At 38.8% G+C, this 144179-nt stretch overlaps 3 protein-coding genes across 7 annotated transcripts; 1 reads left to right on the plus strand and 2 right to left on the minus strand.

Moving 5' to 3' along the window:
• The first annotated feature begins 3950 nt into the window (after positions 1-3950).
• LOC127650129 (uncharacterized protein KIAA1522 homolog) lies at positions 3951-77509 on the plus strand. 5 transcript variants are annotated; one of them, XM_052135324.1, is made up of 8 exons: positions 3951-4133; positions 8105-8410; positions 70296-70451; positions 70586-70626; positions 70746-70872; positions 71682-71789; positions 71999-75553; positions 76487-77509. In XM_052135324.1, the coding sequence occupies exons 2-8, from the start codon at positions 8173-8175 to the stop codon at positions 76507-76509; spliced, it is 4248 nt and encodes a 1415-aa protein (XP_051991284.1). In that variant the 5' UTR covers positions 3951-4133; positions 8105-8172; the 3' UTR covers positions 76510-77509. The 5 variants fall into 5 exon arrangements, with proteins under 5 accessions (XP_051991284.1, XP_051991285.1, XP_051991286.1 ...); XM_052135325.1 differs by having other exon boundaries at positions 70299-70451; XM_052135326.1 differs by lacking the exons at positions 3951-4133; positions 8105-8410 and adding an exon at positions 32960-33206.
• A 193-nt stretch (positions 77510-77702) lies between these two features.
• LOC127650130 (tyrosine--tRNA ligase, cytoplasmic-like) lies at positions 77703-86621 on the minus strand. The gene is made up of 14 exons (XM_052135329.1): positions 86418-86621; positions 85890-85960; positions 83997-84143; positions 83666-83841; positions 83289-83418; positions 82888-82968; positions 80681-80773; positions 80383-80518; positions 79851-79936; positions 79601-79736; positions 79387-79484; positions 79092-79285; positions 78819-78960; positions 77703-78449 (listed from the first exon to the last, which is right to left on the minus strand). Exons 1-14 carry the CDS (start codon positions 86494-86496, stop codon positions 78339-78341), a joined length of 1680 nt encoding a protein of 559 aa, XP_051991289.1. The 5' UTR covers positions 86497-86621; the 3' UTR covers positions 77703-78338.
• Positions 86622-96290: 9669 nt separating this feature from the next.
• LOC127650132 (sodium-dependent lysophosphatidylcholine symporter 1-B) lies at positions 96291-112325 on the minus strand. Its single transcript, XM_052135330.1, has 14 exons — positions 112009-112325; positions 110156-110281; positions 108880-109004; positions 104817-104940; positions 104641-104719; positions 104092-104261; positions 103914-104004; positions 102615-102733; positions 102328-102411; positions 100078-100161; positions 99822-99934; positions 99568-99711; positions 98214-98390; positions 96291-98034 (listed from the first exon to the last, which is right to left on the minus strand). Exons 1-14 carry the CDS (start codon positions 112093-112095, stop codon positions 97983-97985), a joined length of 1575 nt encoding a protein of 524 aa, XP_051991290.1. The 5' UTR covers positions 112096-112325; the 3' UTR covers positions 96291-97982.
• Between the last annotated feature and the right edge of the window lie 31854 nt (positions 112326-144179).

A 144179-nucleotide genomic window follows, 5' to 3' on the forward strand; every position in this document is an offset into this window, starting at 1 on the left:
AAATGTCACTAGATTTACGAATTTGTGGCGCTGTTCATTTGCGCTCATCTCGTAAATATGATCATTCTGACGTGACTTGAATGCACCATAAAAGGGATAGTTCACCTGAAAATGAAAATCCTCTCATCATTTTCTGACCCTCATGCAATCCCAGATTTCTGCTGAATACAAATGAATATTTTTAGAAGAATATTTCAGCTTTGTATGTCTATTCAATGCAAGCGAATGGTGACCAAAAATGTTAAGCTCCAAAAAGCACATAAATGCAACACAAAAGTAATCCATATGACTCCAGTGGTTAAATCCATGAATTCTGAAGTGATCCAATTGGTTTTGGGTGAAAACAGACCAAATATATCTAATTTTACTGTACATCTTGCCATTGCAGTCTCTAGGAGCATTCATGATTTCAAGCTTGATTACAATTCTTTGTGTTGGCGCATGCGCAGAGTGCTAGATGATGCTACAGGAATTGTAATCAAGCTTGAAATCATGACTGCCAATGTCGGAGATTGCTGTCAAGATTTATAGTGGGGAAAGGAGTTATATTTTGATCAAAACCGATTGGATCACTTCAGAAGACATGGATTAAACTACTTTAGTAATATGGATTGCCTTTATGCTGAGTTGTGGAAGCTCATATGATTGTGGAATTATAAAGGCAAATCATTTTTACATTATAAAAATTGATTTCAAACATTTTTGCTTTCAATGAATATTCAGTATGCCCAAAACAAATTAGTAAATAGCCTTCGAAAGTCCATACATTAACTTTAGCCTGTACAATGAACACCAAAGACATTAACAATAGACAGGAGTCATGGCTTGATCTCAGAGGATGCTCTCAGAGTGTCAGTTCTCACATCTCTAAGCTCACTCTCTCTGTCAGCCAGCATTCAGAATGAAAGCAGACGAGCCCAGCAATAGATCCCTTGCTACTGATTCCCATGGGATATGACATCTGTATTTGCTCCGCTATTTATAGCTTTCTTTCTGTGGCTTCTCTGTGCTGTGAAAGACCAAAAATTGTTCATTCATGCAACCAAGCTCTCAAAGTTCAAGGGAAATTCCTAAAAGGGATAAGCATCGGTAAAAGTTAAAGAGTTACTTAGGACATTAAGGAGACAAGTCCCCACACATAGCCTAGTCTAACTGTTCCCACTGGTTACCAGACCTTATTAAGGTATAGGTGTACAAAAAGGTGTTCTTTTTTACAAAAATACAAAAGCAAACAATTAGAAAAAAATGTAAAACTATTTTCCATTTTCTGCCCTGCTCTGCTTTTATTATTATTATTATTATAGTTTGCATTTTTTTCTGTACTACTCCGTTTTAGTGATGTGTGGTATTGAGTCTTTAGCCTACTAATATTATTGGCTCCTGTATATGTGATAAATAGTTTTTCATCAGTTCTAAAGTCGCTTAGGATAAAAGTGTCTGCTAACTCTCTAAAAAGAAATAGGTAGTTAAATATGTAATACTTGAGATGTTGACAAGTCCTATGGGCTATAAAAGGGCTATTAATGTTATCAGTGATCCCACGCATCCTGCCCATAAATTCTTCACCCTCATGAAGTCTGGCAAGCGGTACCGAAATTTTGCAGCCAGAACTTCCAGGCTCCGGGACAGCTTATATTCCCAGGCCATCAGGATGATCAATAGTCGCCATCCACCACCACTTCCACTGATGTCATCAGGATAAAACCACTCTCTTCTAAACTACATTCTGCACCTTACCAACTGGACTATTATACACACATTTCATAATGCAATGATAGTCACTGACACTTTAACACTACTGTTCACTTATCAGTACCTGCACTGCATCTCTTTTCATTTTTAATTTGATCTCTTTCTAAAGTTGGGTATTGCTTTTATTGTGCATTTTTTTATATATATTGCTTTTTATATTATTACATTGTTGTTGTTGCTGTTGTTTTTATCTATGCCCTGTTACCCTGTTTTTAGAGGAGTATATAAGAATTTCATCGTACAGATGACAATAAAGATCTTGAAATCTTGTACTTGAACTTGAAGTCCTGTGGTGTGACATGCTATGCTCCATTAAAACTATTTTAAACAGCATTTTGCAAATAACTGTATAATAATTATGATGCATGCAGTTTTTTATGAACAAATATGTATTGAGAGATTTAATGGAATATTTGTACTTTTAAAAATTAATTTGTCACACTAAAGGGTAGGTAAAACGGTGTCACAGAACCAATAACAGCACCAATAATAGTCACTTTCCCACATACATTCATACATTTAACCTAATTCTTCATGTTGAATAAGTTCACTGATGTGTTATTTGTCAACTACCCCAAAATATTTTTTTTTTAATGTTTTTCCCGTGTGTGGGTGTGTGTGTGTCCGTGTGTGTGTGTCCATGTGTGTCCGTGTCCAGGTATTCCCTACGTTGTGTGGAACAAATGTCCCCACAAGGATGGTAAAACCTGACATTTTTTACATTGTGGGGACAATCAGTCAGTCCCCATGAGGAAATAGCTTATAAATCATACTAAATTATGTTTTTTGAAAATGCAGAATGTTTTCTGTGAGGGTTAGGTTAGATATAAAGTGTATACAGAATAAAAACCATTATGTCTATGGAGAGACCTCATAAAACATGAAAACACAATGTGTGTGTGTGTGTGTGTGTGTGTGTGTGTGTGTGTGTGTGTGTGTGTGTGTGTGTGTGAGCGTGTATTTATCACTTTGTGGGGACCAAATGTCCCCATAAGGATAGTAAAACCTGAAATTTTTGACCTTGTGGGGACATTTTGTCAGTCCCCATGAGGAAAACAGCTTATAAATCACACTAAATTATGTTTTTTGAAAATGTAAAAATGCAGAATGTTTTCTGTGAGGGTTAGGTTTAGGGGTAGGGTTAGGTTTAGGGGATAGAATATAAAGTTTGTACAGTATAAAAACCATTATGTCTATGGAAAGTCCCCATAAAACATGGAAACACAACATGTGTGTGTGTGTGTGTGTACATCACAAATTTAGTATTCAAAAGAACTTTGTATCAAAACCCCTAGTGTAGGCCTGCATATGTGGGTCAAAGTTTTTTATATATGTAATTAGATGTAGGCAATGATACATATCATGTTCATATTTATACAATGTTAATAGCAAGTTTTCATGTAACAGATGCTTTTATCAATAGTGTTTTAGTAATATAATAATAATATTTAGTAGTTATAATATTATTATACTAATAAATAAATTGTCTTTACCCTAAACCTACCCCTCGCTGAACCCTACAGTATGACTCTAAATGTAGCAGATTTAAAGCAGACAGCATAAGTTTGCCAATGTATGTGCCTTTCAAATTAACATTTCCTCGCAAGTACATTTTTGTCATGTTTCACAATATTAGTGCCATATAGACATTTTCAAAACATATTTTTCAAAGTATACCTAAATTATTATTATTAAAATGTATTTTAATTGAGAGAAACCAGTAGTGTTATGAAAAAAAAAATCTGTATTTAATTATGTAGCTGTGAATATAGGATTTAAAAACATGTTTGTTTTTCATATGATGAACACAAAGATGAGCTCACCCTTGGGCTTCAGGTCAATAGCTCAGAAGTGAAGAGATCACCTGTAGCAACCCACAGGATGGTCTCTCTCCACCACCTGATAGGGACAAGTGAGAGAGTGCACGAGGAAGAGAAACAAGAGTAGACAGACAATGTTGAAAAGTGATAAGTGAAGGTAGAGAGGAGTTAAACGGTGTGCAAATAGTTGTGAGTGTGTGACGGAGAAAGAGATAAGAGAGAGAGAGAGTGAGAGAGCGAGTGTGTGAGAGAGAGAGAGAGTGAGAGAGTGTGAGAGAGAGAGACAGAGAGAGAGAGCCAGAGAGAGAGAGCCAGAGAGAGGGAGGGAGCGTGTAATTGTGAAATAGTTGGGTGGATACACGTGTGAATTGCAGTTCCTCTCTGCACTGCGCTGAATGGTGACCAGGGTCTGAAGCAGACAGGAGGGGGAGGACTGGACTAACCAGCATGGAGCTCCACTCACCCAAAAAGAGCTGAATAAACAGGTCTGCACAGCACTGCAGCAAAGACTAGACACACATTGAGGAAGAGGGACAAAAGGAGGCAAAAAAGGAAAGCAAGGTACCCTCTGGTGTTTTTGTGCACTTGTGTAGGTAGTTATAGAAAAGTGTGTATGTGTTTGTGAATTTGGAATTCTTTTAAGGTATGATTGCGGGATAGAGTTTGTAGTTATTAAACTATTTTACTTGTATATGATTTAAATGCAAATTATTTATATACAAAAATTGGTCTACAGTATAATTTAGATAGCTAACATGTGTGTGTGTCTGTTTGGGTTTGTGAGTATCTCCCTACATGTGCAATTGGGGTGTGTGTGTGGGGGGGGTTGGGTTACTCTTACGTTCTGTATCCAGAAGTTTTGATGGTGATCGACTTTGAGATGTCCAAAAGAAGTGTCTGAGGCTAAACAAAAGAGAATGAGAGAGAGACAGAATATACTGTTAGTTGCAGCATTTTGTGAAAAACAACTCACCACAGGACTTGAAGTTCAAGACTTCAAGATCTTTATTGTCATTTGTGTTTTTTTATTTTGTAAATTCCTCTCCAAAAATGGGGTAGAAGGGCATAGAGTTGGCTATACAGAGTTTACTTCTGCATATTTTCTCAGAGGGAGCGGAAGTTTTCACTGCCTGCTTTTGCATGAGGTAGCGTATCTTTTTGTTGTTGTTTTTTACCTTTCACTCTTCTATTTTTGTTTTGTCTGTCATACTTCCAGTTCTAGCACCATGACTAAGATTTGAAGGTTTAGCAAGAATAAATGTTTTCAGAGAATTAGTCTGTAGATGCTACATTTGCATGTGAATGCTGCCATACATCTGAAACTGGACTTTCAAGCCTGGAAAACTGATTGCCAAATAGTTGGTAGTTCAAGCCAAGGCAGGGGTGATCCATAAGCTCCTTATGACACCCTTAAGTAAAACACTTAACCCCAGGTTGTTCCAGGCCAGGAGGATTGTACTTGTAACAAGTGTACTGTAAAGTGATTCCGATTTAAGTATCAGCATTATGACTACTGACTAAAAAGTAAATGACTGTGATTTTGCCAAGTAGCAAATGTTCCTAGATAAAAATGCTAGTTAGTACTGGAACAACATTCCTACTAATCAATCAGATTTTAGGATTATGCTGAAAATGCTATAAAACTATACCTATTATCAAGGTACAGCTGGATTGTGCTTAGTCAAGCTATAATGTCTCCAAGTATAGCATGACACAGTGTGTGTCACAGTTTGTTAAGGCAGGACCCAAATGCAGATTACAAACAAAGCGCATACGAAAAGAGCACGAGTGTCCAGATTCCGACGAAAGAACCAAAACCGAACCAGACAGAAGAGTTGAGATCCAGACACCATGCACTGAACATGAAACACAAGACAGACCAAAGAGTGCACGGCAAGGAAACCACAACCTAAAGCTGTGTGCTCACACAGAGACAAAAAACAAAACACAAAACAGAGACAAAAAAACAAAACACTACACAGACACAGACCATGAGTGTCAGAAACCAGTCACTACAAAACCAAGACTGACAAAGTGACAAGATCCTGACACTAGCCCCCCTCTAAGTGATGCTCCTGGCGTCCCAAAAAAGGGGAACTTCAAACAACAGACAAGACAAACAGAACAGGCACTTTCTCATCCTTCTCCTTTTTCAGACGGTCTGAAGCACTGCCGCAGGAACGGCCACCGCCTCCTGGTAGTAAGCTGCGGGCTCCTCTGCCTCCTGGCGGTCAGCAGCGGGCTCCTCTGCCTCATGGCGGTAAGCAGCAGTCCTCCACCTCCTGGCGGTCAGCAGCGGGCTCCTCCGCCTCTTGGTAGTTAGCAGCGGGCTCCTCTGCCCAGGGTTGGACTGGCAATTTGGCATACCGGGCATTTTTTTAAACCCTATTTTGGGGCTGATCATGTGTGGACCTCCCCAGCGGGAGAACCGAGCGGGCCGGTGGGGCGTCCGCGAAATGTGCCGAATGGGCTGCGATAAGCAAAAATGAGCCTCCATGTTATGCAGAACGGACTCACACCAATAAAAGACAAGACATGGAGCACGAGTGTCCAGATTCTGATGCCAGAACCAAAACCGGACCAGACAGAAGAGTTGAGATCCAGACACCATGCTCTGAACATAAAACACAAGACCGACCAAATAGTGCACGGCAAGGAAACCACAACCTAAAGCTGTGTGCTCACACAGAGACAAAAACAAAACACAACACAGACACAGACCAAGAGTGTCAGAAACCAGTCACTACAAAACCCAGACTGACAAAGTGACAAGATCCTGACACTACCCCCCTCTAAGTGACACCTCCTGGTGTACCAAAAAAAGGGGAACTTCAAACAACAGACAAGACAAACAGAACAGGCACTTTCTCATCCTTCTCCTCTTTTGGATGGTCTGAAGCACTGCCGCAGGAACGGCCACCGCCTCCTGGTGGTCAGCAGCAGGCTCCTCCACCCCCTGGCAATCAGCAGCAGGCTCATCCGCTTACTGGCAGTAAGCAGAGGGCTCCTCCGCCTCCTGGCAGTCAACAGCAGGCTCCTCTGCCAAGGGCTGGACTGGCAATCTGGCATACCGGCCATTTTTTTCAATCCTACATTGGGGCTGATCATGGGTGGACTGGCCAGCAGGAGAACCGAGCGGGCCAGTGGTGCTTCCGCAAATTGTGTTGAATGGGCCGCGAAAAGCAAAAATGAGCCACCATGTTATGCAGAACTGACCACAAAACACCGCCGTTATGTGCAGAAAAGGACAGCGACACTTCAAGGCTAATTGTGGTCCTATTGACATGTATGCCTGCTGGACGAAGCCGAGCTATAATCGCATTATTTAGGTCTATTAGTCTGATAAAAAAAAAATCTGATTGATTTCGAATGAGTTTACATGACATTTTAAAAAGACTAATTATTGTTTTAGTCTGACTGAACTTTTAAGGTGAATGCAAACATATTGACTGAGACGCTGTTGGTTGCTAGTAGGTGATCACATGATTTTCCCTTTTAGCCCTCCCTTTGGTGGTTGCCGCATCATGTTACTATGAATTTGCATAAAGTTGAACTCTTTATGCACAGACTGTTGCATTGCCAACAGTCACTGTCGCTCATGTCACCTCAAACTTCCAAACCTCATTGAAAAAAATTACTTCTAGTTGCTTGTCGCTGCAAATGGATGTTGATTGCTGAAACTCCTCCTAGTTTTTAGGTTAAGCTTAGAGTTTATTCTTTCAATATTCTTCCAACCTATCATTTTCCTCTGAGAGAAAAGTTTAGGGGTAAGTTGCAACATGATCACACTGAAATAAACATGCTGCTTCCAAATGTTTAAGCACTCTGAAATCGACCCCCATACTGCCAAAATACTGATAAGCAGCAGGTCCCAACAGACATCTTTGCATGTTTTCAATCTTGATCACTTCACCACGTAGTGCTAACAATAAGAGGTTGTGCTATCAACTCGCTGTATCCGAGACATTGGTCCTGATACCACGTTACCCAGGAAGTAATTTATGTTCACTTAAACAATGGAAAGTGCAACTCATGTTTACTCTAAAATTACATTGTTACTGATGGTTTATACAACAGATTTATAGTTGGGGTTTGGGTTAAGGAGTAGTGTTAATAAAATGTGAATTCCTTTGGACTCATTTATAACTAAAAATAGAACTTGTTTTTGACACCACCCTGTGGATATTTCACCTTACCTACACTTCCAGCTTCTGCCACGGGAGGCAGTGGTTAGATTTTCGGTAAGCACAGACCAATTTCAGCAGCAGCAACTTTCAACCTCCCGATGCAGAATTTGCAGTGCCATCAGTCTGTAAGTTGATGGTTAGGTTAAAGGTTACAGTTAAGGGTTGGGTTAGGGCTATGTTTGTTACAGCAATGTTGTTCCAGGACCAACAAAAGATCTTGATCCAGGAACATCTCTTAGTTGGCAAAATCATCAAAGGGTCCTCTGTTAGTATGTAACAGTGTCTAATAATTGTTGTTCTCCTTTTCGTTATATGACATGTTTATGTCCTTCTCTTATCTCTTAGGTTGAGGCAGGTGTTTTGGGTGAGTGACAGGAGCAGTTGGGTCTGAGATCAGTAGTTGAGGTCTCAGGATGTCCAGGAGCAGCTCTGTGGGGGATCTAGTGCCTAAAGACATTACTGAGATCCTGGCTCTGCAGACCAGTAAGAAGAAAAGGGGCTCATCCCTGAGCCGGGTATTCAGCTGGTTCAAGGGCAGCAAACGCAAGAGGAGTGTAAGCAATATGCAAAGCAGGACAGGAGGCCTGTGTGGACGAACAGGAGAGAGTGCTACATCCAATCAGATTCATGCAAGTAAAGAGACATTTAAAGGTGAGCAAAAACTCAAAACTAAGCCCTTAAGTTGCTTGTCGCAAAGATGCCAAAACAGATGCTGAATGTTTAAGCTATAGGAATGGGTATTTACAGGTTTTCAATCAAGAATTTGGATTAGTTGATGGCAATAAAAGATGCATGATATTGATACTACAGATGAAAAGACATCAATGATACAATTCGATTTAAGCCAGGTTTTCTGGTGCCAGTCTGTCCAAAACTTGAACAAGGAATATTTTTCTTGAATTATTTAAACAGTTGTCACTGAGGCATTCCCTTTTCAATCAGGATTAAGCTACAATTACAAGGACATGTCTTCTCTGGAAAGGCTAATCTGTTTATTGTTGTGTTGTGTTATTGTTATTCATGACTCCCTGTTTTGGCCTTGCTCTTTGGGGCTCAACTTTTGCCTTGCAATGTTACCATGATGTAAAGACTGATTGCAGCAGAGGTATTGTTTTTGTTGTTAAGATGGCATCAATCTGATTGGATGAGAATTGTGTTCTGTGGTGTTAAAGCCTGTGGTTCGCATTAGTCTATTTTGAATTGGCTATAGCTCTCATTCGTTAAGAGAGGGAAATTGAAGCCCGCCTGTTGAGGCATAATTGTTTTTCCACCAAGAGCCATAGAACTGAGGTTCTCCAATGGAAACATAGAAACTTAAAAAAGTTTCCTATGACACAGATACTCAACCCTACTCTTGGAGGTCCAACTTCTGGCAGAGTTAAGTTATGTTGGCCTTACCAAAGCAACATATTTTTTGGACAAACTTGGGATAGGTTTTTTTTTCAAAGTCCTAAACATGAGAACAATATTTCTGTCTCCCCTGAGCTTTGCAGGAAGTTGAACCTCCAGGATAATTTTGACACTACGTTCAGAGTGTTTAGTCCCCAACTGTGTTTTAAGTGCTCTTGATAAAGTTTTGTTTAAAAACACGCAAAGCCATCCTTTCAGACTGTTCCTTAGCTACTCTTTAAAACTTGTTGGACTACTTTTACCTGGAGTTCACCAGAAGAGCAGGAGAGTTTTTAAAAGACTTATTCCAATTCTGGATTTCTTTATCACTGCTCGACAAGTCTCACACACTCTGAAAAAGCTTGTAGACTGTGATTTGCCAGTGTCTGTGAGTTACTTTAGCTGGACATACACTATGAATAACATGCCTATCAGAGACGTCTAGTCACATATTCTCTCTTTGGACTCCGTCATTTATAGCGTTTTCAGGTCTTCATGATGAATACCGTGATCCAGGGGAGATGGAGTCAGAGTGTGGAAAGGTCTGAGTGATTAGAGACATGCTGCATTATTAAAACTAGACCCCGAAGCCCCCGCCAGGCGCCGCCATTTGCGCCATTTAGAATTTCAGCCGCCGCCAGCCAATAATTTCGTAAGCCAAAATGAGCCGCCATCTGATAAAGTTTGGCTGAGCCGGCTAGAATTATTTGCATCAAATAATAATTCTATCACATAGAGACATACACACACGAAATATATAAACAATACACGAGATCTATTTTCCCACTGGATTCATAACAGCGCAGTCTTGTGCTCGTTGCTACGATACACAGACTCACAGTGAATTGACGACCAATTAAAATTGCTCGTTTTCCGTACAGAAGAAGCGATGCATTTTTTTCTCGCACTGAGGTGAAATGGCGGAAAGAAGCAAGCAAGGTAATTTTGATCTCACTTCTCACATACTTTCCTAATTCCTACTTACTTTTTTCTTAACTTAGGCCTACCCAGACTTTTGTTAAATCTTCAGGGCACGGTTGCACAAACACCTGAATCAAAGATTGATGTTATGAACCAAATATTCTGGAACGGAGAGATTTATAGCACTGAACGTGATATTACTGCAGTAACAAACCACCGTTTCCACATTGCTAATTCACGACTCATTCTTCAGTGTACATTGAAGTGAAATGTGCAAAACTTTGTCCAAAATAATAGGCTACTGATAACAGTGTGTGTTTATATTAAGGCGAGACACGGCAGGCAAAAACATAGTTTTTTTTTTACTGGTCAATTTTGAGATTTTTGGATATTTGTCTTCAATAACATGTCTTCTTTCAGACTTGTGGTGAAAAAAGTCCGAAATACACATTTAGGTCTTTATTTTACTACACTTCGTCTGTTTAGCGTCTGTAGATTTCTCATAAAATTCAACAAAAGTTTGCATTCTTAATCAAGGTGTAATATGATAAGCTTCATCCATGATAATGCCAAGTTATTGTATACAACTTAGCCTACATACATTTAGCCTAAACACAACACATTGTAGGCTATTTGAAAATGTTTAGTAGCATACAGACTACAAAATAAATATGTACATACGTTGTGAAAGTAAAATCTGGTGTTTTCTTTATTACATTGTATTGCATTTTGTAGAAATATAGTGTAAGCCATGCATTGCTTGGAAATATTGAGATCTAGTAAATCAGTATAACAGTGGTGGACGAAGTACACATACCATGTACTTGAGTTAAAGTAAAGATACTCAAGGTAAAATATTACTTGTAAAAGTAGAAGTGCTGCCTTTAAAAATTCACTTGAGTAAAAGTACAAAAGTACTTGCCTTCAAATGTACTTAAGTATCCAAGTACTATGATTTTTTATGGCCATAATGTCCTATTATAATTTGTCACAAGACTCTTGCTTAACTCAGTCTACATGAAGACTAATGTCAATCTAGGCACACCAATCTATTAATAGTATGACATTAATTAGTCAGATGTGTGTATATATATATATATATATATATATATATATATATATATATATATATTTGAATTGAATACATTTTTTGTGTGTTTAATTTTGGAGGGAAGGGACTGTTCCCATAAGGTATAATACATTTACAGTATTTACTGTGTATATTTTTCTCGAGCGTCTATGGTCATAATTATTAACATCCTAATGTTATGATACATTCACATAAACCTGCACAATGCCATTAAATATAAATATATATATATATATATATATATATATATATATATATATATATATATATATATATATATATATATATATATATATATATATATATATATATATATATACACACACACACACACGCGCACACACATACATTAGAATTTATATATATATTCTGTGTTATGGGAGCAGCCAATTTCCCTCCAAAATTAAACACAAAAACGTATTAATGCAGTGTTTCTGCTACTCTCCAGAAAAACAATGCTATTATATGAGTCATTTTAGTGTCAACATAATAAGCAATGTACATTATGCGTCAATATTTACCGATAATTGCTGCAATAATAGCTGCTGCTCTCTGCCCCGCTTAAAATCATTGGCAACGCAATTTGTTTGGAACTATTGAGAGTTACACGAATCACGTGACCTCGCGGCGGCGAGATCACTGTCGCAACCGTCTATGTTCGCAACTCTCATATTTAACGGCTCTGGGGTGCGTTTCCCGTACAACAACGTAACTTGCTGCTCCACTACCGTAGTACGATGCACTGTTGAAGAAATCAACTTGCTAGTCACGACTGTTTCCCAAAACCGTATTGTCGCAAATTGGTTGTTCAACCACGTTGGTTAATGATGTCACACATGTGGTGGATTAAAAACTACTTTTAATGAATCTGTTCGAATTAATGATCAAATTAATGCTAGATGTTTTGCTATAAATTACAGACATGTCATCTGAGGACTCTCTCATATTTTTCTCAGTTATTTGCTTTATTTCCAGATTCAATCATAGGCTCGTTCTTACGCACTAGAGCACGTTCACACATGCGCACTCTTCAAAAACGGTGCTTTAAATCTATTGACAAACTAAAAGACATAAAGGACATTTGTATTTCTTCTAAATAAAAGATACTGATTGTACTGAATGTCATCTTGCTTATTTGGCTCAAGATAATAATGTATTAAGCCCACATGTTATAATAACAAGAAACTCTGCTTCTAACCACAGGTCGAGAGCTGTCGTTCCAACCACACAACTCTGCGATGCTGTTTGCGAATGTTCGTTGGAACGATGGTTTCGGAAACACCGACTCGTTGAACTATGATGATAACGACGGAACTTGCTACCATAGTTGGCTAACGATGCTTTTGGGAAACGCACCCCTGGTTCGCGCTTAGTAGATGCCGCCAAGGCAAGTTCAAAACAAAGCGCGCGCGCTGTACTGTGATTGGTGGCTCGTTTGACCAGTTACATTTTTATCCACTCATAAATAAAAAGGAACGACTGATTTTGAAAATGTAGTAGAGTAAAAAGTAAGATATTTGACTTTGAAATGTAGTGGAGTTAAAGTAAAAGTCTCCCCAAATTTAAATACTTCAGTAAAGTACAGATACACAAAAAAGCTACTTAAGTACAGTAACGAATTACATTTACTTCGTTACTGTCCACCACTGAACATAGACATCTGTAGACATGAAGTGGCAGCTTCAGCCATTTGCAGCTATGAAAAGTTTGGCGGCTGCAGCAGCCATTTAGGTTTTGGCTGAGCCGGCTAACTTCATCAGCCAGCCATTATTCTCAAAACAAATGGCTTCGGGCTCTAATTAAAACAGACAGAAAAAAGAGTGAGGCGGGATTTTTCTGTAGTTTATTTTGTTTATTACCTCCCTTTCCCACTCTTCTCCCCTATCTCTATATAATCTACACACAGACAGCAGCCAGATTGGCCATTCATAACTGCTCTTCTTAGGAAGCTGCCTTGCTGTTTCATGCCTACTTCTATGACAGCATCTTAACAGAAATGGAGCATCATAAGAGAGCGATTTTGGAATGCTCTACATTACTTTTCAGGAATTAATGTATTATTATTATATGTATCATGGAAATTTCTCCCGCTTCTTCTGCCATCTTGGATATATTTTTCCACTGAGGTCATTACGGTGCATTCTGGGATTGCCTATCAGGGGAATTATACATATGATGATACTTTAGAATTTGTCCAAACCAGATTTCTTAGGAGGAAACATAATTAAGATACTTACCTTTGTAACAGCCTTCACATCGGGAGCACGCCTATGATAGTCTCCACCTTTGACCAGCCCTGACCAGTAGGTGGCGATATGCACAAAGAATGTGAATCACCAAAATTAAAAAAAAAACAATAAGAAGAATGTGAAAGTGGAGATTTTTGTCAAATTAAAAATATATATACATATATATACCTTTTTTTTTTTACCTGTTTCTCACCCACACCTATCATATAGATTCTGAAGATATGGATTTAATCACTGGAGACTTATGGGTTCTTATGGGTTATGTGCTTTTTGGAGCTACAAATGTCTGATCACCATTCACCTGCATTCACTTACATTATGGACCTACAGAGTTAAGATATTCTTCTACAAATCAAGTTGTACACATCCGTAATGTCATGCGTGTGAGTAAATGATGAGTGAATTAAAATTTTTGGGTGAACTAAATCGTTTTATTTTGCTCTTACCAGATGTATTCAGGTTGATTCAATGATGTTAAATAATATTTTGGCTTGAATAAAACCAGCTAATTTAGATGTTACCTCATGAAGCACATTATTTAGATTAGCATTTTTTTCTTCAGGGTTGTGCATTCTAATTGTTTGCTATGATCTTTAGTGGTTTTAGAATGATGCTTTGCAGTTTATAGGGTGTTTCAGTGTGGTTGCTAGGGGGTTCTGGGTTGTTGGTAAGTGGTGGCTTACTGGCCCAGGTCAAAAGAGAAGTTAGGTTTAAGGGTTTGTTCAAATGAGCAATAATAATAGTTATGCTCACCTTAAAATGTATTTTCTTATTTGTTTTATTGGTTAAAAGATTATTTCTCTTGTGAATTATATTTAACATTTATGAGTTTCATATGTGATAGCAACTGCTTCTTTGGGCCTTTGCCCAAAAGACACGATGAACTGTCCCGATTCAGTACATTTTGGGCTTAGAGGCTCAACAGTCCAACACAAACCCCTTGCGTCACCTCTGTTTTACTGAGCTCAGCCGGTGTCCACCCCCTCCCTCCACCCAGAGTGCTCTATCAAACCCGGATGCTGTTTGAGAGATGAGATCACTGTGAATAGGATTCCCTCTAACTTTTAAAATATGGACACAGAGCTGTGTCTAACCTCAACTGAATTTAGAGTAAGCACTTGGGCCCTATGGACTTTTAGAAAATAAACTCCCTTAAAACACAATTTGTTTTGTTAATTTGTATGCAAAAAATGTCCAATAGTGTATACACATGCATTGCCTTAGAATACCTCTAATTTCTGAAATGCCATGAACATTTCCATTATAATGGAATTTTCAACCACATCTCAAATTATGCATTGTGTTTTATAGAATTCTGTGATGGAAATGACGGTTGTTGAAATATAATTTTGCACAGATTTGGAATAAAATGGCAGACTCCTTTATCCTGCTAGGTCTAATTTCTTTGTAATAAATCATATTTTTATGATGTATTTAAATATTTTTTAATTGAAAGTCTGGATCTGGGACAGGGATACAACTATTAAATCAATACATTTAAGATAGGGTGTGTAATCCAGAGAGGCTAGCAGTTAGCAAGCTAGCTTTGAAAGCATGGAGCCCGCCCTTGCTTCAGAGGTGTCTCCAAAGCCACGCCTCCTCTATGACACACACACACACAGAGCAGAGTCAGGAAGAGAGAGACATGTTGGTGGTCTCATTCACAGTATATATAACTTAAATATAACTTATTTACGGTTATTATGTTTTAAAAAGAAAGAAAAAACTGTTTAAAAAAGGTAAAAACATCTAATTTCGCAATAAAATAATGTTATAAGTTTTTTATTTTTTTTTTATTTTTGTTTTGCATGTTAGAGTTTTCACAATGAGAGCTTGGTTGGTCGCGCTCGCTCTGCACAGCGTCAAGGAACCCGTGCTGATGACGTGTGATTGTCTGCACAAACAAGTTGTGGTGGTATGCAAATATAGTCCTATAATTTTTTAGTCCTGTCCCTTCCACAGAAGATATATATATATATATATATATGTTATTTTTTTTTTTTTACATTTAGAGCACTTAAATGATTGATTGCTATCAGGATGTGAAGAGACTTTCAATCAGTATAACAAAAAAAATTCTGGAAAAGATTGCACACTCTAACTTTAAAGCATTTTGAAAAGTAGCAAAAGTAAATTATATAAAAGTGGGACATCAAAGTGTCTGTTTTTGTAGAAACACTCATTTATGACATTTGAGACTCTTATCTAAAACGTAGTGGAAATGACAAATGAAGAAGTTGGCTATTGTGCTGATCTCAACTGGTTAATTTTATTGTAATGGCCAGACATCTGTTAACGATAATCTCTAAAACCAATAGGTCTACAGAGATTGATGACTTGTGATCATATTGCGAAGGGTTTAATGAAAAGAGACCTCTGTGATCGCTCTGAAATAAAGAACATGTGAATGTTTAATGGCATTTGGAGACACTGATATACATCTTCAATCATATCACAGAAATATGAAAGAACAGAGAGACAAAAGATAACAATGTATTGTTCCGAGCTCTTCCCTTCCCACAGAACTTTAACTGCAGTATCCCCACAGAATTTGAAAGCTTGTTATTGACAAAGTCCTTGGTTGATCATTTATTAAAGGCATATTTTGCCTTATTCCACTGCGTTGTTGAATTCTGATTGGTTGACACATTCCAAATGAGTTCATTTTTTCTGTTACTGCAGATTGCTTAGTTTGTTCCAGGTTTGTTGACTGCATTAAAGTTACATATCACTTTTCCATGCACTTTCTGATTTGTTACAAAGGTCTGAATAGTTTACCCAAAAATGAAAATTCTCTCATGTACTCACCCTCATGCAATCCAGGTGTGTAGGACTTTCTTTCTTCTGTTGAACAGAAATGAACATTTTTGATCCATACGATTCAGACCTTTGTAGCTCCAAAAAGCACATAAAGCAAACATAAAAGTAATCCATATGACTCCAGTGGTTAAATCCATATATTCAGAAGCAATATGATAGGTGTAGGTGAGAAACGGAAACAGTTTAAGTCCTTTTTTAAAAAAGTTCTTTGTGTTCTGCAGAAGAGAGTAAGTCATAAACATCTTTGATGTCATGAGGGTGAGTAGGCTTAGTCTGTTCTTTAAACCAGAAACTTAATCTGTTGCTTAAAGTAATGAAGAGCATTTTAGGGAAAACTTGAAACATTTTCCTGAGATAAACACATTTCAGTTCAGTGAGACTATGGTGGATGGATCTCAGACTCTGTAGGGTGGTCCGGGGGCATGCTCCCCCAGAAGAAAACATTAAAACATTTAAAGATAAATGCATCAATCTGGTGCACTTTCAGAGCAAAATTAAGAGGTTAGATCTACAGAGAACTTTGTGCTCTTGTAAACAATTTTGTGCTTTAGACTAGAGCATACATTTCAGACAGAGCTCGACATTAAGCATTGGCATGTGTTTGTCCTCCAAACAAGTTAATTGGTCATTCACTTGTCCAGGCAAAAAGGACATTTAAAGGGACTTATTAAGCAAAATTCACTTTTTTAAACATAAATGTGTGTTGGCAGTGTGTGTATACAACCACCCTATAATGATCAAAATCCACCCAGTCCTTTTTTTTTAATCCCCATTAATCATGAGCACTGTCTCAGAACAAGCCGTTCACATATTCGGCATCACTTTGTATGGGCCCTGCCCACAACTGTTGAAGGACACTGCCAATGGACATGTTTGTTTGTGAGTGTTGTTTCGTTATAGCGCATAGCGAACATTGTACTTGTGTGTGTGTGTGTTGCTTATCCATCATTATAAAACTGCTGAAAAAGTCTACAACAAATAAATAGATTTATCAAATAACCATACGAAAACATCTCAAACATTTTGGCCAGAACACCACTATTTTCGCTGTCAGTCATATTGCTTATGATGTCTAGTTATTCGAAGCAGAGATATTCTGGATATGGCCGCCCTATTCTGGATATGGGGTGGGGCGCAGCAGCTCATTTGCATTTAAAGACACACACACAAAAACAGCTAGTCAGTGTCAGACAGTGTCAGATTGGCAATTTCGACAAGGTATAATACATGATCTGTAGGGTATTTTTCTGGGGACACCAAAGATTTAAATAACATCTTGTGAAACGGGGCATAATAGGTGTCCTTTAAATTACAGGCTCAAGTAACATGTCAAAGTTTATGTTGTATATTTTTCTAAAATTTTGACTGATGGTCAACCTAATAGTGTACCTATGCAATCAACTCAATTCTCTGAGGCTCCAATGTAAACTTCCCTGGATAGGGGAGGAGGTTATTGTCATGTGATAATTGTTTTAAGTTATGCATGGTAGTCAAATAAAGGAAAGCCTCCATCGACCTCATTTACAGCAGAAATGCTCACCCTTCTATAGAATGAGATCTACTTTTTCATCATGTTATTGCAGGAAGATCTACCATGTACAATAAAGTCTATACTAGTGTTTCAACGGTACGATAACTGTCTCAGAATATATCACGGTACAAGGTATTACACAATTATTTATTAATTATTTCATTATTATTATTATTTTTGGTTGAACAAACGCTTTATTATAATTTAAACTTCATACCATTTTTAATGGAAGTATGTGTAAAACAAAAAGTCTCCCTTTTGAAAATAAATAAAATAAAAAGAAAGCTGTACATCTTCCATTTGAACAAAATAAATTAGGAGGAAAAAAAGGAGCAGGCCTTTAAAAAAGTAATCTCTCTTTAGAAACTGTACTTCCTTTTGAACAACATAAATGGGAGAGAAAAAAGTGCAGGACATTTTTGTTACAATTTTCCTGAGATCCGATTATCATAGCAGCATCTATTTCTTGATTTTTTTTCAGGCCAGGTTATGATGAAGAAATGTAAGCATGTTGAGATTTCCAGGGCTCAGTCTTGACTGCTGAGGTGACAGAATGTGTCCACTTTTAGTGAACATCCTCTCTGACGGCACGCTTGTGGCAGGGATACAGAGAAACTTCCTGGCCACATTTGCCAGGAGAGGCATTTCTTCAGCACGCATTTTCCACCAAGCCAGAGGGTCAGCGTCAGTGCTGATGGTAGGAAGAGATATGTATATCGTCATCTCAGGCAGCACCTTTTCATGGACATTTTCATTTACAGAGGTTGCCTTGTTCAACCTGGATGAAGTGACTCACTGTAGCAACCAAGACAGACATTTCTCTTTCCTATTAGTTGTGGTGGTGCTGCCTCATTTTCTCCCCTTTCTGATTCATGGCTTCTTCCAAGCATGCCTTAACTGTGTCTTCCAGGTTTTTACAGTAGCTTCCCTTGAATCGGGCATCCACAAAGCGGGAGATGTGCAGCACTCGTTCCACCCACACTGTGTTTCTCACTTCTAGAAAGTCTTCCTTCATTACTTGCTTCATCTGTCTTGTGAGTATGTTGTCTTCAGCTTGCACAGTGAGAATTTCACCGCTGATGTGCTCCAGTACTGGTGTGTGTGAGGACAGTGTGATCCATTCCTCTGAGGCCAGGGCATCAGTGAAGTCATAGAGTGGATGATCGAGCTGGTTGACATTCTCAAGGGTGGCAATGTCACTGTCTTTTGGCATGAGATGCCATGTACACCAGTACTGCACAGACATCCTGTTGCTGCTTCAGTAACCTGGAGATCATCTCAAAAGTTGATTACCACCTTATTACATCATGGATTAGGGCATGCTCAGGGAGTTCCAGGGCTGCATGTTATTTGCTTTTTTTAATCTTTTTCTTCTTCCAACTCCGAGAAAATCCCTGAAGCAAGTGTCGGCTGTGCTCTGACAGCAGATTCCTCCCTTTGGATCTTCAAGACTTTGTTAATGGCCAAATTTTATTGTGGCCAAAACAAGTGAGCCAAACACAAGGGAATTCTAAAAAGGCCTTCTTCATGTTTGTTGCATTGTCTGTGGTAATTCCACACAGACTTTCCTTTAGAATTTTCCAATCCTGGAGTATGATTTCAAACATTTCTGAGATGTTTTCTGAGGTGTGGTCTTCGGAAAGAAAATGAGTCTCCAGACAATGGGACTTAAGCTGCCAGTCTGAGGATAGGTAGTGGACTGTAAAACGTTTAAATGGTTCCCCTCCTCCACTACTGCTGGTCTACATGTCTGTGGTGGCTGAACCGGGAGCCAGGATGTGGAAAATTATTTGATGCCACATTTTATGATCAATGTTTAAATGTTTTTTTGTTGCTGTTATTGTTAGGGATTAAAGTTGTAAACAGGACACATACAGTACCTTGATCTGCACAGAGGGGTGTATTCTTGAAGATGGGTGAACACGTTTGATATGTTTACTCTTTTGGCAGCCACTTTGTGTCCCCATTTTTTGCGAACTGGATATCTGTCCTCAAGGACAACCCCCCGTTAGTTTTTGAGACATCCAAAGTAATCCCACTCTGCTGATTAAAGTAATTTTTCGGCGGGGGATGGAGATTGGTGAAATCAGACTTCGCTTCTCTCTGACATTTTCTTTGCTGCTTGTGTGTGTTTGGCACAAGTTGGCGAGTCTGACAGGCAGTCGAGGAGGAAAGGAGATGCTCATGTGCAGGTGAGATCCGTCCGGTTGCATTTTTTTTCAATACCGTAGAAAAGAAAATGTACATGGTATGATAACCGTCAATTTTCATACCGTGGTATACTGTGAAACCGGTATGCTGCTGCAACCCTTGTCTGTACATTATCACAACACCAAAATTTCAGTAGTCGGTAGTGAAATTTGAAGATTTTCAATACCAGCTTCAAATCCAATAAATAATAACACTAACTACTATATTAATTATGGAAGAATTATTTCAAGTTCTTAAGTAAATATAACTATAAAAACAGCAATTAATAGAAATAGATTACAAATAATAGAACAAAAAATACAAATTAAGGAAATTCCGTGTTTTTTTCAACAGCTTTTAAAGTTTTTAACAGCAGTATCAAGTATTAAAGTATACATTCAGAATGAAATGCAACATAAAACTACTACTGGTCTTTACTGTAAAATTATAATACATTAATACTTTTATAAAGCACCTTATGTTACCTAGTCAAGAGCAGTGAGTGTTTTCCTGTTTTCTTGTTACGGTTTTTTGATTATTATTATGACACCCTGGACAGCTGCAGGTCTATTATCTTACATTTATACGTGCAAGTCTGACATTTTAATACAAATTCACTTTTTTCTCAGATGTTTACATTCACTTTAGACATCACGCTCTGTGTTTACATGAATACCTCTCCAAGACGGGCATTTTGGAATAATTTTGAAATTTATTGGACCATTCAGGCGTGCATTAGTGCGGGCATCTTGTGTTCAGTACACACACATACACCGCCTGTCAATCAATCAGCGTGCAGCTGTTACTAGATCACTAGCGAATTATAAAATGACATGCTCTGGATTACTTTCAACAGTAGAATAAAAATATCAACTTTTTGAAAGTGACACAGGCCTAGGCTACCACAAATATATATGGTCGCAAACACAAGAGACCTTTTATGTTATTATGAGAAGTGTAAAAATATTTTCAGTTCATTATAAACTGTGGTGGGACCGCTACAGTCAAGTTAATTAATGGGAAATACTGCATTTCCATGTTTTAACTGTGGTACAAGCAGAAAAATTGGCTGTTACACCTTAGATGTGCATTCATTTTCATTAATTCAAAGTTTAATTGTTCCACAGAAATTTCCTCAAGTATAATAAATACACATATTTTCATTTTCTATTTATTCTATTAATTCAACACTGCCCTTTACTGTAAAAGCTTAACTCCTTCATTACTGCACCAACTTTTGAGCTCAGCATGTTTTATTCAATACTCCTCCTGTAAGATGGAAACTTCAAAATTTTCTGTGCATCCACTGCTTGCACAGTAAAGCCAATCAGCCAAGCCATCTCACATGTCTCCGTGTGTTTGGTTTTCATTATTTAACTCACAGTAATGGATACACCTGTTGACATGTCCGTCTCAACCGTTTACTCTAACAAAAACTTGATCTCTCTCACCCTCTCCCTGGCTCTGCATTCAAGCAATCTGGCAACTCACTTTAACGCTTAGGGGTTTTACGAACAGCCATGACTCACTGTGTTTTGTCATTACATAAGAAAGCTTTTCTTTAAGTTTACCACAGACATGTCAGGGAGGCTAAGGCATGCTTCACACACACCTGCTTTAATGTCAAGATAAGGAGGATAAAACTGAGTCATAATGAGATTTTACATACTGATGAATCCAGGCTTGTATAAAGCTCTTAACGGGACGGTTTTATATAGGCTAACATTGAGTTGTAATGCTGGTGTGGTATAACAGGGACACTGTAAAGCTCCATAGAGATTGCGGGGAATGTGTTTCTAAAATAAAACAGCCAAGGTCATGAACAATTTCTCTGACCTCATTGTGGGTCATGGTGGTTACACCCAACTGCCCGACATCTTTCTCAAACACACACATGCACATACAGTGTCAATAAGGGGTGCTAAGGACACACCCGCACTTTGTTGCTGTAAATCTAGATAACAGTATGGGGATGTTTCCTGTTGTCATGTCACCCAGCCCATGACCTCTCAGCCTCCATATCTCTTTGTTTAGATAGTGGTGCTTGCTAAGGCATCACTATTATGTGTGTTGCTCAGACATAGGTTTTGGGGTTTTTCAAAACTGTAACTTTTACTGCACCGATTGTGCTATGGACATGAATGATACAGCACTTCAGATTGTGCGGCTTGTTAAAGGGGCAGTTCACCCAAAAAAATGAAAATTCTCTCATCATTTACTCACCCTCATGCCATCCCAGATGTGTATGACTTTGTTTCTGCAGAACACAAACAAAGATTTTTAGAAGAATATTTCAGCTCTGTAGGTCCATACAATGCAAGTAAATGGTGGCCACAACTTTTAAATAAATAAAAAAACACATATGTCAGCATTAAAGTAATTCATAAGACTCCAGTGGTTAAATCCATATATTCATAAGTGATTAATATGTAATATTTAAGTCCTTTTTAACTATAAATGTCCACTTTCACATTCTTTTTCTTTTGCTATTGTTGATTTGCATTCTTCATGCATATCGCCACCTACTGGGCAGTGAGGAGAATGACTTAAATATTGTTCTGTTTATCACCCACACCTATCACATCACTTCTGAAGACATGGATTAAACCGCTGGAGTCTTATGGATTACATTTATGCTGCCTTTATGTGATTTATGGAGCTTCAAATTTCTGGACCCGATTTATTTGCATTGAATGGAACAACTGAGCTGAGATAATTTTCTAAAAATCTTAATTTCATCTGAAAGTCAAACACATCTGGGATGACGTGAGAGTGAGTAAATGATGAGGGAATTTTCATTTTTGGGTGAACTTGTCCTCTAATAAAATAGGCAGATAGCCAAAGATCTCATCAGAAAACAATGCAATTTGTTCATACACAAGTGAAAACCGACTTCTATATGCTGGATTTCAGAAGACTGAAGGAAGTATATTTTAAACTTGTAAAAAACAAGTTGTATGGCATAACTCAGATAAAGTTTCACTAGGGAATGGATGAGGAAATAATTATATCATTCTTTTGTCATTAAAGGGAAATTCTCTAATCATTTATTCACTCTCATGTCATTCCAAAAATCTTTTTGAATTTCTTTTGTTCACTAATTTATATACAGTTTCATTTGATGTGTCTCACTTTTAAGGTTAAGAAAGGACCCAAAAGTGTCATAAAAATATTCCATGGGACTAGTTTGTCACATTCCAAGGCTTCTGATGGCATACAATAGGTTTTGGTGAGGAACAACCTGAAATGTAATTTATTTTACAGTAACAATCTTACAGCTCCTAATTCATGAGAACAAGCTTCTCTCATGCATTCATGAACTACTGGGGGTGAGTGAATGATGACAGAATCTTCATTTTTGAGCAAACTATTGCTTTAAGCAGGGACTAAAAAGTTAATGTTTTTCATTTCGGTTTCGAGAACAAACTGTATTTTTTCATTCTGGCTCAGAAGTCTCCTTTCCAAAAGGTTACCGGTTAGAACAAAATAAAAGAACAGTTAATAATGTTCTTTTTAAAATGACAGTACTCTGCGCTAAGCGGTGGGTGAAATATTAATAGCAGTGTTGCCAGATCTCGCAAGAGAAACATGGTCTGGAAAAACAAGCCCAAAATATGCCACTTGACTCACCAGAATAATTGAAAATAAGCAATAACTTTTCCTGTGTGGCGGATTTAGTGGCATAGAAATCATAACAAACAATTAATTTAGTTTAGTGTCATTTTATTTACAGATCTGTTTCTGGGTCAAAACCCGGCAGCATCAAATCTGTATTAATGCATCTTATCTAACAATAATTCAGTGAAGACTTGGAATCAACTGAAGAATTTACTTTTTACCTCTAGTAATGTTTTCCTTGTACCTACATTAGCCGTTCATGTATTGTATATGTAGTAATTATACATATTTGTTAAAAAATGTCTTTATTCACAGAATCCTTCATCCACAACAGCCAAGTATGCAAAGAAATGATTGATGCACCAGTTTCCTTCAGGATCAATGCACATGTTTCATTTTTTTTGGACAACATGAAGTGGTATAGTTCCAAAAAAGTTCTGTGATAAACCTTTTGGCCTTATGTTTCATGAAAAAATTATAAGAGCAAAATGAACCAGTTATAACCGGTTACCAGCATTTAAAAATAACGTTTTCACTCCGGAACCACTGAAAATAACTTTGTTCCAGTTTTCGGTTTCGTTCTGCTAAACATTTAATTAGTTTTCCATTTTTGTTTTCATTCATGGAATGCTTTTTTGTCCCTGGCTTGAAGAAAAATACTGCTGAATTTCTTTTCAGTTCATATAATGGCTCATGACTCATCATCATTTTGCTTTAACATTGACTCTCCTCTACCTGCACATAACTCTGACTCTCCAGGTAGGCATGCTAGGAATGACGACAGGGAACAATGAACTCATAGATACACTGTGAAGACTCAGGCAGCAAGTCGTCAGTAGTCCATCAAAATAGATTTGCATTTCCTTTCATCATAACTCTTAAAAATAAAGTGTGTAATTTTATTACTAGCGGCACCAAACGGAATTGATAAAAAATAATTATAATAAGACAGATTTCGCAAACACTCCCCCCATTTTCCATTTGTTGATTAAATAGATTTCCCCACCCTGAACAAAACGCCATTGGTTGAGCCAATGTTGCCGTGTTAGAATAGTTATTATGCTAAAACAAACAGAAATAGTTTGATAGAGCCACAATGTGACAGTGTTATACTTTTCGGGGACCTAAGAATGGTTTCCTTATAATTGTCTCTGTATTTTCAGTTGAATAGGAAACGGTATTTCAACATCACCATTAAAGAGCCATGGCCATGAAAGAGTGAAAATGGAGAAATACTTTTTTTAAACTTATTTGAAATAAAAGAGAAATTGCCTCTAAGAGAGCAGATGAATTTCACTTGTAGGTTGGCACAAGGTAAATTGTCTGTGTCTGCCAGGCACTGGATCTGAAGGAATGCAGGTGGATAGAATTTGACTTGATGCCGATTGGATTACTGTACTCGGTCCAATCTGGCAATACCTGAGTAAATCCAGAACAATTGTGGAGTTGTGCAAGAGAGAACTGTTAATATTAGCAAAATGATCTCACTGTGTTTTTGTTGTTTTGCCCTGTTTTGTGTTCTTGAGAACAGCATGGACAGCAGACTTTGAGTTACTGTGTTAATGGCATAATGCATGAACCTGCCAAGTTGCATCCACAGCTTTAACCACAGGAGGACAGTATATAGCAAAGTGCGCGTCTCCCTCCTCAGTGCTCACGTGTTGTTCCAAGATTACATGACTACATATGGGGAGGCTGAGCCATGCTTTTAAAAATAATAATAATATTCAGAGTTAAGATAACAATAAGAGTTAACCTCAGTCAACACCATTTGTGGCATAATGTCGATTACCACAACAATTAATTTTCGACTTGTCCCTTCTTTTCTTTTGAAAAAAGATTGAGCAAAAATGGAGGTTATACTGAGACACTTTACAGTGGAGTGAATGGGGGCCAGTTTTTGGAGGGTTTAAAGGCAGAAATGTGAAGCTTAACATTTTACAAAAGCATTTACATTAATTCTTCTGTTAAAACGTGTGTATTATTTGAGATCTACAGTTGTTTATATCATAAATATTACGTTCATTTTATGGTTTTAGGGTTTATGGCATTTACGTTGCCATGCCAACGAAGTTGTACAATTGGATATTTTTACAGAAAAAAGGTTAGCGTTATGAAGGCAGACAGCGATGGCAGACGAGGAGAGCGGATCTAAGTGCAAGCTTTACTTTAGTGAAACACAAAAACACAAAGGAAAACCCTCAATGGGGAAATAAACATAACACAGAAAATACAGGCAGGGAACACACACCGGGCTAACAACATTCAACGAAAGACAAGGACTGAACCAAAAACCAGGATATAAATACACAAGGACAGGATGATTACAAATGATAAACAGGTGTGAACAATGACACAAAATGGCAGTGATGATGACAGGTGGATACTGGGAAGTGTAGTTCTTTAAACAATAGACTAGTGAGACAGTGGAGCTAAACAAGGGACAAAAGTGAACCTATGGAAAACAAAAGGGACAAAAATGGAAACCAAAGGGGCAACGGTAAAACAAGACAAGGTAACCCTAACAGTTAGTAAGTGATTGTATCCCAGTAAAATCATGTTATCTCACATATTGTTTACGTCTTTTGTCTATACTTTTTTAAACAGTGTATTTTAATGTTTACAGATTGACCCATTCACTTCCATTATAAGTGCCTCACTGTAATCCATATTATTGTTTTTTAAAGAAAAGGAGGTACAAGTGGAAATACATTTTTGTGGTAATCAACATTATGCCACAAATGTTGTCGATTGAGCTTAACTTGTATTGAACCTGGAATATTCCTTTAAACTTGATCTACTTCCTCTACTCTTTGCTCTTTTAAGATTTGACAATGTTTTAGAAAGACATTTAAAATGCTCGTCTTCTTTCTGGAAGGAATTTGTGTAAATCTTGAACCTCAACATACTTATGTGCATACGGTGCACACTTCCAGTGTAAAAAAAGTTTTATCCTTAAAGAAAAGTTTAGTGTGTTTGAAAAATCTTTGCAATAATGTACAATGTAATAAAATGAAGACTGTTTATTGCACTTGGAGTGAGTTGCCCCTCAGGGTGATTTCCATATTGAGCTCACATGACCAGCTGAATAAAGTTCACCTTGACAACAGGAGCCATTAATACCTCACTCTTTGCCAAATAATTGTAATGGTCTTAACTGTATGACTAGCCCTAAAACAGCAGTGAGCAGGCTGTTATACAGGCATGAGGGCTGGTGGTGTGTTGCATCTTATGATCAGGACAAAGGGTGTAAATGACAATCAAATTCCACCTGCGCCCACTTATTAAGCCCTCAACACCTGCCTTTTTCTGGTGATATGAGCTGTATGTGTACTCAAGACATTGATAGAGGAACAAACAGGAACAAATAAGCAAAGAGGATGTATGTAGTCCTATCAAAGATCATGTGTAATATACCTTAATCAGAATAGACACCTCATTTAATTTGACATAAACAGAAACGAGGCTGTTAGGATAGAGTAGATTAGACAAACAACACCCCATAATGACAACGTGAAAGAAGTTTGTTTGAAATCTTTGCAAATTTATTTCAAATAAATTATGGGGTATTGTTTGAAGAATTTTGAGGAAAACAATTAATTTAATAAATTTTGGAATAAGGCTGTAACATAACAAAATGTGGAAAAAATTAAGCGCTGTGAATACTTTCCGGATGCACTGTATATACAGTATATATATATATATATATATATATATATATATATATATATATATATATATATATATATATATATACACACACTCACTGGCAGCCAGAAGTTTGGAATAATGTGCAGATTATGCTCTTATGGAAAGAAATTGGTCCTTTTATTCATCAAAGTGACATTCAACTGATCACAGTGTATAGCCAGTTAAAAATTACTGTTTCATTTAAAAAAAAAAAAATCATAACTTTTTAAACTACTTCAAAGAGTTCTCATCAAAAAATCCCCCACGTGCAGCAATGAAACTTTTGACATTCTAGCTGTCAGTTTGTCAAGATACTCAGGTGACATTTCACCCAACGCTTCCTGTAGCACTTGCCATAGATGTGGCTGTCTTGTCGGCACTTCTCACACATCTTACAATATAGCTGATCCCACAAAATCTCAATTGGGTCAAGATCCATAACACTCTTTTCCAATTATCCAATGACTCGGTTTCTTTGCCAACTCAAACCTTTTCTTTTTGTTTTTCTGTTTCAAAAGTGGCTTTTTCTTCCCATAAGGCCTGCACCCCTGAGACTTCTCTTTACTGTTGTACATGAAACTGGTGTTGAGCGGGTAGAATTCAATGAAGCTGTCAGCTGAGGACATGTGAGGTGTCTATTTCTCAAACTAGAGGCTCTGATGTACTTATCCTCTTGTTTAGTTGTACATCTGGTCTTCCACATCTCTTTCTGTCCTTGTTAGAGCCAGTTGTCCTTTGTCTTTGAAGACTTTAGTGAACACCTTTGTATGAATTCTTCAGTTTTTTGGCAATTTCAAGCATTGTATTGCCTTCATTCCTCAAAACAATGATTGCCTGATGAGTTTCTAGAGAAAGTTGTTTCTTTTTTGCCATTTTTGACCGAATATTGACCTTAAGACATGCCAGACTATTGCATACAGTGACAACTAAAAACAAACACCAAGACAATGTTAAGATTCATTTAATGAACCAAATAGCTTTCAACTGTGTTTGATATAATGACAAGAGATTTTCTAGTACCAAATTAGCAATTTAGCATAATTACTCAAGGATAAGGTGTTGGAGTGATGGCTGCTGGAAATGGGGCCTGTCAAGATTTGATAAAAATCTCTATAATAATGTCCTGAATATATTTTGTGATCAGTTGAAAGCCACTTTGGTGAATTAAAGTACCAATTTCCTTCCGAAACAACAAAATCTGTATATTATTCCAAACTTTTGGCCACCAGTGTATGTATGTATATATATATAAAACGACCTTGCTTTGCAGGGACCCCTGGTGGCTCGGGGCCCTAAGCGGCTTATACTGCTTATAGCTAGAAACTGCCCTGCAGAGCATGTACCATTATTTGTTCAATATGCTGTACTTTTGCATACCTGGATGTTGTGCCTACAAAATTTGAGAATTACACAAGATTCTTGTAAAAAAAATAAAAAGAGGATTGGTTGGTTGGTTGGTTTTTGTACCTTATGTACCAGACTTCTATTTCTTTATCAATAAATATGTGTCACGGTTTTGTGTCGTCCGCACCATGTTTCGTGTCGTCCGCACCATGTTTCGTGTGTCCGCACCATGTTTCGTGTCGTCCGCACCATGTTTCGTGTGTCCGCACCATGTTTCGTGTGTCCGCACCATGTTTCGTGTTGTCCGCACCATGTTTCGTGTCATCTGCACCATGTTGCGTGTCGTCTGCACCGTGTTTTCTGTTTTGCCGATCACGTTCCATGTCACGTTCCCTTGTTGTCCGACCCATGTTTTCCGTTTTGCCGATCTTGCTCCCTGTCATGTCTTCCTTGTTGTCCGCCCGTGTTTCACTGTCTTTTTGAAAACTACACTTCCCTTCTTCCCGTCGTTTCCGGCCCTGTCAGTGTGTTATTGTCCGCACCTGTCTGTCATTTTGTCATTACCGTGTCTCTTTATTTAAACCCCACTGTTTTCCCTTCCCGTTGTCGTGCGTTGACGTTTCCTGTTCGTTGCCCATGTCTGTGCTCGTTACCCTCGCTTTTGTTCATGTTTCCCCACCTTAGTTTGCTTTTTCCCATCGTGGACCTTTGATTTGCTCCCGTGTTTGTTTATTTTACTATAATAAAACTGCGTTTGGATCTGATCCACCTGTCTGCCTGCTCCTGCTTCCCACACAATCGTAACAATATGATGTATACTCTGACAAAGGTCTATGTATAATTAAAGCAGTTAATTCAGCAATCTTAATCAGATTTAATTAATTAATATTACCCTTGCATATTAAGATGTGTGAAACAGAAGCAGAGTTTCTACCTGTGATTCTACTTATGAGAAACATAAGTATAACATGAAAACAGCTGACAGAATTTTGGCACTATGTCACAAGGCATTCTGTTCCTTTTAGGTTAAATTCATATCTTCATAACACAAGCTAAGAAAATGTCTATGCTTCTTTTGGAACTGTCAAAATTCAGATGAACTAGACCGCATGGGAAGAGTTATAGAGAAGAAGAGTGGTGCTGTGTGAAAGAGCCTAATGCAGAGCCATACAGTATAAGGGCTGCATCGATTTATAAGGATTCAATTTCTAATGGAATTATTAGCCATTAGCCTGTAACAATGCTCTCTGAAAGCTTCTTGCTGTATTCAGACTAGTGCATCAAAGTCCCTTTGTATCTATAAATTAATATATGATACACTTGTCTTAGTCAAACCTTAATGTATCTTTAGAACTGGACATGGTCTATGGCCAAACAAAATATATATATATGGTGAATTTGTGATGGCTTATCTTTAAAGTGGAATGATAATGGTTTGAAAGAACTGGTTGTGGAAGTTGAGAGACATTACCTACACCTATTATGCTACAGGGCTTGATTCAGCTGTGTATGTGAATAACAGATGATGTAATACATATAATGTTTCACTGCAGTGAAACCCTAAAAGTTTAAAGTTTTATTTACAGCCTATCAACTCAACACACTGCTGACTCAAAGACAACTTCTGACACATTTAAAATGATAATTTAGCCACTGCATAATATTTGTTAAATGTTTTGGCTAATTTGATTATGCTTTCATTTCCAATAACAGTGTAGAACTCTCAGATCTGTTGCACACATGTTTCCATATTTAAATCCATTCCACAAAATTCTGCAGATTTTCTCTATAAAAAGAAATGTATGACTTAAAATATAATAGGGATTAGGGCTGGGAAAAAATACAGATTTTTAGATTAATTTTCCAATCTTCATTTGAATGATTTTGATATCGATTCCTAAAATCCCCAAATTGACCATTTAGTATTCAAAGTTAACCACAGAGATCCTTTAACTTTGTGTCGAAAGTAAAATATTGGTTTGACTTGTTCTGTTTAATGTGTGTCCGAGGATGAGATCCATGCAATCCATTTGTCATTGCCATTGTCTGTTTTAATAAAATTTCTGTTCTTCACGGTCAGAATTTCATTAAAAGAAAAAAATTAAAAATTAAAAGAAACATTTAATTCTAATAAAGAAGATGTGTGACAAAACGCTGAACTGTCTGTGTTCTTAAAGAGACAGTACCATTTTAGCTTGACCACTTGATCTACATATCGATGTAAATATTTGTTAATAGGACACATTATGCATGTAAACAACATTTAGGCCTTACAATATACATAATTAACAACATCAGTCTGCTCTAATTCGAGTTTCATGGCTCACATATCTTGGTTTTGTTTTTGTTGTTTTTGATGAATAAATGTCATAACCTATCTTCTAATTTCGCCCATCAAGGATATTACATTATTAATGATAACTTTAAAATGATATTGAGTCTTATGCAAACATCTTTGGTTTTGTGTTGATGAAGGGTTGCTTGAACCCTTCTGATGGTGCTGTCGGGGTACTTATGGCGAAAAGTTTTGGGAAACACTGCAGTAGAAAATGGGCTGAAATTGTTGTTGTTTCTTTGCAATACATTTGCTTTTGCATGATACATTGGTCTTTCAAAGTGTTTCTTCTGCTAAGTTACAAGAGGATTATGTAGTTCAGGAGTCTGTTATGTTTGCATCTTCTTTACCTGTTTGGGGGCCGTCTTGTATTCTCATTCTTATATTGTCTCTTTTAGATTTACAATGATTTGCAAAGCATTCAGTATTTATAAAGTCTGGACTCTTTATTACACAGAGAGGAGAATGGAGATGGGAAACAAGTGATGGGGAGGCCCAACTTGTCCCTGAAAAAGGTCAACAACATTCCAGGGGCACTGTGTACCCTTCCTAAAATCTCCAGTGGACATTTCTTGTCTTTCAGATCATTATGTCATGCATGAAATTTCAGCCCTGTGAGCTTAGTGTTAGTTACAGTTGTGTCAAAAGCAAAAAAAAAAAATGTTTGTACTAGATCATTAAAATCAACACAACAAAAATAAAAACAACCCTAAACCATATCAAATTCATACTTAAAGAATATATAATATTTAATGTTTAATTTAATCTTCTCTGTTCTAAATTAAAATGGAAAATAGAAAACGGTTCTGTTTAAGCCACATAACTGTATACCAGTAATCCTAACTTTCCTGGCTCTGTCTAAAAACCATAATAATCATATTTTGTACTTTTAAATTTTCATCATCCTTAGAACCAAACCACACAGCGCCATTGTTTATCAAAATTAATTTCACATCTGTGATCACGTAATTATTTAGATTTGGGAATGTAACAGAATATGTATAACATGTTGACAGGCTGTCATGAATGTGCAGTTAGAGTAGTTGAAATGGGCTGTATCCTGGGCACTGTTGAACACTCTTAGTATAGAACAGAGTCAAATGAAATATTAAGTTACTTGAGCTCATAGATAGAAACAATAAGACAGGGTGAAAGACAATATAAGCTGGAGAGAGAGAAAGTTAGAAACACAAGAAGAGTGTGACACAAGAGGATATGGGACAAAGAAAGGAATGCTGGTGGAAGAAAGCAGTAGAATAACAAATAGTTTGTATCCTGTGAAGACCAGCCTGACTTACATGCCCACAGCAGTAATTAATCAAGTGATGTCATTTTGATGCTGACACAAATGCAGGTCTCAGATGTTTCGATCATCCTTTTTTAATATTGAACCAGCATAGCCTCATGACAACTCTTGATAATTCGTACAAGATGACAAATAATTTATTTCCATAGACATCATCCAATCAACAAAACCAGCCTTCTATCCAACTTTTGTTTTTCTTTTTTTTTAAGAAAGGAAATATCTGTGAACAAATTTGGCTGCTCTTTCCATATTTGTTTGTGCAATACAGATGACTGATGTAAGTTGATAACCTGTAATATGCTTCACTCATCTTGTTTCAAGACCTGAAGCAGGCATCTGTTTAAACAGAGGAATGGACTGCCTAAGGCAAAGTCTATAAAACAGAAAGCTAGTGAGAGACAATAGAGCATATTCTAGAGCTTCTGATCAGCCACATACTTCTGATTGCATTTAAACTGCAGCCATTAGACACATGTGAGTGCCTTTTTTGTTTTTTTGTTTGTTTGTGTGTGCGTGTGTGCGTGCGTGCGTGTGTGTATACAAGCACGAGTGGCTGAAGCAAGCAGATAACCCTCCTTCCGCACATTTCTAATGGTCGGAGCAAATCATCGCTGAAAGCAGTGTGGTCTGAACAAGAGAAGCAAGGAGGGAGGGTCTCATATACACATACACATGCTCTGCACACACGCTGGATTACAAGCACAGCAGAGAGTGGGACATCTCTGTCCCTGCTGCGACAGCTGGAGAGTGGGAAAAGGAATATAAAGGCACACGAAAAGGGAAGCACATTTCCACATGTGGCACTCCTGTGTGTTTGGGGATTTTAGAGCTGGTGCGGCCTGAGATAATACTATGGGGAACTCTAACAGCAAGAAGAAGACCCAGGCCAACATTACCATCAGTCACGGCACCAGCAAAGTGAAGTCTGTCTGGCTCTTTAGACATGTGGATAAATTCAAAGCAGGTAAGTGAAGACTGGAAAAGGCTGCTTATTTTCTTTGCAAGGAAGAAGAGTTTACTAGTGATAAAAGCTAAGCTGCTTTGAATAAGTTCTGTGGCAGTGCAATATTTATTGTAAACCAGTTGTGTTTAATTTTATTACAAGGATATATTTCTGAATGTATTTCCGTACACAGATACACTACATTATATTATACATGCTGTCTCATTTGCTGACATATCTTTGCATTGAATTCCCATCATACTGACAGTGCAAAAGGTAGACATTTGCATATGTTGTTGTTTCCATTTGTATTTGTATACCATTGGATTTATCAATTTGTACATACAATGTGGGTCCATAAAACAGTACTGGTAACTTTTAAATTCATGCATTTGACATCTTTTATCCAATCTTAAATGCTTTTATCCAAAGCAATTTAGATTCAAGGTATACATTATATCAGTATGTGTGTTCCCTGGGAATCAAACCAATGAATTTGGGGTTGCTAGTGTAACGGGAGCTAGCTGGTATATGATATATGTGTGGTATGTGTAAACTTCACTCCCCTGGCCTGAAGAGGTGCATTAACGACTGACGCTAGGGTCTGGCCTACCATGCTGGAGACCCCAGTTCAAATCCTGCTCAGAGTGGGTCGAGCAGGACTGGTTACAGTGGTGCCGTGACCCTCGGAGGGGAGTGAGGTTTAGGGGGGTGAGTGTAACGGGGTATGTGTAAACCTCACTCCCCTCCAAACATCTATACCGGAGACCCCAGTTTGAATCTCGCTCAGAGCTGGTCAATCAGGATCAGTGCCATGCTCTGTCTGAGCTACATGAGTTATGGTAATACTATAGTACTTTGATGTATACCATGGTACTAAATTGTTATTAAAGGTCCCCTGACATGAAATTTTCACTTTCTGAGGTTTTTTAACATTAATATTAGTTCCCCTAGCCTGTATTTGGTCCCCTCGTGTCTAGAAATTTCAGTCGGTGTAAACCGAGTTTTGGCTATCTTTCTCTGCCTGTGAGAAAATAAGATCTCAGACGGGCTGATCTTGAATCTCCCCCTATATGACGTCATATAGGGGGAGGTTACCTCCCCCTTCTCTGCTTTGCCCGCCCAGAGAATTTGACCCGCCAATGAGAACACGAGCAAGGAAGTACGAACGCGCGCGCGATTTTAGTTTATCCTTGAGAGATATCATGGCGTGTGACCGATCGAAGCACAAAAGTTGCTCAATAATTGAATGCACAAATGATCACAGAAGTCTTTTTTTACTTCCTTCATCCAATCCCCAGAAGGATCAATGGATAAATTTCATTTACTCTGGGAATACACCGACACAACACACCAAATTTTTGTATGTCTGCGCCAAACATTTCACAGACGACTGTTTTCACAACATGGGTCAGTTCAGAGCAGGGCATGCCGAACGTCTGAAACTGAAGTCTGGATCAGTATCAACTCTCTTTGGCTCACCTACAAACCTCGGACAAGTAAGTCAACTAATTATATATAATTGTGTTGCTTTACTATTTATGGTTACCTAGCTTGTTACACGTAGAATGTGGCTGTAACATTAGCTATGCAGCTAACAGCCGAGTTACTGTCGCTAATGTAAAGGTAGATAGCATCAGGTATATGTGTGAATACACACACTGTAACACAAGTGTTGTTCACTTCTTTGTTATTTGGATATCCGTTCTCCTGTTGGTGATATGTTTACAAAATTACAGACGTTTCAGATCTCTGCGTACTAGAACATCTAACGTTAGGCATAAAAAAGCAGTTTTTTCCCCATGCTATCTGCACACACTTGGCTAATGAAGCTCATTCTGATTCTGATTCAAAGAACTTTTAAGATATATGAAATATAAAATATGTAAATAAAAAAATTATCTAATATTTTATAATTTCATTGATCTAATTTTAATTATTAATGTTACTCACTAAACATTCTTATCTTCTTACAAATTGCAATTGTACTAATACAAAGTAATAAATTGAGTATTCATCCATTGCTTCTCCATCCGGATCAGACTCTGGGTCAAACTGAAACGCTTGAACGACTGCGTGTCTAAGTGCCATTGCAATATATCCAGTGTAAACATGCATGGTACCTACCGTTGCCGCAAGCTGGTCAAGACCACACCCACACTACACCTTGCCCCGCCTTTCTCCTCCTCATTAGCATTTAAAACTACAGACACCGAAACGGCACGTCTGAAGGAAAGCTCATTATTGGTTGGCTTGTAGTGGCTATAATTCTGTACCAAGGCTGAATTTTGTAAAAGAGATTTCAGATACAGTAATAGGGACCACTAAGGCCTATATCAAAGCCTACAAAAAGAAGCATGTCAGGGGACCTTTAATGTACTATAGTATTTACATGGTACTCCAAGCTGCTTTAAAAATACCACTGTACTACCACAGTAAAAAGGTTATAGCAATATGTGCATAGGTGTTTCAAAAATACTACTGTACTCTACATGTTCAAAAACATGGTTTCCATATGATTAATGTGCAAAAACATGGCAGTACCATGTTACTATGTCAAAAAACAAGGAAGTACTGTAGTAGTTTTTGATATTTTTTTTTTAGTGTTGGGGTTGTCAAAATTTGAGAGCTTGTGAGTTTGTGTCCCAGTTTTTGTCAGTGTGGGAGGGAAAAGGATCTAGGTGTTGCATCTTTTCCCTCTGTTCCAGTGGGTTATTTCACAGGCTGGGGAGGTTTGGGTGTGTTATTGAAATGGAAAACTGCTTTAAACCTGTCATGGCTCCATCATTTATGGCTTGTTTTCTGCTCCCTTCGAGCAAAGTGATATCAGATAAACAGGTTCACACCAGAAATACCCTGCAATCACAACTCTATTATTAAGCCATCTGACTTTCTATTTGTGTGCAACCTCTCATTTTCTATAACATACAACAGAGGAGGTCTTTGACTAGAGGTTTTGTACTAATGGAAAGACACTTAAGACTATCAGCATGGATCTGTGAGTTCAAGCTTTGAGTGTTTTGAGTAGACAGTCAGTTCTCTGTTATATAAAAGCACAGGGGAATGCCAAAGCATGGAGATATCATTCCTTAACAGAAAATGAAATCAAAAGTGGAACTCTAAGGGAGCAATGTGTTTAATGTTATGATAATGAACAACACTCCTGTCAAAAACAAGCCCTGGATGTCTTAAGCCAAGGGGCCTTTTTTCAGATGTAATATTAGAAATTGTACCCATTTGACTAATTTCTCTGTGCTTTGTAAGGGACCTCGCTTTTGAGTCCATAAGATGCAAAGACTGCTTCAACTTTAAAACACATTACATAGCATATACTACATAAGGCATTTTTATTATTATGATTTTATTATTATTATTGTTATTATATATAATGGCTTTGCAAGCCATTTTGGTAACACTTTAATGTAAACAACAGTTTCATGTTCCCTTTATTAAGAGTTTATAAAGGAGCTCATTAATGACTAAAAGTCATTTACAAATACATTATAAATCATTTTCATCATGTGCAAAGAAGGTGACTCATGCAATACCTTTCAAATAGTGTGCCATTGTACCTAACATGTTATAACTGCTTAATAACACATTTTGCAACATTAATAAACTATGAAAATGTTTGCATATAAAGAAATTATGGTAACACTTTACAAAAAGGTTCCATTTGTTTACAAATATTAATAAATGCTGTATATATATATATATATATATATATATATATATATATATATATATATATTATAGGCTATCTTTGTTGCATAGTAACATAAATCACAAATTAGGCCATAATGTTGATTAATACATGTATGAATAAGTGCATTTATTCAGCATTTATTTACTGAGTGCATTTATTAAGTATTTATAACATGTAAGTTAAAAGGCTCATGATTTGCCATGTATTGCATGAAATTCATCCTTTTCATTTATGTTGTTACAACTGCATATCAATGATGTATAATAATGCATTTGAATGACTTATTGCTAATTAAAAAAAATACCTTTATAAACTATTAGCATAGGGGCATTCATGTGTTAAAGCCATGCCCCATGCAGTTAGTTTGGACTTTAGAAGGGTGGACAGAGGTTGCTGTGGAGCAAATGACTGAATGCTATGCTGTATTGAGGTGCTGTGGTGCATAGACATGCACCCCATCTTCCTTGGATTGTCTTCTGTGCATAGATTTACTCATTCATAGAGCAGAGTTTATTCAGACAAGCTGCATCTGAATGCATTCCAACAAACCAGCCTCTCTCCTCACGCATAACTGAGCAGACTACACAACAGAGGGGTCAGTCTATGTGGCGGCAGTACTGTGTATGTCTGGCCAATGGTCTACATCGGCTTAAATATTTAGTAGAAAATAAGTATTTGCTTGAAGTTTTGCTCCACCTTGATGGTCTTCCAAAGCAAACAGTTTAACTAATGAATGCACCTTTCCTTAGACTATTTCCCCTTATCTTAACAATGCCAGTACCACAACACCCTGGAATCAAGTCATGCAATTGGAAACAGGTCTCAGGGTGAGAGAATCAATATGTTAGGTCTCTCTCCAGGACTGGGGTCAAGTGAATGGTGGTTAATACTTGGACATAACTCTCTGACATATCGGTCATATCTCTCTGATATATCGGTCTTCTCAATGGATAAGGCTGTGGAACTGAGTTCAGCTGGGAATGGGGGAGGGTCAAGCAAGGAAGCAGGAATTGATTTGGAAAACTTTAGGTACAGTATATGGGGTTTCTAGTGATAATACACCTGCCAGTGCTGCTGTGCAGCCTGGATCGTGCTTCTCAACTGACATTTTTCTTAAACCTCACAGTAAAAATCACTCCTTGCATTGTACAAAGCAAACAGTTGCATCATCATGCTGAATAAATCCCAGGTAAAACAATGTGGCATATGCAGCTACTAATTTACAGATGCAAGGAACATAATGGGATTATATGTACAATTATATGTCAGCAAAAATATTCTCTTGATTACAAGCTTTTTATAAAGAGACTTTCTGCTATTCTTACATGTAATTTTGGGTATTAACATTGAGAAAATAATACAATATATATATATATATATTAGGTTAATGTTCTGTGTAAGAAGCAATTACAAGGCTAGTGACTTATACAATGTTTCGTTGTGATATGCAAAAGCATTGGTAAAGTACATAATTGTATGACAAAATACGAAATGGTCTATGGCAGGGGCGACCAAACTACGGCCCCCCGACTGCTCTGATGCGGCCCGAAAGAGATTTTTTGAAATGGAACCGATTTTGGCCTGCTGTTGAGAAATTTTATGAAATTAATATTCTGAACACTGGGTGTCTCTATCATGTGCAGCCAGCCACATTTCACACTGCATTGTCTCCAGTAGTGTGTTCTTTTTAGTTGTCACCAGCTTCATCCATTGGAAGAGTTCAGGAGTTTGGAAAGAACGGATGAAGTGCCATGCAAGAAGAATTATGAATTGTGAAAGAATTGCTATCAGGTTAGAAACTTTGCTTATGGTCTCGTTCTCGATAAATTGTACAAATAGCACCATGCATCTTGCAACTGAGTAGCCTAGAGCTGATTTTGTGCAGCGCAAGTGGCCGCACCGGGTTTATTGAGTGAAGTTTAATTCATTGAAGTGATTTGGGTTGTTCTGATGTTTCATTGAAACATGAAAAATTATTCACAAACTTCCCAGTGACATTTGAGGGTTAGGACATAAGTCAAGAGAGAGCGTGAGAAACTAACGCATCTCTCCCTGTGTGGGAACTGTACAATATTTTGTATAATGTTACATTACTGCATTGTCAGAAATGAACTTTTCCATAAAGGGGCCAATAATTGTAGACTGGATTTGATTTTCTGGGGCATTATACATATATTTATATTTGTATATTTACATATTCTGACCAACTTTGTTTTCATAGATTTGTTTTTATAAAATTTTACACATCTAACTATTTTAAACAACATTTTATGATCTTGAACAGCTATATATCCATATATATATCATTATACTTGTTGTTTCCACAACCTTATATTAAATAAGACAATAGTTTATTTGTACAGTTTTCCCCCGCAGCTTGCCGGAGAGTAAAAAAAAAAAAGAGAGAGAGAGAGAGAGACTGTTTCCCGAATTCAGCCTCTGTCTCCATGACCAAGGGTCTTGAGATATGCTAGAATTCAATGTTCATCAAAGCACTAGTGTACACAAAGGCACACAGTGAACATAAGCACCACACGTTGTCCCCATAAGAATGCTGGGGCCGTTGTGCAAGCCTGCTTGTTTTAAATTCCCCTCCATGTTTGCATTCTTCCCTGTTCTATGCTAGGGACGATGGTTTATTTGGTGTCCTCTGCTGTAAAGTAGTGATGGGTCGTTCCTTTTAAATGAATCTTTTATGTGACTCTGAAGAACGAGTAGTCTCAAAGAGTGATTCGTTCATTTTGTGTTGGCCGTGCATGCGCATTGAACAACCTCCTTTCGTTTGTTATGTGAAAACCACACAGGCGTTTTACAGGAAACAGAAATGATTTAATCAAATCAAAATCACTTTATTGTCACACTACCATGTAGGCAAGTGCAACAGTAGGTGAAAGTCTTGTGTGCAGTTCCGAGCAACATAGCAGTCATGACAGTGACGAGACATATACCAATTACAATAAACAACATATTTACACAACACAATTTACATATCAAATGTACACATACTTACACAACACAATAATTATATACAATGTACAGTAAACAATACACACAATATAGAATACACATACAATAAAAAAAAGGATATATAAAGAAAAAAAAAAGAGAAAATAAAAATATATATATACATACTGTAGATCTATTGTGGAGAATATAATTATGACAGTCCAGTGTGAGATAATAGATTAATAAAGTGCAGTGCTGTTATATGTTGATCATGAGAGATCAAGTGTTCAACACGTCTGATTGCTTGAGGAAAGAAGCTGTCATGTAGTCGGCTGGTGCGTGTCCTGATGCTGCGATACAGCCTGCCTGATGGTAGCAGTGAGAGCAGCCCATGACTCGGGTGGCTGGAGTCTCTGATGATCCTCCGAGCTTTTTTTACACACCGCCTGGTGTATATGTCCTGGAGGGAGGGAAGCTCACCTCCGATGATGTTTCTGGCAGTTCGCACCACCCTTTGCAGGTCTTTGCAGTTATGGGCGGTGCTATTGCCGTACCAGGCGGTGATGCAGGCAGTCAGGATGCTCTCTACAATGCTGGTGTAGAACTGTGTGAGGATGTGGTGGTTCATTCCAAACTTCCTCAGCCGTCTCAGGAAGAAGAGGTGCTGGTGAGCCTTCTTCACAACGGCCTCAGTGTGGACGGACCATGTGAGTTCCTCAGTAATGTGGACACCGAGGAACTTGAAGCTGCTGACGCTATCCACCGGTGCTCCATTAATGGTGATGGGGCTGTGTTCTCCGTCTTTCCTCCTGAAGTCCACCACAAGCTCCTTGGTCTTACTGACGTTGAGGGAGAGGTGGTGCTCCTGACACCAGCGTGTCAGAGTGTGCACCTCCTCTCTGTAGGCTGTTTCATCGTTGTCAGTGATCAGACCTACCACCGTTGTATCGTCAGCAAACTTAATGATGGCATTGGAGCTGTGTTGTCACACAGTCATGTGTTTACAGGGAATACAGGAGTGGGCTGAGAACACAGCCCTGTGGGGCTCCAGTGTTGACGGTTCAGTGATGAGGAGATGTTGCTGCCCAGGTGTAGTTCACCTTTCAACTCTTTTGGTCCGAGTCATTCGTTCATTTGTCACGTGACATCCGTATATGCTATGCATTGCTCACACAGGAAACATAAATTATTAGTTCACCTCTCGAGTCATCTGGTCTGAGTTGTTTGTTCTTTTGTAACATGACAACCATGACAAAAGAGCTCGGACAAGAAGATTCCAGAGGAGAACTAATCTTTCTGTTTCTCATAATTTGTCATTGGCTGCATTATAATTTTTTTCTTTTTGAGACTATAATCAAAGTTTGTGTATGGAGTGGTGGTGGTGTAGAGGGCTAAAGCACATAACTGCTAATCAGAAGGTTGCTGGTTTGATCCCCACAGCCACCAGCATTGTGTCCTTGAGCAAGGCACTTAACTCCAGGTTGCTCCGGGGAATTGTCCCTGTAATAAGTGCACTGTAAGTAGCTTTCGATAAAAGCGTCTGCCAAATGTAAATGTAAGTAGATGTGTTGGGGTGGTTTGGCTATTGAACAAAGGCCTCTGTCTCCATGACCAAAGGTTTTGAGACATGCATAGCAGAATTTGATGTACAAAAACACACAGTGAGCATAATCATCACACGTTATCCCCCCATACATAATGCTGGGGCCGTTGTGACAAACCAGTTCTTTCAAATAAACATCTCCCCCAAAACAATTTTCCCCATTTCAAATACCAGGGAAAGAGTTAATTCTATCTGTGCCCCTGCTGCAAAGGCATCTCAGGGCGCCCATATTTCATACCTGAATACAATAAAGGCAAAACCATTATCAGAACCTTCTCAGCCAGCCTCTGTTTTAAAGGAGTAATCTCTCCCCTCTGCTGTGCTGCTGGTTGAGAGACAGCCACCAAAGATAAGCCAAGTGCACCATCTAGTGGTCAGAGGTCATACTACAGCCCAAAGCCATGCATTAATCCCTCTGTCTGTTGGCTTGGCAGCAGTTGAAGGGCATTTCGAAGTGGCCGCTTCGAACAATAAAGCATGGTTATATAATTCAGTTACAGGTGAAGCCCTCCTGTGTTCAACAGGGTTCTTACAACAGAGGTTTCTGTTTGGGAAGCCACATTTTCGAGGCAGGAAATTCACTCTCTTAAAAAAAGTGGCAACAGAGGAAATTTCAAACAGAGTGCGGTTTTTACAAACGTTATTTCCTGGTCCCGAAAAAATATGGCGGCTTGCATCCCATTCTAGATTTGAGGTGCTTGAATTCCAAGTTGATGAAATGTCAATTCAGAATGCTAATGCAAAAACAAATAATGTCACAAGTGCAGCCGGGGGACTGTTTTGTGACAATAGATTTAAATGAGTGTTTACCTCCATATTCAGATTGCACCGAGGCACAGGTGCTTTCTCAGATTCTCTTTCGGTATTTTCGGTATACAAGATGTATACGAGGGCCATCCTGCCTATGGGTTTTGGATGGACAGCAGCGATAATGGCTCATAAACTGTCTGGAGATGTTTACGGTGCTGCTAGCGTTAGAATATGCTGAGTCTAGCATGGCGCATTCTTCTGTGGGCTTGGGAAAATTTGCTTACGAATCGAGATCTCCTATCCAGACAGGGGCTTGAAGCCTGGAGAATAGACATTACATCCTCAGATTGTGAATTAAATCTGGAGAAGGTTCAGCAGAGCAGAATTTAACTTTTTCGTCTCGAGCGATACGTCACATTGTCCCCTGTGGTTTTCCCTCTCGCCCCGGCACCATTGGCGCATCAGTGGCTGACAACACGTCTTTACATGTTTCCTCCGATCGAGGACCAGAACTAACTGTTGTATAATTTACATTACAGTGTTCATCACATAATGTATTTTAAGTGAGTGAATACTGAGTAGCCTAATTATTAATTAACTCAAGGTGATGTGTAGGGATGTGCCCGAAGCCAAATACCTTATTCGGAAAGGCACGGATAATGACTTTAAAACGAATAATGGATTCACCCGAATAATATATAAAATATTTGCATGACTGATTATCCAAAAAGCACAATTATAAAGCGACATTTTAAATGAACATTTCCAAAATGACAACGAATTTATGAATCTGTGCCAATATTTCTAAAGTGTAAACCTTATGAACGTAAAAGCACACGCTGTGATTTCAGATCGGATGGGCACGGATCGGATTGACTCCATTAATTGAGCACGTCTGGAGCTTGCAAAGTGTAACATTAATTAAGATACTACATCATGTACACATTTCACTTCTTGAAATGTCTATGTTAATGTATCACACGATTCACATGTGATTCCCATGTATTTATTTATAGCCTAAACCTGAGCACTATGTTACATTTCTTACCTGAAGTGATTTAACGTCAGATCTCGTCTATCCTTCTCTTTAAGTTGACCATATTTACCCACATCAGTGATTAATGTAATTAACTGGTTAAGATTTATTTAAAAAAAAAAAAAAGTTACAATGCTTCATTAACATTTAAATGCTCCATAGAGTATTCATCTATTCGGAATAGTTCTGCTTATGTAAAAGAAGAAACTGAAACTTTTTCATCTTCTTCTGTAAACTGTGCTAAATTTTAAATGTTAAGTTTTCTTGAACAAGCGCTATATAAATGTAACATTATTATTATTAGTAGTAGTAGTATATTATTATTATTTAACTAAATAATAGTGTCCTTTTGTACAAAATCCTGATAGACTTATGGGATTTTCACCTGATTGCTATATTGATTTTAATTGATTTTAATTTTTGAATTTGTATTTATTATTCACTGTAAAATGTGTGCTTGCTATTTCACATTTATAAGGCATGTTTTATTAATAAAATTATAAATGTAAGAGTAACACTTAAAAATTGCCGTTTCATTTAGTTTTAACGCACTTCCGGTTTAAGCCCCACCCACACCAGGTTATATCCTAATACAGAGACACAGATAATTTTGTCATATGAACACATACAGATACAAATACAGATAATGGCTTCGCTGCACACCCCTAGTGATGTGTATACGTTTATAGATGTTAAAATACTATTTCCTATAAGACAACAAGTTAATTGTAGGCTGATTTCTTTGAAATCTATCAACACTGTAGCTCTTAAGTGCTTTAAAACATTGCTCTGTTTGTTTGAGTGGCCTAGCAAGCCTAAAATAGCAACATTGGCTTAACCAATCCCTTACAAAAATCAAGAGTCCATGGCAAATTCATTTCACATGCAAATGAGCTTTTTTGGCAAAACTGCTGCAAAATGTTTGTTGCCAAAGGTTTGCTGCAGGTTTACCACTACCAGTGAAGAGCTGCAAAATTCTGGCAAACATTTGCAGCGACTCATAAGCTCCTTTACCAGTGAAAATAATGAGGGGCAAATTTGCAGTTCGTTTTTTTGACAGAAAATGTGACAGATATTTTGTAAGGCGTGGTTTGACTTTGGGGTGGGACTATCTGTTTGCTGACCTTTGGAAATAGTGGGGGCATTTAGGAAACAGTCCCTTCGGTGACCCAAAACCAAATGACCTTTTAATGTGTATTAATGTTTCCTTATCTTTTTGAGCATCTTTCAATCACAGATTTAATTTTGGTTAGCATATAAGTTAATTGCTTATAGTAACTTAGCATACAGTCACAGAATGAGTCGGGAATGAGGACCCAAATACAGGAAAGAGTGAATTTCATTAATACAACTGAAAACAGAACTAGGAAAGACCGGGCACAGGAACAAGACAGGAACAGACTGACTACTAACAAACACCAACTGGAAACAGGAACAAACAATCTAGCAAACAAAACAATCTAGCAAACAAACAATCTAACAAATTCAAGAGAGGGCACAACATATAGAGGAAAACCACATGAGGAACAGGTGAAGGCAATTAACATGCCAAGGACTAAATGAGGGAGAGTGACAAGGGTAACGAGGAGGCGGGGACAGGGAAGCACACGGATAACAGAAACACAGACACAGCCAATTGCACATACACATGACAAACACACACACACAAAGAGAAAACAGACAGGGACCGGAGGGCAGACAGAACAGGATCATTATACATGCTGTATGTGAACCATACACTGTAATGTGAAGTGTTTGCAAAAGTTGGCCATTTTACTGGATCCTTCACTGAAATCAAAAACAGACCACAGATTGTGAAATAGGGCTAAATGTGCTGGATGGATTGTAGTTTGAGAAGCGTAAAAAGGGCCTTGGTGTTGTTTTCTTTCTCTAATAAGCTAACTCAATTTGTGTCTAATAGAGGAAATGGCTGCACTAGGCCCCATTACATTAAGACACAAAGGGCTTTATAATGCAACCGCTGCTACTCTGCCTAGCGCTTTGTGCTTGATATGAGCAATAAAAACAAAACCCCAGTCAACACGCATTTTGAAAAACCAATTTGAGGTCAGGAAATGGCAGACTAACATGGCAGCATAAGTGTACAATTTTTTGTATCATTTTGATTTTAACATTTTCATGAAAAAAAACAACTCCAAAAAAGCCAGTAAACACAACATTGACATGTATGTGGTCATGGATGTGTGAAAATAAAATAAAAAACCCTTAAAATTACATTTAATGAAACAATTACATAAAGTAAAATTAATATAAAAAAAAGCGAAACACAACAACAGTGTAACTTCATTTCACATAGCTTGATTAATTGGAAATTAAGTCTGTTCAGAAAGTGCCAGAGGTAGTGATTCCATATATTCAACAAAGGTTTCCATTATTTTTACAAATATGTTATATTTGTTTTTCAATGAATAGGTGATTTTCTTCCAGGGGTGTATGTACACTTGTTAATTTCTGATATTCACTTTGTTATTGAAAGACTAGAATCGGACTTCCAGGTTAAAGTAATGCATTTTCTGCAACAGTGAGCGCAATATCAATGAATTTCATAGAGTTTCGGTCAAGATTTATATTTGAGTAGTTTCCTAGTAAATAGTAGATCTTATGGAATTGGTGTCCCTAGAATTGTGGACAACATATCAGCTATATCACACCAAAAGGGTCTAACATTTACACACTGCCAGGTACAATGTAAGAATGTGCTCTTGAGTATCCCAAATCTGGAACATAATTCAGAAACTGTGGGGTTGAAACTATGCAACTTTTGAGTCAAATACACTTGATGGAGAAAATCAGTTGACCAATTTCAGCCTTGAGTTAAGTGTAGCTAGAAAACCATCTTCACATAGATCAGCCCAGAGAGTGTGGTCTATGGTATTATCTAAGTCAGATTCACTGAAAAGATGTTTTTTGGGGCAATGTCCTATTAATATGGAGTATATTTTTCTTGTACATTTCTCAGAGACATAGTTATCATACTGAGGATGATAAACCACAGCTGAGGATTATAACCAATGACATACTGTCCAGTGCATTCCCATTAAATAGAAGCAGCAGACAGGGATGCCCACTATCCCCTGGGCTTTTTGCTTTGGCAATAAAAACTCTAGCACAAGCTGTGAGACAAGATCCTGAAATAAGAGGGTTTCAAGTTGGACAGCCGATACACAAAATAATTATATTTGTTGATGATATTATATTGTTTTTAAAAACCCAATTCAGCCCCTCTCTAAATTACAAAGACTGCTAGATATGTATGCAACAAGCTCTTCTATAACTGATCATTTAGGCAAAGGCAGTTGGTCACCCAGAATTGTTTTTAAGAAGGACCTCATTTGCAAGTAACCGAAAAATAGTTTGTTAGATATACCATAATTTTCTTTAAGCTGTTCAAATGACATAAATATTTGTCATGTGTTTGGGAAGTCAGGAGAAGGCAGACGGGAGGCGCGGATCCAAATGCAGCTTTATTTACAAACAAATAATAATAATAATAATAATAAACACAGGAACAAATGAAAAGGTCCACGATGGGAAAAGAAACAAAACACGGAAGAACGTAGAAGGGCAACACAGGTTGGGAAAACATCCAAAAGGGCAAGGAAACCTCGAACGAATACGAAGACGTCAGGAACAAGAACAGCGAACATGAAACAAAAACGAACAACAAAGGAAAGGGAAAACAACAGGGTTTAAATAGACAGACACGGTAATAACAAAATCATGAACAGGTGCGGACAATAACGCTGTGACAGCGGTGATGAGGGCCGGGAAACATGGGAAATGTAGTTTCTACACAGACAGTGAAACACGGGGCGGACAACAAGGAAAACGTGACATGGAACGTGATAAATGACATGTGAAACAGAAAACACGGGGCAGACAACACGGGATCGTAACAATATTCCATCTTTTGTAAAAAAAAAAAAAAAGATACTTAATACCTTGTTCATGCCATACTTTAAAGATTGTATTAATCTTCTACCATTGTTACCAAGCCTGTAGTCCCATGTCAACACTGCACATCTAATTCTTGGTACTTTGTTTCCAGATGAATTCCCGGACCTGTTTATTTAGTGTTTTATAAAATGTATTTGTTAGCAAAATGGGTAAACACTAAAATACGTACATAATTCGGGGAAGCACATTCATTCTGATGCAGTTAATTCTACCGAGTAAGCTTAATGGGAGATCTAAGGTCACTGTTAAGTTTTTCCATTTAAGGCAAATAATTGAGTTTTAACTACAATTTTCAAATCTTTATCAACCATAATTCCTAAATACATAAATCCCAGAGGACAATTTAAAGGACTTTTCTCGTACTAAGTCTTCATATTCCGTGTCAGATAATGGTAATATCTCACTTTTTTCATAATTCATCTTGTATCCAGAGATTGTTGCATAAATATCTAGCAGTCTTTGTAATTTAGAGAGGGACTGAATTGGGTTTTTAAAAACAATATAATATCATCAACAAATATAATTATTTTGTGTATCGGCTGTCCAACTTGAAACCCTCTTATTTCAGGATCTTGTCTCACAGCTTGTGCTAGAGTTTTTACTGCCAAAGCAAAAAGCCCAGGGGATAGTGGGCATCCCTGTCTGCTGCTTCTATTTAATGGGAATGCACTGGACAGTATGTCATTGGTTATAATCCTCAGCTGTGGTTTATGATATAGAGTTTTGACCCATCCAATAAAAGATGATCCAAAGCCAAATTTCTCCAATACTTTAAACAGATAGGGCCACTCTAGCCTATCAAAGGCCTTTTCTGCATTGAGGGATATTGCAATGCTTTTTTATACATGTATAACTGTTATTATGGCCATAGAAAAAAAATCAGGTAGTTTTTGCATCTTACTTGCTAGTTTCAAAACATCCATTGAGAGAGAGGGATAAGCAGATCATTGAATGCCTTATAAAACTCCAATGGAAAATCATTCTCCTCTGGTGATTTGTTAGATTGCATTGAGGATATTGATTCTTCAATATCTTCCCTTTAAATGGGGCGTTCATGTTCTTTTCTATCACCTTTGGTTAAATTCGGGAACTCAGTAGTCATCAAAAATCGATCTACTGCGAAAGGGTCGTTAGCTGTTTCCGATGTATATAGCTTAGAATAATATCTCTGGGATTATAAATTTTCTCTCCATCATCCTTTTCTATAAAATATATAATCCTTGAATTCTGTTTGTAGCAAAGCGGGCGAGTTTAATTATTTTTTTCTAAAACATTACCGATGCTTTGACTTTCAGCACACAACAAAATAACACCGGCTGCCTGACTATGATAAATAATTACTGCAAGAGTTACATTAACATACAGGTGCAGAGAGACTTCAACATTTCTAAATTGCACAAATAAAAAAGACATATACATATTTGTCTCTGGCTTGCTTTTGCTCGCATGTCAATGATGCCGAGATCTACTTTTATATTTAATTTAATCACTGAGAAGGTTCACCTGCAAAATTAGTAGCACCAAACATCACAAGCAGCCTCTAGAATGGACACAGAGTAGCCGTATAACACTTTTCCTTGAGCAGAATATTGCACAACAGATCGCTAAATTTGTTCAAAGGGGAAAGTGAGAGCTAGAAGAAGCGCACTTGCGTGCATGGTTGTCAGATTGCACAAAATAAGTATAACATTAGGCGGAATATTTCCAATTTGCGCAAGTATAAATCTCTGGGGGTGTCGTGTCTCTTATCTGGCAACCCTGAGCATGTTAAACGCTTGTGGAGACGCATTAGGACCCAATGCAAGTTAACTGAAATATCCAAAGAAAAATAAAAACGCTTTTATGATAAATGAGCAGCGGGCCACATTAAGGCCTGATCAGGCCCGCGGGACATATTTTGCCCATGTCTGCCCTAACCCAAACCTTATCTAAACTTAACCAATCAGTAGTGTGTGTAAACATGGTAGGAAGCTGTTGCGTGTGACAGAAGCAAGTAATTGTCGCGTATTAGATGGAAATGATGTCCAGCGACGTCATTGGCTGTAGTGAAAGTCGTAGGAATTCAAATGAGTGCAGTCGCACAGTATCATACAAATTAGCGAATTTAGAAATGTCATAAGAATCCTACCGATTTCGCCATGAGAGTGTGTTGGATGTTCTTTCTCTAGTTCTTTTTCCAATTAATTTATTTCAGCTGTGTGTTTTTCTTTTAAACTTTTAGTGTAAGATATCACATGTCATCTTATATAGGCTTTTAATGTGTCCCACAACTATTAGACGAGCCATAGTTTGTCTCATAAAATGTGAGGTCTCTTAAGAAGCATGGGATTAAATCGCCACCTATATGTACTCTGTACACCCTCTGGCATCAACACAGTTAAAATAAGGGCAGAGTTGTTTGAAATGGCTCTTGATGGGTATTCTGTTTCCAGCACTCTGTGTATGAATTGCTGGGACATCATAAAATAGTCAATTCTTGTATGGGAGTAGTGTAGACGAGTAATCTCTAGTTGTGGGATGAAACTCTCTCCATATTTTGAGATTGAGCTCATTCATATAAACAGGATGGATTTAGCTGCTCTAGTTTTAGCAGTTGGCCTACTGGACGATCTGTCTAAGACTGGGTCTTGACCAAAATGATAGTCCACTCCTATCAATAAATTGCCATGACATTGAGATAGTTTTAAGAATAGATTCTGAATAAAGTCAGGATCATCATCATTTGGGGCAAATATATTTAGAAATGTCCATGTTTCTGAGTACATGTTCCCTTGTATTAGTACATATCGGCCATTTGCATCATGTAAACTTTTTGTCAATGTAAACGGCAGGTTCTTGTTTATTAATACTGTTACCCCTCCAGCTTTAGAATAACTGACGTGGCAAAGATTTGACCAAGCCACTCCCTTTTTAAGTTTTGGTGTTCAGTTTTAGTATGATGACTTTCCTGTATAAATGCCACATCTATGTTCAATTTCTACAAATATCCAAACACCCGCATTCGTTTAACTGGTCCATTAAGCCCACTGACATTATAAGATATATTTCACTATTTTAGTCATTACTCTATGTATTCAATCTGGGATATAATTGTTTGCAATAGGAAACACGTTCTGTCAGTTTTGCTAAGATGTATTGGCTTTAGCTTCACATAAAATTGTGTTACTTAGTAAGTAGTTGTGTTTCCAAAAAATAACTCAAAGTAAACTTTATGTAAAAGTTAAACAAAAAACTAATTGAGTTAGAAGAAAAAATGGTACACTCATCCCCCTTTAAACAGCTGAACAACAAAGAAAAACAAATTCAAACAACAGCATTCCACTCTTTCGAAAGCATCGTTCTGAAACATTAGCAATGCAGATCCTGTTTTATGGAGCTTCGTGGTGTGTTCCATCTTAACATTCTGTTTTAAGATCAGAGCTTAACAACCTTTGAACGAAGAGTAACTGCAACATAGTCCAGTTATGTCGAGCACGTCACAAACATAAACACTGTAAAGTGTCCACAGCCATCTAACTTATGAGAATAAAAATGAAAGCATATTTAAGTCCATTGTATCCCAGTGTGGTAATTAGTTAGTATTAATTAGGTTATTAACTGAAGCTTTACACCCAACACTTTTATAACAAATAAATGCATGCAGCATCAAAAAAAGAAGAAAAGAGAGAAAAAAACATGATGAAAATTAAATATGCGTTATGGTCAAGCTGTAGAACCTACAAGCGAGAAATATCCATTTCAAATTGTCCATTACTGATTTCACTGCTTAGTTCACATCTCACCTTCAAGCAGATAACTTCAGAAGAAAATCTGTTGCTTTTTGGTGTTTTACAGTACAGCCATTGTCTGTTATGATCAATCCTCTGCGTGGCTGGATGCAGCAGCGCATACTTTATCTTCTTGGCCATCAACTCCTTTTTCACCTGGTAGAATTTCTTGTGACACTTCACAAGTGCAGGACTCAAACCCCCAAAAATGGCTCGCTCCCCAAGATGTTGTATGGGGCTCTCCTTGGACACCGCGGCTTTGGTGCATAGCATACACTCGCACTCCTGAAATTTCAGAAGTTTAATTAGCACCAGTTTCGGTCTTCTGTTGGGTAGTCAACTAGGACCGGGTGTCCTATGGTGATCCGTTCTGGGAAATTTTCGGGACACAAAATGGATGGGATGCACTCCGTGAAGAAGCTGATCTAATTTTTCAAGCAGGTGCTCGTTCTGCTTGCTTAGCTGAGAGACCGGGTTTTCCAGAACCGTTAGTGTGTCTTCAGCCATGCTAATGCGGGTCTCCATCTCGGTAACTCTCACCACCACCACCACATAAGTCAGAAATTATATTTTTTCTTTCGGGTAGCTTACAGTTCAATTTGGTAGCAAGTCTATTGTTTCCCTCTCATATCTCCTTGAGTATACAGGCATCACTCATCAAGATCAGGTGTGCTTGTTCCGTGTCTCTCGCCGCCATCTTGGGATTTAGACTCTATGCATGTTGACACATCTTCCTTGTCTAAAGGTGGAGATACACTCACATTACTGTGTTTCATCTTCGACCTGGTATGCATATCAGTGGTTCTTAACTAAAAAAAATTGCGAATCGATGTCTGATTAATAAATTGAACCGAATATGGTTGAGAGTTCCTCAAAGTGTGTTCGTCTACTGTGGCTGCATCACTTGACTCCCCATTAGTTTACAATTCTTGAAACAATGTTTGGCAGATTCTTTCTCTCACAGTTCTCCAGATAAAGTGAACTCTCCATTCCCTGAGGAACTGTGCCAGTTTGGAAACAAATCCAATTCTGAGGTCACCAGATTAGGTTTAGTTTAAGGGGGTTATTTAAACAGACGGCTATTTAAATAAACATAAAAAATCTTTACCTAATGCTATTTTGGGTATAAAATAATTTCCTTCCTCTGCCACAAATTTCCCTGCTATTCTGTAACATTCCCACATTTTGGCACTATGTGGTTGATTGAGTGCACTTTTAACAGAAACTTCAAAGGAGGAAGCTCCTACACGAGTCTCACAGCATTCAAAGGGATTAGTCGGAGTGAGATAATGAAAAATGGAATATCTTGCCCACTGCAGCCTGTTGCTATGGAATTATTAATTATACAATATGTGCACTAGCTGAACCAGTTTGAAAAATAAAGTTTTTAGCGGGATCTGAGTTAAAGAAGCACAATTTATGATACCAGTGTTGTTAGATTTTTCTGCTGATTTGAAATATGTTCTTTGATTGTAATCTTGATCCACTGTTTTGGAGATTTTGGACGTTCCCTATTTACGTACTTTAGATGTTATACATTTATGCTGCTTGTTTACAGAGAAAATAGCTGCCCAGCCTGCCCAAGAGTGTTCCAAAGATGGCTGCTGATTGGACTGACTTGCCTTGAAAGGGATTTTGCTTCAAGTTCATGTTGCAGTGATTGTATTGTACAACATAAGAGCAATTAACAGTGGGAAACTTGAGTATTTACAAGAGTATTTTTCCCAATTTTTTTCAATGAACTGCAATCCCATGAAGCATTATAAATTACGCAATCAAATTAATCCAACTGAATTGAATCTAAATAAGAATTATGTAAAAATATAAAATAATTGATTTAAAGTTGTTGATTATAAAGTATTGAATGAATATATTTAAAGTAGATCGCAAAATATTCAAAAATATACAAATTTATAAGTAGTTTTACAGTGTAGGGAGACTAAACTGCTTCTTTCACAGTTCACTATGGTAGTGGGCATTTTACCCAAAGCTACAGCAATATGCACAGAAAGAGGGAAAATGAGAGCTGTAGTCTGCTGCGGCCTGTCAAAATACCCAACTTAGACGTGAGGGCTCTGAAATCTGTTTGGATTTCAAATGTCAAAAACTTATCATAGCAGGACCTCTGGAAACTACTTCAAGGTCCATCAGATAATGATTTTATTTTTGTGTATGCGTTCTCTTGATGTGACTCAGTGGGGGATGATGTTGTTCAACATGAATTTTAAGTTCAAGAAGCTAAATAAATGGGCTGCTTTGTTATATTGTGTCCCGTTTTAATGCTTTACCCATTTTCATCTTGTGTTATTTGTCATATCTAGTTAAAATGTATATCCAGAGGTTCTGTATATGTGGGTTTTAACAGTTGAGGTGATTTGCATAGTTTTGCTGTGCAAAGGTATATTAGAATTGCATTATTTCAAGGCAAAACAACCTTAAATGCAAACTGATATTTCTACTTGGGATCTGTTAACTGTTGATCTTAATAACTTACTGATAGCAATGTAGTAGGTGTTTATCACAGCTAAGCAGTCAACATTGCTTGCATGCTTTTCCATCCCAAAGGTGTTCAATGGGGTTCATGTCTGGGCCATTTTGCAGGCCATTCCATTTCTTCCACAACCAAAGTGCTTTGTGCACATGGGCATTGTCATGCAGGAATATAAACTAGCCCTCCCCAAACTACTGCCGCAAAGTTGGAAGCTGATTTGTCTGATATGATTTGTCTTCAGCTAAGTCCCCCCGAAAGGGGGACAACCAACATTCACTTAAACTATTTCCATACAAACCACATACAGTATATCCTATAGGTGAAACATTGGTCGTGAAAGCTGCTAAATATCCTGTTTTGCCTCCACACACACAAACATGCACACAGCAACACACACAGACATACATTATGTTCATACTGATATCTGTGTTTATGTAATTTTAGCTTAGGGCTGAACCATCAGCATCCCTTTGCTTCTATAAATTCAAGGCAGCATGTTTGCAAATTCCTTTCCATCAGAAGAAGTCACACACAGAGTCACACTACATCTTGTGACTCTCATCCTGCATATTGTGCAAACATTACAAGTTATTCTAGGAGTACAAGACTCTTGCAAGAGTTTGTGTCACTCTTTTTTTTTCCTATCCTTGCTTTGACCACTAAAAGAAGTTCCAGAAGAACAGTTAGATTTGACCACATACAGAGATGCTACTAGACATTTAACAACAGGCTGACAGGGTTGCGAGAATAAGAGGATTTCTCACAAAACAAAAGTGCACCCTCTCTCGTTTCCTCTTCGGCTGTAATTCTATTAGAAACTGAGGTGCTTTCCTCCCCCTCTCTGGAGATTAACGAAGGTCAGAATGAGTTCTTCATGTACCATGTGCCAGCTTGCACAGAACATTTAGTTTTTTGATGTAGCAGACAGTGTGACACATTGATACACAAAGACACAATGTCTCAAAAAGCAGCAAAGTGTATTTCACTTCATTCTCTCCCTGTTTCTTTTGAGAATATACGAGAACAGCCCCTAGGTGATAAATGTAATGGTGTGTAGTTCTATAACAGTAGTGGACATTCAGGTGCTGTGACATTTCTTCAAAGTTTTTAAAGCTCTTAATCACCTTTCAACTTTTTTCTAGAAGTGCAAATAAACTGAGTCATATTACGTTTGCCCCAAGACTCCAAGTCATGGAGGCAGAGGCAAACCTCAAGCTGAAAATAGTCAATGCTCATTCACCAGTGTAATTTACAGGGGAAACTGAGCTAAATGAATGTACAGAAGAAATGGGTTGGACACTAAACTGGTCCCAGCATGCAATGGGGGAACAACGTGTAGTACCTAGATCGCGTGAAACATCCTAGCGAAAACAAAAGCATCCCCTTGACCAAATCTTTCCCCAGCACAACCGCAGGGGGAACACGAGGAAAATTCTAAATGAAGCCGATATTAGCTCAAAGTCATTATCTTACACGATGTGTTTGGTTGGGCTGCAAAACCATCGTGTGTAGATCCAACAGCTGATCTATGCCAAAATTGAAAAATTGAGCAGAGACACTGGAGCAGGTGGGGATGCCTTGTGATGAGAAATTACGAGTCTCGAAAAGTGCTGCTATCTCCCTCGGATCCCTGTAATGTTTAGAAAGGTATATATTAAAATTTGCTCTGAAAATGTCTACGCTGTATTACAACATGCTTATCAAAAAGGAGAATAATGATCCTCGCTTCGACTTGAGTCATTAGTACAAACACTGGCATAGACAAAATCGTGCACTAAAGAACAGAAAACGTGATTCCGCGAAGTGAGCGCCTTTATGGAGCTCGTGATGATGCTCCTGGGGCGTCGCTTAAGTGCCATCAGCCAGTAAATGTGCATGATTGTATAAGGTGACACGGGACATGTCCCCATAGCGATTACGCAGCTCGAGTGACCTCGATATGGAACTACTCTTCTTACTCTATTATAAAATTCCTTATCTTCTCCTCTTTTCCTTCACGTTTACCTGGCACTTTCCTAAAAGTAAGACAGTTGGCTTCTAACTTGCTTACTAGCAAATTGGCAGAGGAATTTCAAAAGAAATGAGCTCAGATGACTACCATTTCCCTAAGCATTATAACTGAAATCATATGATACACTTACACTATGTACTATATCAGGGCCTGAAGGGCTGACTGCCCCCCTTAGATGCCTCATGTTGTTGGGGATTTTTTCCACTTTGTAGTCATGACACAAAGATATACAATACTGTATAATAATAATTATTATTATAATTAGTATTACACTATGTGGCCGGTCCCGTATAAGGCTAATCAAGCCTTCGAGAGGGATAAAGGTCGACTGCAGAGGATCGTGCGGGAGAGAGAGATCGTTTACGGACATGTCCGTCATATGTGTCTGTTTGTCTTTTGTTTAAGTTGTTAATTAAAATATTATTTATATCGTCAAGCCGGTTCTCGCCTCCTCCTTTCCATTGAATACGTTACACACTATTTTACACAAATGTTTCTATCAGTTATCTCACATGGACCTGTTTTTTTTTATTCTACCATTTATTATGATCAACTCTTTGATTATGCGTTATGATGCTTCTTTTCAGTGACTTGTTTCCCAGCAAAGCACAATGTCATCTATGCTGTAATGTGCTGACTTACATTTATTGTTGTTCTATGCAGATACTTTATTATGCATTTCATAAATTTTTTTATGTTATTAATGTTGTATTCTTATTTTAAATGAATACATTTTATATAATATATAACAATATAACTTCTTTATAACATAACTATTATGTACCACAACTCGAAGCTGATAAAGATGATGATGTTTCTTCTCAATTGCGCTTGCTCTCTGGTGCAGTATAATGGAAAAACTGGTTTGAACAAGTAATCAGTAATGGAAGACGAATGACTTAAAGCTGCTATTGCGAGCAGCTCCCTCTGTTGGTCAAAATAAACAGCACACGATTAACCATGTATTTTCTTGGCATGTATTTTTATTGCATTTGAAGCAATTGAACCCTGGTTTTGAGGCCATCACAGAACCACTCATGCCAATTATCTGGTCTGCTCTTACCTATACTGTATCGCTGGAGCATGCGTGCATCAACCAGGCTTTCCTCGATAGTGTGGCGCAGACCACAAAATGTGACCCATTTGAATTCTTGAATTTTCTAATTTAAAACAATATGGAGGAGATCGGACCTCTCAAACAATATACAGGCCTGACATTATGAACAGCACTGATAAACAAATGAGCAAAACTGTGCTTGCACCAAAATAAACGTTCTTTAAACACATCATCACCCTTATTAAAATGAATCACAATTTTACTGTAGTAACTGTAACTGTGGTATTTTGACAAAAAATATTATGTTAATAATACAGCTTATAAGGTGGAATCTATTAGACCTCATTTTTTATTATAACTGTGGCAGTTGTTTCTAAATGTGTTTAGACTACTAAAATGTCACTCGCATGAACATGTCATGCAGTTTTTATAAGCTGAGACAATGGCTTTCAGAACATATTAATATCTTGAAGGCTATAAATAGCCTTCAAGGTTTGTGCAACAGTTTTCACTTGACTGAGTTTAATAGGTAGCCGTGAACTTTTGGTCAAAATAGCAATGGATGTATCTCAAGTGAGGGTGAAATCATCAAACAGTCTGCTTCAAAAAGTGTGTTCAAGTTCAACAGAGCCCTTGTCTTCACAGTCTTGGACTGCTGCCTCCAGCTAATTATTCTTTGACTGTCCACAATAGCCTGTTCTTATGTTAAAGAGTAAAAATACCACAAAGCTGAAGTTCTTAGAATTGTTGTGTCAGGCATTTGTATCAAGTAAGAGAACAGTTAACCACAGCAGAAGGATATTTGCAATAATCTTTACAAGTTTTGGTTACTTTTTATGTTTTTCTCCATTTTAATTGACTGTTGCTGGGAGGGTTTGACCGTAATATTTTAGATGCCATTGAATCTCATTCTTAGTTCTTAAATCAAACTGACAATGTGTTTGAAATCTCCTCATAAGACTAATTTAATGGAGCTGTTTTTAAAACATTTAATGAATAAAAATGTCTTATGTGAAGGAGATAGGTTAAAAAAATTGGTGAGGAAATGAGGAGCACACAGTGATGTTTACAGTATGATGCAGTGCTGTAATTAACATTGTTGTGACATTGTAATTGACATTGTTGTGGTCAAAACTGTCTGTTGCCTAGAGATGTTGTCACTAATGAGTGATCAACTGTGATAAAGAGAGACAAAGACTCTACTCGGGGCAAACAGGGCCACATATGTGATTGAGCGTGTGCAGGAATATCAGCAACACACAGCTGCTTTTTAACGTTACCTCTGTTATGATGGCAATAGTATACTAAAGACATGGGAAGCTACATGTATCTTATCTGTGGATGCTTTACTGTACCATTTATTGGTGGAAACATTTAACAGTACGCAGACATTTTAAAGTAGGTTCAGTTAATTGGGGGAGGGGCTGCATATCTCTTTTGCAGATGTCAACGTCATGAAAATAAGACTGATGTTGTTTGTGTTGAGAGCAACATTGTTAGATACACTAAATAGATTTCCTGGATTCTAATATTCCATATCTCATTATGGATATAAACATGTTAATTTATGCCACCGTACTGCGCACACACAAAGACACAAACAAATCATGTATCAGTGTGTATGTGAAAGTGTTACAGTTATCAGCAGAGGCAGGACCCAAACGCGTGAGTGAAAAAACGAAAGGTTTTATTAATCCAAAAAAAACACAGACAAAAATTGAAAGTACCCCAAAGGGGGAAAAACGAGGTTTAGGGTGGTAAACACAAAGACGGGCTGTGCTGGATAAAGAAGGGAAACATAGGAACGATGGACGGGAACAAGACCGAAGAGCAAGACAAACTCACTAGACCAAAGAACAAGACGAACTGGCACTTGGCAGCACACATGAGGAGACTAAAATAGGAAGAGAAATCAAGAGGGTTAATAGCAGGGCAGCAGGTAAGGTAAATTAACTAATAATGGGCAAACAAGGAGGCGGGGTATGACGGAGGACTGAGAGACATGAGGCAAAACAGAAACAAACAAAAAAAACACATGCTCTCACAAGAAACCAAAACCCGAATGCCACGAGCACGCATTGCCAAGACAATAAGGCAATATGCACCCATGCCAACCGACATATAAGATGAGAGAATGCATGGCAAAGCCAACAAAGCAATGCCATTGTAAAGTGATCAATGGAAAGGAGGAGGCGAGAACCGGCTTGATAATATAAATAATAGTTTTAATGATAAACTCAAAAGACCACATAAACACACACATGATGGACATGTCCATAAACGATCTCTCTCTCCCGCACGATACTCTGCAGTCGGCCTTTAAACCTCAGAGGCTTGATAAGCCTAATACGGGCCCGGGTGTGTATGATCACGACCCGGCCCCGCCCTCCGCCCTGCCACAGCCATACATTCTCACACTAGACAAAGCCTGAGCGTACATCACGAGGCAAACACCATGTGATCAACAGGCGACACCACGAGACAAGACACCTATGCAAGAGTTCGGCCACAAATAAACCGACAGCTCAGACCGAAGTGACTAAAACTCAGCACAACGTGAAGACAGACTGCAACCCGGGCGCAATGCAAGTGCAGTGCAAAGCGCATCTGTGGTCGTGAGAAACAGACACAAAGGATTGATGCATTGAGTACATGCTGCCAAGATGACATAAGCAAAATGCACTCACACCAATAAAAGACAAGATATGGAGCATGAGTGTCCGGACACCAACACCAAAACCGAAACAGAACCAGACTGGGAAGTCAGGATCCAGACACCGTGTTCCGGACATGAAACACAAGACCGACCGAAACATAGTGCCACAACCCTGTCACACAAAAACCCAGTGACAAGATCGTGACATAACAAAGACAGAAAATGAAACAAAAGACATAGAACAATGATGTCACAATCATGTCACACAAAAACTCAGATAGACAGAGTGACAGGATCATGACAGAAATACTCTTCATGGAGACCATGAACAGCAGTGTTTCAAAAATCTGTAGGTTTTGTGTTCTTTTGTCAAAAACATCTCTGATGAAGCATGATAATTTTGACATATACAGTACAGTGGCTCCAAAATTTATTTGGACACTATTGCATCCTTAAAAATGTACAAATTTCACTGCATTAGAAAACAAAATATCAATCCAAGTGGCATCTGCAAAACAATTATGCTAGACATTTTCTCAGAACAAACTTCCCTTTTCGTAGACATTTTTGCAATTACTTTTAACTAGAAACAGTTTCAGGAACAAAAAACAGAAACTGAAAATTAACAGTTTTGCGGAATGGAACCAAAAATGGGAACAAAGTTCAATTGTTGGAGAGAGTAAATAAGCAAGTCGCTTATTATGGGCTTGTTTTACCAGACTGGGGTCCGGTTTCATAAACAAATCCATTAATTTAAGACTTCATCTAACAATTAGTTGACTTTAGTAGGACAGTCTAATTCGCATTGCATTATGGGAAAAGTAAGACACTGATCAGCTTAAAAAAATGGCCAGTTAACACAGTTGAATATTTTTGCCAGTTAGAAGAATGTAATGCTTCAATATCGCTACTAAATAAAATTTGAACCCATATAATAAAAACACTTCAGGAATTGTGTTACAATGGTAGAAGTCAAAGGGCGAATTCCAAACAGAAGAGAGCATCCTTATGCCCTACTCCCTCCGAAGGGCTGAGCCCTTGAAGTGGGAATTCTGGAGGGAACAGGGCACTCATGTCTCTTGTATGGCCATTTGGAACACCCTTAATGAAGGGAGTAATGAAAGACATACAGGTGAAACTCGAAAAATTTGAATATCGTGCAAAAGTTCATTAATTTCAGTAATTCAACTTAAAAGGTGAAACTAATATATTATATAGACTCATAACAAGCAAAGAAAGATATTTCAAGCCTTTATTTGATATAATTTTTATGATTATGGCTTACAGCTTATGAAAACCCCAAATTCAGAATCTCAGAAAATTAGAATATTGTGAAAAGGTTCAGTATTGTAGGCTCAAAGTGTCACACTCTAATCAGCTAAACACCTGCAAAGGGTTCCTGAGCCTTTAAATGGTCTCACAGTCTGGTTCAGTTGAATTCACAATCATGGGGAAGACTGCTGACCTGACTGTTGTGCAGAAAACCATCATTGACACACTCCACAAGGAGGGAAAGCCTCAAAAGGTAATTGCAAAAGAAGTTGGATGTTCTCAAAGTGCTGTATCAAAGCACATTAATAGAAAGTTAAGTGGAAGGGAAAAGTGTGGAAGAAAAAGTTGCACAAGCAGCAGGGATGACCGTAGCCTGGAGAGGATTGTCAGGAAAAGGCCATTCAAATGTGTGGGGGAGCTTCACAAGGAGTGGACTGAGGCTGGAGTTACTGCATCAAGAGCCACCACACACAGACGGGTCCTGGACATGGGCTTCAAATGTCAAACGTCTTACCTGGGCTAAAGAAAAAAGAACTGGTCTGTTGCTCAGTGGTCCAAAGTCCTCTTTTCTGATGAGAGCAAATTTTGCATCTCATTTGGAAACCAAGGTCCCAGAGTCTGGAGGAAGAATGGAGAGGCACACAATCCAAGATGCTTGAAGTCCAGTGTGAAGTTTCCACAGTCTGTGTTGGTTTGGGGAGCCATGTCATCGGCTGGTGTTGGTCCACTGTGCTTTATTAAGTCCAGAGTCAACGCAGCCGTCTACCGGGACATTTTAGAGCACTTCATGCTTCCTTCAGCAGACAAGCTTTATGGAGATGCTGACTTCATTTTCCAGCAGGACTTGGCACCTGCCCACACTGCCAAAAGTACCAAAACCTGGTTCAATGACCATGGTATTACTGTGCTTGATTGGCCAGCAAACTCGCCTGACCTGAACCCCATAGAGAATCTATGGGGCATTGCTAAGAGAAAGATGAGAGACATGAGACCAAACAATGCAGAAGAGCTGAAGGCCGCTATTGAAGCATCTTGGTCTTCCATAACACCTCAGCAGTGCCACAGGCTGATAGCATCCATGCCACGCCGCATTGAGGCAGTAATTAATGCAAAAGGGGCCCAAACCAAGTACTGAGTACATATGCATGATTATACTTTTCAGAGGGCCGACATTTCTGTATTTAAAATCCTTTTTTTTTTGTATTGATTTCATGTAATATTCTAATTTTCTGAGATTCTGAATTTGGGGTTTTCATAAGCTGTAAGTCATAATCATCAAAATTATATCAAATAAAGGCTTGAAATATCTTAATTTGCTTTTAATGAGTCTATATAATATATTAGTTTCACCTTTTAAGTTGAATTACTGAAATTAATGAACTTTTGCACGATATTCTAATTTTTCGAGTTTCACCTGTACTTCACTTCCACTTTGCCTGAATGTTACCATGACGATGCAGTGCAGCTGTTCTAACAACAGGAATCTCTTATTTATTGCTGTTAATTTGTTGTTGCAAATAAATGTACTTTTTGCAAAAAAAATCGTACTTTTGTTGTTATAATAATAATAATAATATTAATATATCTGTACATAAATGAATATAAAAAACATGAATGAACTTTCCCGCCGAAAGTTATTTGATGCATGAGAGGTCTTAATAATGAATCAATAATAATAAAAAACCATAGGGTTTAGACTAGCAGGAAAAAAAATGGACCCTGTTTTTGAAATAGCTCTCTGCTTATGGCTGTCTACTATCTTATGCATGAGGACGAATGTAAACTGTGGAGGAGGAGTATCTGTTATAAAAGGGCTATAGTACTTGCCGAACATGTAATATGTTCTGATAAACAACCTTGCTTTAATATATATCCCTAAGACACACCAACCAGGGTCAAGTGATCATAAACAGGAAAATGACTTTCTCGAAGTGACCATCGCATGTAAACTTCGCTAACGGCCTTGTGGAAGGGTCCTGCATGGAGGGCTTGAGTTGCCCAGTTTCATTTGGAACTTTATACAGCTGGCACCAGGTCGCTTGTTTTTCTTGCAAGATCTGGCAACACTGCAACTGGTCGCCCACTTTTTAGGCTACACTTAGGGGGCCTTCCGTGGTCCAATTCCGAGTGCGATTGTTCCTGGTGCCCCCCGCTGCATTGGTCTGGTTTTACACTCACTTGATTCTATCGAACCCCGGTCCATTTTCTTTCATCTTACGTCATCAAAAACACGCATGGTGGACACAACGCGACTCATCATACTTTTTGTATGACAACTGCGTATATGTGCGTTTCATGGCTTAACTCATCAGATGTCCAGGGGAAGCTCGCAAATGGCATTTTTTGAGGAGACCGCTGATTGAAAGGAATTTTTTTTTATCTTTGTTTACACTGTACTCTTACTCACGCTCGTATCCAAAGATATTTCCACTGTCATCTATTATACCCTATATTTATAACCTATAATAGTATTTATATATAGTATTTATAAGGTGTATAGATAGACAGATAGACACTATTTATAGTGTTGATTGTACTTGTATGTCATTGTGGTGTCATTACTTTTTTTGGGACTTTCAGGTATGTGTGGATCCTTGTGTGTTGTCGAAACTAAAGATGTCGCCATCGGCTAAAACGCATGTGCAGGTTAATTTACTTCCTGAACGAGTGCGCACCCGAGTCCGAGTTGCTTTCACATTCATGCGAATCGCGCTACAGTTTCATTGCATCCAAAATCAGACCACCTACTACAGGAAGTCTCGGGTGCGGTATTGCTGTCCGGATGACAGCTTTCACATTACCAATATTTCATGTGAACTGTGCTCTGTTTCTAACTAATCTGCCTGTGTGAAAGCACCTTTAGTTTACTTTGTTTTCCTGCATTCCAGATTGAATCTCGCCAGGTCGACCACATTGCCTTTCAAAGAATACTCTTTTGACCACGAGCGAATAGGAACGTGTTCAGCACATGCATACTGTTTTATTTTTGTACAGTCAACGGCAGGACGAGGACTATCCACTTGTCGAGAATATTTTTTTATTGGTATTAAATTTACTTTTTGTTCAAATCGGTTAGGAGGCCCTGGAAATCTGGAGCCAGAAAGAAAAAAATTTAGTTTCCGCTAAGAACCTAAATTAAAAAAATATTTCATATTAAACTACTCCAAAAGTAATTTTAAGTGTCCATATGAAGCCAGTTCAACACATTATGGACAAGTTCCACTAAGAACCGATAACCAGAAAGTGTCCTAATACTTTGTCTTAATTTTGATCAGTATATCTATTGCTTATATCTTATATCTGTATATGTCTGTAAATGTCTGAATACGTTTTGAGTGCTTCAAATTTTACTAAGTGAGAAAACCCCTTTAAGAACATCAGCTCAGTTTAATTGTCTGTTAGAGAGGACAAGAGACTGATTGTCTGATAGAACATGCTTATCTCAACACCTCATGCTATTAATAGCAAATATTGATGGAGCCTTCCATGGGTGTGTGTGGGAAAAAGGATTACTCCACACTGTAGTTTTTGTAAAGAAGGGTTATACAGTAGAAGGCTTAGCACAATGTCAGAGGACTTGTAAACACTGATATACGCAGAACTCCATGACAGCTAAAAAATGAACTTGTCTTGTGCTTTCCTTCACTAATGACTTGAGGTGGTGGTGGTGCACTGCAGGCTGAATGAGCCAGATGTGCCAGATGAATGAGCAGTTTATCAGGAGACAGAGGGTAGGGGAGCGAGGCCTCATCAACTCTTGAGATGCAGCTAACACATTAGGATCCTCTCCTTAAATACAGACAACATGCTTCTTGTTTAGTCATCAGAGCTTGAAATCTGCAGTGGCAGATATTTGAAAAAGGTTTAACAAAGCAACACATTGTTGGAATGCAAGATTTAGCTAAGATAGCAAGGGCAGGGCTGTGTTAGTCACGCTTGCTTACAAACAGAAACCAGTAGGGGTTACGTACAATTCAATAACAATACAAGATTAAAAGGCTCACTGGTTGGCAAATGTCAAACTGATAAAGTACATTTTAAGGGTGTGTGAGGCAAAGAAAGCTAATTTGTTGGTATTTGTGCACATTTTATGGAAGATTACATATTGGCTAACAAACATTGTGCAGTTGTAGTTTACCTCATCAGAGATACAAAGAAAATGGTTGCCTTAAGCAGCCAAGCATGATGGGGAAAATAGAAGCTAAAGGATCTCCAAGGTACATTAATCTTCTATTGGTGTTTATCCCAGATTAAGTAAAACGTTAAAGAGTACACCCACCTGTGAAAGCCCAGGGCAAAAATTATCCCACGTTTATAAGTATAAAGCACTAGGACTCACTGGGTGGTACATATAAATATTTAGACATATTGCCTCTCTCACATTTTGTAGCTTTTACCTTGAACTTAACCTTAGAACCTTCAAAATAAGTGTGTATGCCTATACACAAACTCGCACAGAAAAACAAATGTAAAATTAAAGATCTGATGTAAAAAGATCTGTGCTAGTGCTGTAAATAGTTCTGGATTTTCAAATTAGGGGTTGTGAGAATGAGGCAAGTTCAAGGCATCTCAGAACAACAATTTATTTGGCTGCTGAAGATCCCTTAAATGTCCCTAAAATCCCGTAAATCTCACTGCAGTCAAGAAAATATCTCAAAGGTTTGCTGTGAGTTTTTACTTATGACTAACCCTATAACTGGCCTGTTTTGGCGTAATGAGTTGGCATCGTTGTTCCCAAATATGGTTGAACTGGTTCAGATTTGTTTTTGTGAATCTGGACATGTTTAGGAAACCAGTTCTAGATGACATTAGGAGAGATGCTCATTATTAGGGTAGATTAATGATTCTGTAGCAGATATACCAGGCACTGCAATATAAACAACAGAGACATCCTGTACCACCACCTAGTGGACTTTTTGAAACATATTCTTTTGTGAAAGAATGGACAGCTGAATAAAATCAAAGTTCATCACCACTTGCTCCTGTTAAAATGTTATTAATACTTTTTTGAACTACAGTTTTATAAATGTATTATAGAAATGTATAGGGGAGCTTGCTGTGGGCTAGCTGTCCCACTGTTTCCTCCAGTGAATATTTCTCAGGGGTTTATTTTCGAAAGCAACAAAAATCTTGACAACAAAAAAGCTATTAAACATTTTCACTTTTATTGCCCTGTAAAAAAAGGTACAGTTCATTAAACACACATTGACATTTTGTGACAACATGCCCCAATAGCGGGACATAATGTCACACAATGGAACCTGCCTTTAAACCAGTGGCATAAAAAATTTGAACATTCGGAGGGACATGGTCCCCCATCACCCCACCATCATAAAACCCTCGAAACTTACTCTACGCCTCTTTTTAAATCTACACTTGCATTAAACAGCCTTAAATAGGCTTTTCAGCTAAATTAAAAAGATAAAACAATAATGAAGCACAAAAGGATTTATGAAACAACCAAAATAGAAAAGGTAACAAAAACAAAACATTGTTTTGGCCATCAAATATTGCAACTGATAAATTTATGAGATTTAATACATATGACATCCTGCTCCAATAAACCTGACTTGACCTCACATGAAAAATACCTGTATCCTCCTAAGAACATATTTAAATCTTTTAGTAAAAATCTGCCTTCATAATATTGTTAATCCTTTCCTAAACGTGTGCCCGTGTGATTTGAAAATGTTCGCTTGAGCTGTTACAAGAGCTGTAACAAAAATATGATGATAGTGAAAGTTTACTTCAGAGAGTGAAAATTTACTTTGGAGGGTAGAAATGAGAAACAAAAAGTGTTATAAATTAAGAAGGTTTTGAGCTAGGTGTTTGAAACCAACATACAAAACCTCTGCTTAAAAAAACACACACACACATTTGCACAACTGTTGCAACACTATGTGGAATAAAGAAATCAATAACCATAAACACTTCTAAAACACGTTTTTGCAATTGCAATCTATCATTATAAATGATTTGTGTGTATTTTTGTCTAAACCCAATTGTCAAATCAGTCGTGTGTTTGGGTTATACCTCTGTCATTTACCAAAAGTGTTTAATTTGTTTCCTGTGTATCGAAGACACAAAAGCTTCTGTGTAAAGAAACTCATGGTCTGGTGGCTGTTTAAAGGCATGCTCCTCTAATCCCATACCATGTGCCAGATGGTGTCTTTTGGCTCCCCTGATTAATATTAATGGGATTACTTGAGTTGGACAACAGGCAGTCCCATACTTTCTTAAGGTCTTTGGCATAGATTTTGAGAGAAAACTACAAGAGCGTGTTTCCATTTGTGAAGACACTAATAAGATCGATGAATGGGTGATGGAGAGATGCCAAGGGCATGATGGAGCAGTATAAAGAAGACGTAGATTGGGCGTATACTGAGTGACAGGCTGGTAGTTAGTGAGAAATGGGTAGATATAAAGATATATAAAATTAGACTTTTATAGTCAGCTCCATGAAGCTAGGGTCTTCAAAATGGCTGCCAGAGTGTTATTATGCAGTTGCTAAGGTATTCTAAGCGGTTTTTGGTAAGTTGCTAAGCTGCTAAGCAGTTGTAAGGGTGTTCTGAATGGTTGCTTATTAGCCCAAGTCAAACGAGACCATGCCCATGTCTCCATTATATTCTGATCCCTAGATTTGGCTAGGGTCTATATTTCATTGTAAGTCTAAGGAATTCCTCACCAATTTTATTGTACACAATAGTAATAGTGATGCACTACTAATGATACAAAGACACAGAGCATTGGAGGAAAAAATGGTGAATCTCAGGTGTAAACCAAGATTGGAAGTTTGTAAGGAAAAATGGTGACCTTCATCTCTAAGTTTGAAGTAGCAACACACTTTTTAGCCAACTCCACTAGAGTCTCTATTCTAGTGCCAGAAAGACATACTGGTTTGAAAATGGAACAATATCAGGATTAGAGTGAAAACCTCTTTTGCAAATGGAAAGTTGAGTAAATCCCACTTGAGTATTATCTATACATCTAGTATAACATATCTGGCTTTTGAAAGATTTAGCTGAAGCATTTGATTCTAGATTATCAGACACAGAAAAAAAGAACACAATGAAACACATACAACACTGTCTTACTCAAAAAATATGTATCCTCTTTTCTGGATCTCAATTCTTCTACTAATCAGACTCTGTCCTTTGCATCAAATTGTAGAGCAGATGCTCTGATCTTGGTGGCATGTTTACAAGCAGATTTTTAGGTGTGGTATTAGCCAGACACCCTTCAAGAAGAATAAAAATTTCAGTTCAGGAGTATGAAACAATATGGGCAAAGCAGCCAATGCATTGGAGGAACACCTCCCAGTTAGATGTTGGAAGAGGGGGAGGAGAGATGAAGGGGGGAGGGAAAAATGTGATGGAGTAGGGCAGTTGGGATTGGTGGCACACTGTAGACATCAGTTTGTCTCTGGCAAACTGAAAAAGTGGACAGTTAGTAGCCTAATGATGCTGCTTGAAAGCATGTACCTCTTATCCTTGAAGATAGAGCCTCTTTCTTCACACTTTTAAATCATTACGATGGTATCTGCTAGGGCCTTTATCTTGAGATAGGCATGGTAGTCTTCATAAGTAAAAGCTTTCGATCTCTGCTGTCAATCTTCAAAAAGAAGGGTAAGTAGAAAAGGGGCTTCCCTGAAATTGTCCAAGAATTAATTTACGATTATTCAAAGTTCAACATGGATATTTAAAAAATACTTTCTCATTGAATAACGTTTTGAATTTTAGAAAGTGTTTATGTGTTATGTCTCTCCAATGTGAATCTAGACTATTCTAGCTAATTTATCTACTGTAGACTAGAGTAGAAGTGTTGACTTCAAATGCAATCACGGTTCTTTGCATGCATGTGCTTGCAACAAAAAGTTCAGATAGTGGCTGGATCAGAAGTATGTGCTAACCTTCCAGACCAAGTGTAAATGGCACAATAAGAAAAAATGCTGAAATTATTGCACTGTTATAGAAAAATACCTGTCCTAACAGACAGACAGGGGCAGGAAAGTTCTCTGTGTTTTTGTAACAAGTGGCAAACTCTGTAAAAGTCAGTTTAAATGTTGTCAATATTTAGGGACTTATTATGAAGTTTATAGACTTGACACCACTGTGTCTCAGGTCCTGAACAACAGTAGGAATATATATTATATATATATATATATTAAGGTTGAGTCCATCTTTCTATTACTGATTGTTACATTTGTTTAACTTTTCGTTTATCTGTTGCATCTGTGCTCCAGCCATAAAAGTAACAGGATCGGGGCCTCATAGAGTAAATTGACTTTTTCCATTGTTTACTTGCCTAATTCTACCTGGCATGCTGTGGCTCAACACAGAAAATGTTATTCATCCCTCAGTTTGTAAATGCAAATAAATAAGTCTGTTGACAGAAATCAATTTACAGCTGAGGTTTGTCTCATAGACTTCCTTTGCAAGAACAGAACTGTCAATATTTTTACAGAGTTGTATTTTACGTGGGACATACCTTAAACTTCAAAAAAAGGAATAATTTGCTAAATGGACTCATACAGTGCACTTGCTAAAGTCTCTGTTTTGTCTCTCTACAGCATCACAATGCCTGCAGTCAATGCCAGGACACATGACACCCCCATGGGGTGTGCTAGACAAGAAGCTTAAAAGTTGATACCTACTAAGCAGTTAGAAATCTGCATAAATGTCTAAGAGGCTGAGGAGATTTCTTTTAAGGGAAAATAACACTCTCATTAACTCCATTTTACAGTGCCTTTTGGAAACATCAAAGTTGTTATCTGATGCCTGATAGTTTAAGACATTCGGGGGGTATGTAAGGAAAATGATAGGGGCACCAGTATAAGGCTACTCACTGTTCCTTTGAGAGTGTCCCAGTCCAACGATAGGCCACCCTCAAGTGTCCCATTTCTACCCATCGTCCAGAAAACAGAATCTCAGTGCCAGTTAGACATTGTCCTAACTGAGGCCACTGGTTGACTCAATGCAGTAATATACAATAATGATGCTTTTATGTTTAAACTCTAAATTCTTCTATAAATCAATGTGTCAAGACTAAAAAGAAAGCTTAATATTATGAAGTCTCTACTGAGCTGTATTTGCATGTCTTAGCATGTGAGGTTATCATGGAGCAAGTGAGTCTGAATAAAACTCTCATAAAGGAATAATCCCCCATTCACTTTAATTGTATGGGAAACAATTCTGTAATAGAAGTGAATGGTGACTAGAGCCTGTCAGTCACTAAAATTCTGCCACCCACAGAAGAAAACAACACGAGGGTGAATAAGTGATGACAGAAGTTTCATTTGGGGTGAATTATTCCATGAATTCCTGATTCTGTATGAGGAATGCTAGAGAATCTTGAACTGGTGTTCTTATTAGGTCATTCTAGTTTAAGCAGTATCTGCTACCTGGGGTGTTATGTTTCAGTGGCTTTAGCCAGCCCTAGTCTTAACACACCAGGGACCATGGTAGTGTGTTTGCCTGTCAGTCTGTTGTCAGTGGAAGAGGAACCTGTGCTGTATTATGACTCCTGAGGAAAGAGTGCATTGCCCTTGATTGGAGGATTAACCTCAGCTCCAAAGATTATTGCCAAGCATAGACATGTTGAGTGATAAACAGGTACTTTGTTGGAATCTTTAGATTTTAAACGTGTACTTCATAGGAAGGAAGGAAGGATGGAAGGAAGGGAAAAAATGGAAAGTACTGGAGAGAAAAGAAAGAAAGAAAGAAAGAAAGACTCTGCTTGTTCTTTGGTGATCTCATACTACATGTTTAGAAGATTTTGTGAGACTGCATACATTTACTTCATGAGATTAACAAAATCTTCCCAATCCTTTATGTTTAGCAGGACAAAAGCAGGATGAGCAAAGCAAGCTGACTGTACACTATACACCCTCCCAGCATTACCAGGAGAATGTGTTCATTGAGGGTAGCAGGCCACAGTATCTGGAGGACCTGCATACAGAGGCCCAGGAGGGACTGAAGATATTACAACAGGAAGGTAAGACTTATCCCCATCATATCCAGTTTACAAAACATATTGATCTCCAACAACCTTAATGCTCTGCTCATATTCTGGCCTTCTAACATATAGCTGTTTTCTCATGCACCTCACTCAGTATTTCTTCCATGCAGAGCACAAAAATGGGGTGGATTTTCAGGATGATCAGACTGTGGTGAGCTTCAGTATTGAAAACTATACTGTACAGTGTATCACCATATGAGTTTATTCTTTAAAATACACATACATTTGTGTATTCATTATTTTATTATGCTGCCCTCCATTTCTTAACAGCCAGAGGAAGATGAAAGTTCAAAAGAAAGACATGACTCACTTGAGACTGATAACACTCCTGGACACTATATCATCTCAGTGTCTACTGTCTCAGCAGTGTCTGCTCGTCCAGTGCTTACACGCCAAGGTATTCCACACAGGCTTAAAGGGATAGTGCACCCAAATATATAAACTTTAATGACTACCTTTCTTCTGTGGAACGCAAAAGGATGCATTTTAAAGAATGTTGCGATTGTTGATTTTCATACAATGGCAGTTGATAGTGAATCACTTTAAAACTAAAAAAGCACCCAAAAGTATCATAAAAGTAGTTAATGTGACATGTGCATCATAATCCAAGTCTTCTGAAGGCATACAGTCACTTTTTGTTATGAAAAGTCCACACCATACAGACCAAAATATGTTATTCACTCAATTCAGATCAAATATGTCATTGATCAACTTCTGTATTGCTTAAATAAAATATGGCGGTACGTCAAAAACATTAAACCTCACTGGTCCTTGCGTGTCTTGTGACCAAACGTTTGATGTTACTGATGTGTCTCTATATTTTATTTGCCTTCAGAAGAAATAGAATATGGCACATGAGTTCCATGGACTACTTTTATGACACTATAAGGTGCTTCTTTAGGCTTTAAAGTGAGTCACTATCAACTGCTCATGTTTACATATCAGTGATCACAACAAGTAAGTCAAATGGGCTTAGAGTCAGAGTAAGTAAATACATTACGATTTTCATTTATGGGTAATCTATTACTTTATGAAGATAAATAAACCAACCTTTTGCATTTTCAGGATTAACTGTGCCTCCCTTATAGCCCACATTGTGGAGCAACTGTAGCCATTTTACCTTGAATTCCAAAGTAGTTGGAGGGAATGGAATGATATCTTTACTCTTGGTATTCAATCCATGTTTACTCTCTCACCTTCTTTTAGGTTCTACATTTAAGCCATTGGACCCAGTTAAAAGACTGGACAAGACCAGGAGGAGGAGTAGAAGAACAACTATCATGGGCATACCACAGCAAGTCCAGAGAGAACTTGGTATGTGAATCTATGCTAGTATAATAATTTTTTTGTAAGTTACTTTGGATAAATGCATCTGCTAAATAAATAAGAGTAAATGCATTGTCATATTGTTAAATGTTAAAAATCTGAATGTTTTAACCAGTACCTTAAAAACCTCAATTTTCACAAGTTGTTCAATTAAGATAAAATAATAATGACTGTACATTGCCTTTTTTCAACTGAAGACATGACAAGAGGAACTATACTTCAGCAGCTTCCAAATGGAAAGCATGATTGTGAAGATGATTCATCTGGCTCTGTTGTAATCCCAACATTTGATGGAGACTTCCCTTCGGTGAATCATGAAGGGGCTCGTGTACACCTGCAGAATATTGAAGTCCTTCAGACATCACTTGACGAGGAGCTCCTAAGGCAACACATCCAGTCTGTTTATGACAATGACTTGTCCCTAAACCGAAGGTTTGGGCCAGGAATGTGTAATGTGCAGAGGCCCAAATCTCTTGCTGTGCCAGGAATGACCACACACTCTTTTCTACAGGAGCTTCATGGTCCTGTTATGTCTATCTCACCACAAGCAACCTATTTATCCAAGATCATTCCAAATGCAATTATGCCTGCTGCAATAGATGTTATTGAAATTAATCGTGGTCACAACCGGCGTAGTTTATGTAGGGTTAGCAAGAGTAGCTTAGCATCAGCTAGTCCAGCTTCCTCACGGTCCAGAGGTGGTACAAATGCAGGTCTACCTACCAACAGCCCCAACAGGAGCCATTCGCAATCATCTGAGACTATTGTCTCCAATTCCTCCACTATCTCTTCAAAAGGAAGGGGTCCACCAATATGTGTTGCTGACAGCACAAAAGAAGTCTCAGATTTAAACCCAAAAGACGTTAATGTTGCAAGCTCAAACAGTTGGATCAGTTCTGATGGTACATGCACAAGATTGCAGCATGGAGATTTGAGCGATGAAGGAGAAAATGTCAGGAATATCAATTTGTTTTCTCAAAGTCTCTCCGTGATGAAGACAAAACTACCACCAGCACCACCACAGAGAACCTATTCTTTGCACCATGAAAAACTTAAGCAGAGATCAAGGGAATGTGTAGACATAAAAGATTTTAATGATATGGCAAAAAATGATGGGCAAATGGGTAAAAATCTCAGCAGTCCAAAAGAAGGTAATCAGTCCACCAATAAAGAGAAGAGCTCTGTTCATTCTTCAGTGCCTAGATCATCAAAAGACTTCCAGTTATCTGTAAAATCCAGCACACAGAGTCCTGATCCAGCTTTAACTGGAAGTCTTGCTGAATCAAATAACTCATCTCCACAGAAGATAGCAACAGCTGAAAATAAATTTGATAGGACATTGTCCCCTTCAAGTGGATACTCAAGCCAAAGTGGCACACCATCACATTCCCCTAAAGAGGTCAGTCCCTCATCACCTGAGAGGAGGAGAGTTCAGCCTTCAAAACCAGAGAGAGCAGGTGTACGGACCTCTCCTGTGGTCTCAATCTCTTCATCAATTACATCTCTGTCTTCAGTCACATCGGACACAGGACATCAGGACACTCAAACCACCACTACTTCATCAGAGTCATTAAAGCTCACCCCTCTAGTTACAATAGTGCAAAACAAGGTGACACCCACACCACCAACTGTCATCCTTAGGGAGCTGTTCAACATTCCCTCTCCACCTAAAGTAAAAGCCCCCTCTCCACCACCCCCTGAGACCTGGATTCACAATAAACGCACATTTGAACTATTATGTGGCCCAGGACCAAACCCTTATAGGTTACATCAACTTCAAAAACAGCAAAAAGAGCCATTAACCTGTACAAATAAAAAAACAGATATAGTACCTAACAATGACCAAATGATTACAGAGAAACAGACTCCAGACATAGACAGAAAGACTGGGACAGAGAACAAACGAAATGTTTTAGAAAAACAAAATGAGTCTGTGCTACCACAAGGGCAGAAAGAAATTATGGCAGAACGTCCAGCACTGAGGTATAATGAAAGCTCAATGTTACAAAGAAATGAACAAGTTAGTCCTCACGTGAGGGAGAACAATCAGATAATTCAGATAGATGATCGAAATGTAGAAAACCGAAGCAAAAAAGGAAGTCAACCATTTCCTAAAAGGGAGTTACCAACCATTCAAGTTGATCAAAGTATGCTGTCAGAAACATACTGTGAAAAAGTCAATAGAGGTGCTGAATTAGTGAGCACAACATCCATTCCAAAGAGCGATGAAACTGATGCAGAGAACCAAAGAAACTGCATTGTTCAGGACATTTCAAATCATAAACCAATGCAAATGCTTGATATAGAAGTACCTAAGGTCAATGGCATTTCTCCATCTCCTTCTCCACCTCCAGAACATCATCCTCCTCCACCACCCACTAAAATATCATCAGCTTCCTCAGTGTCTATATCACCAGCTCATGAGGTGGAACACAGGCAAGTGACAGAAGAGGCTCCTTCACTGGAATCTTCTTGGCCTCCTCCACCACCACCAATGGATTCAGCTGACTCAATGTTTGAAGAACCATATGAACTTGACTTCCCCCCACCGCCTCCCTCATTCATCCATGAACCTCTATCAGAGATATCCCATGATTGCCATGAAGAATTTTGTGAACAGCAAGCCAGTACAGAATTGGTGTCATCTAATGCCAATGATATGGTCATTAGTGTACAGAAAAGATCAGAGATAGATACTATTCTCACAACAATAACTGTAAACAATTATACTGATATGGAGGATAGGCAACATGACAACCCACAGTGTTGTAACAATGTCTCTGACTTCTCTATGGACCACGTTCACATGGAAAATACAAATGTAGTCCCTCCTAAAATGTCCACTCTTTCACTTGATACACAAGCAAACTCCACAAATGTGCCTCTTGCACCTCATCTGTCACTGGAAGACAAAGCTACTGTTAACTTTAAAAGACAGCAGAACATTGTAACCAAGGATAACAGGAGCAAAGAACTGCTTTTCAGACACAAGAGCACACCTATTCCAAAGGAGGATGCCAACATTCCACTTGTCACATCTTCCTTACTTCAGATGGTGCGACTACGGTCTGTAAATGTTGGTGAAGATCAAGTAAACAATGATAGCCTTGAGGCCACAACAAATGATGATCAGAATATCTCCAATCAAGCAGCACCACAAAAGCCAATTCGAAGATCCCTAACTTTGAAATCTAACCCACCCACAAAGTCACCTTCTGCCACAGGAACTGTCCCATCCTTGCGTCTACAAGAGGCCATACGTATGAAAACTGCTGCAATGTGCTCCAGTGGAGTTCCAGCAATGCTCAACTTACGCTTATCCTCAACTACTAGTGTAAGTTCCCCTGTTCCATCCCCAAAAACACCCGAAAGCTGTGACTTGCATAATTCCCCTGCATCTACTGCCAGTTTTATCTTCTCCAAGAGCACAAAAGTTGTCATCGAAACACCTACATCTCCTGAGGCCCAGGCAAGCCACCAACAGAATCTTGCAGCTGAGATAATTCAGGTTTCCAACCAAGCAAAGATGATGATTACAAATGGAACAAGAAAGTCAATAAAGGTGCCGCCACCTGTTGCTAAGAAACCAGCGCATGCAACAAATCCAGCAAACAAGACAGTAAACAGAACAACCGATAAGACAGAGAGCTTGACAAATGAACAAAGAGTGAAGGTTGAAGTTAATGGGCAAAGCAACACAGTGCATCCTGCTGGCCAGCATGCACAAGCATCAGGGACCCAGGATAGAGCAAGTAAGGAAGCATTCACATGTTTTTTAATTGATGTATGAAATACAGATGGTTCTGCCCTGCTGAAAAAACAAACAAATAGCTAAACAGCTAAAACATATCCTAAGCTGGTTAGATGGTCTCCCAGTGTGGTCTGTTGGCTGATTTTAGAGGGGTTTTGGGCACAGCTGGGCAGGTTGAGAGAAAGGCTTAAACCAGCGATGATAAAAAAGCTATGACCAGCAACCAGTTTTCTTTTTCAGCAAAATAATTAGAAACCAATCACTAAATCTAAAGTTGCATTAAGAAAAGATAATTAGCAGTGCTTGCTTTAGCAACATTCGTGTAAACATTTTCCAAAATTCCTAAGCCAGTCCTTCCGCTAAAACTTTGGTATGTAACTCATCCCGCACCATTTGTTGTACACCCATAAATAGATGTCATATCAACCACCTTAAAGAGGAAAGACATATTATGACATTTATAAGCAATCAGGCAAGCAGGCGAAAAATTGGGGAAAAAATCCCATAGACTTAAAACTGCAAAGTGATCACAGTGGGCATATCTTCGTATTTGAAGGTCAGAGACTTGGGGGTTGACTTATTTGAATCAGGCTAGCAAGCAGCCATTAAGTCATAGACTAGCAACTTCCTAGCCATGCCCTAGCAACCATCCAGAGCACCCTAGCAACCATTTAGGAACATGACCCAGCCATATCTTGACAGAAGAACATCTTAGAACATGGAGATGGGCTCGTTTGACTCAGTGCAGTGTATTGAGGCCCTTGGTATGCCCCCATATCTCTGCACTTGAACATTGTAGAGACATGAGAATGGGCATTTTTTATTAGGGCAGTGTACTGAGGCTCTTTGTGGGAGTTTTGCCACAACAAGCACCACTCACATTTTCTCTTGAAAAGTTATAATACATCTTGTTATAATAAAATTTGTTTTCCAGGAAGAACAGAGACTGCATGCTGAAGAGTTGTGATGCTTGACTTTTGACTAGGCTCTTCAGTCACAGTCTGACAAAGACAGGAAGACAAAGAAAGTGATGGAAGCACAAGTGAGAGCTGATGAAGGATCCATGGATACCATAGCTGTCTTAAAAGCCTTAGCCTGGAAATGGCCTTTAAATGTATGCAAAAAGGTCCCCCCACCCTACCCTACCCCCAAAACCCTTTCATATAATAGCTTTATTACAGCTTTTAAATATTTTTCTAAATGAGTTGTTTGCTCTGGGAAAAGTCATTTTGAGATTTCTGTGGCTATAAATGGATTTTGTACATTATCAGGACTGCAAGTTTGCACTGACATCTAGTGTTAGTAATCTGCTACTGGCAAAAAATATCAAACCCATTTTTATAATTTTCTGACATCTCCAAATATGTTATAATTTTCTGACATCTCCACATATGCTTTACACTCTGTTCTCAAGCACAGATATTGATTTATAGAATTTAATGAAAGAAGTTTATTGTACTAACAACTTTAAATATTTAAGTGCTACTGCAATCTACTTTCAGAGTTTGCTTTTAGCAAATATGTAATTATACATGTACAGATCTGTCATATACGTATACATTCTGCAGTATGCTGAACATGACTGACACAAAACATGAACATTACACAAAATACATTTACATATTGACTTCCTTAGATTAAAGCACTTTGTAAGCTAAAATGCAGCATTACTTTCTGTTGGAACCAGCAAAGCAGTGAGATTATAGACTGATTACCGCTCTTAAGACTGATATAAAAAACACATATGTAGCTGTTTACTTAAAGGCAGCAGTGAAGAGAATTACTACTCTGTTTTAAAATAGTTATGCATTAAAGATATTTATAGATTTACCCAGTTATGACTGTTTTCATGTTTTTAATGTCATCTTTTTAGGCTGGACACAGTAACACTCAACATCAATGATTTGACTATTCAAATGTATTGTATATTTTCAAGCTTGCAAAACCACTATTTATTTTGACTGATTAATATATGTGTGTATTTTGTATTGTTCACCAGTTTATCACAATGCAGTGCAATATCAACAGAAACATTCTTGTTCAAATGCTTTTCCAGATTCATATATTATAAAAAAAACACATCTCAAGAGAGTAATGCCAAATCTTGCACAACAACCTCTACAGACATAAGGCAATTTTGATACACATAGGAAGAGGTTTTGAATCATCTTTATTTATTGAGGTGAGGTTGGTTAACATCGGATGTCTACACTTCAGATGAGGTCTTAAAGTAACATAATATGAAATCCTATTTTGTTTTCATACTAAGCCAAAGTAATCGTAAAATATTTACCCATAACAGTTTATTCTGTATGACATTTTTTCCTGCCTAAACTGTTTCTACTGATGGGTGATAGTTTCAATAGCTGGAGACTGATCATGATAAGCAATGCTCAGTTTCCAGCTGAGAAGATGGCACCACAGAAAAACTTGAGTTTGAGGACATCCAAACAAATGAGCACAGCACCAGATTTTTTACTGTAGCACTTTATACTTAAGACATCTTGGACAGCAATACATGCAATGTAAAGCGTGTACAATACCTTAATGCGTTGTGTTGCAGTAATCATGTGCTATTAGATCATTCACAGGATGAGATGAACAAACATCAGCAAATGAACATCAGCAATTAAAACATGGCAGTAAAAGACATTTGCTTTTCCATCAGAGTCAGTTTGTAGTTTTTGATGGCTATGATGAATACCTGACACTGCGTAGTTGTAATGGGGATATTGGGTTGTCATGGAAATCTACATTTGAAGATTGAAGAAATGGATGAAGACAGTCTAACTAATATTTCCACCCTTCAGTGTTTTACAGGTGATCTGTCCTAGTTTGGTCATCAGAGTTTTCTCTTTCCACTGTGCAATGCATTCGTCTGAAATGTTCAGATCCACCTAAAGAGATCACACACATAAACATGCAACCAACACCAAGACATGTGATACCTTTTTTAAAATACAACTGTGCCCATAATTTTACATACACTTTGTCTCATAAATTTACATACCCATGGTTCTTATCGTATGTTGCCTCCTTGAGAATTAATGACCATTTACAGCCATATGTACGGGTCCCTCAAAAACCAAGGTTATATAAACTTTTGAACTGTATCATTTCTGTAAATTCAGTTATTATTTGGTCTTAGCTTAACCAGTGCTGTACTAAGTAAAAAATAAAAATGCAATTTTTTCTGACCCCTCTTGCATTATACAATGTGTATGTGAATTTATGAGCAGAGTTGTCAGTGTCTAAAACTCACACACCTGCAACTTCTCAAACACCTTTTTTTTGGGTTTCAGTTCATCATCTGGTTTACCCGATTCATACCCTTCAACATAAACTCGATCTCCTGGTGAAGAACCTTCCGGTGGATCCAAAGGTTCCACATTTCTGGGCTTGCCCTCACTGAAAGAAGTCACATTTAGACACATCAAGACTAGAACATTTTTACTCTAAGAGCAAATTCTATGAAGATAGATTTGTTTTATGAAGTAGTTAATTAGAACAAATAATTAGAGTGCATCAGTAATACTAACATTGAAGCACAGAGCAGCATGGCTTGGGATTCGATCCCCCTCATCTTCTGGGGCTTTAGGTTGCATAGCAACACAACAAGCCGGTCCTGAAGCTGCTCCTGGGAGATGTAGGCCACCAGTCCACTCACTACAGTCCGCGGCTGCTCCTCCCCCACATCAATCTTCTCTACATACAGGGAGTCAGCATCTGGATGCTTAAAGGTCAAGACAGAAAAGACAAGTTATTATATCACATCTAAAGATGTTCCTTATTGGAAAAATCTGCAATCATAAAATAACTGCTAGCAGTCTCTACCTTATCGACACTGATGATCTTGCCCACTCTGATGTCCAGTCTGGATGGAATGACGTCCTCCTCCTCTGCTGCCTGTTTAGGGTTCCCCTTCGCTCCTTCTGTGAAGCAATGAAAACCAAACAATGTGTACATGGAAGTGTTGCTAAGTGAGATGATAAATAAAAATAAATTTTGTGTGTGTGTGTGTAGCACATTATAATATATTTTCACTCACTGTTTTTGGAAGGCTCTGGGTAGGCTGAATTGGTCAGTTTCCTCAACTCTGGTGACTCAAACTTTTTCCTGATAGGATCCAGAAGCTTGTTAAGGGCAAACTCTACTGAGGCCTTCAGGTCGCCAGGATGGATTTGCTAAAGTAAGCAGTTCAGTGGTCAACATATGGTGTTTAACTTCTAAGTGATCATACCGTATGTATCCGAAAAGCTTTTGATAAATGTAAATTAAGATGAGTTCTGCTTAGATACCTCTGCAGCAAAGTGCTTCTCCACTTCTTCATAGTCTGTGTAGACGTTATCACCTCCCCACTTCGAATCTCTTTTAATGACAAATTCTAAGAGCAAAAGAAAACCATAGACCATTTACGACTTAACTAGATTCGTACACTTTCTTTGGGTGGTCGCTAGGGCATTACAATGCGATGGCTATGGGCTTCGGTGTGTTTTTAGTACATTGTTTGCTGTTGCAACCCAATATCCTGGTCCTTAGATATGGCTCAGATCCCTTCTTTGAACAATCTCTGAAATTTGTTTCGCCTGTTTTATCAACTGCCAGGTGACTTTCGAAAGTACCATTGATAAGAAAATTGCTGTAGCACAAATGGTGCACAGTGAAGTTTAATACTTAATGTTAGAGGTTTGTTCAAATCACTAACCCTAAGTATGAGCAATAGTAAAACTGATGATTGCCTTAGCAAGTGCCACTATTTAGTCAATGCGTCTTTTTGCAGTCATTATCAATATGTCCAGAATTATTTTCACAGGTAAGTAAGAAACTCACCAGAGTGCAGAGGGAAAAGCACATGCTTAACGAAGGACAGTACTCCATTGTTTTGAATATTTCCAGGCTCACAGAATGCCTTCTTCAGCTTCTTCTTCACCTCGTCCTTCTTATCCAGCAGGTCAATCTTAGATTCCTGAGGTCAGAGATGAAACTTTCAGTATGACAGATCTCAAAACATCATACAGACACCTTGAACACAACAGACCATATTAATAGTATGCTTTGCTTTAATTCAAATAATCAGGTTATACATCTTTATCTTCAAGCATCCTTAAGATTCTTGAATTTACAGTACCTCTTCAGAGGAGCTCATCTTGCCCCCAGTCAGTCCAGGCACCATTGGGTTCATCATATGGATTCGTTTTAAGTAACCGAGAGAGGGCAGGTACTGTAAAGGATGGGGGGGGGGGACACAACCTCAATATACCTGCCAACAACACAGATATTTCTGGGCAAAGGAACAGGATATATATGCTTTATCAAAATCGTATGGTGGCGTGGAAGAGCACCCGATTCAGGCCGTTCTTAACATTTGATCTTTCCAGTGAAAAAACAATGAGAATTCAACAACAAAAAAATCAAAGAAAGAATTCAAACTTCTTTGAACTGATTGAACACTACATTCTTATCAAAGACCTTATAAAGGAAAATAATGTTGTTTAGATCCATAACTGTACAGAGTGAGCTTGCACCATTACCCAAGCAGATAAGCTTCCAGTTTTTAAGAAATTTAAGATAAGGAAATCTTTCATCTTCTACTTTGCGTGTGTCTATGCATTCTGGTTACTGCATGTGACTAGTTACATTTTTCTACAGACGTTTATGTTTGAGATGTAAGCATCAAAGACATGTTTTCATATTGCTATTTGAAATGGAATAAATAATACATTTAGTAAGGCTGAGTGTGATAGACAGATCTGCTAATTGGAACAATATTCCCTATTCGCAATAAAAGGTAAAGGAAGGGATAGTATTAACCCTCCTAATTTTTTTTTTCTTTTTTCTCCCCAATTTGGAATGCCCAATTCCCAATATTTTCTAAGTCCTTGGGTGGTGTAGTGACTCGCCTCAATCCGGGTGGCAGAGGACGAATCTCAGTTGCCTCCATGTCTGAGACCGTCAATCCACACATCTTATCATGTGACTTGTTGAGCGCGTTACCGCGGAGACATAGCACGTGTGGAGGCATCACGCTATTCTCTGCGGCATGCATGCACAACTCAGCGTAGTAACCGCCGGGACAATTTGGTTGCTTAGGAGACCTAGCTAGAGTCAGCACGCCCTGGATTCGAACTTGTGACTTCAGGTGTGGTAGTCAGCATCTTGACTCAGTGAGCTACCCAGACCCCAACCCTACTATTTTCTTAAGAAACTGCACCCTCCTTTTGTACTTCGGGTCATTTTTGACCCATATTGAAAATGAAAATATATAAATTCTTGACTAGTGTACAACGGCACTTTATTGTGATCCAAAAGCATATAATGACCATGAAAAAAATTATATATACTGAATATTAATGGAGTAATAATATTTTTAAGGAATTGTTTAAACAATAAAAAACAATGTTGGAAAACGTTGGCTTTCAATCACTTTTGGCATTTTATCGGGTCTTAAATATATTACAATAATTTCTTATTCTGCTTGTAGAAAATCAACAGTGTACATTTTAGAGTTACAAATTTAGTACATGTCTACAAATGTGTGTGTGTGTGTGTGTGTGTGTGTAGGGGAAAGTATGCAATATGTGGGAAAGATGCAGTACCCAGTGAAGCAGCTCGAGAACAGTATGAGGCTAGGGGCTAAATTTAAGAAAATTACAAATATTTTTAGATCAAATAAGATTCTAAGATGTACAAACAATTATTTACAGGTATATAAAAAAGGTGTCAAATATACAGAAAGTCAGAAGGTGAAAGGTCACATTTAGTTCTTTCTATACAGGTCTAAATTGACCCATTAAGACAATGGAAGGAATAGTTCGTTTTAAATTGTTATTTCTCTTAAACAATTTAATAAAAAAAAAAAATATTCTTTGTTTTGATAGTCTTAATAAAGTCACAACAGTTGGTTCCAGTACCAAAAACTACAGTGTATATATAATGCATTCTTTACCTTTTAAGGTTAAAAAATGACCCTAAAGTAATAGGAGCGTTAAAACATATAAACGGTAAATCTACCAAATCTTCGAGGTACACCAGATTATAGAAATGATGAGACCTAGTGAGCTGTATTCACATAACAATCATACCATCATTTTCAGATTTGAGAAGCTCAAAATACAGTTCTTATAGCTTCACACTTGTTTTCTTTAAAATCGTAATACTGTTAACTGGCAAATAATCCAACCGTTGCATTTGAAATCATTTATTTGTGATTATGATGAACTTTTTTCAGATTAAAATCCTTTTTTGACATGTTGATGGTTATTTGGCACACTCCGTGCATGTCCCTTTCAAATCTCACATATATGTATATATATATATATATATATATATATATACCTTTTCTGCTAATGTAAAGATCTTCCTCTGGTCCACACCTCCAAACTGAGCATCTACTTTCAAGTACTCCTCGTCCAGTGCCTGATGGAAATTAAAAACAATGTCACTCTTCTGGATTAAACAGCAAATCAGATTACAAAACAGAGCACTTAACAATGAAAAAGTATTCAGTTTTGATGAAATTCTGAAATCAATAGAACAAAGTGAATAAAATTAGTACTGAGAAGCATGGAGTTAATAATATATCAATATGTAACAACCAGCATTACATAAATTTTTATCCAAAGAGAATAGATTTTATTTAGATTGTAGATACATTGGTATAGGTTCTTCTCCTGTAGAAGACCATAGAAAATAATCTTGAACCAGACGCAAAGGTTATCCAAAGATGAGCTACGTACCTGTAGTCCAGGATACAGTAGACCACTGAGAAGAGGATGCTCAACCTGTTTGACCACCTCAGCTCCTGCTTTCTTTGCATCATGTTCAGTCACCATGGATGACAGCCGGTACACATCCAGAGTGTACTCTCTACAATGGATTAACAAGGCAAAGAAAAAGTACATTGACATTTGTCCTCTGCTAAATAAATTATACCAACTTAACAACACCTGTATATTGTTGTTGAAAAATAACATATGATAACATAACAAAGTTATAACAGTTTCCCAGTACAAGAACTACTATTTACTGATTGAATGATCCATACAATGTTTTTGATCATCCAAAGTAACTTAGAAATGTATAACTCCAGTATTTAAAGAGAAGGTGGTGTTACCTGCTGAGCTGAAAGTCAGTGCCTTTGACAAATTTGAGCTTATTAAGGGGAACTCCAATGCTCTCCAACATGGCCTTAATGACCTGTTCATAATATTTCACCCGGAGCTCCAGCAGCTCCCAGGGAGCCTTCATGTTGTCCAGGTAGGCATGAAGATCGGCAAAAAGAATGGTAACCTACAGAACAGGAACATGAATATGTAGATGTGCATGAATATGTGGATATGTGAATATAAAGATATGAAGATGCATGTCAAAATTCTTTCAATATTATAGCATTCAAATATTCTGTAAGGAGACAAGCAGCATGACACATAATGCCAAAGACAAACCTCACAGCCCGCCTTCAGGAAGTCAGCGATCTTTGACATGGGCACAAAGTAAGCCACATGAGGCTTGCCGGTTGTTGCTGTACCCCAGTAAACCTTCAGTTCCCTCTCCTTCAAGATCTCCTTAAGCTTCTCCTCACCAAGAACCTCCTAAGAATAGAACAGTTGCCCTTTCCAAATTTAGATTCTTCCTGTTTTTCATACTGGACTAATTTTATAGGCCACAGTGAAAAGACAAATGTGTTTCTCGTCACTTGGTTCACTATCTGGTATAATTAAAGGGATAGTTCAGGCAAAAATGAAAATTCTCTCATCATTTACTCACTCTCATGCCATCCCAGATGTGTATGTCTTTCTTTCTTCAGCATAACACAAATGAAGATTTTTAGTAGAATATCTCAGCTCTTTTGGTCCTCACAGTGCAAGTGAATGGTGACCAAAACTTTGAAGCACCAGAATGGTGATCAATCAAATATTGATCACCATTCATTTGCATTGTATGGACCTACAGAGCTGAGATATTCTTCTAAAAAATCTTCGTTTGTGTTCAGCAGAAGAAAGAAAATCATACACATCTGGGATGGGAGTAAATTATGAGAGAAATATAATTTTTGGGTGAACTATCCCTTTAAATGTGTATGGATCTTAAAAAAGGACTCAAAATCACTCAATGTGGTAATACAAAAATTAGATCCATATCTTTTCGTTCAAGAAATTTGGGAATCACCCCCAATTCCGATTCCTGGTTTTAGAAACGCTGGGATCAACTTTTGGAAACAATTCCAATGTTACCAAAACCATGAATCGGAATGGGACTCATTTATTCGATTCTTTTTCAATTTAGAAAAAACGGGAGGTAAAGTTAAATCTCATAATAAACAGTTCCTACAACGCATTATTTGCACTGTTTATAATAGCGTGAATGACATTCTAAAATTAAATCAGGGCATGTATGCACATACCAAAGCACAATGCTTCAATCCCATTACATAAATTTGAGGGAAGTTTGAGTAGATGTGCCTGTACTACTAAGAACTACTGCAAATCATCTTAAAAGCACCATTTACCACTCACGAGTTCTTGTTTAGAAAGAGGTTTATATTAGAATATACAGTAGTTGTCCAAAACCGTTTGTACACTGAATAAAATGTGCAAAAAATACATTTCCACTTTGTTGTACTGGTTTATTTCATACAATGTACAAAATATATAAATAATTTATTTTGTGTGTGTATTTAAAATGTATTTATTTTTTTAATAATATTTTTAGTTTTTTAATAAGTTTAATGTGAAATTGTGCAAAATGTAGCCTAATTAAAAAATGTATATATGCAAAAGCTTTTAAAGCACTGTAAATATGTCGAGAACGAGTACAGAAGCGTTATATTCTCGCGTTTAGAAGACCAGCACATTGATCATTTAAACTCCTCCAGATTTATTGACGTGAACAGGGAAGCTGATTCAACTGCGCCATCTTGTTGCAGACTCGTGTTGTAACATCGGGGAAGTTGTTATTTATTGCATGCCAATTTACAGTCAAAAATTTGGCATGTTACTTGATTATTACTTTAATATAAAGTAATTCCAGGTCTGGAAATCAGATGTTTTGAAGGGTTGTGTGATTACTTCATACAGATTAAAAAACGGAGCGGATTTGACTCAAGAGTCAGATTGATGATCGGTAAGATGCAGTCATTATTTAATCTTTGTGTAAATATTATTAGTGCTGTTAAACTTTTAAATGTGTAGTATATCAGTGGTCAAGGAAATAAACACAGTCCGAAAATATCAACCGGTTTCACCGAAAGGAATCGACTCCAACGTTTCGGGTCTATTCGGTTTTTTTAAGGATTCCCAGCCGTACTAGCGCTGGTCTTTCCTCGGAGTATCTCTCACCTGAAGGTTTCTGGTGATGAGCTGAAACTTCTCATCTGGGCTCAGCTGTTCTCCCATGTTGACTTGTACCTCTGCATGGGAATTAAAAATAATAAATATTTTATAGAAACCAGAGTACTAAGGGCACTCCTTACATCTCAAAATCAAGTAAACTCCTGTTATACATCAGGAAGTGAGCGAAGATAAACATTTATTACATTATGATGTGAATTATCTGCAAATGCATTACAAATCCACAAAAGTCTACTTGTGTTTTCTGGTGACAGTTATATGTCAAAGAACCCCAATATCCGTCGAATCCGATCCATTATTTAACACATTAAAGGAACCCATTGCCAAAGATCACCTCCTAAAGTGACATATGAATGACTGCAGAGGATGAGCTGGCTTATCCTTCACAGAACTGCGTTATAAAATACTATTATAAATAACTCACTGCAAAGGCGGATGTTGTCTTTATACAAAGTCAGTAAATATGAATAACAAAAGTCGATCAGAAAAATACAATAAAATTACATTAAAACTCACCGGAGCCAGTGAAACGAACGTGTGTGCCAATGACAGTCTCTTCCGGATATTTCATAATAAAAGTCACGGAATGTTTCATTAATTACTGGCTTTGTTGATTCATTTATTTATACATCACATTTATGAATCCATTTACAACATACATTTAGTATATATCTAACTTATATATGATCCTATTAAATAGATATAGATTAATAGGTACTTCTCAAAATAGTTTGCCGTGTAGCGACAGTGTTGCATCAGCTCTGAACAATCTACTGTCGAGCTATTCACCATTAGGAAAGAGTAATCGAGTGAGAACACTGATAAGCTGTTGTCGTCCTCCAGGGGGCGCGTACACACACACAAAAAAGAAGAACTTTAAGATTAATATTTTCAATGTTATAACAAAAACTCCACCAAATTGAATTAAAACTTACTACTAAAAAACATAAACACTTAACTTGGTATTATTTTAATTCAGTTAAACATTACACAATTCAATTTAATTGAGCTTTGTTATGAAATTGAAATGCGTACAGTTAAAAATAGGCTAAAATGTTTTTTATTTTATTTTTATTTTTTTGTAGGCGCTTGGTTAAGAAAAAATCCTTCATTGAGCCACATTCAAATATCAGATAATTTTTTTTGTCTTGGAGTCATATGTTTACTACATATACTGTATCAATATGTTCATTCTAATGATTACATTTGCCTTAGTATTCTTTATCCGGTTTTCAAAAGTGACAGTGATTAGTCCATATTGACTAGCGTAATAAAGTAACAGGTACCATGGCTGCATCCAGATATGCACACTTCCCTATAGTATGTCAAAAACAGTGTCAAAAGAGTAGGTGTCCGAATACTCAGTATGCATAAACAGTAGACGAAAAATACTCTGATGACCTTCTACATCTGCTGAGATTCTGAAGTGCTCATTCTGGACATTGCATGACATATGCAAGAAATACCACGGAAGCTGAGTAGACGTCATATACACTGAATCAGAAAAGTTGGCAGACAACCGCAAATTTGGTGGCTCTTTTCAACTGAGAGGGATACAGTATATACCAATAAAGTTGTTAATTGTGGTTAAATTGCTTTTGTTTAACAAAATCATATTAGATTATTTTCATGGTTGTTGTTACTATGTCATATATTTGGGTCGCTGGACAATGCCCACCTTCCTAGAAGTATGTCTGGGAATGTATTCATACTACTCACCTGCATACCTAAAGAACATACTTTTTTTATTGGCTAAGAGGTGTGTTCTTTCATCAAATGCAGTAAATACTTCAACAGTATGAGATTTCGAATGCAGCCCATGTGACACTGTAGTAGAGCAGTCTGTTCTGCTTCAGAAGCGGCCTTGACATTAATTGTTACTGAAATAATGACACTGGAATCTGCTTGAGCTACTGAATTGAAAATACTCAGCACAGAGTTAAAATTAGACAGTCACATCCTGTGACCAAGATATATACTGAAGAAAAAAAATCCCTAAATTGACTGGATACTTCAAGATCTTCGCACAGGAGCAGCTAATCTGCAGAAGAAATATGATCTAGAGGAAGTTTTTGTGGACGAAATTGGACAATTCAGACAATTTATCAAAGAAAATGAGGACACCTCAGCAAGATCACTGCTGCAACTTATAAGAGCAAGGAAACTACAATCAGTGTTTCCAAATGTTGATATAGCACTCCAGCTATTTATGACTTTGCCTGTAACCAATGCCAGCTGAGAGCGCTCTTTTCAAAACTGGGACTAATTAAAAATAGACTGAGATCCACGATGGGCAGTGTTACAAAATGAAGGCAGCGAAGGCAGACGAGGAGAGCGGATCCAAATGCAGGCTTACTTTATTAAATCAACAAACAGGCAAAACACAAAGGAAAAACCCTCAATAGGGAAACAAACATAAAACTAGAAAAGCACGGGTAGGGGAAACACACCAGGCTAACAACATTTCAACGATTGACAAAGACAGAACAAAAAACCAGGGTATAAATACACAAGGACAGGATGATTACAAATGATAAACAGGTGTGAACAATGACACAAAATGGCAGTGATGACGGCAGGTGGATTGTGGGAAATGTAGTTCTAAACAATAGACTGGTGAGACACAGAACACAGGGGCAGACAACAGGGGAACGTGACATAGCCCCCCCTCAAAGGAGCGGCTTCCAGACGCTCCTCAGAAAAAAGGCAAAAAGTGCAGACAGGCAGTCCAGGGGGCAACGAGGGGCAGATAGGCAGTCTGGAGGGCAAAGAGGGGCAGATAGGCAGTCCGGAGGGCAACGAGGGGCAGACAGGGAGTCCAAGGGGGCACAATGGGCAGGTAGGAAGTCCAAGGGGCACGAAGGGCAGGCAGGAAGTCCAAGGGGGCACGAAGGGCAGGCAGGAAGTCCAAGGGGGCACAATGGGCAGGCAGGAAGTCCAAGGGGGCATGAAGGGTAGGCAGGAAGTCCAAGGGGGCACGAAGGGCAAGGACAGGTTCAGGTGGTCTGGGAGCTGGCCACCGGGCAGGGCCCGGTTCAGGAGGCCTGGGAGCTGGCCACCGGGCAGGGCCCGGTTCAGGAGGCCTGGGAGCTGGCCACAGGGCAGGGCCCGGTTCAGGAGGCCTGGGAGCTGGCCACAGGGCAGGGCCCGGTTCAGGAGGCCTGGCAGCTGGCCACAGGGCAGGGCCCGGTTCAGGTGGTCTGGGAGCTGGCCACAGGGCAAGGATGGGTTCAGGAGGTCTGGGAGCTGGCCACAGGACTAGGATAGGTTTGGGGGACCTGGGAGGAGGCCTCTGGACGGGGACTGAGTCAGGAGGCCTGGGAGGAGGCCACAGGACTGGAACAGGGTCAGGAGGCCTGGGAGGAGGCCATAGGACGGAAACAGGGTCAGGAGGCCTGGGAGGAGGCCACAGGACGGAAACAGGGTCAGGAGGCCTGGGAGGAGGCCACAGGACAGGGACCGGGTCAGGAGGCCTGGGAGGAGGCCACAGGACAGGGACTGGGTCAGGAGGCCTGGGAGGAGGCCACAGGATGGGAACAGGGTCAGGAGGCCTGGGAGGAGGCCACAGGACGGGGACCGGGTCAGGAGGCCTGGGAGGAGGCCACAGGACAGGGACGAGGTCAGGGGCCCTGGGAGGAGGCCACAGGACAGGGGCCGGGTCCGGAGGCCTGGGAGGTATCGACCGGGCAGGGACAGGTTTACATGGCCCGGGGGCTGGCCATAAGGCAAGGGCCGGTTCAGGGGGCCTGGGAGGAGGAGTGGCCACTGGGGAGGCCGGCGGAGCCGCGGGAGGCGGAGCCGAGGTAGGCGGAGCCGTAGGAGGCTTTAGGAGCGGAGACCTGGAAGGCTCTGGAGTCTCTGGGGGCAGAGCCTTAGGAGGCTCTGGAGGCGGAGCCGTAAGAGGCTCAGGAGGCAGAGCCGTAGGAGGCTCTGGAGGCAGAGCCGTAGGAGGCTCGGGAGGCGGAGCCGAGGAAGGTGGTGCCGTAGGCGGCTCTAGAGGCGGAGGCCTGGAAGGCTCCGGAGGAGGAGTCGTAGGAGGCTCGAGAGGCAGAGCCGAAGGAGGCTCGGGAGGTGGAGCCATAGAAGGCTCGGGAGACTTGAGAGGCGGGGCCCTGGAAGGCTCGAGAGGCTTGAGAGGCGGAGCCCTGGAAGGCTCGAGAGGCTTGAGAGGCGGAGCCCTGGTAGGCTCGAGAGGCTGGAGGGGCGGAGCCGTAGAAGGCTCGGGAGACTTGAGAGGCGGAGCCCTGGAAGGCTCGAGAGGCTTGAGAGGCGGAGCCCTGGAAGGCTCAAGAGGCTTGAGAGGCGGAGCCCTGGAAGGCTCGAGAGGCTGGAGGGGTGGAGCCCTGGAAAGCTCGAGAGGCTGGAGGGGCGGAGCCCTGGGAGGCTCCAGAGGCTTGCGGGGCGGAGCCCTGGGAGGCTGGAGGGGCGGAGCCCTGGGAGGCTCCAGAGGCTTGCGGGGCGGAGCCCTGGGAGGCTCGGGCGACTTGAGGGGCGGAGCCCTGGGAGGCTCGAGAGGTGAAGCTCTGGGAAGCTTGGAAGGCGGAGCTCTGGAAAGCTCGAGAGGCTGGAGGGGCGGAACCCTGGAAGGCTTGAGAGGCTTGAGAGGCGGAGCCCTGGGAGGCTCGAGAGGCTTGCGGGGCGGAGCCCTGGGAGGCTCGAGCGACTTGAGGGGCGGAGCCCTGGGAGGCTCGAGAGGCTTGCGAGGCGGAGCCCTGGGAGGCTCAAGAGGTGAAGCTCTGGGAAGCTTGGAAGGCGGAGCTCTGGAAAGCTCAAGAGGCTGGAGGGCCGGAGCCCTGGAAGGCTCGAGAGGCTTGAGAGGCGGAGCCCTGGGAGGCTCGAGAGGTGAAGCTCTGGGAAGCTTGGAAGGCGGAGCTCTGGAAAGCTCGGGAGGCTCGGAAGGTGGAGCTCTAGGAAGCTCGGAAGGCGGAGCTCTGGAAAGCTCGTTAGGCGGAGCTCTGGAAGGCTCGGAAGGCGGAGCTCTAGAAAGCTCGGGAGGCTCGGAAGGCAGAGCTCTAGGAAGCTCGGAAGGCGGAGCTCTGGAAAGCTCGGGAGGCTCGGAAGGCGGAGCTCTAGGAAGCTCGGGAAGCGGAGCTCTGGAAAGCTCGGGAGGCAGAGCTCTGGAAAGCTCGGTAGGCGGAGCTCTGGAAGGCTCGGAAGGCGGAGCTCTAGAAAGCTCGGGAGGCTCGGAAGGCGGAGCTCTAGGAAGCTCGGATACTGGCACTGGCACTGGCTCTTGGACGGTCACGGCTACTGGCACTGGCTCTTGGAAGGTCATGGCTACTGGCACTGGCTCTGGAACGGTTGAAGCTACAGGCGCTGGCTCAGGGACAGTCGAGGCTACAGGCGCTGGCCCACTGACCTCTGGGACGACAGGCACTGGCTCACTGACCTCTGAGGCGACAGGCACTGGCTCACTGACTTCTGAGACGACAGGCACTGGCTCACTGACCTCTGGGACGACAGGCACTGGCTCACTGACCTCTGGGACGACAGGCATTGGCTCACTGACCTCTGGGATGACAGGCAGTGGCTCACTGACCTCTGGGACAACAGGCTCGCTCACTGTGACATGCGTGGGCTCTGGCTCCCTCACAGTGACATGCGTGGGCTCTGGCTCGCTCACAGTGACATGCGTGGGCTCTGGCTCGCTCACCGTGACAGGCGTGCGCCGGAAGGCGAAAGCCTGTCTTCTCCTCCTCCTCCGGGCAGACGAAGTGGGCCGTACTGGCTCGCTGGCCGTGGCAGGCATGAAGGGACGAACCACGGGCGAATGGAGTACCAACACTGTGGGAGGAGTGGCAGGGCTCTCCTCGATGACATCCACAGTGTATGGTGAAGCGCAGACCAGCAGAGTCTCCTCAACGAAGTCCTGGAGCTTCCAACCGTACGTCGTCGGTGGCAACCGTTCCCGGAGCGCACAACTCAGGTTGGCCCGGAAAAACGCCACCAGGTCGGAGTCAGGGAAGTCAGTGGCACCCGCAATCAAGAGGAAATCGCGGGTGTAGTCCTCCACCGAACGGTTTCCCTGCTGGAGGCTTAGCAGCTTGCAGCTTGCACGTAAAGCCGCTGGATCCATGTGGCGGTCAATCGTTCTGTTACAAAATGAAGGCAGCGAAGGCAGACGAGGAGAGCGGATCCAAATGCAGGCTTACTTTATTAAATCAACAAACAGGCAAAACACAAAGGAAAAACCCTCAATAGGGAAACAAACATAAAACTAGAAAAGCACGGGTAGGGGAAACACAGCAGGCTAACAACATTTCAACGATTGACAAAGACAGAACAAAAAACCAGGGTATAAATACACAAGGACAGGATGATTACAAATGATAAACAGGTGTGAACAATGACACAAAATGGCAGTGATGACGGCAGGTGGATTGTGGGAAATGTAGTTCTAAACAATAGACTGGTGAGACACAGAACACAGGGGCAGACAACAGGGGAACGTGACAGGCAGGGCTAGACTGGTAATCTGGCATACCGGGCATTTTCCCGGTGGGCCAAGGCACTTTGGGGCTGATCAGTGGCGGACTGGCCATCGGGAGAACCGAGCTTCCTGGTGGGTCGGCCACGATAAGGTAAAATGAGCCGCCACATTATGCAGAAAAGGACAACTGTGGTGTGGCAGAGGCTGTGGTGGCAGAGGGTTATAGCTGGTATTCTTTCCACTTACATCTCTGTTGATGTTAGTTTTGGTTGTAGTGCCAGTGTTTCTTGATCATAATTAAAGTGCTGCTTCTAAGCACTGCGCCTTGTGCTTGTTTGTATTTGTGTTTTGTTTTTAATGTTCAATTTCTCATTTTACTTATGTGGTGTGGTGGTAATTTTCATACTGTGGTGGTCCACCACTTTAAGGATTTCATAAAATTTAACAGAATAATGTTTAACAAAATTAAATTAATATACCGGTAAATTGATTATATTTGTTTTATTAATTTAATTGTGTTAAATGTTACTCATTTCAGTTTGATGAAATTTTGCTATGAAATTGAAATGTGTAAATCTGCGAGTGCGAGGTCGAATCCAGGGTGTGCCTCCTGGATTGCGTAACCGCGCCACCACGAGGACCTAGTACATTGAGGGAATTCTAAATTCTAAATAAGGAGAAAATGGGATAAAAAATCTAATTTAAATAAAAACAATTGGTCGAAATATTTTAATGTTTCATGTACAAACTTTTAATCTTTACTCAAACTTTTTCAAACTGTCCTTCAAGGGAGCATTTTAAAAAAAAAAAATATGGAACTGACATTTCTGGATGTTATTTCTGTTTTTGGCACCATTCAGAGTAAACTGTAGAGACTGTTGTGGGTGAAAATCCCAGTAGATTAGCAGTTACAGAAATACTCAAACCAGCCCATCTGGCACCAACAATCATGCCAAGGTCCAAATCATTGAGATCAAATTTTCCCCATTCTGATGGTTGATGTGAACTGAAGCTCCTGAACCGTATCTGCGTGATTTGGTGCACTGTTGCCACACGATTGGCTGATTATATAATCGCATGGACGATTGTTGGTGCCAGATGGGCTGGTTTGAGTATTATATATATATATATATATACAGTGAGGAAAATAAGTATTTGAACACCCTGCTATTTTGCAAGTTCTCCCACTTGGAAATCATGGAGGGGTCTGAAATTGTCATCGTAGGTGCATGTCCACTGTGAGAGACATAATCTAAAAAAAAATCCAGAAATCACAATATATGATTTTTTAACTATTTATTTGTATGATACAGCTGCAAATAAGTATTTGAACACCTGAGAAGATCAGTGTTAATATTTGGTACAGTAGCCTTTGTTTGCAATTACAGAGGTCAAATGTTTCCTGTAGTTTTTCACCAGGTTTGCACACACTGCAGGAGGGATTTTGGCCCACTCCTCCACACAGATCTTCTCTAGATCAGTCAGGTTTCTGGGCTGTCGCTGAGAAACACGGAGTTTGAGCTCCCTCCAAAGATTCTCTATTGGGTTTAGGTCTGGAGACTGGCTAGGCCACGCCAGAACCTTGATATGCTTCTTATAGAGCCACTCCTTGGTTATCCTGGCTGTGTGCTTGGTCATTGTCATGTTGGAAGACCCAGCCTCGACCCATCTTCAATGCTCTAACTGAGGGAAGGAGGTTGTTCCCCAAAATCTCGCAATACATGGCCCGGTCATCCTCTCCTTAATACAGTGCAGTCAGCCCTGTCCCATGTGCAGAAAAACACCCCCAAAGCATGATGCTACCACCCCCATGCTTCACAGTAGGGATGGTGTTCTTGGGATGGTACTCATCATTCTTCTTCCTCCAAACACGGTTAGTGGAATTATGACCAAAAGTTCTATTTTGGTCTCATCTGACCACATGACTTTCTCCCATGACTCCTCTGGATCATCCAAATGGTCATTGGCAAACTTAAGACGGGCCTTGACATGTGCTGGTTTAAGCAGGGGAACCTTCCGTGCCATGCATGATTTCAAACCATGGCGTCTTAGTGTATTACCAACAGTAACCTTGGAAGCGGTGGTCCCAGCTCTTTTCAGGTCATTGACCAGCTCCTCCCGTGTAGTTCTGGGCTGATTTCTCACCTTTCTTAGGATCATTGAGACCCCACGAGGTGAGATCTTGCATGGAGCCCCAGTCCGAGGGAGATTGACAGTCATGTTTAGCTTCTTCCATTTTCTAATGATTGCTCCAACAGTGGACCTTTTTTCACCAAGCTGCTTGGCAATTTCCCGTAGCCCTTTCCAGCCTTGTGGAGGTGTACAATTTTGTCTCTAGTGTCTTTGGACAGCTCTTTGGTCTTGGCCATGTTAGTAGTTGGATTCTTACTGATTGTATGGGGTGGACAGGTGTCTTTATGCAGCTAACGACCTCAAACAGGTGCATCTAATTTAGGATAATAAATGGAGTGGAGGTGGACATTTTAAAGGCAGACTAACAGGTCTTTGAGGGTCAGAATTCTAGCTGATAGACAGGTGTTCAAATACTTATTTGCAGCTGTATCATACAAATAAATAGTTAAAAAAATCATATATTGTGATTTCTGGATTTTTTTTTTAGATTATGTCTCTCACAGTGGACATGCACCTCACGATGACAATTTCAGACCCTCCATGATTTCCAAGTGGGAGAACTTGCAAAATAGCAGGGTGTTCAAATACTTATTTTCCTCACTGTATATATATATATATATATATATATATATATATATATATATATATATATATATATATATACATATACATATACATAGTTATACTTGAAAACCATTAACAAAACTGTTCAAGTTAAAAGAAAGCGTGACCCACGCATGCAAGTTCTGGGAGCATTATGTCTGTGTGTGTTCCTTTATTCTTATGATGTTATCCTGCAGATCTCTGAGATATTTTTCAAAAGTGCCAATAAACCTTCTCTTCTGGACATTTCGAGTTTGTATTCGATTATTTCTGTTGAGAATTTTCACCTGCGTGATGACGTAATGGGTTTTCACCATCCACTTGTCTCACCACCTGTAGATAATTAGTAATAAAATCTCCGCTTCTATATTCCTGTGATTGCTGCATCTTTGCTTATGGTGATTTTCATCCGAGATCTCGTGAGGTGGCTTTTGGAGTTGCTGCGTTCCAGATCAACAGCGTCTTTATGGGATGTTTGACCACATGCTGCTGGAACACAATATGGAAAATGTGAGCTGGAAGTGTTTTAATGGGCACTCCATCCTGGTAACAAATATCCAAAAGCAACCCACATTATTATACGATTATTAAGATCTAACAATTTGCTTTGCAACATTTTCACCTGTATTTCATGATCTCATATTGTCAAGCTTGTGATGAAGTTCCAATGTTAATTAAGTCTACATGACTTTACATCTGCATGCCATTCCGTCAATGTATGCATTATTTTATTCGTCCAGAAATTATAACATTACTTTCAAGATTAACATTACCAGATGTACACACATCACAACAAAAGGACAGGCATTGGCCTACATTGCATTATTTAAGAGATGCAAAGTTCTCAGTGCTTCCCCTCATTTAACTGACCATGGGACAACCCTAGGGCGGCTGCCCATCCTGTGTATATATATATATATATATATATATATATATATATATATATATATATATATATTTACAATAGCAGCATCAATATTCCTGGTGGTTAATGTAATAAAAAAAAATTTAAAAAGCGCTCCTGTTGTCCCACTTCACTTTGAATGCCATATGAAACATAGTAACCTGAGGTATATTAATTTAATTGTGGGATCTCACATTTTTAATAGCCTCTCAAACATATGTTTTTTTTTTTTTTCACAGTGTGGTTCAGGGCTCCCGTAGTGTATAAACTAGCCTACATTATATTTAAATGTTTTTATACTTTATTATATACAGCAGAAAAGTATAAACAGTAACTAGGTTCTTAGGCTTGACATCAAGTAAAAGTGATGTAAACATGGAAGACAAAAGCAAGTGATTCTCATATATTGGTATTTATAAACAAACATTTAGGTAGCATTGATTCTTTTAAATCACTAAATGCATCCACATTTGGGGCAATTCCATTCAAAAAAATATCAAATATATTTACAAATATCAGCACATTTATTATATACAATAAATTTATTTTGTTTTCTCGGAATAAGGAAAACTCAATAAATCAACCTAAACCTGTGTTAATGAAATACTAATACAATACTGACACCAGATAGAAAATGGTACTAACTTCTACTCTAACCATTTAAATATGCACCGATGAGATTTCAATGCACAGCCTATGTAAATATGTATAACATATGACACCTTTCACAAATGAATATTTACAAATAACATTTTCCCAGAAAGAAAATGAAAAATCGGTTTTCAAATCTTTGACACATAAGTTGCAGGCAGGTAACTGACATTACATTATTACTATACAATAATAAAACAAATGTCTTGCACAAGCACTTTCGAGACTATAATATGGACAATCAAAAGGGTGCTGACACCAAACAAAACAGACCAGAGATATTATTAAACGAACACAAAAAAACTAATGACAGTGTCACTTGTAAACACATCAATTGGCTTTTCCATAGGAATAATTGGCACACTAGAAGTAATGATTCAGCAGTGACAAATCTCTATTCTATTTGCCCTTATATTTTACAGAGACCCTTAAACAAGATCATGTAAATTAAGGAAGATGGAAGAAACAAACTTGATCAAATCAACATAAGATTTAAAACATAAACAATTCATTTAATAATCTTGATCATACGGTTTAACCCCTGAACCCCCAATAGGATGTGATGGCATCCTGGTAGTTTCCATGAATACTGTCTACAGCATATAAAGTTTTACCTCCTGCTAGCAGATTTGATACACAAGAAGATATGATGCACTTTTTCTACCGAGTGGATACAGAACTTGATTGAATTAGATTCAAAGATTTAAAGCATATCATTTGAAGACATGTAGGGATCAAAGAAAAGGGGTTCACAAAGAAAAGCAATGCAAAATAATCAAATAAAAACCTAATTTCTGTTGGCACAACTGATGTTTGATGTAATCAAACCCCATTAAAGTGTAGAGTTTGCTCGAGTAATTCAGTTAGATGCACAAAAGTATAAATATTAAATTAGATGCAAATAAATATTATACATAGTGTACAGTTTCACAGATATTCCTCCCAAAGTGTACCCTTCTAACAATGCATTTTTGGTTTCAACACCAAAACATAGCTTTCCAAAATGTCCAACGTTTCAACTTTATTCTCATGGTAGGCATGTCCCACCTCAGATCAATTTAGTGCAGTATAGGTGTGTGCTTTAACAAAAGTTGGCCAGTTTTTGACTGTATGCTCCTACTCCAGCTTACAGCACAAACCCTGGCAACACAAACAGAACATGTTACCATCACCGCTCAGTTGTGCCAATCTGAGGGAAAAAATGTTTGTGTCCATTAGCACCTGCGACTGGAAATGACAAGGCACTTTGAACTTGAGCTATAAAAGGCTACGCACAGTTGGTTCAAAGCATTTGTTGTTGTTTTTTGCCTCTGTTGGTCCAATGCAAGTGGCACAATGTTTTGTCTTGCGTCTGGTTCTATTAAACTACCCTGCGCTCAGTTGAGTCCAATTCAGAGTCAACCTCATTTTCTCTAAAGAGAAAGAGAAAGATCATGGTTAGGACACACACATACAACCAAAAAAGAATGCCATTAAATCAGCTTTTGAGGTTCACAAGAATCATGTTAATTTACATCTTTCTAGACTGAGAATTTTGATCTGGCTTAACTTCTCTGAGCAGGACATGTGAGTGTGAAGACAATGGTTTTACCGTTGTTCATTAAGTAGCTTGCGGTTGCCTTGTCTCTTTTCCTCGTTGATGGGATAGGTGATGAATATTAGCAGCCCAATGATGATGAAGACAATTGGAGCTGCAGATACCAGGATCTTCAGAGTTAAATCTACCTCTGCTGGTTGCGTGCAACCTCGTGTCGCATAGCCAGCAAAACTATTTAAAAAAGCAAAAAAGAGATTACTTGTGTTTAATGTTCTTCCAGAAACCAACCTCATGACTGATCACAAACTGATAGTGAGTCTTACATGAAACATTGTCCTACGACGCTAATCGTATTATATATATATTGAAGTTAAGGGGCCAGAACGATTCTCATCCATCGTTGGATGTGGTGGTGGCGTAGTGGGCTAAAGCACATTACTGTTAATAAGAATGTCGCTGGTTTGAGCCCCACGGCCACCACCATTGTGTCCTTGAGCAAGGCACTTAACTCCAGGTTGCTCCGGGGGGATTGTCCCTGTAATAAGTGCACTGTAAGTCATTTTGGATAAAAGCGTCTGCCAAATGCATAAATGTAAATGTATGTAAATGTATCCCGTGAAAGTATAACAATTGGATCAAGCAGCCAACATAATCCAACTTTTAAACTATGCATCTGGTCGACCACGTTGCCTCTCAAAGTTTACTCTTTTGACCACAATAAAAACGTGTTTGATGCAAGTGCATTATTATCACATGCTTTGTAATACTCTTTTAGTACAGTCAATGGCGGGTGCGGGTCTTCATCTGTCTGTCCAAGTATACACAATGCGCAATCCCATATTTAAAGGAAGTCTACAAATCCGTTGGGTTACATACATACAGGGGCAAAAATTTCATCAAAATGTTGGGGGGGGACAACAAGGGGACACCAAGGTTTTTTTTTGTTGTTGCCCCGTTTGCATTTGTATTATTTTATGTCTTAAACAATTATTTTAAGAATATATCATTATATTATTTACAATACACATTTTTTAATGATATTTTAGGGGGGGGACAATCCTCAGATGGTGGGGGTCCTGCATTTCCACCTATGCATACATATCACTCGTTTCTCAGAGTGTCTTTCAGAGCATCTGCACAATGCCAAAGCTAGTCGTAGTCCAATTACGTGTATACAAGCTGGATGAAGCCAAGCTACAATCGTATTATCAAGATCTGTCAGTTCGACTTTGCAAATATGCAATGGAACAATTTCAGTTTGACTGAAGTGTTTACATACATTTTAAAATGTAGTCCAACTGAAATCGAACTTTTAAAGCATGTGTAAACATACTGACTGTTATGTGAATGTACCCATAGTGTGGTTTCAAATAGGATTTTACTTACAAGATGTGTATGCTTAACTTACTCAAGGCTAAGAGTTGAGATTCCCAAAGAGACACCAGATGCAAACTTGGTGAAGAACACATAGAAGGAGTAAAAGATGGCTTCATGCCCCTGAGAATCAGGATTGTGTACTTTAAAATCATCCACCACGTCAGGAAGCATGGACCTGAGCACACAGCAAAACAAACCATGAACATACAGTCTTTCACAATATATTAACGCATTTGTAAGCACATATACTTTCTATTCTCAGGTTTATAACTGACAGAGACTCACCAGGGCAGGAGGAAGGCTGCTGCAACACTGACTCCAGCAGCAAACGACACAATATAGGTCACAGCAAGACTGCTTGGCACCAAGACTACTGAGACCAAGAAAGGCACCACAGACTGCAAAGAAAATCGAAAACTGTCAGTAACAGGACTTATAAAGCATATGTTTAATGGCAGACCATTGGATGCCTTTGTGGGTCAATTAAAATTACCCTCCTACTGTAAAAAACTCAAAGGTTTGTAAGTCTGCCAATACTTACTGTTGTTCCGATGTACACCGCTGTCTTCTTGCCAAACTTTGTAAGGAACCATTGCCAGAATGGTATCGCAAGTGTGGCAGAGAGCTAGAAAGAAATTAAAACAGAATCAATAGGGGTTTCCTATGTTTATCTATAGTTATTGTTTGTAACTGAAAGCATGAAAGATGGTTTTTAAAAGCCATTTCACACTGTCCAAACAAACTCCAACAAACAGCAAAGTTGGCTATTGGATTTAGAATATTAAGAATAATAATTTTAATTGTCAAACTTCCTCAATAAACACCAAAAGGGTGAACACACTGACCCAACAACAAGTGTGAATTGGCCTTAAGACAGATTATTTGCATAAACAAGGCAATAGCTAAGATTTCATTTGTGCTTCAAGTTTTGTGGTTCACACATTCCTATGAGCAAGAACGTACAGTACACTTACATGTGAAATATAAAATATGCAATAAACATTAACTAAACTACTTCAGATATAACACAGAACTGTATAACTATTACCTTAAAATATAATTAAAAGTAATGGGACAGGAATTCACCCAGGTTATTCTGGGAACCCCCGATTATTTATTTTACTGTGATTTTAACAATAATTTACCATAAACAAGAGTGTACATTTGACTACTTGTTAACATAATATATATTTTTACCATTAATTATACAGGAAAATCATACTTTTTTACATCTAATAATGTAATATAATATTTTACTCTAAAAATTACATGTATTTTCTTTTAAAATATATGATAACTTTTTTACCATATATTTCAAGGTAACTACCCGTTAACCAAATATTATAATTTTTTTTACTGCAGCATTTTAACAGTTGTTTACCAATATAATTACAGATTTTTTTTTACAGTGTATCCTAACACACCTCTTTAACTCTTTCCCCGCCAAACACGGAATTTTCCGGGTTTTATGAAAAAACGCTTCCCTGCCAAACACAGAATTTTCCGGGTTTCCGTGTTTTAGGTGTTATACGGTAAGGAAGACCCGCGCGCATGTTTTGAAAGAGTACGCAACTCTTTGATCAAAGAAACAGACTGCGATCATCTCAAACGTGAAGTGGAACATCATACTAATACTAAAGCACTTGTTTGATAAAAATGCCTTTTTCTCAGCTTTTTGTCTGAAATGTTGTTTTTGACAAAACCTACCTCTGTTCAAGTGGCAATAAAAAAAGAACAAATGAAGATAAAATAAAATCGTTTTTTTTTTTGCCTAAAAGCAGAGGCTCAGATCTTTATTTTGATATAGAATCTTCATATATTCATGGAAGAAAATATTCTGCGGGCCATTAAAGTTTAGCGAAAATCGTCAAAAACCCTGGCGGTGGCTGGCAACTTTTTTTAAAATGCTGGCGGGGAAAGAGTTAATGAACAACAAAAGAACGTGGCAGATAAACCAACATTGAAGGCACTGGCAATGTCTCAAAATCTATTAATATACTTCTCGTCCATAGCTGCGAATGTCTGCCAGAGGATTACTGTGGTCAGACTGGTTTTATATGAACACAAAAATACCCCTCATTGAATCTGGTTCTTCAAGGAAGCTTGGTGTTGAACACTTGCATGACAAGGACAAAAGCACAAGAGCAAGACATTCTTGGTCTCTGAAACAAGAAGCACTGCTTTGTAATCAAACATTAATCTGGTTGCCAACACCAACAGGGTTTCTCGAACCTGATAACCAATTTGACAACTTTATATACCTTTCTGCAACGGTGTCTTCAGAATGACATGGCTATAGCAAGCAAAGTTTGGATTTGAGTTGCAAATTGATATTTGAGGCAATATAGAACCGTTAACACTAGTCTATAGGTGATGATCAGCCCAAATAGAATTTACAAAGACATATATTATGTATTGGACCTGTATTAAGTGGTTTCTTTTTGTACACTTGACAATAAACCTGCCTTTGACCTTAAAAAAGCGTACACTTGAATTTTTGGATTTTATTGCCTCTAATTTCACCATAATTTCCATTCCAGGTTGAATTCATAATTAATTCCTCAACCAGCAATGCAGACTATGCGGTCTCAATAACAGAATAGGTTGCTTGGATTTAATACAAAGTCTTTTGTTACATTACACTCCCACAGAAGCTACAACCTTTATTGCTCTTTGTTGAAATGCATATTGTAATTCAATGAGGAATATTTTAATTATGTATGTCTAAGATCCCTTTCCCTTTCATCATTACAATGGTACAACAAAGCACACATATAGATTGTAAGCTTACCATAATGACGAGCAGGATGTTTTGAAAGTCATTCCTGAATCCCAGAGTGTAGCAGCAGAAGAGTGCAAAGTTTCCTTCCAGGAACTGCATTAAATATTTATAGACATAATAAAGACATATTAGGAAAAACCTTAGAAAATAAAATGATTGTCCAAAGTTGTCCATGGTGGTCAGAGGTTCATAAACACCAAAAGGCTACTGTTGACCACAACTCAACTTTAACCCATAAAAAAATCAATAAATAAAAACACAAGGCTTTGTTAGGAGAAACAGAGCTCCAGACTCACCATAAAAGCCAGAGAGGTGAAGAGGAAGCCCATGACCAGCTTGGCATATGGACCATAGCCCATTACCATACGAATGCCCTGGAAAAATGACATAGGTTCGGACCTTATCCTGCAGGTCTCTGTATAAAAGAAGAGGGAGGGAGGATAATGAGATAAGGTCAGCGATACTAGACAAATGATTGGCAATTAATGTTGCTACAGCAAATGCAACTAGATTTCAAGACAATGGAATGATGGCTTGAAAAAGCCTTGTCTGAACATCAATAATTATTTTTTTTTTTTAAATCTGAAAATTGAATGAACAACAAACAATAGTTGTTAGTTGTTAGACGTCTACACCAATCAGTTTAAGTTTAACGTTTTCATCTTTTCTAGAAGTACAACTTAGCAGAGCAGTTCACCCATAATTATAGATGGTTCTCCATTATAGAAATTCTCCAGAAGAATAGCTACCACTGGAAATTAAAAGTGGAGTGTACAAATAGAGGAGAGATGCTATAATTTGGGATCAAAACGCTGGAGAACTGACAAGCCATACAATCCTTAACCAAACAATTGTGGCCTGGTCCAAATTTTTCAGCCCATCCTCTTCTTCAGCAAACGCAAAAGCATATATTGCTACCACTACAAAATTATGCCAAATGTTGACCATTGGTAGGCTTTTCAATTATTTTGGCAAGCTTCATGTTGATTGGCTGTCAGAATGATCTGTAGCAATGCATGTCAGGGACATTTTGAAAAGTCTTCCATTTCCAGGCGTTAAGCGTAAAAACACCCACAACGGAAGCATGGTGAGATTTCAGCAAAACAGTTTTTAGTTGTGACATCCCCTACTGTTATCAATGTGTTTTGAGTTGGTAAATGGGCAGCTGGCATTGGGTATCAGCAGTTTCACACAGTCAAGACTTACCTTTTCTTTTCCCACAATAGTCTCACACTACAAAGATCTGCTTGTTAGAAACCCATGGCTCCACATTTTGGTCCAGAATATACTACTCTAGAGAGCACAAATAATGACCCTCCTTTAACAAAGCACCCCATTTGAGATGCCCTTCTCAGCACTATGAAAGCCAATCGCCCTACTAGGCATATTTAGTGGCATTTCCCTGGGAACTGAGCTTTGCTTGAGTGCCAACTACTGACTCAAAGTAACATGAGACCTGAGGCAAAGCCCTGGATATATGTGCAATCAGTGCTTATCTCTACTGGAAACCTGCAAGGCATCAAATTACTTCTTGATAGTTTGGCTGTGTTATGTAATGTGGAAATGGGACAGTTTGCAATGGTTTCAGCACATACCTTTTTGTTCCTTTACACCAAGGAAAAGGACCAAGGCACAGAGGACATAAATGGAGCAGATGACACCAGATGCAATCAAATAAGCATTTCTCTGTGGGAGAACGAGGTCTGTAAGATACCACACATTTAACTGCAACTTTCGATAAATTGTAATTAATCAACCTAGAAAAAACCTTACCAGATGCCCAAGTGAAATATGAGGCTCAGTTATGTTGATCTCAGTAGCCACCTGCAGATCCGTGGAGTTGAGGTCCCCCCCAGTGCGCATACAGGGAGCGTTAGCCATTCCCACAATCTGACCTTGTACAGCAGTGCCAATGAGCGTGCCCAAAACCTCAACAGTCATTCCTGAGGGAAGAGAGCTAACAGTTACCCATGAAAAAAGAGAACAGATTGACAGCTGTACTGTTGGAAGACACTGTTAGTTGTTCAGTAGATGCTTTTAACCAAGGCCCAAAATTAACATCCCAGTGCTTAATCCAAGTCAAAATGGGCTTTATAGAGTAAATATATATATATATATATATATATATATATATATATATATATATATATATATATATATATAGTATATATATATATATATACAGTATATATACAAAATACAGTTTTAAGGCAGGAAATAAATATTTATGGCCAGTAAAAGTGGGAAAGTCAATATTGGAACCTGCTTTTTACTACAACGACAAAATAAAAAGAAAAAAGAAAAAAAAAATGAAAAGCTTACGGTAGGCTGTGGCTGAATCCCTTTCCTTCTGTTCAGAGCTGATAAACATGGTAAGGGCAGAGTATGGCACATGGAAACACTGTTTTGGGAAATAGGAGATGCCAAAAAGGTAAATGCAAATTCACACATACATATTGTATTCTGCCACTTATGCCCATATGAAGATGGTTACTCACTGTCTGCAAGGTCTGGAAGGCACAGTAGAAGATCAGGTACCAAACAACTTTGCCTTGGTCAAAATCAGGCACATACCAGATGAGGAAATAAGACAGCACAGCAAAAGGGGTAGACAGCACAATCCTGCGTGGAAAGGATTTATAACATTACAAGAGCCAAAGTAAACCATTTAAAAAACACAGATGAAAATAAGATAACAGGTTTGGCGTTTTATTTCCCCATGATGAAAACATTTTTTTATAGATGGAAATCTGGTGATAAACATTCATTCCTGGGGAAGCAGACTACATAGTGTTCCACATCCCATCACATCATCGAACCTTTTAAGCACCAAATATGTCTTTCCTTTCCCGCTCTATGACTGAAACGTGTCTTTCTTTTCCATTCACTCTCTAGGACTAAAACAATGTCATCATCACTAGCTGTTGTACATATTGAGAAATGGAAAGAACTGATTGGTAACAACAATTTGGAGACAATTTCCTGTCTTTGGTTCACACTTATTGTCCCATGACCCACACAACACAAAGTTTGCAATCAGGATGCTGAGGTGGAAATACTCCTATTGTTCATTTCCTAACAGAGAAACGCCATTGTGCAGGTCCTTAAATTATATATATATATTCAGTATCTCACAAAAGTGCGTACACCCCTCACATTTTTGCTTATAAATATTTGCTTATATCTTTTCATGTGACAACACTGAAGAAATGACACTTTGTTACAATGTAAAGTAGTGAGCTTGAATAACAGAACAATTCACTTAGGGGTGTACTCACTTTTGTTGTCAGCGGTTTAGACATTAATGGCTAGAGGTATTTTGAGGGGACAGCAAATTTACACTGTTATACAAGCTGTACACACTACATTGTAGCAAAGTGTCATTTCTTCAGTGTTATCACATGAAAAGATATAATCAAATATTTACAAAAATGTGAGGGGTGTACTCACTTTTGTGAGATATTGTGTGTGTGTGTGTGTGTGTGTGTATGTGTGTATATATATGTATATATATATATATGTATTTTATTTTTTTCCCCTTAGTAGAACAATTAAACCTACAGCATAGAACAGCCCAGCATTATATTCCCAGCATAAGTTGATGGACAAAAGTACGCAGCAATCAAATGTCGACCCCACATTTTGCACTTTTTTTAAATGATCAGTTGGCCTTCGTGGAATCTGTGCCCAGAAAATTCCACGAAATGCTTTGCAGATTTCCACAGAATTCAAATGCTTGTTATTCACAAAATTGAACCCCTCCACTTGTTTGTTTAGTAAATATTTTGATAGTTTGTTAAAGCAACCAATAAGACTGTAGTCCTCTCAGCTCAATTTAACAAATTTTTCCATTCTTCAAACATTACTCCCACATTCGGCATGAAAAAGTCTGCAGATTTTGTCGATAGTTCAGAAAAGCACAATGGTATGTTTCTGCTACCCTTCACAGAAGACATCACGTGATTTGCAAAGATACGCTCAGCCTCACATTAATGTAATAACATAGCAAGAATAAGGCCGTTTTCAGTAAGCTCCAACACAAAAAGTGTGAAATGCTAAATTTAATAACAATTTAAATGGCAAAACTGTTAAATGATCAGCAATGAACTATAGAAAATTTGTATTTGTTAAACAGTCTGCCGCACGTACATTTAGACAGGATATTGAACTACTGACATGTCACAAGTAAATATTTGTGACAGCCTAATCGGCCAAAAAAAAAAAAAAAGAAGCAGGTTCAAGTTTGTTATATTGAGGGTTATAACAGTGCATTTCAGATTATTGGACTGACAGGAATGTCTCACATGGTACTCTGTACAACTGCTGTATTTAACTGGCATGTGATACAGAGCACTGGACTCAAATATCAAGCTCTCTTGAAATAGGCACAATGTTCAAACCAGCGTTTATTAAATGATATGAAATGTGGTTCGATCATATGAAAGCTCAGAGTGGTTATCAAAGAATTTAAAAAAATTACAGATTATAAAAATCTTACCTTTGATACAAGCCATATTTTGGTATCAGTAAAACCTGACAGCCATTGTGACCTTTATTATACTACTCTCTTTTCAATGTATTAAAGCATATTTGTCATGAAATAATATTGCAAATATCTGCATTTATAAGTACCACTACAATGACTACAAAATTGTATTTTATTCATGTAAAATAGGAAGAAATAGGGTCAACTCAACTAATGTTTAGTTGCACATATGTAACACAAGTGCAACTGTTAACAGGCCAAAATAGAAACATCTCACTCAACAAGCAATACTTTCTTTTGAACTAAAATAACCCCACCACAACTGGAAAAGAAATCTGTATAGCACCTTCAGGCTTGAGGCTCAGCTGATCTGACATACTCCCATTCTGATTGGTTCACAGCAGTGGTGTGTTGTGGGTTGGACCACTCAGTAATTTCCATATTGCCTTCTTACCCACCCCCAAAGCATGCCACACACTCAAAAAGAAAAAGAAAAAAAGTGTGGAATGTCTTGCTTCCGAGCCGACAGCAAAATACAAATATCTTTTTATTTGCTGGATTACACTACAGGTAATTCAATCAACACAATGAGCTTCTTAAAATCTGACTCTGATCGTCTTTCAGATTTTTGCTTTGTAGTTTACTGAAATTAAAGCAAACTGTGGTTTATCTGAGACTTTCAAGATTGTTAAAATATTTAGAATGTCTTTAGTTATCTTATATATCAGTACCATGATGCCAACAGAATGTGTGAATAACCTTTGTAATGCATTCCCCTCTAGGATTACAATAGCTTAAACTCACATGCTTATGACTATTAATAATGCATGTAGTCAGGTATTAAGAAAAGGCAAGCGAAAATGTCCCAATCCTCTCCATCTCCCCATTTCTCCATAACTATACCAACAAACCTGACACTTTCTAGATCTTTTAATGAAACCACCCTGAAATCGCTTGGATTCTATTATGTTAAAATTAGGGGAGAACCTTCACATCAGTTTCCATCCAGATTCCTTGACATGCCCGTGTTCAGTTAGAATAGAGATGCACATTCCACACCCCAACCCCCCATCCCCAGTTCTTCCTTTGAATCAGATTCCAATTATCCCTACAATGAGTGGCCTCGGAAGACATTGCATTCTGCTGTTGAAAGTAAGGCCACTGCAACACTCCTAAAACAAGACATATCAGATGGAGCTTTTGACGTTGGGATAATTTCACATTTTCCGAGTTAGTGAAGTAGATGGAAATTGATTTTAGCAGGCTCAAAATGTATCAAAAACAGCAAAGATGAAGCTCTAGTTGCTGCAGCTGTAGAATCAAACAACTTATGCCGGCCCATCCAACTCCACTAAAACGTTACCAACCCCAAAATCATTAGTTGTGTCTAGAATAACACAAGCTTATTTTAAACCAGACATCATGGCTAACTAGCCAAACAACACAGTTGTATTTATGCTACCCATGCTGTGGGAAAAAACACCCTAAATCAACAGTGGGTGGTTGTGCCATTTTCACTGATAGCACAATATTTCCATATTTATTGGATATACATTTTCTCATAAAATTTGCAAGATTAAACTTGCATCTTTTGGTTAGATTACAAGGATGAAGTGCAATCATTAATGCTGGTCAAGTGGTCAGATCAATATGTTGGCTGAAAATACAAACTGGCAAATGGCAAAGCTACTGCAGTCCCTGGATGCCCCTCTACCCCCACAAGAACTCATGGGGGTTTTCACCACCAGACACACTTGGCACTCTCACTTAAAAACTACACCTCCTGACATTTCAAAACTATAGAGAAATAGGTCAGAAGACAAAGCAAGTGACAGACTAGAGAGATTCATTTGGGATGTATTTAACTGAAAAGACCACTGAGTGAGTTAGTGGAGAGTGAATTTGTGAAACTGACAGTTACTACAGGTAACTTGATCCTCTTACAAGACAATCCTGACTCTTATTCAGTGTGACACATAGTTTAAAATGAAAGACGCCACTAAAATAGCAGGGTACAAAAGCTTGAAGAAAAAAAACAACAGTAAAGAAGGGTACAAGGTACAAATAAGACATACCAAGGCATCATTCGTCCAAATCGTGTCCAGGGACTCCGGCTGACCAGAAAGCCCACTGTTGGGTCTGTGATCGCATCCCATGCCCGACCCACAAACAGAATGATGGAAGCATAAAATGGATCCAACTTTAGAGAAAAGAGAAAGGTGAGAATGTTATCATCACATCCAACACACATCACTGGCTGAGAGTTACAATTTCTTAAATATAAATTAAAGAAAAGCCTCTGCATGATACTTCTTTTAAATAGTAAACGTCTGATAATCCATTTGCACAGATTCAAATAAAACAACTAATTTATTTAGGTTATGAAGGAAAGATGCCAAGATGCCCTGCTATGTATGACTTGGAGATGACTTGTCAGTTAGCATACCTTTATAATAGTTTTAGAGGGCTAGGCAGCAAGTAAACTACACTTACAGGAAGAGTACATGGGACCTGCCCTTGACCTTTAGACACATGAGATCATAAATTATATGACAAGCAAATGAAATTCCTGATTTTCCAGTAAAAAATCTGGTTTTAAACAGTAGGTAGCCTCTCAAATGTTGCACAGACTATAACCATTGAACATTGCAGGAACAGTTGTTAATTAGGGTATTATACATTAGCAGAACTTACTGTGAACATGACTTCTTTAGTTCTTAGTGACATGATAAATGTTGAAAGCTATTATAACAATCCTTAGCTGGTGGTATTCAGACTCTTTAATCTGGCCAATAAGCCTGCCAAGACTACAGTAGCCCCTGAAAAGTTAATGGTGTGAAAGACCTTTTCTCAAACTATTCATTTTCCAGTACAATTCCCTCTTTGTGACTGTACTTGGCATCTCTGACTGTGTGGGCAGGGGCTGTAAAGAAACCCAATGCCCCCCTGAGGATCTCAGTCATATTCCCATAGTTAATCTGATCTCCAGTTTTTAAAAGGTTAATTGCTTGCATTGCATCTGTTTTTCAAGTGGCATTTTAACACTGAATGGATAGTTCTACAGCTATAAGGTGGTTTGAAGATTAATGGTTGCATATACATTTACATCTTACAACGCATTCAAGGTATAGGCTACATTTGATCACTATGAGTTCTTTGGAAATTGAACCCATATCAATTGCATTGCAAGTACCATGCTGGGCTACAGAAATAGGAATGTTTGTGATTTAAAGAACACCCTAGGAATAGGGATCATAATTGAGAATGCAGCAACTACAAATTTGATTGTGTGGTCCATTTGATTAGGGTCCTCTTGTGTAAAAAAAATAAATCACACAGAGCTCTACTCACCAAAGCAACATCCAGCAGGTAGATCTGAAGGAAGAAGCCAATTGCACATCCTGTTATCTGATATGGTGCTCCTCCAATGGCATAGCACAACTTACTGCAGACCGACAACCGGCCCTTCGTCTCACGCTTATAAAAAAAAGGAGAAATGAAACATTATCTTAACACATCTGAGTAACAGCTGAGCAACTGTCAAATGCAAACACCAAAAATAAACCTGTAGTGTTGCAACGTCAAGACTAGTTTGAACACCCTGTTAACGTTGGCTCTATGTACATTGTGTTCCCACAATGCCCCATTAAAGGACACTGGGACAAGCTTCACACACTATCATTGTAATGAAGACACTGTATTACAGTCCTTTGAATGGCCCAACTGACAGGGATACAACACAGTGGCCACAGGGCCATTATTTTAGAAATGCAGAGAGAATCTTTGCCAAATATACATCATACGACTGTTTACAGCCGATGTGTTGGCACATTGTTGAATGTGGCTTTAATTAATTCAAGACCACATTTTCTTGTAATGCAGGAATGCCATTATTGATTGAATGGAGTTGTACAGAGACCCGATCTCATGAAAATTCTTACATAATTTACAAGTTGGCTATTTCGTATGGTCTCACACGATGTTGTTCGCATGAACTCGTACATCTTAATCACCTGCAAATTCCTGGATGTCTAATGCGGAGGTAAGCGAGTTCCGCACAGGAGGCGTTTAGGACATACGTATTAATATTATGTAATCACCCAAACAATTCATCTAAACTTAACCAATCAGTAGAGTGTGTAAACATGATAGGAAACTGTTGCGTGTGACAGAAGTGAGTAATTGTCGCGTATTAGATGGAAATGATGTCCAGCGACGTCATTGGCTGTAGTGAAAGTCGTAGGAATTCAAATGAGTGCAGTCGCACAATATCATACGAATTAGCCAAATTTAGAAAAGTCCTACGAATCCTGCCGATTTCGCCATGAGTGTGTTGAAAATAACACTTTATGGTGTAATAATGGCATTTAGGTCCTTTTCAAACAAGGGAATTTCCTCAATATTTAAGAACAGTGATACCATCCTCTAATCACAAGTTTCCTTGCATCTTTGAACTATTAAGACAAAGACCAGCCTTAGTTAAAATTACGGTGTTTATAAGAACACCGTAATTTTAACTATCTAAAATCTACTGGAATGCACCACAGGCTTGCCTTTTTATTACAACTGATTAATCTTCATTAGCAGAAAACCCATAAGTTTTAAAGCATTAAAGTGAAATCACATGATATCAACCCCATAAATCAAACGATGCATTACCTATACTGATGATGTGGCAATGCATGCAGAATATCGGATTCATGTTGTTAATTAATCATGGCGTTACTTTACAAACACAAATATCCTCACCGGTCTAAAATTCAAACCCCACTCGATGATGGAGTTGCAGTGTAGCTAGTACAAAAGACCTAAATGTTTTTATTATTATTATTTAGATTAAATATTGTATTTTTCTTTTTTCAATTTCAACACACAAATTTGATTTCAATTTATTCACGTATTTATTTGATTAAAGATTCTTTCTAAACGATAAAAGGAAACAGTCAGCGAAAACTTTGACATTTAAATTTCAAACGACTGAACCACAACTCCCCCGTCATTTTGAAGGAAGCGGCTTTAGTCGCGTGAACCGCCGAATCCTCTTTGGTTGTAAGTCTGTAGCGTCGCGAGCGTAGATAATGGGGGTGTGCGCGCTCAAATCAACCTGACTTCCTGTGGATGAGTGGGTCTATGTGGCTCTGCCACTGGGAGACGAATCAAAACGGGAAAATAATTAATGCCAGAGACAATTTTCAATTCCTTACCTTTGCTTCTAATTTGATTCCATCAGGGCTGGGTTTCTGCAGAAGACTTGTGTTGGAAAACTGCTCTGCGCCCTCTCCTCTTGCCATTTCGTTCTTGAGGATTAACGCTTAAAACCGTTAACACCTTGTCTATAAACAAGTCGAAATATGAACTGATAGTGATTTGTAGAAGAATTGTAGCGTACCCGGGTCAGTAAAAATCACTAATATCGATGTTTGCCTACGCCTTTTTCTTTTGGGATCAACCAGTGTTTCTAATGTTTCCCGTAACAGCCGAGTGTAGTAAATGAAGACTATCTCCACTCCTTAAAAAACAGTCATTCATTCTTGCACAAACCCCTCCTTTTCACCGTGGGCGGGACGAGCAGGAACATGACGTCAGCACGCCAATGTAAAGGAACGCATGCAAAACGGTTAACTCTGGAACATATTTGTTGTTATGAAATGTTACCCATAAAATAGCTTTATTAGGGGGCTTTCACACTAGCACTTTTGGTGCACACCCCGGTTCGAATGACGTCAGAGTTCGGTTCGTTTGGATGATGTGAACGCTGTCTTCCGAACTCGGGTGCGCACCCGTGAACCGTACTCGGGTCCGCTTAAAAAGGTGGTCTGGGGTACGGTTCATGTGAACTCCAGTACGGTTCGCTGCTGATATGAATGCAATCGAACCAAACCACGGAAGTGAACCGCTATTGATGACATATAATGTGGTCGTCAGTCTCACACGCGTCACTTTCAAAATGAGCGGAAAGGGTTTACTTTCGTGCGTGCGTGCGTGCGTGTGTGTGTGTATACACTTACCTTGACGAAAAGCGGGATTGACGCACACGCACTGCAAGCAGAGAGATGATTTCTGCTTGCCTTCGCAAAAATTGTCTTCGGCGGACAGCCCGCTGTCTTTTGAACGATTTCAGTATTTTTGCGGCAGACAGACGCAAGTGTGTTTCTGTATCTTGATGTTGAAAACAAAACCAAAGGTTAAAAAAAAGAAGAACAAATGTGAACCGAGCAAGTCTATTCATTGAATTTTGACGCCTTTTCATTTCGCGGTTATCAAGCAACACGATTACGCACCAGCTGCAGCTTGATGACGCAAGCGTACCGCGGTTCGGATACAAATATATAATGTGAACACAGTCCATCGGGGGGAGGGGGGAAGCAATCGAACTCGGGTTCGGAACAGGCAATCGAACCAAGTGTGAAAGCCCCCTTAATGTATGCAATCTTAGTGAAAGAAGAAAATAAGACGATGATAGGATATCTGCAGGTGTTAGGCCTACATGGTAAAACTGCAGTATTATTTTTAAGATCATTTTGAGGATAAAACAGTTTTGCATGTTTATATTTCTTCTCCAAGCTGGCATAAAGCAGACATCATTCCTCAAAGGCCATGCTTATATGATATATGCTTTCCATTCAGCAATACACAAAAACCTCAGAGCGCCACGTGGAGACTATATTGTTTACTCACACACATAGATAAAACGTATAAGGGGCATCTACCTAGGCCTACACCACATTGAAAAAGAAAATACACCATAGAGTTTACAGAGTTAAGTTCATGCACTAATCAATGTTTGCCAACAGAAGATAAGATAAGGGTCTATTGGGTTGTCTTGTAGTGTTGCAGACAGTTATGTTTGGAAATGACCTCACGATTTATCAGGAGAGCACAATGTCATGTTGTCTGTGCAAATTATGTTCAGTCTAAATCACATTTAAATCGTCATTACATCTGCCAAAAAGCTGTGCTTATATTGCTTAATACAGGCCCAGATCTCTGCTGTGATAGGAGTGAATGTCTTGTGAATGGAGAGTGAAGAAGACAATGTATAAATTTGCTTTTACAATAAAGTCAGTTTTGTATTGTTAGCCCATATTAGACCATTTTTCAATACAATGAAAGTGAATGGTAAATGATGCTGTACGTAATTCTGTCTAACATCACCTTTTGTGTTCCACATATGGGTTTAGAACAACATGAAGGTGAGTAAATGCTGACAGAATTTTAGTTTTTAGGTGAACTATGCCTTTAAGTCTTTAAGTTAAAATCCCATAAATTCAAGTTAGGATTCTCACAAACAAAGAATTTATTATGGAGATATGAGGTGTCATTATCCATACAATGAAAGCCAATGGAGTCCAACATTTCAAGCTCCAAAAAGGACATAAAGTCAGCATATAGGTAATCCATAAAACTCCAGTGGTTTAATCCATGTCTTGAAGGATGAGGCTTTAAATCATGATCGCCAAGGAGACAGTTGGTGTCAATATTTAAAGTGAAAAACAGTTATATTTCTGTCTGTTCTCATCCAAAACCCACTGGATCGATTCACAAGACATGTAACCACAGAAGTCTTATGGACTGCTTTTATGCTGCCTTTATGTCTTTTTTAGAGCTTAAATATTTGATTACCATTGGACAAACAGATATCATATTTTCATTAAAATATATTCGTTTGTGTTCGGTGGGGAACAAAAAAGTCATAAGAGTTTGAGATGATGAGTAAATAATGTGAGAATTATCAATTTGGGGCTTCAATTCTCTAGTCTGAATTAAATCAACTCATATTTTATGCCATAATATGCATAAATAGGACAATAATAGAATGTTAAGAACTACAAGATGTTTCAAATAAACAAAAGTATTTACTTAGATGGCATTTTTTGTCGTCACAATTTGAATACGCCCCCTTTTTCTATTTACCTGTCTGGGACAAAATGACATATTCCAGTCTGGGCTTGAAATCACTTTGCTCTTGTTTACAAAAGCACATGGAGCAAATGTCAGCATGAGGAGATCAGGTATTAGTTTTTCATATCAGAATTCATTGTCTTTATTCATTATATTACAGTAGCAGGCAATGGTGGTCTACTGCAGGAAAGACTTCGACCTCCCACATTCATGAATTAATTCTCTCTTACTTTCACTTCTGTTACCTATATCCATGTGATGAAAGACATCATAGCCTGTCACTCATATACTTCCTTTTCATCAGCTCACATGAGTTTGTTGTCCAACACGGAGGACATGGGTATAGAATTGCTTTGAAGATCAGCACCCTGGCCACTGTTCCTGTATCAAGGGCCCGTTGCTATACATAGACCCATGTGTTAGGGAAAATCACAAGGATGGGGGTGGGTTGATTTGTGTGTGTACTATGTGTACAGCATGAGAGCATGATCACATTGTGGTGATACTTTTAAAGTACAGGTTGCTTCTGTACCCTTGCCCATCCAACTCCTACTTAACAGGTTCACATTGTGTGAAATCACTTTTAATTAATAGATGGTGTAATAATTGATACCTGTCAAAAGTTTGAACACACCTGACTGAATGTGAAGAATTTTTCTCATGATACTAAAAACGTTTTGATCTAAAAGCTTATGCTTAAATGCCTTAAAATGAATTAACCATTAGCAAGTTGGAATGAAGGAAAAGAAGCCAACAAGTGTATGGAAATTATTTTAAGACTGTTGGAAAAGCACCAGGCAACTCATGAAGTTGGTTGTGAGAATGTCCAGAGTATGAATAGCTTCTAACAAATCAAAGAGTGGCAATGATCTTACATTTATCTTTGATATTTATTTTATTTCTATGCATCATAAATATATGACAACTCATCAATAAGGTTCCATTTACATTTATGCATTTGGCAGACGCTTTTATCCAAAGCGACTTACAGTGCAATTATTACAGGGACAATCCCTCCGGAGCAACCTGGACTTAAGTGCCTTGCTCAAGGACACAATGGTGGTGGCTGTGGGGATTGAACCAGCAACCTTCTGATTACCAGTTCAGTGCTTTAGCCCACTACGCCACCACCACTCATTTGTTAAAATTAGTTAACGCATTAGCTATCATGAACAAATAGTAAACAATATATTTTATACAGCATTAAAATAAAATTAAAAACACTGTTAGTTAACTAATGTTACAAATATAACTTTTGTTTTAAATATGTATTAGTATATGTTGAAATGAATGGTGAACATTTTAAAACATTATTACTACAGATTAATCAATGCTGTGTAAGTATTGTTCATTGTTAGCTAATTAGTTATTTACTAATGTGAACAAATGGAACCTTCTTGTAAAGTGTTACCAATTTTCAAAAATATTGTAGAGGGGCGTAATAGTGTATGTAGTTTTCTTTTTTCTTTATATTTTGATTGAAAAACACCACCATAATGGCTATTTTGTGCAGAAATAATCTTTGTAGAAAAAAAGGGCTGAACAGTGGTTCTCAGGATAAAGTGTAAATGAAATACAAATAAGAGACTTTTGATAGCAAGGCTTAAGATTCTTAATATACTTTATGAAAGTTAATACATGTGGCCCAATTACAACACAGATCACACCCAGTAACCTTAATATTTATAGCAAGATACTAAGCTCAAAAAATATTTAACATGAACAGCACAACAAAAAGGAGGAAATACTCTCCTTTTTTGCAATTCATATTTTATTCACTGTTTACATTAAAAAAAAAAAAAAACACATTATATGGCAATTCAATGTGAAGCTATCCATAACAAAACTTTCACTTGTAAAAAAAAAAAAACAGCACACTTGAATATCTAGAAGCAAATTGGTCAAAAGTCTTCTGGGATAATTTCCTTCCATTCTTTATTCTAGAGTTTGACATGTTTGTTCAACAGTGTACACACTTCTTACACTAACTGGATGCATGCAAACAATAGCAGACATAAGCATGCAGCATTCACTCCCTTCACTTGCCTGGCCCTTTACCTAGGCTCATATTACCGTTCAACAACTTGCCTACTTGAAACTGAAACTTGAAATGTAAAGTGCACTCAAGTGCATTCATTCAAACAGAAGAAAACAAATGAACACACCCGTGGAGGTTTAATAATACATGTACACTCTAATTCCATGACTTTCTGCTGATAGTGTCAAAGTCCAATAAAACTGTCTATGTGGCTTGAAAGGCGGGGTGCTAATGTGTTTGCATTCAAATGACAAAACTCTCCATGGAGGCAAAGAGCAAATGTATGATCTTTGAGAAATCAACATATGAACTTTCTCACAATTAGCATCTCTTCCCGAGGCACCACACCACACTGAGATTGCAAATCCATACCTCGTTGTTGCCCTTCCACATCTGTCCCATTCTCTCCCCTATCCTAATCCTTCATTCCGCTTCAGCTCAGAATCACCTCAAACTCACCAAAGATCTGTATGTAATGCAATATCATAACTGATGTATACAAATAATGTAACTAGGCATGTTTGGTATAGTTTAAAATGGTGTTGCACAAGTTTCCACTGTAATAATGTATATTGGTAAATGATTGCCTTAAACTCTGATACTTCAGATCAAGTATATCTAAATTCCACTACCACAAATCACAATGGTAGTAAAAAATAAGATTAATTAAACCCCTTTGCATTTTCAAAGATACACTTGAGACCTGGAGTACCACTTGCACTTGTTGAAATGAATCCATTATTTGTCTTTTCATCAAGCGTTGCTGTATTACACAACCTTTCTCATATTATTATAACATTGAGTTCTTCAGAGTTTCACCTTTACATGGTCATTTAAGATGATGTTCAGGTGATTCACACCCAGTGATGCATTACCAGTGAGAACTCCTTCACCTATTGAGGTCTGCCCAGAAGACCACCACTGGAGGTGGCAGATAATTTTTCTAAGAGTCAGATCATCATCAAAGGGAAGGTGCAACCAGAAGCAGGTGAACGCCAGAAATACAACATTTTTGGTCATGGTGGTTCTGTTTACCCCATGTAATATCATGACCTCAGTTTGTATCTTCACCAGCATTGTGGGTGAAGGACATGTTATGTTTTAGTAACATTCATGTGAGGAAGTATGTACAGTGTCCAAGAATGTAATTATTTTAAACATGAGAAAGAGGAAGACTAACACCTCATATTAAAAATTATGATCTGTTGAGATCGAGTTTACTGTTTTATCCCCCATTTTCTGATTGGAAAAAAGTAAAAAAGAAGGTTAATTTAAAAAGACATTGTAACAGTTTCACAAGATTGGTAAGGAGGAGGCGGGAACTGGCTGAGCAGTCAATGTAAACTTTTAATGACACAAATGAACTTAAACAAACCATAAAGAGTGCTTTGCAGCAAAACCCATAGACATGCACACACAGCTTGTGCGTCTCTCTCTCTCTCTCTCTCTGTCTCAAACTATCTCCTGTTACCCTTTATCCCCATCAAGCTGATTGGCCATCTCAGCACCAGGCAGCACCCTCACGGCCCAGCCACGCCCACCTCCTCCTCACACTCCACTGCCCGATTCAGGCCGGGGCGGCATCTGGACTGGCTTACTAACCCCCCCATCTCTGGAGTGGAGATGCAGCCCTTCTGGCCGTTCCACCACCCAATGGTCCTCACTGAGAATCTGAGAAATAGACAAGGGGAGGGAGAGAGATTGAGCGAGCGGTAGAGACAGAGTGAGAGAGATGAGAGAGAGAGAAAAATACTGACTCACTGGTCCCCGAACACGCTACTGACTGGTCCTCAGCCAGCTGAGCTGTCAACATAAACATTTAATGACACAAATTAACTTAAACCAAACATAAAGAGTGCTTTGCAGCAAATCCCACAGACACACACACACACACACAGCTCGTGCATCTTTCTCTCGAACTGGCAACTCCGGATCCCCTTTATCCCTTTCCGGAAGGGCATCTTTATAAAGACTCGTCCTGAAAAGGACATTCAACGGCAGCTTGATTGCTCTTTTAAAGAAAATAAACTCTTTTACAAAAATATTCTCTTTTAGCAGCACTGTCGAAGCACCCAGGGGCAAAGCTGCACTGCCGTGCAGAGAAGGAGGAAGTCGCTGATATGCGCCGTAGGTCCAACGGCATATGCTCTGCAGAGGTGAGTGGAACAGTAAGTGATCTCAGCTCACTGAATGAACAGAGGCATGATTCTCTCCCTTTATACCCATATGTCCGGGGAGGGACATGCAAATTCTATCTGGAGGGACATGCAAATTCTCATTGGCCTTTTCTCAAGTTCAGAGGTAACTGAGGCCTTCAAGAAAGTCCCATAGTGTTGCTTCACTCAACACAACGTCGAAGTGAGCAACAGATGGGGAATTACAGCTTTAAGACCGAGTACCATATAACTGAGGAAAGCCCAGTGAAATGGTGTACAGTACAACAAAAAATGCAGTTTGTGGACACCCCTTTCTAATTAACAGGTTTGGCTAGGCCCCTTGATTCCGTGCAGTGATTATAAATATTAATGGTATGGTTTAAAACATTTAGAGAATTGTGTACTTCTTCCAACTTTGTGGCAACAGTTTCTCTGTTCCAGCTTGTAATGTAAAGCAAGGTACATAAAGAAATTGTTTATTTTGGCAAAGTAGTATATGTTTAGTACAGATTGAAACTTGCTCAGAACAAAAATACAAATTTTAAAAGTATATTAACACATGTCGAAAGGAGTCAGTTGAGGTGGTTTGGGCATCTGGTAAGAATGCCCCCTGGCCGCCTCCCTAGGGAGGTGTTTCAGGCACGTCCAGCTGGGAGGAGGCCTTGGGGAAGACCCAGGACTAGGTGGAGAGATTACATCTCCACACTGGCCTGGGAACGCCTTGGGGTCCCCCAGTCAGAGCTGGTTAATGTGGCTTGGGATAGGGAAGTTTGGGGCCCCCTGCTGGAGCTGCTGCCCCCGCGACCCAACTTCGGATAAGCGGTTGAAAATGGATGGATGGATGGATTAACACATGTCTTCACCAATTCAATCTGTCCATCTCATTACTTATACACATTTGGGATGGCATGAGGGTGAGTAAATGGTGAGAGAATTTTCATTTTTTTGTGAACTATGCCTTTAAAAAAACTTTGAGGTTGAAATGTGATATTTAAACGTAAATATATCATGTCAAAAATACTATAATTAGGCTATTTTTAATTTAATTTTGATTTCTATTTTCAATTTGTCCTGTCAATTTTGTACATTTTTTGTTAGATTTTACTATGGCTGTTAGGTTTAACTTAGTTTTTCCAGTATAATCTTTTTTTTTTTTTGTTAAAATTATTGTTAACTGAGACTGAATAAATATGTTTAATGCCATTCAATTTAAAGGGGTCATGACATGCCTTTTTTATTATTATTAACATGTTCCTTGAGGTCCACTTATAATATTAGTAAAGTTTTTTAGTTAAGCAGTCATACATTTGTAAAACATGATTATTTCCCTCACTCATTCTGACCTTCTGTCAGAAGCGGTGCTGCTTCTTCTTTAAGGCTTGAGAGTAAACGCTGTTATGATTGGCTCTCTGCTCTTGACTGACCTGATCTTTCCCTGCCATCTCACTGCCCATCACTACTGGGCAGGGCTATGGAAATAATAAGGTTAAGTAGGTGTTGATGTGTTGTTGTGCAGGTGGTCAGATGCAAATGTCTACCACAGTGACATCACAATGTGGAGGAAGTAGAGTACAAGTCATTTTGGCAACTTCATTTCAACAAATACTATTTTTGCAGTGAGGAGGAAGTTTTGAGTTCTGAACCTTACAGTATGTTTTTATGTACAACTTACGTCAAAATATCAAAGAAAATGTTTATTCTTTATGTCATGATCCCTTTAACCTGTTTAACACATTTAACTAATTTGACATTAATGTTTAATTCTGTGCTGAGTGATTTATGAAGACTGATCAGAAAAATGAATGAAAATTTTGTAATTTAAGTTTAGTTTGACTTTTTGTAAACAATAACAACAACAATTGGAAATTGGTTAAAAAAAACGTATGCTGTAAATAATTTTTGGCATAAATTCAAACACATTTTAGACATTAATGATACTAGTAATAGTTCATATAAAAAAACAGTACAAGGATGAACTAAAGTGACTCCTTCCAAAATAACAGTACAGTATGCCACAGCTGAGTCAATACTGAGTCAAAAGTCAGTAATTTATCTCCCTGTTTTAGGGTCAGCAACAGTACGGCTCAATTTGGATTCATGACGCTCGTGTGCGCATTACTCAGTGTCTCACTGACAGCTTACGGTCTATTTTCTCTGCAGCATTCAGACATGCCATTGACATTCATAGCAGCTCTTTGCCTCCGTCATGATTTTTTTCCATCCTGACCCTGAATGTTTAAAGGTGTCAGGGATAAAGACCAAATGCTGACTTGCATATAAGTTTGTTGTTATTTTCAAACCAAGTTCTTGGCTCCTCTATTAACAAATAGTTTTTTCAACCAATGCGCTAATTTTCAGAGCCTTTATAATCAAATCCCCAACTACAGTATATTAAGCAGAAAATGTATTTGGTTCTTTTGAGAGCAGAAGATTAAAATTGTCCTCACAATTTTGTTTATTTTAGAAAGTGGTCAGGTAAAGTTATGCCCTGTGCTATTTCAAATTTTTGAACAATGACAACATATAGCTAATCCAAATATACATCATATAAAATGTAGGACATGACATTTTAAAAAAAAAAAAACTTTCAACCCAACTATGTGATGTCAAGACTTGGAAAACACTGGTCTAGATGATTTAGTCATCTCAAATAATGGAGATAAATATAAGCTCTTTCTGGCCTAAACTATAGCAACCATGTTTTGTTGCATACCACCATTGGAAGTACACATATGTCATATTAAGGCTACTGGATTAAATTAGGAGTATATTTAAAAACAATAGTTTCCTTAGAACTGTTTTTTAGACACTATCACAGCATTTTCAATCAATTTGTTCCAATCAATTCCTTCATTCATTTTCAAATGAAAAAGTTCAACAAATCTTTTATTTCACTCACTAGAAGTCTTTTACTATTACGTAAGTAGGAGAGGCAGACGAGGAATGGGGATCTAAACGCAGGTTCTTTATTGAACAAAATGAAAATAAACAAGACAGGAACAAAGGAAACATCCACAAGGGGAAAAATGAAACCAAAACATGAAAACATCAAGGGAACACGAACAGGATGAACAGGTTGAAGCAAGGCAAGGCAAGTTTATTTATATAGCACATTTCATACTTCAGTGGTAATTCAAAGTGCTTTACATAGAAGAGATTAAAATAAGAATAAAAAATAAGAATAATTGAAACAGTTTAGAATATAAAATAAAATACAGTACAAACAGTCGGACACACAGTGGCACAGTGCTCATTCAGTAAATGCACAGGTAAACAGATGTGTTTTGAGTCTGGATTTGAATGTGACTACTGTAGGAGCACATCTGATCTCTTCTGGAAGCTGGTTCCAGCTGCAGCTGGAATAAAAGCTAAAAGCAGACTCTCCTTGCTTAAAGTGAACCCTTGGTATTTCTAGCTGATGTGATCCTAATGATCTGAGTGATCTGTTGGGTTTATATTCAGTGAGCATATCTGCAATATATTGAGGTCCTAGCCCATTGAGTGATTTATATACCAGTAATAATACTTTAAAATCAATCCTAAATGTAACTGGGAGCCAGTGTAAAGACCTGAGGACTGGTGTGATATGTTCATATTTTCTGGTTCTGCTCAGAATCCTGGCAGCAGCGTTCTGTATGAGCTGCAACTGTCTTATGGTCTTTTGGGAAGGCCAGTGAGGAGTCCATTACAATAATCCTCCCTGCTGGTGATGAAGGCATGCACAAGTTTCTCTAGGTCTTGACTGGAAACAAAGCATCTAATTCTTGCAATATTTTTCAGATGATATTATGCTGGTTTAGTTACTGCTTTGACATGACTACTGAAACTAAGGTCTGACTGTAGAGACACACCAAGATTCCTGACTTGATTTTTAGTTGTTTGACCCCTAGTGTCAAGGTATGCATTCACCTTGAGAACGTCATCTTTGTTTCCAAACACAATGACTTCAGTTTTGTCTTTGTTTAACTGAAGAAAGTTTTGGCACATCCAACTGTTTACTTCATCAATGCATTGGCACAGGGAGTCAATGGGGCTGTAATCATTAGGTGATAGGACTAAGTAGATCTGTGTGTCGTCTGCATAGCTGTGGTAAGCAATTTGGTTCTTTCTCATTATTTGGCTCATTGGGAGCATATACAGGTTGAACAGGAGTGGCGCAAGAATTGAGCCTTGAGGGACTCCGCATGTCATGGACGTCCACTCAGACTTATGTCTCCTATACTCACATAATAACCTCTCCCTTCTAAGTATGACCTGAACCATTTTAGGACCATCCCAGAAAGCCCCACCCAGTTTTCCAGCCTGTCAAGAAATATGTTGTGATCAACACTGTCAAATGCAGCACTGAGGTCGAGTAGTACCAGTACTGATAATTTGCCTGTATCAGTATTTAAGCGAATATCGTTTATTATCTTTATGAGCGCTGTCTCTGTGCTGTGATGCGATCGGAAACCAGATTGAAAATTGTCAAAGTATCCATTTGAGTTCAAGAATTTGTTCAGCTGATTGAAGACAACTTTTTCAATGATCTTGCCTATGAAAGGCAGATTTGAGATCGGTTTATAGTTGCTTAATATGGTCTTATCCAGATTGCTCTTTTTCAAGAGGGGCTTGACAACTGCAGTTTTCAGGAGTTTGGAAAACTCCCAGAGAGAAGTGAAGAGTTTATCACTTCTAGGAGATCTGCTTCTAAACAGTTGAACACACTTTTGAAAAAAGATGTGAGAAGTGCATCAAGGGCAGGTTGATGTTTTAAGGTGCTGTACGGTTTCTTCCAAAATTTTGCCATCAATTTCTTTGAAATCAGACATAGTAACTACTTTCTCAGGTTGTGGTTTGATTTGTTTGACCCCAGCACAACTCAAGGATGTGCTGATCACCTTTCTGATATTATTGATTTTTTCAGAGAAGAAAGAAGCAAACTCATTGCACTTGCTGTCTGAGAGCAATTCACTGGGAATCTGGCTTGGGGGGTTTGTCAGTCTCTCTACAGTCGCAAAAAGAGTGTGTGTGTTGTTTAAGTTGCTGTTTATAATATTCGAGAAGAAAGTCTGTCTAGCTTTGCGTAGTTCCATATTAAAAGCATGGATGCTGTCTTTGTAGATGTTATAATGGACTACAAGTTTTGTCTTCCGCCACATGCGCTCTGCTTTTCTGCATTGTCTTTTCATATTTTGCACTGCTGTTGAGTTTCTCCAAGGTGCTTTTTGTCTGCCACTCTTCTTCCTGACTTTGCATCTACTTCAGACATCCACAAACAGCAATCGACAATGACTGGGCAACAAACAGGGTTTAAATACACAGGGAGAGTGATGATCAAACAGGACACAGGTGAGAACAATGAGTGACTGCTGGCAGTGATGAGGGCAGGGAATTATGGGAAGTGTAGTTTTAAGACAGTTGACAAGTGAAACACTTAGCAGGGGAATCGTGACATTTACGATGATTATTTCCACTTTAAGTATTTCTTGAAGTGGAAGTTAAAGGGCTAAAAATGGGCAAACAGGCAAGTGGTCTTGATCATAACAATGTGATAATTAGTAATGTGTCATATTTGTACTGAGTAATTTGTTCTATTGAGAAATATAGCAACTGATTTTGTAATATTGTCTGATTTCATCATTAGGGGAATGGATTTCCTTTATTAATAATTTGCCATTTAGTACATGCTTTAATCACAATCTGTCTGCAGAGACAAACTGGTATATTTAATTGCTTGCTGAAAGGCAACATGGGGAATGTTTTGGTTACTCACACACCTTGGTTCACTGAAAAGGGGGAACTAGATGCTGCATCAGAAGCTGATGCTATGGGAGCACCCTTCAGGGTTGGAAACCCTATCATGGCAATTTGTTTGTAAATGGTCTGCACTTATATAGCACCTTTTTAAGCCTCACCGGTATTCAAAGTTCTTTACACAGCGTCTCATTCACCCATTCATACACCAATGGCAGCAGAGCTGCTTTGTAAGGTGCTAGCCTGCCATTGGGAGCAACTTGGGGTTCAGTGTCTTGCCCAAGGACACTTCGGCATGTGGAGTCATGTGGGCCAGGATTTGGTATATTTTTCCAAATCCATTAATATTTTGGAAAAATATTATTTGATATATATCATATTTAAATTGATTGATTCACATGGCAGACAAAAATACCTTGTAACAGGGTTCGGGAAAGGAGGAGAAGGGATTTCTTGTTGTCAACATTCAACAAGACTTTAATAATAACGTAACATCAAACTGAAATGGAGCATAATAACAAACATTGACGCACACACACACACACACAACTCTATGTGTGTCTCTCATTATCCTTCTGGCATCACCGACTCCTCCTCTTATCTCTCTTCCGTGCGCTGCAGGTGTGCATCCTCACAGCCCGGCCACATACCCCCACCACCCGATTCCGGCCGGGGAAAGCTCTGGACTGACTTACACCCCCCCCCGGAGGAGAGGAAAGAGGGTGGGAGAGACAGAGAGAGAGAGAGAGAGAGAGGGAGAGAAAGAGAAAAGAATAAAACTCTGGTTCCCAACCACGCCAGCTTGGCAGCGATCCTCCTCGACACTGACACTGGCTCCCCCGCCTCCCGGCAGACGTCAGCGGCTTCTCCATCTCCTGGCGGACGGCGGCGAGAACCTCACCGATTTCTGCCTTGATCACCTTGTTCTAATGATGGATTACACTCTTAAAATGGAATACACAGACAATCAATGAATTGCCAACAAACCTACATAAACCAACTAACAAAGGACAATTGCATCTATGTGAACTTTTGCTGTTAATCCAGGATGTACTAACACATTAGGCATTAATCTTACAGTTCATACTAAATATTGTTGTTTAAACATTGGCCCTTAACACATAGTTTACTAATTTTAAACCATGACTTGCACTAGACGTAAATAACACATATTGACAATATATATATATATGTTGCCAGAGTGGAACTTGCCCCCACAGTGAGTCTGGTTTCTCCCAAGGTTACAACTATGTACAAACGTGTCAAAAGTGGCCTTTTCTGCATATCGTGGTTTCATTTTGTGGTCCTTTCTGCATATCGTGGTTTCATTTTGTGGTCCTTTCTGCATATCGTGGTTTCATTTTGTGGTCCTTTTCTGCATATCGTGGTTTCATTTTGTGGTCCATTCTGCTTTACATGGCAGCTCATTTTAGCTTATCACGGCCCATTTGGCCTGTTTCGTGACCAGTCCAACCCTAATCGGCCCCAAAGTGTGTCAGCCCACCGGGAAAATGCCCGGTATGCCAGATTACCATTAAAGCACTGGATATGGCATCTCCGGTCAAGCCAACCGTGGTTTGCAAATACACAGTTCAGTCAGGCACGATTAAACTCTTATTATGATAATAATGGTAACCTGTAAAAAGAGCAGAGACATGCTTTGACCATTCTTTCATTGAGTTGGCCAACAAATCTTCACATAATTAAAACATATGATGCATTAAATTTTGATTATGGCATATTTTATACTTTATGTAACACATTACGTTATAACAGCCAATAATAATGAACAGGTGAGACACTGGAATAACTAAATGAAATGGTAATTTGTGATGCTGGGCTTCGGCTTATATGCTCATGATGATGTAAGCATAGGCACCAATCTTCACCAGCCCATCAAATTGCCGTAATCGTATAGGTTTTCAAAGTCAACACCCCCTGAAGGGTGCTCCCGTGTTGTCAGCTACTGACACAGCATTGAAGTTACCTTCTTGAAAAGGAACTTAGTCATTCATTATGGACCACCTTTGATGAAACCAACAAATTTTGATAGACAGGCATCTGTTTCCAACCACTTTTTCTACCATCATGCATTCAAATAATTTATGTGGATGTGTTCTTAAAGTTCTATAACTGTCACATATGTAAAAAACTAATATATATTATAATATAATGAATTATAAATATTTAGAATAAATATATGCATATATATTTTATAAAAAAAAATAATATGTGTATTTAAAAAGTGTGAGCTAGAAAACAAAACAGATCAGATCAGTCATCACAAAGTCTGAGTGGCAAGGGAATTTGTTTGGCATTGAACGAGATTGTGCTGCCATCTAGTGTAGGCAATCGGCGTCAGGTTTTTGCAAAGTATATCCTTTGACTAAAGCAATCTGACACTGCATATGGAAGGTGGAGGTATTTTCACTTAGGGCCCCCATATTCTCAGAAACAGCCCCTGGTGTTATCATGTGGTGATTTACTTCAGTAATTATAGAACTGCGCAATACATGTGCAGTTCAAAGAGGCAAAATCATATGGCTTTGGATATAGGAAATGCCTTCCAATGTCTAAAATTTAGAACACGATATTAATAAAATACATTTCTGACAAACAGAAAATAGAATAGAATAGAATAGAATAGAATAGAATAGGGTGTGTGTGGGGGGTGGTATTGTCACAAGCTCACATGGGACAGTGTTTAAATGTGTAAGTACAATGTGCTACTGTATGTACAATACAATGTTGGCATTTATGGGCTGAAATGTGAAGGACTGAGAATGGATTTGGAAAAGCTTTTAGTCACAGTCCTGAGATATTTGAACTTGGGTGGTCACATAGATAGAGGAATTTTGGCTTTGCGTTGATACAGCAGTATGAAACTGCAAGATATTCATCCTGGTATGTAGCTGCCACAAGAAAAAAATCAAGCTATTAGTTTACTAGGAGATATTGTTCAGCAAATGTTAAGGACAATTTACAGTAATTGTGTAGCCTTCTGTTATTAGTGTTTTATTACATTAGACTAAACACTAAATACCATGTTTTTAATGTTACTGTCTTAAGAACTCGTGTAACAAAAAGGATCCTTGAAAACTTGTTTTTAATTAAATATATCACCAGCAGGTGGCGCAATTAGACAACAAACTTTCCCTCTCTCATTGAGAAGTCTATTGTCACCACAATATTAAAGCAGTAAATGTGCTTAGGAAGTATGCACTGTGTCCATATGCACACTCCTGTAATTACCTTCAAACTAAGAGAGCTCTATTATCATGGTAATCAACTTCATAACTTCTTATGTGCTGTTTTAAAACATCATACCTGTTACCGGTGAAACACATGAAACAACATTAACACATACATTAACATTATATATTACTCTCAAGTCATACATATTTTGTATATAACACTAGACATGCATCACCTGAAAGTGAGTTCTACAAGCAGAACACACACACACACACACACACACACACACACACACACACACACACACACACACACACACACACACACACACACACACACACACACACACACACACACACACACACACACACAGAGAGAGAGATCCTTCATTTCTTCTTTTTTTTTTGGATAAATCAGAGCTTTGCTGCCAGTGAACAGCACAGATGGATCTTACACAACATTTTCTGGAAATTGACTTGCAAAATATTGTATTAATTGCACTATTATTTCTTAATTATTCATGCCACTGCTCTCTGGATTACTTGATGCTGATTGGCCAATGATGATGTTTTACAGTAAAATATTTTTGAATAATGACCACTAAACTGCATAATTGACTGCTGGCCCAGATAACATATTTCCTACAGTAGCCATACCATAGCCTCATGTCACTCCATGTTCTTCTTGTTACATAATACTATTATTTACATTAAAAAGAACATTTAATGTACATGTATTCATTTATTTATTTGATAAGTAAATATGTGCACACATATTTTAGCCTATTTTTAAGATTATGCATTTCGCTTTCATAACAGAACTCATCAAATTGAATTGTGTAATATTAATCAAAATTGAATTACATAAAATTTTAAATATTTATGAGTTTTATTTATTTGATTAAAGATTACTGGATGGATTTTTATAAAATTTAAATGCAAAAATCGTATTATTATTGTAGCCAGTGGTTGAACACAGGACACAAAAATATATTTTGGGGTTTTATTCTGACTGCTGTTAATTAAAAAGGGTCAAAAATAGTGGTTGATGGGGCCATATTATATAAAAAGAGAATAATAATACAAATTTAATATATGCACTGTGTCTTTTGTACTTATTTGAAGAATAGCAAATTTGATTACTATCCAGGAGTTTCCTGACAATTTGTAAATGTCCCCCCTAACATCTAGGCCAATTTAATTGTTACACTTGTGTAAAGTCACCCTGCAACAACTGCTTTATGCAGTACAATGAGCTAGTAGCTAACAGCTAGCGGTCATGATATTGTTTATGGTCAGTAATGTTTGTGTTGCATTTAAGATGATGTCACTGCAGTAGAAGCGGCACAACTATGACGATCAGCCAATAATCCCACCCACATTGATGCGGGACTAAACAGCTGTGGAAAATCAAACTCAGAAAAGTAAAGCAAGTAGAGTCGAGTCGAGTCGAACCGTAACATGCAGTGAAAAATTGCCATATGTGTCTCCCCAGGAGATCCAGAGCAAATGTACCCCAGCTCCACTACCCTTTACCATATGATATGGGATGTACTCATTTCAACTTATGTTTAGACACGCTTGCACACACATTTCCTAGAGCAAACTGTTCTTAAGATCTCTTAATTTGATTGCTTTTATGTGAAATTTTCAGGGTGATAAAACACTTTGAAGCACTCTTCATAAATTCTCAAACACATGCATAGTGAAACAGCTGACTCTCTCTCCTAATTAGGGGGGCCCTGACTGGTGCCAGAGCCAATGGCTGAAATACTGTTATTCTGTAGCCCTTAAATGCTTCAGCTGCCGAAAAAATTCAACTCACCTGCCAAACATCCTGGACCCATTACAAACTTCAGGGATATTTTGGTAGTGTTTCCTCTACTGTCAATTTCTCTGGGTGTCACTTTTCATTCCAAACCAAAAATATATTCATTCATTCAATCTGTCAGTCAGTCATGCATTTATTCATTTATTCGCTTATATAGCCATTAAGAAGAATCATTCGTCGACTGCTTCAGACTTTAGAAAACTTGAACTGAACTGCACAAGTGCAGATAATTTGTCATTTGACACACATTTGAGATACTCTTGTTTCAGATGTGGGAGGAGAGGTGCCTAATTACTACAGCACTTTAATGGTTTTATAAGTGGACAGAAGGTCCATTTCCCCAACTCACCCCCAGCCCTCTTCCTGCACATGAATGAATAATCAGTCAGAGAGTGATAGTTCAGTGTATGAGTTTGTAAAGTCTGCATATGTGAGTTTGAGGAGAGGAAAGGTGGAGGGAGATCAATCACTTCCATTGACAGCTCTTATCTGAGCATGAGGACACACAAGGGATTCCCAAGAGGCTCATATAGTGGTCCATCATGCTGTTGGCAGAGGGGGCTGATGGGATGCAGTGACCATCCCATCTGCTGGGATATGGACAAGACACAAATGGCTGCACAGCTATTCAGTACATTATTCATACATCCACACTGTCCTTGTTGCGCCCCCTCAAAATATATGGAGCCTGTTCTAAGGAAGCTGTGCATTATGAACATTTCAGAACCTTTTTTTGTGATTTTATTTTTAATGGGTAACTATCAAGAAACAATATTTTCCCACCTAGGTGGCTGGGCCATAGACATTTGGCACAGACTGATCACACTGTGAATTCGGTAACAGTAAATTGGACATTCTTCAGCTGAAATCGGTCTGTGCTTACCAAAATTTAAAGCACTGCCCCCAGATGCTGAAGCTGGAAGTGTTGTTGAACAAACAGGCACGTGTGAGCTCCAATTTCTGGGTGAAATGTCCACACAGTGGCACCAAAATATTGTATTTTTAGCAGTAAATTATGTATTAACAGTCAACAGAAAGGCTAATTTTATAAACTCTACTCACTAAACTCCCCTCCATGGATCGCCACCTCATCGTGGTGGAGTGTTGTGACCTTAGGAGCTGTGTTGTCTAGAGCATTAGCTCCTGGTAGGGTCTCCCTTGGTAAATTGGTCTCAGGCGAGAGGCCAGATGAAGAGCGATCCAAAACTACTCTATGATTTGGCCAGCAGGATGAAAAGTGACCTCACCCGGAACAGGGAAACCGGGCCCTCTCCTGGAGCCTGGCCCGGGAGAGGAGATCGCAGACGAGCACCTGGTGGCTGGGCTTTGACCCATGGGGCCCAGCCGGGCTTAGCCCCAAAAAACAACATGGGGCAGCCTCCTTGTGGGCCCACCACCTGCAAAGAGAGAAATAGGGGTACAGGCTGTTGTTGGCTAGGGCGGGGAACTGTTGACATCACCTGGCGATATAGTCGAGTGTTAAAGAAAAAAACTTTGAGGAACTCCTTATCCCGACAAGCACACACTCTGTGGAGGAGGCAGGGATGGATGACTTTGGGGGGTTACCATTTCCCTGGTAGAGGTCACTTAGGTAGTCAAAAAGCTCCAAAGTGGCAAGGCACTAGGAGTGGATGAGAGTCACCCTGAGATTCTAAAGGCCCTTTATGTTGTTGGGCTGTCATGGCTAACATGCCTTTTTAGTATTGCGTGGACATCTGTGGTGGTACTTAGGGATTGGCAGACAGGTGTGGTAGTTCCCATTTTTAAAAAGGGTAACCAGAAAGTTTGTTCCAACTATTGAGGGATCACACTTCTCAGCCTACCTGAGAATGCTTATGCCAGGGTGCTGGAGATGAGACTCCGGCTGATTGTCGAACCTTATATTGAGGAGGAGCAATGCAGATTCCATCCTTGTCGTGGACCTGTTGATCAGCTCTTTACCTTAGTGCGAGTCCTAGTGGGGGCATGGGAGTTTTCTCATCCAGTTTACATGTGTTTTGTGGGCTTGGAGAAGGCACGTACACATATCCCCAGGGATGTCCTGTGGGGGAAACTGCGGGAGTATAGGGTACAGGAGCTGCTAGTGCGTGCCATTCGGTCCCTGTATAATCATTGCAAGAGCTATGTCCGATTCCTTTGCACTAAATCAAGCTTGATCACAGTAGCCATTGGACTGCGACAGGGCTGTCCTTTGTCACCAAACCTGTTTTTGATATTCACAGATCTACAGTAATGTGGTTGCTGTACCGGAACGTGGTGGTGAAGAAGGAGCTGAGCCTGAAGGCAAAGCTCTCAATTTACAAGTCGGTGTGCGTTCCAACCCACATCTATGGTCATGAGATTTGGGTAGGAACCAAAAGTATAAGATCTCGAATGCAAGCAGCCGAAATGAGTTTTTTTTCATAGGGTGTCAGGGCTCACCATAAGGGATAGTTGTGAAGCTCTGACATCCAAGAAGGGCTCGGAGTAGAACCGCTGCTCCTCCAAGTTGAAAGGAGCCAGTTGAGGTGGTTCTGGAATCTGATTAGGATGCCTCCTGGATGCCTTCCTACGGAGTAGTTTTGGGAATGTCCAACTAGGGTGAGGCCCAGGGTTAGACCCAGAACATGCAGGAGGGATTATATCTCTTGGCTGGCCTGGGAACACCTCGGGATCCCTCAGGATGAGCTGGAGGATATGGATGGGGAAAAGGAAGTACAATTTGTCATTTTACAACCTCCAAATCACACTCACCATTGATTATGTGAACGTATTTACTTCCTGATTTCCATGGGACCAGAATCCATGTCTCTGAGGTTACTCACACACAACAATATCAGTAGCAGAGGGTAAGGAAAACATATGTCTTTTGGAAATGCAAATGCGAAAATGTCTGCCAACCCTGCTGTTGAATACAACATCACCATTCAGCTTTGTTCAACTATAATAACACTTTCAAAAATTGTTAGAAATCTAGGGGTAACCATCGATAACCAACTCAGTTTTACACACCATATCTCAATGACAGCACAATCATGTACTGTAGATTTACATTCTACAATATCAGAAAAATAAGAGCCTTCCTCTCTGAACATGATACACAACTTCTTGTTCAGTCACTTGTCATAAATAGACTGGACTACTGTAAAGCTCTAATTGCAGTCCTCCCTGCATTCAAAATTATTCCCCTGAAAATGTTTCAGAATGCAGCAGCATGTCTGGTCTTTAATGAACTAAAGGGAGCGCATGGTACACCACTCCTTGTCTCTCTTCAGTGGTTACCAATTCATGCAAATCTTAAATTTAACACTCTGATGCTGGCATACAGAACAGTCACTGGGTCTGCTCCAGCGTATCTAAAATAATTTCTGGGGACCTACGTTCCCACCAGAAGCCTGAAGTCGGCTAATGAGCAGTGCCTTTTTGTTTAAACAGAAAGAGGCACCAAAACACTTTCCCGTACTTTCGGTTTCACTGTAACATGTTGGTGGACTGATTTTTCCAACTCCATCCGTGAAGCAGACTCAATCTCTGTCTTCAAAAAATGGCTAAAAACACATCCTTTCTATGAGCACTTAACCATGTAAAAATGTATGATACATATTCTTGTTGCACTCTAATCTGTCTTGAATAATACTATTCTGATACTAGTGAAACTTTGTAATCCTGCAAATTTCGTACCACTGTCTCCTTAAGATGAATCATTTTTGATATATTATTTCACATTTGTAAGTCACTGTGGCAGGGCGGAGGGTGGGGCCGGTACGCACCCGGTCCCGTATTAGGCTAATTCCGTGAGGGTTTAAGGCTGACTGCAGGGGGTCGTGCGGGAGAGAGAGATCGTTAACAGACATGTCCGTCGTGTGTGTTTATGTTGTCTTTTAAGTTTATCATTAAACTATTATTTATATTCATAAGCCGGTTCTCGCCTCCTCCTTTACATTGAATACTTTACAGTCGCTTTGGATAAATGTAAATGTAACTTTTCTGTGATCAGTGGTCAACATATATATGTTTATCAATAGCCAGTTCTTAAACCATTGATACATCCCTTACCCAGACCTTAAAGTGATACAGTATATTATTTAATACTTGTCACAGTGAGATTTGTGTTCATATATGTATAATTTGAATGGATAACTGTGTAAATTCTGGTAGTTCCGGTGTGCTTTGAAGTAAGTCACATATTATAATTGATAAAATACTAATAACCCATGACATTTCTCTTTCAAACCAGAGTTAAATCAAATAATGTGACTAAACTCAGTATCTTTGATTTGTCCTGTTCAGTGGTAAATGGGACTGTAAGGTGGTTAAGATGGGCAAGGAGGAGGCGAGAACCGGCTTGTCAATGTAAATAATAATTTAATGAAAACTTAAACCAAAACACACAAACATAAACACTTATGACGGACATGCCCATAATTATCTCTCTCTCGGACCGTCATCACCGGCCACCTTTATCCCTCGCGTGCCCCATCAGGCCGATTGGAGACCGGGCGTGCAACATTCTAGCCCGGCCCCGCCCCCCTTTGCTCCACACTCCTCCCGGCATTACCTCAGGCCAGGGTGCCACCGGTATGACCTACATCCCCCCCCACCTTCCCTGGGGAGAGGCGTGCTTTGCGCCCCGTCAGGTCATCCCCGCCTTCCTCGACCTGGGAGGACACAGGAGGGGAAAACAACAAAAGAAAAAAAAATTGGGCGAGGGAAAAGGCCAACACCGTGCGAAAGAGAGAGAGAGAGGAGAGAGAGAGAAAAAGCTCACTCACCGGTTCTCTGATGTACCGTCGCGTGGTCCTTGAACACTCCTCCATACTCTCCGGCGGACGACAGCCGCTCCTCTCCGGGCGAACCGGAGTCAAACCTGTGACCCTCAGCGGACAGAATGCCCCTCCGCTTTTCTGGCAGCACGTGGGGACACTCCTCCGCTCCTGGCAGTGGCCCTACCGCTCCAGGCGGTCAGGTAGTTGCTTCCCTCCTTCCCTCGTGGACTGCGGTCTTCTCTCGACCCCTCCACGTCTCTGGGGACGGCAGGACACTCCTCCACCCCCGGCAGCGCCTCCCTCGCTCCAGGGTAATCCAGTCCCCACTCGCCCCGCGGACAGCGGCCATTCCCCGCGTCCGGGCAGTCGGGCAACTCTGTCGCCCGGCAGATGGCAGCGGCGCTCCCCTGGGTGGACGGCAGTGTCGAGGACTCTGCGACGGGCATCCCTCCTCCTTCCCGGGTTTCAGCACCAATGTAAGGCGGTTAAGATGGGCAAGGAGGAGGCGAGAACCGGCTTGTCAATATAAATAATAATTTCATGAAAACTTAAACCAAAACACACAAACATAAACACACATGACGGACATGCCCGTAATTCTTTCTCCCTCGAACCGTCATCACCGGCCACCTTTATCCCTCGCGCGCCCCATCTGGCCAATTGGGGACCGGGTGTGCGACATTCTAGCCCGGCCCCGCCCCCCTCCGCTCCACAGGGACACAAAAGGGAGACAAATGCTGCTTTTTCCTGAGAATGAGTCCTGAACAAGAGGCGTACAGCCCGAGCACATTCCTGAACACCAGCATCTTGATTCCCTTTGTGTGTGTGCACTCTTGCTGACAAAATATGATATTCTTCATGTCTCACCCCATGATAAATCCAATAGCTTTCAATTATGACACATTATTAGTATACCTCTGTGCAGAACTAACAAATCAAAAACTGGAGCAATTACATGTGCTTCTTTTTAGTTTTCAGAATTCTATGGATTCTATAAGACAGATTTACTCTCTTTGTTAAGATAGTTTCTTTACAAGTGTTTACTCAGCAGTCGGTCAGTGTTTCTTCATTTAACACTCTTCTGTTGTGTATGGACATTCATTAGAGTCCATTGACTGATATTGATATTGGATTAAGCCAGTAAGCCATCACGACTGTGATTTATTGGTGCTTATTAAAGATCATTGATCAGTATTGAGTTGAGATTTGGTGGAGCCATATGTGATTGATCATGGCAGTCTCTCTCCATAGTGGTCAGGGAGTTTTTTGGAGTGCAATAATAATTAGCATTCAATGATCGTCTATCTGAATCTGAATTATTCTTGTCTAGGGCAATAAAGGAGCATATCTTTCTTTACACACTCATTCATAAAATGAGCACTACTGTTTGAGGGATTATATTAGGAGGATTTTCTCATCTCTACTAGCACGTGTATTATATTGCAAACGTTCCAAATACAGGAATATAATATAACTAGATCTGTCTGATTTCACTGTAAATTTCAGCTATACAAATTTACAGATATACATATATATACACTCTATATACAGAGTCTACCATACAGTACACTAATTGGAAACAGTCCCAGTGGGGGAAACATGAGAAAACACAAGTTTCCAGTCCTTGGGTAACAAATACTTGGGATCAAATCTACAACATTTCCATTAACAGCTCAGATCACCTAAAGTAAGAAGCCTTATATGGTTTTCATCCATCTCAGTTTCTACACCCCCTTGTGCATTTACTGAGTTATGGGGCTATTACAGAGTGATTGATTGGTGTCCCATAAAATGCATAACATCACTGTTTTCTACATCATTGATGTACAGGGCCTCCCCATTGCCTGTAATGACATTACGGTCTGAGGTTTTTGAGGAGGTGTGGGGGTTGGGTTCTTCACTGTGGGTCAAGAGGCAATTGGCTTTTGGAAGGCATTGTATTGACTGATTGTATTGATTGAATTCTGGGTCTGGGATCGAACGATCAATGTGGATGATTGTCCTGAATGTCTTGAATTCCTGTAGACTGACCATCCCCACGGCCCCGACCATTTTTAGTGTTGGCCTGCCATCTCTCTGGGGTGACTGGCTGCTAATGTGCTAATGTGCCCTGCTTGACTTCTCTACAAAGCCAACAATGCCCTCTACTCCTCAGTGTTTCTTAAACATATGCTACAGAGACAATGGAAAGGGTAGGGGGAGAGGCTATGGGTGGGTGGGACGTGGATGAGTGGAGGTATCTTCAGCTTCAGTTAACCTGGAAGACTCTTGGGTGGGAAAGACAGTGTTGTCAGTGTTAACCATTGTAGTTAAAATGCGAATGTTGGAATACAATCAGTATGGCTCTAAAACAGAGGAAAGCCATGGGAGGGAATGGAGATCGTTCCCTTGTTGTTGGAGAGGTCAAAGGGCCCGTCATTCTCCCAGGCTATAATGAATATCACATAAGTGCAACAGATTGCGGGGTGTCTCCAAAACAGTGAAGAGCACATAACACAATGCAGTGACTCTGACATGCTCACATGATGTGAAGTGTTATTCATGAATTTTATTCATCCTCTCTAGAGACCCACATGCTGAAAAAAACATCACTCATGAATGTTAAGATGATGTTAAGCAATTGTGCAGCAGAGTGGTGTTAAGGAATGACCAGTAGTGTGTTAGTCACACGTTTAATAAAACCAGTAAAGGCTGGGCTGATACTTACTGGGCAAACAAGCTTCTTTTAGCTTGCCTAAAGTGCACTGAAGTTTTTGTTCCACAAACGTGTTCATTTGAAATTTCTCTTGTTTATCTTCATCCCTGAAACTTTTGACCAAGGAGAACTCGGCTAACCAAAGAGCGTTGAGGACTATTAAAACCAATTAGGCGGTGGGCCGGACCTCGGAATTATGAATTTAATACTTACCTCACAGCTGTGTAAGTCTTTTTTTGCTGAGGTCATGTAATAAAATCGTATAAGTACTACAGACATTGTTTCCAACTTTGTTGTTTTCACATTTGACGCAAAATGTCCTTACAAACTCTTACTTTTTTAAACTGGCAAATAAGCAAAAACAACAAATATTAAGAATATATTTATAAAATGTATAAAAATATTACGTGAATTTAGGATTGCAACTTATAACCACAACTAAAACATGGGGATTTTTTAAAGACAATCATCCCGCACATCCTATTCAATATTCTATAATAAAATCAACTAATCGAATATTCGAAAATCGTGACTCATCCCTAATTAATATAGTATTTCAGTGCAAGTGGATGACATGACAAGTAGCAAAAGGCAGTGCAATATGTGTGTAAGTGGGGTCAAATGTTCATAGCAAATTTAAAAATAAAAAAATAAACCAATGTAGCAGCATCATAGTGTAAACTACCAGTGTATTTGTGCAAGAGTCAATCAGCTGCCCTTAGGTTATTGGAGGGTGGGGGTGGAAGGAAGAGGCTCTCTATGATTCCCCTATAGAAAGTTAAGAGGGTGGATTTGTTGGAGATGAGCATTCCTCAACTGTGGGAGGAAGTGCAGAGGTTTTGGACTTTCTTGGCCAGGTTCTGTTGGTGGTGTCGATAGATCAAGATGGGTCATCTGTGATGTGGATACTAAGCAACTCCGTGATCTTGACCTGCTCCATTCATGGTGCTGTTGATGTGATGATTGTCAACGATCACCTCTGTAGTCATTTGGGTGTGGAGAGATATGATGTTGTCCTGTCCGTGTCTGTGTGTTAGATAAACAACTGAATTATATTCAGATAAATAAACACAGAAAGCACACATTACTAGATAAATTTAAATCACATTTTTCATCTTGACATTTGTATTAAGATGCTAACCATCTTAAACGAGCTTGACAAGACTACTGCAATTCTGACCACAAATCATTTTGTTAAATAGCTCAAAAACAGCCATCTTTAAATAAAATATTTTTCCACCATATTCCATCATATACCTGTTCTGTTATGTAGGTGAAGCCCAACCACGGTACAGCATGGATGGAGGGAGAATACCTGGTAGTGCACTGGATGACACTGCCCCCAGCACCACAGAGTGTCTTAGAGCTGGTGCACTGCCAATGCAAAACCCTTAAATGTGTGGGAGGGAACTGCACTTGCAAAAAGCATAAGCTACCATGCACAGAATTGTGTCATTGTATAAACTGTGACAATCAACCATAAATGGCTTATATAACTCCATGACTACCACTATAAAGTTGATTTGAAATCATTTCTTTGTTTTGCACTCTTTTTAGCTGATAATTAGTCTAGCTTACTTGTAGCCTAGGTAGCTTGCTATAAACCAATCCAACCTTGACATACCTGTCAAAATTTCCTACTGTCTTCCCATTTAAATATTTACCCGTAATTATCCCGTATTTGAATACTCTTTGCTTAGTTCATTGTGTATGTACCGAATGATTTGGATTAGCCTAAGCAACATACCGTTAGACCTAGCTTTACTGCTCCACTACCAACATTCTTTCGTGGCTACTGTTCTCATCAACGACAACGCATATATTCACGACGAAGTATAGCTTGCAGTCTTAAATACAACTTATATGAAAAGCATTAAGATATAGGGTGTATAATCATTGTAAAACAAATCTTACCTTGACGTTGTCTTGCCGAGACACACCGGTCTCTCCAGGTTGGGTTGTAGACTCATTTGGCTTCAGACTGACGCTGAGTCACGCGACGCCGGTTCAACGAATAATGTGATTGGCCAAATCAATTCAACAAGGTAACAACACAAGCGTTGATTGGATCTCACTCCGCCAACGTTTGTGATCAGCTAGCTGAAATTAAATCTATTTTTATACTTTAATGTGCAACAATTGGCGTTGGAAACAATCGGTAATCTTTTTGTGAATTATTCATACAGACAAATAAAAAAAATGAGCCAGACAGCTGCTGGGTAACTATCAAATCAAAAACTAAACGAGATAGACGGACTCGGCCCACCGCCTAAATGGTGAATTCTTAGGGCCAGCAAAGCCTTCTCTGCTGGCCTAACATGCCAAATAAAAAAAAATGTCTTCCTTTCATTCTCAATCACCTTTTTGCCTATGTATTTTTAATTGCTTTCCACTCATAATTAATCTTTAAAAAAATAGAGAAACGAAAACGAAAAGTTTATCCAGTCAGAATTTATTCCTTAATACTTACAAGCGAAGCATGACAACTGTTTCACAAATCGCATGCCCGAAGCAGCACGTGAGTCTGAGCTCCACCCCTCAGGCTTTCAGAATTTCCACAGAATCCCTGAACAGAGCAAATGAATGAGCAACCAAAGTCAGATTGTCAGATTCATCAGCCAATCAGATTGTTTTATTTGTTCTTGGTTTGTGTGACCATTAGGATATGTCCCGGCTGAGGCCTTTTAGCTGGCCTTGAATGACGCAATCACAGTTTAATTGATGTATGTAATTTGAAAGCAAAGAGCACGAGACGTTTCAAGTTTTGGCTTTCTTGCGTGGACGTGTTTTTAAAATATCAATTGTTTTTACTAGTTAGCTGCGACATAATGTATAATGCCCAAAGGCATAGGGTGTCTTATTCATTGTGAAACTGTGTTTTGCTTGTGTAATGGCATGAATCACACTGAAGGCCTAGACTTTAAATGCATGGCCCGCCACTGGTTAAGACTAATCGAGGATGTGGGCTAGACGTGATGTCATTTCTTTATGTATTTCCCTCAACAAACTAATTTTGATTTTAAAATGACAGCATGCAAAGTATTCTGGCAGTCTATGTTTGCGCAGGTTGCTTTAGATTGTTCAAGTAAAAAATAGGCTTTCATTCACATTGTATAAATCAAGAGTTAGGTGTAATAATTGTAATATTTTATTAGTAAACAGTCAACAACATTATATTGGCATGATTAGTGTTGGGTAGTAATGGTCTGCATGTAATCTAGATCACACAATCTGATTTCAAGTACTTGCAATTACATTACAGTGACTGAAAAAAAAACAAATTACTTTTTGATTTCAGGTTTACTAATATTTTATTAAAGGTCTGTAAATTGGTGCTTAACACACTTAAAATTAGATTTTTATCAAAAAATTTGCAATGAGTAGTCCAAAAGTAATTGGATTAGATTACATATAAAGTGTTAACTAAAAGATAACACTACCAGATTACATTTCAGAAGTATTTGATCCAACACTGATAATGATGTCAGCATTTACAACATTGCCACAGCATATAAAACCTCTGAAAATAAAGGTTTAGTTCACCCAAAAATGAAAAATATCTCATTATGCTCACCTATACTTCTTCTGCTGAACACAAATTAAGTTTTTGGAAGAATATTTCAACTCTGTAGTCTATGCAATGCAGATGAATGGTCAGAAATTTGAAGCTCCAAAAGGTACATAAAGGCAGCATAAAAGTAATCCATATGGCTCCAGTGGTTTAATCCATGTCTTCAGAAGAGATATGATACGTGTGGGTGAGAAACAGATCAATATTTAAGTATTTTTTTTTTTTTCTCCTCCCTGCCCATGAGGTGGTGATTTGCTTGAAAAATGTGAATAGCCGAAAACTGAAAAAGAAAGTGAAATTGGAGATTTATAATAAAAATTGTAAATGTTGATCTGTTTCTCAGCCAAACCTATCATATCACTTCAGAAAATACGGATTTAACCAGTGGAGTTGTACTGATTACTTTTATGCTGTCGTCATGTGCTTTTTGGAGCTTCAAAGTTCTGGCCACTATTCACTTGCATTGAATAGACCTACAGAGCCAAGAAAATCTAAATTCTAAAATCTTGATTTGTGTTCAGCAAAAGAAATAAAGTCATACACATCTGTTATGGCGAGAGGGTGAGTAGCCTAAATGGTAAGAGAATATCTAAAATGATACCAAAGGTTGCTGAGTGACCTTTCTCACAATGCAAAGTGTTTTAATTACATTTTTCATTTGAAAATCAGTATGCAACCTGTGCTTTTGCTTGGAAGGTCTGTCTTAATTGAATTTGTTTGCTCTAAACATACCAAGGCCAAAATGTCCTGTTGCACAAATTGAATCATCTTCTACTTTTTTGTACGTTCGAACATAATTATTATGTTCGAGTAATTCAGAGAAGGTAAGCCACTTTCCAAATCTGAACTTCCATCTCAGACCCCCTGCACAGTTTAAACTATTTTTAGTACAGCAATTTGCAAAAATGTTGGTGTAATGTAGATTATTGTCCTGGCTTTGATCCTCCTAGCTCCAATGCAAACACAAACTTTAGTGCAAACACACACGCTTTCACAGACATTTCCCCTGAAACAGTTGAGTATCTAGGGGCCAAACGGTTGTTTCTTCCCACTGTGTTCACAGACAGAGGAAGCAATAGTCTTCTTGCAACACAACAGCTGATTTCTTTGGCCCAGCTGTGCTTAGACTGCATTACAATGATGGCAACCCTCAAGCATAATCAAATGAAGGGGTCAATTGGAAAGTATTCTCATTCAAATGTGATGGAAAAAGCAAGCAATGCATTTGAGATGAGCTGCTGTCCTTTTCAGATGTTAAAATGTTTATTCCCTTCAAGAATGGCAAGAGTTTAGAATCTTTAGAACTATTTTTAACTGCAATCCTGACAGAATGTGAGAAGTCTTACAGATCAAAGAACCCCCTTAAAGCAATTGTTAGTGGCGATTTCTTTAAGACTGCAAGGGAAGCTCAGCTTCCCCTATAATGTCAAAAAATTAATGGTCAAATGTGTACTATTGTGTTAACATTTTATTGACTAAAAATGCGTTAGAACGCGTTCATCTCGAAGACGAGTTCGTTCAGAATCAGGTACATATAGCAGGTCGGCTGACTCGATTTCCTTCTCATAGATTCCCGTAGCGTCAGTGCATTTCCCTGTTGAAGCCGAGCGTCCATTGACTTCAATGGAGCTGCTTTGAACAGTTTTTTTCAGTGCTTCGAAAATAGACGGTCATTGGATAAATGCTGCGATTATGTCCCGCCCACGGACGCTCAGCGTCTCTGGGGGTGAAAGAGGAGTGAGCTGGCCCGGACTCCGGGCTTCAGTGTGATGATTGGAGGGTCTTTTGATTGACAGCGATTTAGTACTATAAAAAGTCGCTGACGCTGAAACTTCAAGCTATTCGAGCTCAGTCAGTCCCGTCGCAGATTTTTCAAGTGTAGTCGAAAAACAAACTGCTGCAGCCTATTTCTTGGTATTTGCGAAACTTGGCGAAATTGCTAGCCAGTTTTCATCATAGCCTACATTTCACACAATTATACACCACGTTCCTAGTTTCAGTATAACCTAATACCCACATTTCTTCCGTCGAGTTTAATACCTTTTTTTTAGATCGTTTGTTCATTCATTCATAGGGAACTAGCCAGCTAGCAAACTGCACGACAGACAGTGCTAATATTGTCGATCTGATTTCAATTTATTTATTTATCAGCAACCAAAAAAATAAACAAAAACTATAATAAAATATATTATTTATAAATGAATTAAGAAAACGGTTTATGCACACACACACACACACACACACACACATATTTGTATATGTATATATATATATATATATATATATATATATATATATATACATATATATATATATATATATATATATATACTAACATGTATGGGTGTACATATAAAAAATAAATAATGATGTATATTATTTATAAATGAAATAATGAAAATGAGCTTCCCCTCTTTGAAAGACCAGCAGCCGCCACTGTTGTTTACCCTTGTCATTATTTACTTCATAATTTTCCAAACCTGTATAACTTTCTTCTGTGTAACACAAAGGGAGAAATTTTAAAGACTGTGCTGGTTGCTTATGACACTGAATGGGGACTGACATTTTCAAGCTTCATATAAAACTGCAAAAGCAATATAAAAATATCATTTAAGTCCATACGCACTATTCCAGGTATTCTGAAGTCACATAAAATTTTTGTGTGAGACACAAACCAAAAAAACTAAAAGTTTATGGGTAAAATATTCCTTCAAGTCTTTAAATATCAGCACCAGCGAAACATTCCCAAACCTAACAGACCAAAAGCTGATCTTTGTAAAGAACCTAAACAATGTAACTCAAGTGGTAACAACGTCTCAAATAATTGGTTTTAAAGTCAAATATATTTATTTAATATGATTGAATCAACCTGATTATATTAAGTTACACCAATGAAAGAAATGTTACAGATCTAATCAGGTAGAAATAGCTCTTGAAGGTAGCACCTGCTCATATTCACTTCAAACACGGGATACTGTATCTATGTAAGATAGTGCTCCGTCTATTGGTAAACGCTTCTGTTGAGTTGATATTTGTGGGCATTGCTGAAAATCTTTATTTAGTTGAGAAGCCAGATTGTTCTGCTATTGTGTGCAGTGGTGTTGATTTAGGGGTCCAGCTCTTTAAAGTGAGCTTAACAGTCTATAGGTCGTGTTGGGTCATCTGGACCGTCCCGGGTCAACACTGTTCTTTGTGAAGGGCTTCTAATCTTGATTTTGAGCAGATTGCAGGCCAGGTTGTGCAGACTCTCTGTTAACGACTATTGCATACCAGCAGGTCACTGTTGAAAGGCTGTTTCTCTGCAGGACTGCAGGCTATTTATCCAGTCAGCTGTAAAAAAACAAACAAACAAAAAAAACAGATGAGCTTGACCAAAGGAAAATAGATGTGAAAAGAGTAGCTCAGACAAGCATTCATTTCCGGTTAGTGCTGGTTTGGTGCAGGTCTAGCTTGCGGATCAACATTGCCATGTTTCTCACCAGCAAAAGGGGTTGTAATAGTTTAGAA

Source organism: Xyrauchen texanus, chromosome 10 (genome assembly GCF_025860055.1).
Source record: "Xyrauchen texanus isolate HMW12.3.18 chromosome 10, RBS_HiC_50CHRs, whole genome shotgun sequence".
NCBI lineage: Eukaryota > Metazoa > Chordata > Actinopteri > Cypriniformes > Catostomidae > Xyrauchen > Xyrauchen texanus.

Bases quoted from the DNA above. Each gene is read 5' to 3' on its own strand.
- LOC127650129 (XM_052135324.1), top strand. From the start codon at position 8,173: ATGTCCAGGAGCAGCTCTGTGGGGGATCTAGTGCCTAAAGACATTACT. The intron at 8,411-70,295 runs GTGAGCAAAAAC...CTTTATGTTTAG, and splicing joins AAGTAAAGAGACATTTAAAG to CAGGACAAAAGCAGGATGAG. The intron at 70,627-70,745 runs GTGAGCTTCAGT...ATTTCTTAACAG, and splicing joins TTCAGGATGATCAGACTGTG to CCAGAGGAAGATGAAAGTTC.
- LOC127650130 (XM_052135329.1), bottom strand. From the start codon at position 86,496: ATGAAACATTCCGTGACTTTTATTATGAAATATCCGGAAGAGACTGTC. The intron at 83,842-83,996 runs GTTTGTCTTTGG...CCTGTTCTGTAG, and splicing joins TCCTGAAGGCGGGCTGTGAG to GTTACCATTCTTTTTGCCGA. The intron at 82,969-83,288 runs GTACGTAGCTCA...AATTTCCATCAG, and splicing joins TACTGTATCCTGGACTACAG to GCACTGGACGAGGAGTACTT.
- LOC127650132 (XM_052135330.1), bottom strand. From the start codon at position 112,095: ATGGCAAGAGGAGAGGGCGCAGAGCAGTTTTCCAACACAAGTCTTCTG. The intron at 102,734-103,913 runs GTATGTGCTGAA...TCTTTTATACAG, and splicing joins TGGTGTAAAGGAACAAAAAG to AGACCTGCAGGATAAGGTCC. The intron at 99,935-100,077 runs GTAAGTATTGGC...TTTTCTTTGCAG, and splicing joins CGGTGTACATCGGAACAACA to TCTGTGGTGCCTTTCTTGGT.